Below are 135,841 nucleotides of genomic sequence, written 5' to 3' on the forward strand. Positions count from 1 at the left end.
ACTTTCACAAAAGATTAAAGACCTAGTTTTGTCTGCAGGCTTGAAATGGGAGGGGGAATAATTACACCTGGGGATAGCTAGCGCCGTAAAGTGATTCTGAGGCGCCTATTACACTCAAAGACTGATTAAGATCTTTTCGCCATGTAGATTTTATTATAATTGTATTTTTACTGTATTTTGTAATGTAATGGCTTTATACTTCAATCCTGTTTTATTGTAAGCCACCCAGAGTCCCCCTGTAGGGGAGAGATGGGCGGTGAATAAATTTATTAAATAAAAAAAAAACAAGTAATGATAGCCATTCTTATATGGGAAATCCATGATAGGAAGGATAGATCAAAAGATCTGAGTAACATGTCCCCAAAATGGGGCAGAACACAGAGGGTAATAGTTGATTAATAGTTTTTATTAATCAAAGTATTATGGCCCTCTGAAGATGAATAATTTTATTATAGGACGCATGGATAAAAAGGATTAGTGGTAGTGAACTAATTTAGAAAACAGAAGTCCTGTTTTGGAAAAGAAATCCTTAGCTGATGCTACTGTATAAAGAAAGGAAATTGTGTGAGAGGGCAGATAATTGTCTCTTTTGCTATGTCACCTGCTTCAAATGTGAGTGGGATTTAAGCTCCCAGCACTAAAGATTTCTCAAAATGTATCAATGACTAACAAGCCATTCCTAAAAAGTGAACTAGACTGACAAGAAAAGCAAGGCCAGTGTCAAGAGTGATGTGACAGCTGCTGCATTTGTATACATTGTATGACATTATGTTTTTTAAGGGGGTGAATGTAGAACACAAGCAACCAGCAGCTGTTTTAACTGGTCCCAGCATGATCGTATCTCCTTTGCATAATGCTTAGCGGAAGACAGGACTGAACTGCAAAGACAGCAACCAAGAGGAAAATGCCATTTTCAGAAGAATATTGGTTCATTATTGTGATACTTAGTTTCACACCCGCAATTTACCTCAACCGGAACAGGCGCTCCTTCTTTAATAGCATTCGATTTGCATTACAATAATGGGTCTTCCTCCTGGATTTCAAGTGCTGTGATTTTAAGGTCTTTGGCTTTAATATTTCAGGCTCTGCAATTGCCTGAAACTCAGCATTGGCTAAAGAACACCAACCCCAATTGCCCCACTCTAAATACGGCCAGAGAATTAAAGCCGCTTTCTTAAACATGCCCTCTAGGCGGGCCAACTCCCAGGATTTTGGCTAGAGATTGTAATCCCAACGCACCTGGGCAGCATCAAGCTGGGAAACCTCGTTTAAAGAATCGTAACGTTCCTCCTCCTGTTTCTGACCCCCCTCAAGCTTCTTCCTGCACAGCAGCAACCCTCCTACGCATCCCGGTTAGCATCTGTCTCCGCGCTTGCTTCCCTGGCCGCGCTTCAAGTCCCTTCCGAGCGCCAATCCTCGCAGCAGGTACCGCCAGCTTCCTCGCTCTCGCTAACCAATGCCTGCTCGGCTCAGAGCAGCCACCAGTTCGGAAACTTTGAAGGCGGAGACCAGAGAGGAAGAATAGAGAAGTAGCCTTTCTCGATTGGCTACTGGCGTGGATGAAGGGTTCAACAGGACGCTTCATCTGCGCAGGCTTTTGTAATCCTGAGGGCTCAATAAGGAGCAAAGGGAAGCGCCCGATTAGTTTGTCGCTCGGCGTTCCTTCATCCGCAAAGTTTCGAGCTTCGCGGGCGCGATCCTCGTCCGCCCAACTGTAGCCATTTGTACTTCATTCTGGACCGAGACGCTCTAGGTTCAACAAGGTGCCCGTCGGCTGTTCTTTCGAGAACCTCGCCCGCGGTCTCTTGATGCCATCTGACAAAGTTGCGTGGGCTTAGTTGAAGGAACTTCTACTTCATATCCCTTGACTTTTTTTGAAAAAGAAAAAACCCGACAACGCCTGCCATGTCCGAGGAGCGAGGGAGGATGGAAGGTTGATTTGCCCCGTCCTTACTATGCGATCCCTGAACATCACCCCGGAACAGTTCGCGCAGCTCTTGCGCGATAACAACGTAACCCGCGAGCAGTTCATCGCGCTCTATGGGCTGCAGCCGCTGGTCTACATCCCGGAGCTTCCCGAACGCACCAAGCTGGCCTTCATGCTCACCTGCGTGGCCATCTTCGGCCTGGCGCTCTTCGGGAACTGCCTGGTGCTCTACGTGGTGACCCGCTGCAAAGCTATGCGTACCGTCACCAACATCTTCATCTGCTCGCTGGCCCTCAGCGACCTGCTCATTGCTTTCTTCTGCGTCCCTTTCACTTTGCTGCAGAATATTTCCAACAACTGGTTGGGAGGTGAGGCGGAGAAGCGGCGTAGAGCCTCGTCCTAGCAGGCAGGCCGTTTGTCTCCCTGCGGTGTGCATGCTTTGCTAAGGCTCTCTGCCTGGTTCCGTCCCCCACAAGCCTTTCGGGTTCGTTAAGGCTGGATGTCCTTCTAGCATTATGCTTAGATATGCAAAGAATGGTTAGAAATGTGGGAGGTGTGTGTCAGTAGCTGGCTTTGTAATAGAGGAAAAAAGTGCTCTGACATCCTTTGGACAGGTTATCTCTTTCTCACTCCTTTCTATTGCTACTGCTGTTTGGGGTGTGCCAGTGGTAGATTTCTGGTGTTTACAAAAGTGCTAGCTTGATGGGCAAATAAATACTACTTCCCTCCCTACATCACTCTTAACAGGTGTATTTATTGGCTTTAGGGGTATCTTGAACCTAATGTTAGTCCCTGATGTTTGAGAACTCTCTAGTGGCAAAACTCAACTTGGTGCTGGATTTCAGTTCCCATAATCCCCAGGTCAACACATTTGGAGATTGGGAAAAGCTGCTTTCCATTTTACAACCATTCAGTGTGTTCTTGACACTATTAGTAGCTCATTGGTAGAAGGGATATCTTACAATATGGCATTGGTATGTATGCACTTAAACTTTCGATATGTATAGGTGCTTATAATCCCACAGATGTGACATATAAACTATAATCTTACTAGGATCTAAGTTTAATAGAATACAGTGGATGGATTATCTACATGGTCAGTTCTTGATAACTTGCTGTGATAGAATTAAAGGTCTCTTGTCATTGTTAGTACATAATTAGAAGAGGAATATTATAGCTGTATCTGTGCAATTAAACTTACAAAATGAATATATACAACTTAAGTTTCTTTAGTATTTTTAAAAGCATGTATTTGTTTTATAGGGTGTCTTCATACTGAACAGTATTTATCATTCTCAAATATCTACTGACTTTCTAAAACCTGGGAGCAGAATATGTGATACTGGAAAGGACTTCTGCCTTTGCGGACTTAGTATTCTATTGAATTAGTTGAGCAAATGGATTAGTTTCATATTCATAAACCAGTTTCATATTTGCGATAGATGAAGATCTCTTGTATGATTGCATTCTGGAACCACATTCCCATCTTCTTGCTGCTTTTGTTCCCTACCAGAACTATTTGGTAAATAACCAAGTAAAGTCATTCCATTTATTTCATTTCAGAATTAGGCTGCAGGGGAAACTTAAACTAATAAAGTTCATTTACCAAAAATTGTCCTATGGTGTTATTATAATCCACAATTAATCAAGTTTAAGATTGAGCTGCCTAGAAATTAATTAGAATATGTTTATATGGGCTCCATCAGCTATTGACCTAGATTGTGGCAGCCTGTCCTTTTAACAGGTTTTACTTGTTATCTTCTGAAGCACCAGACATTTTGCATAGTCAGAAAAAGACACTATTTGGGTTTATGTCCTATGCCAAGTTTTCCTTAATTAGGGTTTCCTGAATAAAGTACAGTAACAAAAACTCAGGCAAAACACATTTATCACTAGTGACTATATTTGTAAATCAGTAAATTCGGTCTCTTTAGATATAGTATATTATACGTATGTGTGTACGTACATATATATTATATGCCATCAAGTAGTTTTTGACTCCTAGTGACCACATAAATAGATTTTCTCCATGATGATCTATCTAACCGGTTCTTTCAAGTCCCTCAATGGTGTACTCATTGCCATTGTAACAAAGAACATCCACCTTGCTGCTGGGCGTCCTCTTCTTCTCCTCCTTTCCACCATTCCCAGCATTAGAACCTTTTCCAGAGAGCTGGGTCTGTGTGTCTGAAGTAGGATAATATAGATATACCTGGTTAGAGTGCTTGACATTAATCTGTGGGTGGATATGTCTAGTATCAAAATAGAATACTTTAAGAGAAAGGTTGTTTTCTCTCTTTATACTCCAACTTTCTCTATTGTCAAGGAAAGAGAAGCATTTGTGGATAATGCTATTTAGCATTTCTATAATTTGTTTATTTACAGGGCTTATAGGCTACTCCAGTCAGCTGATTGCATAACTCCCTAATACATAATTGAGATTGAAACTAAACAATATAAATCAAAACAGCATTATCCACTGTAATCCTATAAAACCAGGAATCATGACCAAAACAGTAAAAAACAATCTATCATGCAAAGGGATAATCATAACATTCCCTCCACCCTGATTTGAGGAAACAACCATGTTTTCTCCAGTTTTGTATAAACCAGGAAAGAAATGGCTGATCTACATTAGGGAGGATACTATTCCAGAGGAGGGTGATGGCAAATGAAATGCAGGTAGCAATCTCTGATAGAGGGGACATGTAGTGAGCTCACCCTACTGAAACTTATCAGGCAGGCTGATGTTACCAAGAGAAGATGGTCTTTAGATACCCGGGCCCTATACTATGAAGGGCTTTGAAGGTGAAAACCAATGCTATGAATTGCTTCCAGAAACCAAATGGCAATGAGGGTAGCTCTTGAAGATGAGTTTTTATGTGGGTGCCTTGAAGGGTGCCTATAACTACTTGAGCCACTGTATCCTGGACCAGCTGTAGCTTCTGAATGCTCTTTAAGTGTAGCCCCAAATAGAGTGCATTGCAGTACTCTAGTCAAGCGGTGACTAAGGCATGAGTGGCAACAATACCTCCCACTCCAGGAAAGATTGCAATTGTTCCACAAGATGGAGCTGTGCAAATGCCCTCATGGCTACAATGAGCAGGAGCTGTGAGTCCAAGAGGCTGTTCCAGTTGTGAACTAGCACTGCCGGGGAAGTACAACTGTATTCACTAGATTCTGTAGGCCTCTGAACCCAAAGCCACTGCATTGCTGAGAGACTGAGTCTCTCCATCTAGACCCAGACAGTCTCTAGACACCTGGACAGCACTTCAGCATCATTTATTTGGCCAAGAATTGAGAAATATAATTGAGATGAGATAGTATAATTGGTTATTATCAGCATACTGAGGAAACCTGTCTCTATGCCAATAGATGATCTCACCCAGCGGTTTCATGTAAACGTTGAATAGGAGCTGGATACCATGCTGATGGTATTTAAAGCCTGCTGGGAGGTGAAACAGGACCAGGAGAGTCAGTTCTAGCCTATCCCAGTCCAACCAGAGATCATCTGTAACATGATCAATGCTATCTCCATTCTGAATCTGGGCTGAAACCTGATTGAAATGGATCTAAATAGCCCATTTCCTCCAAGACCCTCTTGCAGCTGCAGCCCAACCACTTTCTTCACAGTTTCCCCCCTAAAGTGGAGGTTGGAGACAGGTAATTGTCCAGTATATCTAGGTTGGGTTTTGTCTTCTTTTGGAGGGGCATGCGATCACTTCTTTCAGAGAACAAATATTTAGAGGAAATCACATCAGCTTTTTATTTTTACAACAGCTCTGTAAATTAGGAACAGGAAAGGCTTTGGAAAAGCCATCTAAGCAGTTCATGGAAGAGATTTGTTTTAAGCTTCCTGATTATAGCTATCTTTGCTAAACTCTAGTCCTGAATGGAGACTATTAGTCTCTTTCCCCTGAAAACTTACACCTTTCCTGGGAATTTCTCTTTTATTATTGCATGATAATCAAAGTCTTATTTTTTACATTGTGCAGTTAGGGATATAATGGTTTTACATTGAATTACACTCTTATTTTGTTGCATATGTGGATATTTAGCCTACTAGTTCCACAGCTCAGAGCTATTCCATTTTATGAGTCCTTAAGGACTAGTAATAAGCTTTATGAAAATAGTGTTTATTTTGGAAATTATTGTACAAATGTTAAATGATGTCAGAATGAGTCTTTCATAAATGGAAAATGTAGGCAAATTCCATCTTTGTACTTAGAACTAATGTATTTCACCATCAGTAAGTTTTCATGTCTCTAAATAATAGTGTTATAAGAAATCCATTTTGTATTTCTATAGGAAAATCTGAGGAACTCAAAAGGGATACCTACATCCAGAGCTGTGTCTATAGGTTGATTGTTAAATGTTTAAATGTGTGTGTGTGTGTGTGTGTGTGTGTTCAAATAGGCTAAAAGCAAGAAGAAATTAATTTCAAGGAAAACTTCAAGAGCCCTGTAGCAAGTCTAAATAAAACCGCACTCATTTGTATTAACCAAAGAGAAGGCTGAAATAGTTACACAGCTAAATCACTGAATCCTACTTAATTAGATTTAGACACTAACTACCGCAATGATACATAAAATAATTTCACAAGACAGAGCTACTATATCTGAGATTAGGCAGAACTGAATGTATATTAAGCTGAGTCATTACAATACTTTCTCTTCTTCCTGCCATGCCCCACCTATTTATCTTTATATTCTTTATCCAAAAAATGTTAAGGCTTACTGTGATGGTGAAAGGTCCCCTGTGCAAGCACTGAGTCATGTCTGACCCTTTGGGGGGACGCTGCTTTCGCAACATTTTCTTGGCAGACTATAGCAGGGTGGTTTGCCATTGCCTTCCCCAGTCGTCACCTTCCCCAGCAAGCTGGGTACTCATTTACTGACCTCAGAAGGATGGAAGTTGACCTGAGCCAGCTACCTGAGAATCCAGCTTCCACTGGGATCGAACATGGGTTGTGGGGAATGTTTACTAGTTCCACATAAAAGAATAAGGTGAATATCCATTTAATAGATGGTCAAATACCAAGTCCTAAAGACTGCTTGGGTTCTCATGAAAACCCAAGATTAAGGACTACATTGTGAGGATAAGGTGGCAATAGAGGGGATCTTTACACTAGAGGTTACTAAACAAGCTTATGTGTTCCAGAAGTCCAGAAATGAACCTATAATTAATAACCAGTCAAACAATTTATTAAGTAATATTTGATACTAAAGTATAAAGGTAATCAAATAAGCAACTGACAATATATGAGGAATATAGTACAAATATCTAAAACCAACATTCAGACACTCAAATAAGCAGTAATAATTTGAGAGAGAAGCAAAGAGTTCAGAGAGTAGCATATTTATTTTAATGATAAAAAAGGAGGTTCAGGGAGTAACATATTTAATTCAGAGTTAAATAGCAACAGACTCAATTCAGTAGGAAAATGGCCTGGAGTCCAAAGAGTAGCACACTGAGTTCAAAATGAGATAAAGATAAAAGCATGAGTAAGAAAATGGCATGCGAAATGGAGGCATGGGAAATAATTGATGCATTATGTGCCATCAGCTCTTAGCAATCATATAAAGAGATTTTCTCCTGACAATCTATTCTTAACTTGGTATTTCAGGACTTCCACCACCGTAACTGAGTCCATCCACCTTACTGCTGGTTGTTTCTTTTTCTTTTCCTCCCACCTTTCCAGCACAAGTTTAATTTATTATTATTATTGTGGTTGGCCTCACAGTCAGCCGGATGTTTAGACTGGATCTGGCATTTTTATCCACCTATTGAGTCCTTCCCAAGGTCCTGGGATAGGCAGATGTTGTTGTTTGATGGTGTTAAAGGTATCATCGCAGGATGTAAGCTGTTCCAAGTAAAGCTGCCTTTTGCAATTGATTGATGGTGATTTTGTCAACGCCGGTCGTTTTCAAGTGGTGCTCCAGATGTTTTGGGATGATGATGATGATCTTATCCAGAGAGCTAAATCTTCACATAATGTGTTTGAAATAGGATAATTTAAGCCTGGTCATTTATGCCTAGAGTGGGAACCTTGGGTTAATTTGTTTGATCTGATCTACTTTTCTTTTCTTGGCTATCCATGGTGTTCTCATTAGTCTTTTCCAACATCAAATTTCAAAAGCATCAATACTCTTCCTGTCTTGCTTCTTTATAGTCCAACTTTCACTTCCTTAGAGTGCTCAGGGAATACCATTCCTTTGCAATATTCTGATCTTCGCAGGTATAGACATGACACGGCATCTGAATATCTTAACCAAGGCTTTCATAGCTGCTCTACCAAGTGCTAGTCTGTGGCATATTTCAGGACTGCTTGTTCCTTTACTGTTGATGGTTGATCCTAAAAGGCAGAAGCTCTCCGCCACTTTAATATCTTCATTGTAAATTCTAAGGCTGGTTGTTGTGCCTATTGTCATGAGTTCGGTTTTCTTTATATTTAATTTTAGTCCCAATTTTCCACTGTGCCTTTGACTTTTCTTACTAGTGCTTGCAGATCCATTGCATATTCAGCCATCAGAGCAGTATCATCAGTGTAGTGCAGATTATTATTTTTTATAGTAATTTTATTAACGATTACAATTACAGCAATAAAAATGAATACAAACTAAAAAATAAAAATAAAATGTAAAAGATGCAGAAAACAAAGAAGAAAAAATAAAAAAGATAAAGATAAATAGAAAAGAAAAAAATAATACAGTAAAGAAATATATAAAGAAGTGACTTCCCCCTTCATCACAACAAGTATAAATAATTTTAGTAACTTCTCTTAAAATACAATAAATGATCTCATCTTCCCATATCCCATCTCTTACCTATAAACAAATCCTTAAAGCCTCATCATTTCAGTCCTGATGTCAGCAAAAGTCCATTAAGGGTTACCAGAGATAACAACATATCTATTTTAACCTTGATCAAATAAACTAACTTTATATGCCTTCCTTTTACTTCTAACAATCTTGATCTTTAGTCCCTTCAAATAATGTCCTAGAATGTGATTTCTTTTCATTTTTTCTTTGTCTCTTCTCACAAAATTCTTCAAAGCTTAAACAAACCTCTTTTGTAAATCAAATGTAGTAAAATATTCAGGGTCACTCTCTTGGTTTGTTATTTGTATATGCCTTTTAATTATTTAGATACCAGCTGGTTTCTTTTGTATGTCCAGTGTAGTATTTGGTAGATAGATAAATAAATAAATGTCTAGTATAGTATCTTCTTCCATATCATTCTTGTTGCTTGTCATTTTTAAATCCACTTTCAGATCAGTCTCATTATTGTCCAGTAAAACCTGTTCCTCTTCCATAACGTCTTTGAAACACAGCTTATCTATAGAGGAAGAGGCTCTTAAAATTAACTTCTGGGTCCATTGTTCAAAAACATCCTTCAATATGTCCAGTGTTAAAATATTTCGCTTCATTCTGTGATTGTAAGTCAAGTTTGAGGGTTTTTCTTTAATTCAAATTCTTCTTTAATTGTAATCTTTAGTTCCCTCTAGTGTCCAATTTTTAGAGTCTTGCCTTACTATGTTTTTAAAAAAAAATCAAAACAAAAGCATTTTCCCATGGGAAGGATTCTTTATAATTAATTCCAAAATCTTACTCAAAATTATCTAGACCCTTAGTCCATTTGTATCTTTCTGAAATCAAAATTGTAATCACCCTTTTGCTGTTTATTCCAAAAACATTTTTTAAAGTCCTTAAACTTGTAATTAAGATTTCTTTTTCTAAGGATTGAAGGAAACTCACTTGGTGCTGCAAAATCTGTTGATCCAAAGGTTCCTAATAGCTGAAAAGCCATTAACAAGCAATTTCTGAAAGTGATTAGAAAAGGAAGTATGTGATCTTAGTGTCCTTACAAGGGCGCCAACTGTTGTTTGAGCATGATAGCTATTCCCTCATCTCCCAGAGCTCTAAACCTGCCAGAGACCACTATCTTGTGGTCTCCTTGTGAAAAGCAACTGTCTGGAGCACTTGTGGGTGATCTCAAGTCCTCTCCTTGTCTGGAGAGGAATGCTGAAGAGCCAGTCTACTTGTTGACTCTTCATTCCACCAGTCGTCAACTCCGCTTTTTGCAAAGCCATCTTCAGTCCACCATTTCTTCCCCAGAAACCCGTCAGCATAGCGCAGGTTATTGCTATTTCTTTTCCCAGTTTGAAAACCACATTCGTTTTCTTCCAGTCCAGCTTCCCTATTCGTAATATATATAGGAAATGGGGGAAGTTTAATGAAGTGATTCATTTTATACTGTCCTGTCCCAGGCCAAGAACACACAATACATGAAGAGGTAGTTGCAAACTTTCACTAGATGAATTTTAAGCAAATAGCAAGCAGCAGAGGGAAAGGTATGTGCAAACGCACACACAAGAGAAATCAAGATCCCACAGGTCTAGCAAACTTGCCTGAGATAGTCCAAAATCCAAGAAGCAGGCACAAGAGTAGTCAGGCAAAATCCAGGGTCCAAACGTCGTAGCAAGGTAATCAGCCAGTCCAGGTTCAGAGTCACGGCCTCACGGGTTCTAGTCCAAAGGCAAAATGCACAGAGTCTGGGTTTGCGAACGGTTGTCACCAATGAGGAGGCTTGAGCTCATAGCTCTTCTTAAATAAAAGCAGTCCCACTGTGGCTCATTTAGGAAGGCAAGGCTCTTCCTAGTGAGTAATCTCACAGAATACCTTTGCTCTGCTCTCTTTGCAGCCCACTGAGCTCTTGAATTGGGAGGGGCAGTAATTCTGCGCCTTCATTTTTGGAGAGTGGCGGCAGCTGTCTCTGCTGGTTGCTGGCCAGCCCTGCCTCCTCTGCCAGCTCAGATGGCAGCCCATCCAGTGACTCTGGAGCTGATAGTTCATTATCTGTGGGCACATCTGGAGCCAGCTGCTCATCGGTCTCTGCCTCTGAATCTGAACCCACCGTGACATAGACAGTGTCCAGCTACAGCAGAGGGCAGAACCAGATACACAGATACCCTTGCTGCAATGAAGAAAGCTAGAAGTTTGGGTCTTTCCTGCCACAGCAAAGAGGGAAGAGTTGAAGGGGGATGTTTGTATAATCTTAATTTAATCTTAGGTAATCTTGGATTCTTTTTGATATCATGTTTATTCTCAGTTATTAGTAGAATTGTTGTGTATCATGTATCATTAAAAGGACTATTGAAGGCATCATGTTGTTTTCAAACTGGGAATCTCTTCCCAACTAGATGTGGCTGGCAGACCATAACAAGTGCATAACAGCGTCAGTTTTACTGAAAAAGAGAAGAGGTTCCATCTCTGCAATCAGCATGTTTGACATCTTGCTTGATCATAATACTAAGTCTGTGCAAGATTTGAGCCAAATTGGGGAAACAATTTAGAGGGGGGAGAAATGAGTCACCTAACATTGTGTTATGAGTCCTTTAGATGTCAGTTATAGAGAGCGTATGACATGATGGTTATCTCCTTGTTCCTTGTTGCAATTTGAATGTAAATCTGAGACTGGAGCAAGGTTGTGTATCAACAGACGGTATTTGCTCTTGCCAGGCTTAATGTTTTATGGTCAAGGATTCTGGAAATAGAGGTACAGTAACCTTCCTTTCCAGGGCTGAGTGTTCCTTCAAGGAGGATGTTGTTAAATCAACATCATCTTTTTACCATCTATTCCCTTGGAATATATTGTTTATTTATTATTGCATTGTTTTATTGTATTTTAACTGATATTTTATTCCTGTTTTATTGTAAGCCACCCAGAGTCACACTCTGAGTGAGATAGGAGATGACTAAATTTGAAATATAAATAATAAAAATAAAATATGTTTTCCTGAACTGTCCATTGTACTATTTGTGGTGCCCTGAAGTAATATCACTCCTCATTTTAAGTTGTTCCAGTTGTTCTATGGAAGAGAGTACATTTTTGCTATTAGCTGTTAAATCCACTAATTTCTCAAAAAACCATGTTCAGTGAATATAATCATGATAAAATAAGGATCTAGATATCAGATTTCTGTACTGGAGGTGTAAAAAATGTGAAGGTTCACTGACCTATATGATATGGTCATGAGATCATTTGATATCTTTTTGGGATAGTGTAAAGTAGATTTATGGGACAATGTTAAAGATGTTAATGAGATGTTGAACTCTGTACTAAAGCTTTGGACTCTGTTTATTAGGAATTATGGTTGTATCACACATGAGGGGTGGCTAAAAGTATACTGAGAAATTGAAAATGTGATATTATTCCAGATGTTAAGGAATGGTTGTCAGAAATGTGTGATCTATTTGTTTTGGAAAAGGCAATATTTTCTGTTAATCAAAGGATGCAGCAATATGTGTTATTATGGCAGACATTTTGTGATCTTTTACAATAACATTTTGTACTGATTATATTATAGTAGTGTATTTATTAGCAAACCAGTGGCTATTGAAAAGTTAAAAAAAAGATAAATTAATGATCTCTGTATATAATTAAGTTCTCATTGATTATTGTCTTGTTAGAAGGCAGATAGCTATGCATTTATCTTTTTAATGTTTTGTTTTTATTATATATTTTGTTGTTTTATGTATTGCACAGAATTCTGGTCAAGTACCACAAATAACATTTGATTTGTTATGGAATTATTACATCCAAGCAGTTTCCTTAGAATTTGGATGCAAATCTAATTTTGCCTCACCACTGAAAACTCTGATTATTTTAAATCAGGGGGTAAAGGAAGAAATTCCTGGTTTTGGAAACAAAGAAGATTGTATAAACACGAATTATATTCTCAATGGACTTGCTATGTTTTGATTTTAGTATATATCTTAGAATAGGTTCGTATATTATACTAAACCATAAATTATGGTTTCTATCTACTGTAGATAAATTCACCTGATATGGGTTGATTCCCCTAATCCCTAAAAGTGTGAACAGATCCTACAATTCTCCAGAATGGTAATGCTGACTGGGAATCTCAAAGTTGTATTCTTGACATCTGGAGGGCACACAGTTTGGCTCTGGGAAAGGCTGCACTAAACCATAAACTTTGGATTACAAATTGCAGGGGAAGGACTGCATGTAATATTGATGAACAGATAGTTGGTCAGCAGCTCACAAGTATTGATCAGTGACTCTATTCAAATATAATTTTCTTTACATGTTAATTAGATTTAGTATATACTAATGGAAATTGTAGTTCTCATTTCATCTTTAATTCTGAAAAAAAAAGCAATCTGAATTTCGGCAGGTTCATTACAAGATGCTGGAGAGGTTACATACTGCCCACCCATGCTTTGTTGGAATATGCTCTTGTTTTCTCTAAATTTAAATATTTTGAGTCTGGTCCATTGATGGTTGATATAATGTTTTTCTCTGTAATAGCCTTTTGTTCAGTGTTAAAATACTCTATAATAGCCTTTGTTCAGTAAAATAGTCTTTTGATCAGTATTGTTCAGTAATACATTTTGAAGCATAATTTTGTGATTCCAAAATAACTGAAAGCATTATAACTGGCTAGTCTCTTGCCCTCAAATCTAATCATAAAACAGATACTGATCCCACTTACATTTAATGAGTTCTGATTGCCAATTCATTATATACAGGACCTTGTGAATGATTCTGCAGAGGCAACAGCTAGGGCTTAATGTTTTCTTAACTGGCAAAAGAGTAGTTATGCCAATGTAAGATAGCCCATCCTTCCCATTAAAACATGATTATAAATTTAATTGGGAGGGGGTTACTTATCTATATGACACTCCCAATTAAATTTATGATCATGTTTTAACGGGAAGGATGGGCTATCTTACATTGGCGTAACTCCTGAAATCTGGATTTTGTTCTGAAGACAACCATGGTCATTCACCAAAGATAGGAGAAAAGAAAGAAGTGTTTCCTTGCTTTAGATCAATTTCTCTTAAACTTCTTTTAAAATGCTACAGCTTGCAAAATTATGGCAGATACCATCAAATAGTTGCTGGCAAGATAATTTTTATGTTTTTCACTTCAGCATTTGAGAATTTAAAAGAAGTATAGATACAATTCACAATGTTACTTACTGTATTTTGAAGTTCAACTGGCATTCTTTGAACAATTTCAGATGAGGTCTTATCTCTTATTACCCTACCTTATTGAAAAAAAAATATTGGAGGTCCAGGAAAAGTCATCTCCCTGCAGGCTTAGGAAATTAGCCAAGATCAATAGGTGTGACCATCTGTAAAGTCAGAAATGAGAACAAATAAACAATATAGGTTGACCCTGCTCTGGATACACTGATGATCTGATTAATTTCTTTTCTTTATAGGTGCTTTTGCCTGCAAGATGGTGCCATTTGTGCAATCCACAGCAATAGTTACTGAGATACTTACAATGACTTGCATTGCTGTAGAAAGGCATAATGGCATTGTTCACCCTCTAAAAATGAAATGGCAGTATACCAACAGAAGAGCATATACAATGTTGGGTAAGGTCCCAGACAATTTTGTTATTTGTTGTTAACTTTTCTTTTTTTAAAAAAAGTTCAAAGTACTCATATAATACAGAAAAAAATTGAAAGCAAACTGTTAAGGTGACACAACATTGGAGCAACAATGTTCTGCAAAGCAGATAGTTGCCATTACTTTGGCTGCTCATTTTTGTGAAAACCAAAAATCTTGAGTTTCTTAACCAAAGTTCCTTTGAAAAGCTATGTATCTGCACCTTCTTTTACAAGTATTAAATCCAGAAACTAATTCTGAAAACATGCATTATTCCCTAGTGTACAATGGTGATAATACTTTGTAAAGAGGGAAAAGATGAAGAGAAAATACCTAATCATTATATTTATATATTTTGCTATAATCCAATATTTTTGGATTAGGACTTCTTGAAATAATTCTAAATCTTATTCAGACATTTTGGCTGAGTCAGAGCAATGGGGCTGTTGCCATTTTGCCCATGCTCTCATCTCTAATTTCTCAGCTTTCAAGCGACAATTAATCTTGCTTTATCAGGCTCCCATATGCAAAAAGTCTTTTCATGTTTAGGCAATTAGAAATGGAAATCCACTGTAATCAACCTGGATCAATCCTGGAATTCAGGGCTGGTTGACAAGGAGCCACTTTGCACAGGGATTTGGGATGAGGATATAATTTTCCCCACTTTTTAAAGTATTTCCTGTTTCTGCTAATGACTGGACTGGTAGTGTGCATGTGTACAGAATGACTAATGTTGACCAACAATGTACCCACAATGAAGTAGGAGGTAAGAACATTTGCCTTCAAGAGAGGTCAGACTATATGAATATTCTCCTAACTGCTAACACTGTTGAAACATTATCTTACTTAAGTAGAACTTAGCTAGAATGACTTTTATTTTTTAATGAATGTAGAATGGAGAAATAATTAGAATTTCTATCTGTACTATCTCTCTTCCCCAAATATTTATGTGTGTGTTTTTTTAAATGGACCAGAGATATAAGGTTCTCTAGTTAATTCTTCTTTAAATAAAGCTCATTGCTTTGAATTTTCTGACAGTAGATCAAAAAAGTTGTATCTCACCTCTCATTTTGACAATGTCCCATGTACTTGCTAATGTTAAAAACAAGTCCCAAATGCCTATGGCCCAAATGCTATATTATTTAATTTAATTTCCTATATTGTTTTTATTAAATCACCAACAACCCTTTACTTTTAGGTATTGTTTGGCTGTTGGCTGCTGCTGTTGGTTCACCCATGTGGCATGTGCAAAGAGTGGAGGTATGGTTGTGTTGTGCAGTTGTACTTATTCAGGCTAGTAGTTTGCATTGTTTCTGTGTATTACTGTTCAGGAGCTGAATATAATTTGCAATAAAAAAATGTAAGGGTTGCATTTCATGTCTGCAGGGTATGATAAAAAAAAGTCAATATGGTGGCCAAGACATTGTGATTGACGCTTTGCCTTTTTAAAAAATGTGTATCACGTACAGTGCACATAAAAATGGGCAGAGCTTCAGTCACACCATTGGGGCCATCATCTTGACTTTTATGACCCCACCCTGCAGACACTCCTGCTTGGTAGAACAGAATAGCCCTTTAAAATAATTATGCACTGGATTGCCACAATATCTGGGACAAACTCTTACTTCAAATATGGTTACTGTAAATTATTATTATTATTAAATGTAATCTAGACAAATTTAAATAACAGCATGTATTATCTTCTATAATTTTGGGGTGAGTATGCTGTTATTTAAATTTGTCTACATTACATTTATTTCATCATTATTTTATGGCGTTTGTTTCATCAAGTTCATCCTATAATACAGAGAACAGGTTTGGTTGCTATATTTTAAATATTGCATTGTATATTGTCACACACACTTCGGGAGTATCAGTTTCTAAAATAAATACAGTACAGATGTTATAATGTGTGCTGTACTTTGGCCCATGCGTAAATGTTTTGCCTCCCTTGAGAATAGTTGTTTCAAATCATACTTCTTTTTAAATGTTAATTTTAAAGTATAAAAATAGGGTGTTCCAAAGCTATGTGTGTGGATTCCTAAAAGTTAGTAAAATAAGGAAGTAAGTAAAAAAGCCAATGTTTTGAGCTTCTTTACAAATGCAGGCAAAAGTAAAATGGATGGTTAGTCTTAGAATTCTTTTGCAAAGACAGACAAAATGAATTAAAAGATAATTAAGTAAACCAACTCAGCTGATGGGAGTCATTCTATCACATAGATGAATTTAATTGGATCAGAATTATATACAGGTAGTCCTCGTTTAGCGACTGCCTTTAGTCACCATTCGCAGTTACGACCATGATGAAAAAGTAACTTTATGACCAATCCTTGCATTTACGATCTACACAGGTCTGTAAAGCAAAGGGAAGCTGAAGTAAGATCATAAGCACAGTTGATGTTCACTTAGCAACAGCTTTGCTTAATGACTGTGTTACCAGTCCCAATTGTGGTTGCTAAATGAGGACTCCCTGTATGTGCAGATTGTGCACAGAATGAAAAGGCCAATTTTTTTAGTCATAAAAATACTGTTTTGTACAAATAAACTTCTAGCAGCCAGGTTTGCCTGCCACTTTGCTTATTAAATACAAAGTGGATGAGTTACATGCTGGGGTATCAGCCCGTTCCCTTCTGCTTGGTCTGGATATGCATAGATAGGTAGTCCAAACTTGGATAACTTAATATGAGTTTCAATATGAGTTTGGACTTACAGTTTCCTGTAGCTGAACATTCCATCTTTGGACATTTTTTCTTATAGATAGAATATTGACAAAGGACTCTGCACTAACTTCTGCTTAATGTCTTTCAGAATAAATATGACTTTCTTTATGAAAAGGAATATGTTTGCTGCTTGGAAGAATGGCCAAGCCCTGTGCACCAAAAGATATATGCCACTTTCATTTTGGTTATTCTTTTTCTTCTCCCTCTGATGCTGATGCTGTTGCTGTATAGTAAGATTGGTTATGAGCTCTGGATTAAGAAAAGAGTTGGAGATGCTTCTGTCCTCCAGAGCATTCATGAAAATGAGATGTCTAAAATTGCTCGGTTGGTATATATAATTTATCTACATAGTCTTGCTATATTGCAAAAGTTTGTTATATTGCTTCCTATAATTTTAATATAATGTATTGCTTCCTATAAATTAATATTTTCCCGTTTCCTAGGATTCTTTAAAAACATCAGTGAGCTTATGAACACTAATTATTTGCTAGACAAGTTATCCATAAAATCTCTTTTGAATGAAGCTTTATAGAGTTTAACTTCATGTTGCTAACAAATATTTCTGGAAAGTGAAATAAAGTATTATATACTTAGATTATAAAGTATATACTCTAATAAAGTATTGAGGAATTCCTTTGTTTGCTACTTTTACAGTCTTGCTCACCTTTTCTCCGAAGAATTTTTTATATTATTATGGTCACTCCAACTTCATGGATGGATGAAGAGTGTCAAGGTCACAGAATTTTGAGAATGCTTTTCTTTAAAAAGAAGTTTCTGAACACTTTAGAACATTATGTAATAATATATATATATATATATATATATAGAGAGAGAGAGAGAGAGAATGTATTTAGGTGAAAACACAACTATTCCAGTTCAGATATCCAGAGGTAGCCTTCCAAAATGCTTTCATGGAACATGGAGCCTTATAACACATTGGTTAAATTTCCCATCACACTAAATTATAGCTTGAGTAAGTTATGATTGACTGGGCTCATGCATTGTGTGAACCCATAAACTATAATTTACAAAACACAGTGTCTGGATTCATACAATAGCCAAAACATAGCCCTTTATGCATTCTTCCTTCCTCACATTGCAGCCTGGTACAAGGGACAGGAGCAGCCCCCTCCCATACAGCAACTTGTGTCAGCACCATGGCATGGGAACCTGTTACGATGTTTTACAGGAACATTGGAACAGGGACCATGACAGCTGGACAAACTGTTTTATGGCTTAACATGTGAACCCATCTCTTCCCTACTTCTTTTACTCTTCAATTCAAAATGGCAGCTTCTTTTGTTTGTTTTTCTGTACTGAATTGCATAGAGAATGTACAGAAGAAGGATGGGATGTAATATATTTAAAAAATAAAACATTAAACATTTAGCTAGAGATATGAAAGTGGGATGTTCAGCATGGAAATTCCACATTCCATATATATGCTTCTTTCCCACTAAGAATTCTTCATTTCCTCATACAAATTCTTCGTAGTCTCTCCCTATCCAAATGCTTTTGGTCAACAGTACAAAGTATCTCTCTTTTCAGAAAGAAGAAGCGAGCAATCGTTATGATGGTGACAGTTGTGGTTTTGTTTGCTATTTGCTGGACACCTTTCCATGTAATGCACATGTTGATAGAATACAGTGAGTAGTTTGTTCTTATGAAATAGTAGCAGAGAAGAAAAAAAAAGCGAACAAACAATATGTTAACAAAAGAGAAAATGTTGATGACCGACAGGAAGCTCTGGCGTGGGCTGGTCCATGAAGTCACGAAGTGTCGGAAGCGACTAAATGAATAAACAACAACAATACACACAGAGAATGTGGAAAGCTGTCTGAGATATTTCTGCCAGACTGTAATAGTGAATGAATATGATTCATAGTGTTGCTGCTTTCAGGATGCCAAAGACTATTGAAAGAATATTGAAATATAGGGCAATAATATTTTAATACTGATTGTTTCCCTTGACTAAATGAGTATCCATTTAAACTGGCATTTAAATTCCTGTTGACAAATGCCTAAGCAATGTAAAATTTTACCAGACAATGCTTGATCTTTACTTTTATGCCTTCCTTTCTAGTGCAAGAAATTAGTCATAAATACTGGTAAATTAATAGTACAATTCTGTACATATTGTAAACAAAGTAAATAATCTAACTTTCGCTATCTTGTTGTAAAAGAGCAAGTTTGATGTAGTGGTTAAGGCATCAGGCTAGAAACAGGGAGACCGTGAGTTCTAGTCTGGCCTTAGGCACAAAGCCAGTTGGCTGACCTTGGGCCAGTCCCCCTCTCTCAGCCCTAGGAAGCAGGTGTGGGCTTGTTTGTATGTAGGGCATGAGCCAGTTTATCAGTCATCAGCTTAAGTTATTGACCATAATTTATGTGTTAGTTATGTATATAGCATATATAATTTTAATAGCATACTTCTTTCTTGAATTTCTTGAACATGTTTTATAATTAATCTGATATAAATTTCATTCTGGAATAATTGGGTTTTTATTTCTACTTAATACATAATGAAATAAATCATTGGATAAATAATGAAATAAATTATTGGATAGATAATGAAATAAATCATTGGATATATAATCCATGTATCATTGAAGAGATGCTTAATATATATTTTTCTCTCTCTAGGTAATTTTGAAAGAGAATATGATGATGTCAGTATTAAGATGATATTTGGAATAGTTCAGATAATTGGATTTGCTAATTCCATTTGCAATCCAGTTGTGTATGCCTTTATGAATGAGAACTTCAAGAAGAACTTCCTCTCTGCAATTTGCTTTTGCATTATGAAAGAAAACTTGTCTCCATTCAGGCAACACAAAAACTTGAAAATCACAATGATGCAGCATGAGGAAGGGGCCTGTAGAAGAGAGCTGGTTTCCTTGGAAGAGACTAGAAGAGAAGCATTCAGTGAAGGCAACATTGAAGTAAAATTATGTGATCAACCCTTTCCCAAAAAGACCTCCAGAAGACACCTTGCTTTGTTCACATCAGAATTCACTGGGCATGCTTCACTGGGATACTAGCAAAATGGATCTTTGTGTTCCAACATTTGACAATGGCTTTTCAAGCTTTATAGTTTAAATGTTTTGCTTAATATACATAATTCAAGATGTTTTGTGTTTGCCTCAGCTAGAGTTGTCCAGCTCAGGCTGCTAAACTGGGTTTAGATATGGTCATCACTACATTAGGCAAACAGCACACAATGGTTGCTTTTCATTGCTTAGGACTGTGTTTTCTTTCTTCATTCATTTAAAAAAAGATTCATGTGGTTTTCTCTTCTGTTTTATTGTGTGTTTCTAGTCCAAGAAAAAAACTCCTTGCTCTGCCAGATGAACTGCATTTGGACTATGCGTTGCCTTGCTGCCAGTCAGTGTATATAATAGCAACAAATCTCAAACAAACATGTGATCATGGATGCCATGCAGCTGTTTGATATCCTAACAATCACTATTTGATTATTTTTTAAACTAATGTTATTTAATTCGCTAATGTGCCATATTGAATAACAAAGGAAAAAACTAGCAACTGCATTTTCTACACAAGGAGTGCAGAGTAGGTTTTTGAGATGCATTTCTGATAGAGAAAGCAACCTTAAAAGTCATTCAGAAGTCATTGTTTGATTTCAGTGCATCTGAAAATCAGCCATTAATTAAACATAGCATAGCATACAGTAGTTGACCCAGTGAAGTCAGCATTAGCCTGACAAGAAATCTAACCTTACTGTCTATGAAGAGCATGGGCTTTCCAAGACACAGAATAACGTTGCTTAAATGCAATTTAGGATCTGGGATGCCAGATCTTCTCACCAGGTTAGATGGCACATCGTTTTTTACTCTTCTCCAAAGGAACTTGGCAGTGGTAGCACATAAATGCTAATAATACTAGCAATGTTATCAAGCCCCCTTCAGTGTTTAATTAGACTTATTGGCATAATCAACATCACATCAGATTAGAATTGTTATTCACCCGCAAATAAGTGTTGGAAGAACAGGAAGCTTTGAATTTGCTGCGGAATGAAAAGTCAGCTTGCCAACCCAGCAAGACTGCCTCTGTGGCCCATATACAAAGACTAGTGTACAAATGGCCTGCACTGAATTCTGATTCCAGCATTGCTCACAAGGACCATTTGGTGATTTGTTTCCTTATGTTAGAAAATGGTTGCAAAATAGCAGACATAATGTAAAAATGGTTCATGGTAGTCTCCCCATGTCTTCTCTGTGAAAGGGCATGTGTTATCCCTCTTGCTTATACATGCTAAACTAGAGACATGACCCACCACAGGGGCCCTTGGGCACCAAAAGCACATAATTCCTGCCTCATATAGAGTCCTCTGACTATTCAGTGGAGCTTCTGCTCTTTACCTTATGGAAGCAACATTAGTCTGTTCTAGTTTGTGGGGAAGTACTTACTAGATAACATTAGAGCTGAATAATTGCAGCCTTCCTTCTCCGTCTCTTTAGCTATTAGTGTAATCCAAGATCCACTGACATCAATCTTTGTAGACACACACACACAAACACACACACATATAGCCTTAATCTATAAACTAATTTTTCTGTCTTCTTTGTTTAACATCTGGCCTTGTTACTAATTTGGGTAAACTCAAGCTTAGTTATTTTGTAATTTTCTACTTTAAAAATGCAAAAGTAAATAGACTTTTAGCTTGATCTAGCACAGCACTTTTCTTTTTCTTAAGTATTGATAATGCTACTCTACTATTGTTGATCCACGTCTTCGCTTAATGCAGCCAAACAACAGTTTGTAATTTGTTGTCAGTAGGAAAATGGCACCTTCCTGGGTTAACTAGAAAGCCTAATGAAACATTTAATCCTATCTATTAAATTCTGAAGGTTTTTAAAGTTACAGCTTAAAGATTTGTAAGGAAATGTTATCAATATCATTGATAATTTGAAATATTACGTAAATATAATGAAATATCATTTTATCCTTAGTAGATGCATCTGCAAGATGCATTGCTTTCATGCCTTTGTAATGTAAACTCCATCCCTTTTGTATGTGTGAGGGATGTTGTGATGGTACAAAACGGGTAGAGTTTGCCTTGCATCATCACCATAAAGCTGCTTTTATCATTGCGCCCCTCCCTGTGAATGCCACTGCCGCTATATTTTAGATGTGATCAAAGTTCTAGAAATGTCTTGAGATAGTTTCAACAAAAGCTACCATTAGGATCTCAATATGTCCAGAATTTTAAACTATTTGATATAGGAAAAGGTTGCTATGGAGATAGATTGTTTTATGGAGATACTGGTTTCATTACAGAGTAAGTACTGTATATTTCCTATTTTTAAAATTCACTATAAGATGGTGATATGGAAATTTAATTTCCTTGTCATAGGTTAATGTCCCCTGAGGACACAGTGGGTGGAATACTAAATAAGGATTTTAAGACCAGTATCCAAAACTAATCCATGACATAAATGCATTTGGGTTGAGCAAACCTAGGATGCCAGTTGGGTGTGATAGGGACCACAAGCCTATAGAAAGCTATTTGATGTGCATAAAGCAACACATGCTTGGTCTGCATTCAGTGTGCTTAGTTTATTGCAGAATGCTTTGGCATTGTGGTGAACCCAGTAAACAGTATAGATAAAACAGGATGTCTCCACTGGCTGAAGGAACATCTTTTTGTTCTTCATATGCGCCGGAACTCTGGAACTTCTATAGAAGAGCTGATGGGAATATAAAAGTGAAAAATAGCTTTTCCTAGTCTCACTGAGTATTAGAGAAACTGGCTGTGGTTATGAGTACAATGGGAATCAATTCTTCACCTCAAAACTGCTTTTGGTGATATATTAAGAGTTTGAAATACATAGCTCCATTCTTGCATTTTAATTTCCAGACAGGTGAGGTAGTTACTTTCCTATTCTTTCATATAGCATTTCATACTGTATGTCTAACCAGTTCATGTAAAAGAATTTCTAGATTTCTAAAATAGGAGCATGTAAAAGTTATCATAGCTTTCATTTGTGTCACTTACAATATTTGCTCTTTACTGTGTTATCTGGGAGAAGACTTGCACACTTTCAGAGAACAACTGTTTGTATTCTTTCTTGATTTAAAATATTTGTGTCCTACTGTTAGAATGGCTTACTAAGAATAAAAGCCAGACAGTCCCTAGCTTCAAACTTACACCAAAATACACCAAAATACACCAAAATACTTTTTGTGAAGTGCTGTGCATAAGCATGCAGATCAATTAGTAAAACACTGTACAAAATGTATTGACAAAAAAGTGAATCTTTAGTGTGTGTATAAATTCTATCAATACACACAAACACCTGGGTAATATACACATGGAAAACAATGTGATGTAACTTAAAACAAGCAAGCTACATTTATGTTGTAGTCTATACAATTTTCAGAACTAGTCAAATTTTCCTATGCCACATGGATCTGTTCTCTTGATAGTAGCTTATAGGTAGTCATACACAAGAAAATCCCAAATAAAACTATTTTCAACTGAGAAAGTTAGCTAAAATGCCCACCAAGAAGAACAATTTTTATCTCCTGTTTTCACCATTTGATTCTTTTGACTTGTGGTCTCTGTGGAAGGTGGGAATGGTGGAAACTTTATATTTCACTTGTTCTGCACTTTTAAGAGAAACAACCCTCTCAGTTCATAGAATGATGATCCGCTTCCTTTGGATGCATAGAATTAGTAAGCTAGACTGGAGCCTCCTCCCCAATCACCTTATCTATCTATCTATCTATCTATCTATCTATCTATCTATCTATCTATCTATCTATCTATCTATTTTTGAATGAATGGGGAAAATTTCATCTTCTCAGCAATCCGCAGTGGCACACTGAGAAGTCCCATTTTATTGATATGCAATTTATAACTGCCATCTGTCTCTGCCTGAAAAGTTAGCTTTTTAAGTTAGTCTGAATATTGTTGGCATGATAAACACATTGACTTATATGCAACATTTGTTAGATGTTGCTTAATTTTTTAAAAAATGATTGGGTAATCCAGTTTGGGGCACTTGAAAGATGAATTTTAACTTGTCACTACTATGAGCCTAATCAGTTATTGGTCATTCTACATGATACGTGCAATAGATAGAAAGCACAGCATTGAAAAATGTCACATCCAATTTGTCCCTTCTACTGAATGGACCATCTAACATGTCTGCAGCAAATATTTTTCTTTGTTGCTCCATGATTTCCTTTAAACTGAATTCCTGCTCCCACAAATTTCTGCTCAGATGCTCCCTGCTATACTTCGCATAAGATTATTCAAGTGGAAAGAAAAGTATCTGAAGGAGAAGCTGTAAACTCTGCTAGAACTGATGCTTGGTGGCTTATCCTAGGGAGCTGTAAAGTATGTTGCTGGTAGGTGGAAATAAATCTTCACAGTTGGTCTCTGAGCATTTTAGGCATTTGAATATTATTATATAATTAAAAAAGGCTTCCACTGAGGCATTCAAACTAACTCTCAGAGCAGACTAGTAGCTTGATTGTTTTGTGTAGGACTGGGGACATCGTGTGGCAAATTGTGGAAAATCTTTTGACAAGATTCATTCTGTATCGTATTCATGGCTTCTTGATTATAGCCTTTTCATCACTGGTGATTTAAAAGCATCTTCTAGCATCATCCAACCATATAGGATGATTCCTTATGTCTCAAGTACCAACTCTCATTTTGAACTTCTTATGTTTGAAAGAGCCCTAGGTTTAGAAAGAAAAGGCATCAGTGCCACTGACTGGTAATGGTAGGGAAGAGTGGAGCTATATCCAGGGGAGGGAGCAGAAAAAGGGAATTGGGGAAAGAGCACTTTGGAATGTTGTTGGATTTCTCAGATGCAGGCATCTCGCCATGTTCTTAATTCTGGCAGTGCAACAAGTAAAAGCAGTTGTTTAAGAGATACTGCTGCATGTGCTAAAATGCGTAAAACGCCTGCTTTTCAGTTTTAATGTTGGACCAGATTTGTTGTCAGGCTTTCTTACCTGGCAATATCTTATCAGTTCTGAAATGTAAAACAAGATATTTTTATCTTAATAGTGTGAGAATCAAATCTTTTTTTCAGAACCACCCCTTCATGTACAAAACAACGAGGAAGCCGGTGTCTGAACCAAATACTGCAGATTATCCAGCTGCCTGCTGTTATCAGATCCAAGATGAAGGGGAGAAGTTGGGGCAGACACTGATTCCATTACAGATTGGCAATGCTGATGTGGTTGCATGTCTGATACGGTTGTTACCTGTATAAGAACACAGACAACATACTGGCAACTTCAGGCATATCTGTAAATTACTATTTTTAAGCACTATTTTCAGCAAAATAATAGGCTGTACATTAAATATGTCAACTAGTAGATACATCCCAGAGATTCCCTAGATGAATGCACAGACATGTGATTATATAATTGTGGTGATGATGTTGATTCCTGATTTCAGCATTTCAGGATCTGAAAAGCAGATGATGTTGATTCCTGATTTAATCACAACATATTTATTTATTCATTTATTTATTTATTTATTTATTTATTTTTCAAATATATATATAGCTACCCATCTCACAAAACAAGTGACTCTGGGCAGCATACAACAAGGATTGTACAAATAAAAATATTTTTTTCCTTTTATGTCATTATTATTCCACTTGATATGTTTCTCCAGGTGGGGACAAGTTCTAAAGGTTCTGTGTTATCCTGGTTCAGTTTTGAATACATGAAATATGTATTAAAAGTTATATTACTGTTAACATTATAACCAAAGTCTAAACCAGCGTTTCTCAACCTCAGCAACTTTAAAGACCTGTGGACTTCAACTCCCAGAAGTCCCCAGTCAGCATGGGAATCCTAGGAACTGAACTCCACACATCTTAAAGTTGCTGAGGTTGCAAAATGCTTTTCTAAGCTATAACAAAATTCATTTAGAAATTCAAAGGCATCATTAATCAATAGTAAAAAAAATCCTGCTGCAAAATGGTGACTTAATTCCTAAAGAGATCATTCTAAACTTTATATGTCACAGCAAGAAAGAGACTGTATCTCAGTGCTGCCTACCACACCTAAAAGTGATGGGGGACTAGAGTAAGGTATTCAGAGGTATGTTCAGATTCATGGATCTACAGTACACACTTCAGTTTCTTGATAGTTTATAACTTATGGACTACAATGTAAATATTTCTCTTTTTGAATTTTGCCAGTGATAATGACATTTTCTAACTATGACAAATATATATGGTATTTAACATTACCAATAAATGTATGTCAGTTGACAATACAAAGTAAATGAAAATGCAGAGAACCAGGACTACCACTAAAGTAGTAGGCATTACTACTTGCACTGTTTTATTCAACATTTTAATACTAGTTTAAGCATATGTTAATACAGGTTGGATGCATGTAAAAGTGAATTTTAATCAAGTTTTGTTAGTAATAACCATTGGCCCACATAGGTATTGAAAGTATTTTATCCATAAATATCTCAATTCAAAATTTATGACAATTTGAAAATAGTGCAGACTTGTCTATAAATACTTGCTGTAACTTAAATGTGATTCTAAATAAAAGTGTACACTGCACAGATACAAATTAACAAATTCACTTTGCTGAGGTAACAGAAATTCTGATACTTATTTTTGTGATCCACCAGAGAGCGCTAACAAACAAAATGATTACTACAGAAAAGTCATCTCAGGAACTGAAAGGGTAACACCAGGAGTTCATTCTCACACAGAGGAGGGAAACATTATAGATCAGAATATTTTCTAAACAAGGGACAGAGGGTGAAAGGGCTTCCTCCTTCCTCCCATGTAAAGTGCACAAAATAGATATAAAAGGTTTAAATCCTGAATCTGCAGATGGGGTTTGTGCTTGAAACACTAGTTGTGAATCTTTAGTTATGGCTTTATAACTTTTCTGCAGAAACTCCTTACGAGGAGTTCATGTGACCTTGCTTAATTGGTTCCAATCTGTCTGCCAGATGAAATTTGACAGATGAAATGGATTCTACAGTTTCTAAAATCTGACTTTGAGGAGGTCATTCTTAAACTAGAAAGAATCCTTACTGAGTCCAGCAGGTAACAGTTTATACTTTTATTCTTGCTACCTATATTCTGTTTTTTTTATACAAGAAACAGTATTTATCAACGGTAACCTCTTTCTTTACTGAAAATCTGAGACAGCTCCATCACCATTCATGACAAAACCTTTTCCAGGTCTAAGCTAGTTATGTAGGAACAGTTTGTTAATTCTTGGTTTAACAGGGTAGAATATGCATTTAGAACACTTAGTTTGGAATACTTTTACAAAAGTATATTTCAAAATATATATTTTATTCCAAGTTATGTAACATAAGCTTTACATAGACATATACATATACATCCAAATGTTCGTGCATACATTTACTAGAAGATTATTATAAAAATGGAATAAATTTTATTTATTTATATTTATACAAACACTTGCATACCACCTAGTTCATAGTACCCAAAGTGTTTTATCACAAAGAAAAATTCAAATACATAAAAACACACATAATCAGAATTAATCAAAATTCATTTTATGAATGAACCCAGTCAAATTAAATAATAATTTAATTTATCATAGCAAGATACGATTTATTTTAAGCATAATTTATAGAATCAGGCATAGTGATCTGGTTCACACAGTGGCTAAGCCTATAAGATATGAGTTCATATATTGCACTAAGTCAAAGCCAAACAAATGATACAATTAGTGTTATAGGTGGATTGGGGCCATAGTGTAAGCTGTGCATTAAAGAGGAATGGATTGCCTAAAGCCGGTGGGGAATCAGGAGCTTTAAAATGACCATGTGATGAAGCCTCATGTGTGGGGTGAGACTTTATCATCCTGGTCTTGCTCATCATTTTGTTGCTGTTGACCCCATGAACACCCCTGATCCCCACAATTTGCCTTGCTGAGGATTTTACCTTCTGGAGCAGTGTTTCTCAACCTTGGCAACTTTAAGATCTGTGGACTTCAGCTCCCAGAATTCCCCACCAGCAAGGCTGGCTGGGGAATTCTGGGAGTTGACGTCTATATATCTTAAAGTTGCCAAGGTTAAGAAACATTGTTCTGGAAGATCATAGTTCTGGCTTGATGAGATGAAGCAGTTGTGGAACTGTTTTGCTTCACTTTAACAAAGAGCCAGGGCAGGCTAACTCAACAGCTACTCTGGTAACAGAAGCTGCCGATACTGAAGAACATTAAGCAGCAGGGCAGGAACACTGTTCTGTTTCAAGCCTTCACTCAGATAGAGTCCTTCCGTCCTTTGTTGAAGTGAAGCACCCATATGTGAATCTACTCAGCTATACTGTCTATAACCTTATTCCTAAATTCAAACGGTAGAACAAGTTTTTAAAACATACTATCCAAGATTAAATAAACATTTTTTGCTGCTCAACAGTCAGTATCTGGTTTTCATGTTATTCCACATATGTTTGGTTTTATTTTTATTCTTGCATTTATCTCCTGCTTTTACTCTGAGAGCTGAAGAGGCAAACGTGGAGTTTTCCCTCATTTTATTCCTGCAAAAGCAGACCTGTGAGATCAGTTCAGCAAAGAGAGAAAGTGACTGGCCAAATCACTCAGTAAGGAGAACATCAATGCAGATAAGGAGGTTGAAATCTGGAAAGGAATTCCTTAAAGTAGCTTCGTTTCCAGACAACATATGCAGGGAGATGAGGAAATGGCAGTGCCTAAAAGCCCTGCATCTACCCAAATAAATCTTATTAAATGAATTGACTGTGCAGCTGGGAGGAAAAATTATGCCATGAGTCTACAAAAAAAGTATGCAGCATTGAGTAGCATTCAGTTTAAAGTGAATCTAACGACTGATTGTTACCTCTGAGTAACATGGGAAGGAAATGACCGAAAACCGCAGAAATGAACAGCTTCCCTTACCCTTTGACTAATTCCTCTTCTGAACAAACAAGCATTTGTTGTGCTGGAAGGTATGGGGGTTTCCTTATTAAAACTTAATGCTGCACTGACGCAGGCTGAGGTTGGGCTAATAATAAGAGAAATGGAAGCGGTTTTTAACAATGGGAAATATTTTCCCTAAATAAAACATTTAAATATCAAGACCAAGTGATAGAAAAAAAGCAAACTGTCTGCTTGCAAGCATGTTTAACAAGTGAGACACTTTAATTTGTCTTTAATATTAAGATTCCTTTAGAGCTGTTATCCTGGAATGTGTTCTTCTATGGTTACCAAGCTATTCAAGAGCTTAATTAATGGATAACGTGCTGTCAAGTTGGTGATGTCTCTTAGAAACCACATAGATTTTCTCCATGACAATCTGTCCCTAACTTGCTACTAAACTCTCTGAATTACTCAGTTTATACCAGATCCGAGAAAGCTATAGCTGTACTCAGCTGCAACTTCTAGCAGACCCAGCTAGAGTAGCCAGTGGTGAGGTATAGTGAGAGTTGTAGGCAAGCATTTATAGGAGGGCACAAGCTACTTAATTTTAGTCTGCAATGCCTGCCTGTGATTCTTCAGGGTGTTAGACAGGTATAGTATTCCCAACGCTACCCAGATGTCTATGAACTGAACCTGGGACACTCTATATGCAAAATCCAAGCTTTGCTACTGAGATGACTCTCTTGCCCCACAATCCCAGCCCAATGCCACTTAGGTGTTGATGTGGCTTTCCATCTAACATTTTTAGTTAATGGATGTAAGAATTCTTTGTAGCATTTAGCTTGGGCCATTAGCTTGACAACTGAGTTTATTTGCTTTTCAAGTATCTTTCAGTGCACCACTGTTGCTCTATTTATTATGCAATCTGCACTGCATCATTTGTGCTTGGGTGGGTAATTTGTGGCAAAGTATATGAATGTGAATCAGATATATTTTATAGTTGTTGGATATATTGAATTTTCATTAAGTACTATATGAAAACATATCTTACAAGTAAAACTTTATTTATTTATTTAGTAAATTTATATAGCTGCTCATCTCAAACAAGGTGACTCTGGGCGGCCTACAACCATTAAAATAAACAATAAATATATAAAAACAATTATTAAAAACAGTCATTATTAAAAATACAACCATCAAGTACAGGAAAGAGTAGATTCAACACAGTTCTAGAGCCATCTTAAAATATCCCCAGTCCCTGGGCAAGCCAGGCCTGATGACAAAGCCAGGTCTTGAGCGACTTACAGGACATTAAAAGGGATGGAGCTAACCTTGCTTTGGGGGGTGGGGAGAATGTTCTGTAAGGCGGGTCCATGTCAGAGAAGGCCCACCTCCTGGGATCTGCCAGATGTAAGTCCCTAGCAGATGGGACCCAAAGCATGCCTTCTCTGCCAGATCTAATAGGATGGACAGATGTAACTGGGGAGAGGTGGTCCCTCAGATAACCCAGTCCCATACCACGAAGGGCTTTAAAGGTTAAAACCAGCACCTTTAATTGGACCTGGAAGCAAACTGGCAACCAATGTGGCTCATGGAGCAGAAGTATGACATGTGCTTTTCTGGAAGCACACAAAACTGCCCAGACTGCTGCATTCTGCACCAGCCTAAGCTTCCAGATATTCTTCAAGGGCAGCCCCATGTAAAGTGCATTACAGTAATCCAATCTGGAGATAACTAGGGCGTGGGTTACTATGAGCAGAACCAGCTGATCTAGGAGCAGGCACAACTGGCGCGCAACATGAAGCACGAAACATTATGTGATTTTATTGAGTTTTTACAGTATCGATCTTTGGTAGTACAATAAAAGTTCTTTCTAAAGTGTGTTATCTTCATTGTAGCTACTGGAAAACACTAAAAATATGTTTTGGATCCACCATGTAGAGGAATGCACTTTCATGTGGGAGACATAAACAGTCTACATCATGACATGCATAAGTCTATATAGGACCCAATAATAAAGTCTAATCTATGAGGCGTAAGTCAGAAGTGGATTGCAGCATTGAAGCCTATGCACAGAAAGTTTTAATACACATCTCTGCATGATGGCATATAATAGGAATATATGCCAATACATGCCAATTAACAAGGTGAGGGTTTCAGATATGCTCACATACCCTCTCACAGTCTGAGGGTTCTTCACTTTGCTTTTCCCATATATTTTAGATATCCACTTCCATTAGCCTAAACCAAATGTTATAGTTTCAACATAATAAGTAAGAATGTAAGTAAGTAAGTAAGTAAATAAATAAATGAATAAGACTAAAATCTCTTTAATCAACAAGCAGCTTTTAATACTAATGGGAAGACACCTGATTGATTATATGCCATCAAGTTGGTGGTGACTTAGCAATCACAAGGGCCCAAGTGGCTCTTCATGTATCCCAATGGTGCTATAAGTGAATCCATCCACCTTGCTACTGCTCTCCTCCTTTTTTCTTGGAAAGACAGCTAGAATGTTCCTTTTCCTGTTGTAGCTGCTAACTTGAAGATCAGATATGGTTGATATATGATGACACTTAGAGATAGTGAAATCCATACTGTAAAATGGAAAATGACATATAAAGAATGTATAAGAATGAAGATCCACCTTTCAAACCTTTTAGAGACAATGGAATAATGATACATAGACTTGCTGATACTTTTAGTACTCCAAACACTTGTAAATAAGTGACTCCCATGCTGTTCAAATGTGATGAACCATTAATTTCACAAAGGTAGCAGAATTATTTCTTTTACGCCATCCCCTCCTGTTTTAACTGTGGTCCTTGTTTCCTGCCAACCATTAGCACTTAAGAGCTCTAATAATTTTATGAGGAAAGCCGAGATATCACACAAGCCTTGTTCCCATTAAAAAGGGAGCAGGTGAGATCAAGAATTACTTCATTTTTATAGCCTTCTCAAGTTAAAACACAAAGGTAGCCTAAGCATTTCTGCATGAAATATTCTTAATCAAGCAAGAATGGAAAGAGAAGCACCGGAAATGTTTTTGTCCCTGGGCTTAGTTATAGGTTATTCAGCAATTAACAATGTTATTTTGGCATTAAATTATGTTTACTGGACAAGGGATTGCTCCAGATCCTCTAGCATCAACAGAGCACACAGTGGGCTTAGGCCAGCAGAGTGATTTAGTTTTACTCATGCTATTTCATATTGGCATCACAGCTATACAGGTGAGCCCCACTTAAAATATAAAGATAAGTGAAGCTTGGAGCATACAGCAGTGGGAAAAGTCTCATGGGACCCTGTCATTTTTTTCTGGCAAGATAATATTTCCACAGTGTCTGTATTTAGGTTAACCTAATACTTGTTAGCCTAAATGTCACTTGCTGCCTTTTAAATTTTGCACTATGAATTGGACGAATTCCTGTAAATGTTGTCATTTTCTTTTGCCCCAGCAGGGGGCTTTTGTCCTCTATGAAGGAGAGGATAGTGAAGTGAGGTTATAATGCCATTCCAGCCCTTGTCTTATTTTGATTGGCGTTTAGCTGGCTAACTGGGAATAATCAGAGAAAGTGTTTTCATTGCTGGGAGGTAAAGATATTACTAGTTTAAACTGATAGTTTTTTAAACTTTCAAATTAATGGTAATATAACCTTGTCTGAGCTGACAGCTTTTAGCCATGACTCTGGCCATCTTAAATTTATATCCTTTTTCACTGTGCTATCAATCAACATGTGCATATCAGCCTTCCCCATCCTGGTTCCCTTTACAGATGGCAAATGACAATATCGGAATTCCCAGCCAACACTTCCAGGAAGTACTGCTTGGGCAGGTTGGCATAAGTAAAGTGTTATTCATGTTTAATCCATTAAAAAAAAATCCCCAAATCTTCACATTACCAAAATAAGCATTAGAAATCAAGTTGCATAAGCAATTAACAACATTACAATATTAATGCATGCAATTTTATTCATTGATTTAAAACAAGTTGACCTCATCCTATGGCTAAAAAGCGTTTCATAGTAGTTGACATAGGATCGATAACAAATAAATCAGCATAATACTATCTTTGCATCACATTCCTAGTGCACTCTTGCACGCCTGTAAACAAAAGTTATTTTCTTGAATAGTTTAGTGTACTATATGCACTAAATCATCTATATTAAAAAGCACTAAAGGATCTTATGACAACTTTTTCACAGTGATGTCTGGTATCTACGGAGTGAATTCCATGGTGACCCTAGGGAATCTTCATAAACTTTTTGTCTGGTGGAGTAATTATCAGTTCTTGAAGTTTCCTATTCTTCCATCAATTTATTCAAAAAGTTTTTTTTTACATGTTCCAAGAAAGTATGGTGAGGTTGGGGTGGGGTGGGGGTGAGTCTCCATGCATTTGAGTGAAACCTTTCTGTGTTTGATGGCAAATCTCTCAGATGGGGCCTCCAAGGTGAGAAAGCTACAGTGTTGACCCTCACATGGGCTGTAGAAATTGAGGATGGACAGGAGAAAGGCAAGAGGAACAGCAGGGCTCAACTACCCAAAGGTATCCCTTTACTACCTCAGTCACCCCAAGTGTTCTTTTCCCTCTTGAGGCAAATGTGTGCAGCACTCACACTTCCCTTGCTTCAGAAGACCCTCCCACTCAGCTGCTGAAAGTCTTTATATTTTCAGCATATCATATCTGAGCTACTGTATAAAAATCTGGGTAATGACTATATACAGTAGCAGTGAAGAAGCTGCCATCTTGTCATCAGTTAGGTTTTGCAGATATTTTATGCCTGTTCTCTTTCTCAACATTCCTTCACAACCAGGAAGGAGGAAGAAGGTGAGAAGAACAAGAACAGCAGCAATAACCAGGAAGTCATGAGACCCTCTGAGGTTGCTTTCCACTACAAACTGCTGATGAAGTGATGGATTACTTGGGAAAGGCAGCAGAGTAAGTGGTGGAAGAACAGCAGCAATGACAGATCACCCCTTCTTCCCTCCTCCTTTCTTCTGAACTGCTTCTGCTACAGCTTTTATTGGGCTCTACTTTTGGGCTACCATGTCTAGGCTGCAAAATGCTGGATAACCAAAAGACATGGAAACAAAGTGTGTCATTTTGCTGCTGTGTAGTGGTACTTTGGATTTTTGTGTCAGATATGGAGGCCAAACTCAGTATGATTATGATCATCTAGTTTGAAATGACTGCAAAAAATGCAAATGAAATTGTAATACTTTTACCAGTATGGTCCTATAAGCAGCTTTAGGCAGGCCAGGACATTATTTAGAAAGTACTAATTCATCCAATACAGTATGTGTGTGTATGTGTATGGGTTTCTATGTAAGGGTGAAGGCATGTGAAATTATTCTAGAATCTGATAAAATAACTTGCATTGATTGATTGAATTTATATTTATATTTCACAATAGTGACATACAAAGATTAAAACCCAACAATTAAAACAATAACGCACAGGGCTTTGGGTAAATAACACATTCCAGTCATAAAAAATACATCACCACAGGGCTAGCCTAAACTCCTGGACTGAATGCTTGGTAAATCAGCCAGGTCTTCAGAGCTCTATGAAAGGCCAATAAGGTCAGGGTTTTTCCAGGAATCTCTTTGCTATCTATTTATTGGAACTTATAATAGAAACACTGGAATGTTATCACTTGCCCTGAAATGAAATGGTATCTGACTGTATGTGAATTGGCATCATTTTACTAATTATACAAGGATTCCCACATGATAGTTTATCTAATCCAATCTATTCTGATTTACCTTCCTACTGATACAAACAACAAGGTTTTTATACCTTTGGAGAGTCTTCTTCACAGTTAACATTAATAGGGGCATCTGACTGTTACTAAAATTAAATATTAAATAATAAAATAATTCACTGTTACTAAAATTATGACCGATAATATTGGGGTTCTATTTTATAAAAACCCACCTTACAGAAGTCCACCATTTACTGGAGAAAAGGAGGAGGCTTTATCCCATTAACTACTGCTTTTGAAGGAAGGCCATTTGATTAAAAACAGTGTTGGTGAATTTAATTAAGGCCTTTTCTAGCTGTCCTAATATACATCAAAGCCATGGATATTATCAAGGACTTTAAAGCCATACTTCTGTAAAGCCAAAAAAGGGGGAAAAAAAGAAGATGATCTCTAGGAAGAGACTGATATCTCCAACAATGTAAAAAAATAATAATGTTACTTCCTGATTCTTGTGGCAATAAAATAATTGGTGTTTAAAAAACGCTATGTGAATGAAAGAGAGATTCAACATTTAGGGAAATTGCTAATCTTTTAAAGCAAAGCATCATGTACATTTCTTGAAATGATTAGGTGACTTACTCAATTTTACTGTAAATAGCACGTACTATGTTAAGGCTCATATTGGGGTGGACTACCATTCTTGATTAACCCATTTTCCACCGCAGAGGACATTTATCTCTCCCACGAAGGTCACTTCAGATGACGGGGGAGAAATGTTTTGTTTCTTTTCCACAATTCACTACCTTGAAGAATGTGAGGGAATCCTTTCTGTGCTCTTTCACTTTGAGTGCTTTCTATTTAAACTATGTAGGCTGTGCTTCTGTGTGATATGATTAAGCAGCTTTTTTTTCTGTGAATATTTTAGAACTGGATTTCCCTGAACATGACCTTTTGAGAGATATATGTATCTCTTCAAAGCTGTTTGACTTGTGATAAGGGCTATAGTTATCTAAGAACACAAACTCTGCATCTGGATAATGGTGAGTACTGCAACAATTCTTCTTTATTTCTTTTACTTGCTGAATAAGTAAAAAACCTTTATAATTTACTGAATTATTTTACTTATTTACCTTTACTACTTTATTGCATTATTCCTTTTAGTGAATAAGGAAAAACCTTTTATATGCATAAAAGGTTTATATGTATTAAATAAATAACACATCTTTCTTTCGAGGCAAAGGTGCCTTATTTTTAATTTTGCAATGAAATTTGCTAATAACTGAAATAATGTAGCTTCAAAAGTAGCCTCAAAAGTGCATACATTCATGAAAAAATGTATCAAACCATATTGTACCAGAGAAAACTATTTCAGCAAATGTGTATGTTAGGCAGAATTATAGACAAACATACATATGCTTACATAAATGTACACTAAAATACATATAGACTACATCATGACCTTTAAGAAAAATAATCTCAAGTCCAACAAACTGAATGTGACTTACTGGTAAACATGGCTAACTGAGGAATCCTAACTTTTAGATTTTTGCTTATCCCTTAAGCGAGTCCAAATTATAGCACTCCAACATTATGGCTGTCCAGTGTCTCCTTACGTGAATGACTATTGCAACCTTGGAGAAGATCTTTCTCTGTCTGAATGAAAAGTTGGAATACAGATGACACCAAGTACAATATAGAATAAAATGCATTTAATCTTTTAGTAACTAATCAGTTTAATTATACAGAACCTCAATTCTGTATAATTTTCTCAGATCATTTTGTTAACTCTAGAATAAGCCCCTTTGGGGAATAGCATTGCAAACTGACTCTGTATTGGATGTGTGGTATTGGATAATTTCTAACTTTAAGACACAGCATAAATCTATATCTGAAGATGTGGTCGGTGTGCTGGACTCAAAAGGAGCTTGCTTAGAGTGAGGCGGATAACCAAGACAACTGGTTTTTGTTTATAATGATCAGACTCTACTTTAAATCTTAAGTTTAAGTTAGCTCAAATCTAAACAAGATTGAACAGGTTGGCCATAATATTAGGTACTTAGGCAATAAATTTATGTGTTTTTCTATGGAGCTTGTTTGCTTTTATTATCTACTTTATACTTACAAACATATATTCAGATATACTAATATTAATATTAGAATTTTCATATAACATTATAGGCCTGGGTAGGCTAAAACTTATGAAATAGTGGATAAGGCAAAATTATAAGCAAACATCGTATGGTTATCTTAACTATTCTGCTGCACAAGCTTGTTAACATTGATTATTATAATTATATAATTCTAAATTATAATGCAGGAATGAAGACTTTAGTCACAAAATTATCTATAATGAGCATGAGGTATGGAAAGTAAATTGATAACACACATTCCCTTTTCCATTTTCAAAATGTACGTCTCTTTGCTTCTTTGACTTGGTGGTGGTTGAGAAGATAAAAATGCTACCTGATTTGCATTAACCTTCTAAGAGACTTTTCTTGATGGGATATGCACTTTTTATATACTTTGAAACATTTGTTTGATATAGGCGATAAATCTGAAGTAACACATTTGAAGAGACAGAAACCGGAGGAGCATACAAAGTTAGTTTCCTGAGATTTAAGCCCAGATACATGAAAATAGTTTAGACCAAAATATAGATCTCTAAACTAATAATTGGCTTCAGTTAATATTTTTGTCAGGGTCTCTGGCATTTAAAATCTTTTGGAAAACTAAATTATAGAAATTTAATTAAGGATAATTTACTTGAATGTAGGGTACAGTTGTGTTTTGATAAGGTCAGTCTTGCTTTATGCCACAAGTACATGATTTAGAGCTACACTAAGTAGCTTTTGTTTACTCCATTTCTTAAGGACCTAGGTCAGGTTTGTTCATGCTTGATACTGAAGTTATTCATAAAGGACCAATACTTTAGCCCTTTTCAATGTCCTCTCATCAACATGGCCCCTTCCCTTGGTGTTCAGAAAGTTTGTTAAGATTTGGCTATTCAAACAGGCCCTAGGGGAGGAAAAGATGTTTGTTCCCTGGCAGCAGAATTTGTTTTTAACTTGGGTTGGGTTGATATGTGATCTATGTGATTTTATGGATTTATTTGCATATTTTGTAAACAAATACATATTTTTGTAAAAAAACACTTCATATTTTTCATCCCAAATTACACAGGAGGAATTTTTTATTGCCCAGGTTGTGATTGGAGTGGCCTATAAGATCTGTAAAATACATATACTGGCTGGGAAATACTGTGTTGCTCCCATCTCAGGAATGAATGTATGATAATGGTAGCATGTATTTTTACTAAATTATTAAATATTATGTTTAATAGAAATATTACTTTATTAAAGGTGCTTTATTGCAAATTATAAAAAAAGGATACTTGCTGATTATGTGGCTCAGTTTATTTTTTTCAGTGAAAGATTCAGTTTGACTTTTTGGGGAGAAGAAACAAAAAATGCCCTCATACTTTTCTAAAGTTGGTGTTAACTTCCTTTCTCCTCTTTTTTCCTAGGAAGACAACTGGCAGCTTAAAACCAGTTGCGACAGCTTGCGGAAGAAATGTGTAGATTTGCATACCAGTCAGCCCTCTGATTCTGAAAGGTATTAAATGTTGTTAAATGTTGCCCATTTATCAGCTGTCTAGCTTCAATAATTGTGAATGAAATGGATGAAGTACAAATGCTGGAAAAATAAGTCATTCACACTGGTTATGTAATATGTAATGCATTCATATCCAAGCTTTCCTGGTAGTAATTCCTAATGAATTCAGTGGAGCTTACCTCTAAATCAGGTTTCAGTTAGGTCAAGGATTTTGTCTGTTGGTGCTTGAGGCAGAGTAGAAAAATACTCATTGTCTCTTGGGTCTCCTATTCTCTTTCTTTTGCTATCTCATAATATTAATCTGTCTTTAGCTAGTGTTCAAATGCAGAGGGACATATCAGAGCATGTGTTGCTGTCCAGGCCTTGTACTATCCAGGAGAAGTTTTAGTTGGAGGTCCAGCAAAATATAGAAGACGCTCTGAGTTATCAAACTATTTGGGTCTGTAATGAATCTGCTGGATCAAGAAGCACTCTAAGATGCAAACTTGTTGAAGGTTGAGTAAAACCATACAAGGGAGACTGAACACTAAGATTCAGCATCAGTTACTGATCTTCATCTGTCACCAAATGTACTCAAGAATTCAGCAGTTTCACAGTCACACTGATTTGATTCAGATAATACCAATAAATAGATGTGGATATTACTATATTTCTGTCTATATAACTTGTCTAGGAATATATCATGGTAATTGATATCAAGAGGTGTTTAGAGATTGCACTTCCTGTACAGGTAGATATTGCTTAATGACTGCCCTGTTTAGTGACTGTTCGAAGTTACAACAGCCCTGACAAACTAACTTACAACCAGTCCTCACATTTACAACCATTGCAGTGACCCCATAGTCGTGTGATCACCATTTGCACGCTTCACAACTATCTTCCAACAAGCAGAGTCAATGGAAATGCCAGTAGTAAAATTGCAAGTCGCGGTCAGGTGATGTCTTGCTTAATGACCTGTGGTGACTTGCTTACCAATGAATGGGAAGTGACATTGTATGTCTGTCATGGTCATGTGATGTTTTGCTTGGTGACCATGTTGCTTAGTGACAGACTTTCTGGTCCCAATTGTGGTCGCTAAGCGATTACTACCTGTAATTTTTCTGAAAAACTGTGAAGATTTTGAGAATCTCTAATGCAGTTTCTCCCTGTTTCTACCCCAAAAGTCAGGGTAACCAAGGTTAAAAAATGCCAAATCCCAGTGTCAGCTAACAACTCCTGAATTTCTTGTGCTGGTTGAAAAATTATGGAAATTGGAATCCTAATTGTTAGGACCCAATACATACAAACATATGGCTCCAATGGAGATGTTTGCAACCAGACAGTAGCTGTAAAATAACCATTTTTTCTTAAGATACCTAAAATAATCCTTAAAAAAAACCAAAGCAACAGTACTAAAATCACAGAAAGTAACTTATTTTGTTAAAAAAAAACCTACAGAACTGGGAATGGTTTAGGCCAAAGAGATATTTTTTTCTGAATATATCCCAGTTGTTAACAGCATTAGTCATCTCTTAAGTAGAAAAAAGATGGTGAAGCAGCAGCAGCAGTAGCTGCTACATAGTGAATTGGTGACTGAAGGAAAAGATTGTTCTTCATTATTAGTTGTCTTACATTTACAACTCATTTGAGATGATATACTTGTGCTAAAATGGCACATTAGTAGTCTTATCTTAATCAGTGAAGATTTCTGATTACTGAGTAGATTGTTCAAAGAATTTCAAGACTTTTGGAGACACCAAATGTTGCCTTGATATTAAGTTTAAGCATTTGCCCTTGTATTATAATAGAACAGACTGTAGATGCAGATTTAGTTAATCATTGGTGCATTCTCATTTTTTTCTTCAAATCCAGATGTTTCCATGCTAAGCATGACTCCCTATTTTTGTTTTTGCTTTGTTATTTCTATGGTTCCAAAAAATTAAGTAGAAGCTATTAGGAAACAAACAGTTCTGTCCACATTTAATAGCACTTAAGTTTTCCAGATGTGTCATTTCACAGCCAAACAGCTGCTAGCTATTAGCTGTTCTTTAAAACTTCATTCCTTTTTCATATGGGAAACAGAAGCGCAAGGGTGACAGGCAGATGTTTTGGTTGCGTTAGAATTGAATGAAAGTAATGTTTTTCTTTAATTTGCATGCCTATGTATAATTTTAATCTATATTTATCTACATTATGCCAAAGCACCCTTTTCTAAAGAAGAAATGATGGTTATCTTCACACCAACCTATATATGTTTTTGAATATAGCATCATAAAAAGTTTCTTCTAATTGGAGACTGTATCCATGCAGTTTTCTTAGCAGCATTATGGAAAGGGTTTGCTGTTGCTGTCTTCCAGTGCATTTTTTGTCAGCAACTTATTCTAGCTTATAGTCACAGGAATTCCCAGATAATCTCCCATTCAAGCACTAACCAGGGCTGACCCCTACCTTTTGGAATCAGCTAGGTGCTATGACTGGCTGAGGCAAACAAGAGTTTAGACAATACAAACTGTTTCCTTGCAGTGGAGTTTTCAATTTATTTTCCACATCTGCATAGCTGTTCAGATGCCTTCTGCAACCTGATGTTCTCAAGAAATGTTAAAAACATGTTAACTGGAAATTCTGGGAATTGTTGCTCAAACGTATTTGTAGATCACCACATTGGATAAGGCTGGTCTACAGCAACAGAAAGATAGTAATACTTTTTTTTTTCAAATGCCCTTTGGAAAAAAAATAAATCCAGACTCAAATTCTTTGTACGATGTTATGCAAAGAGTTCAAATGTATGTAGATGTGCCAGTTGATATATTTTATTTTGAATCCTTGATTTTTATGAACAGAAAAAAACTACAGGGAACTCTGGTGTGGGTTAAAAAGACAAGGAACATATAGTTTAAGCACGAATATTTGCTCATAATTCCACTGGATATCAGTTAAATGTCTCCTGAAGACACAGAAGTCTTATCAAACAAGTAGTTGCTAACCTTACAATAGGCATGTGCAGGGGATATTTGGGTTTCACTTCTAGACTATTCTAGATCAGAGCCGATCAAGTGGTTAGTTCGAGCGTGTTTGTTGCTGCCAGGGCTGCATGGGGTTTTACTGTTCTTTTGTATTATGGATTTTAATTTTGTAAGACACTCGGAGTCACTGTGTGTGAGTTGGGTGGCTATATAAATTCGTTTAATAAATTAATAAATAAATTTTATTTATTTATTAATTTAAATAAATTTATATAGCCACTATATTATTCTAAAATTGCCAGCTTTTTTCAACAGTGGGGAAGGAAATCTCTGCCTTTAACAGCCTTTGAAGCTCTTTTGTGGAGATAAAGAGATGTTGAGAAATTTTAAATGAAGAATTTATTCATTTCCTAAATTCTTATATAAATAAAGAATTTATTCCTAAATTCTGCATTGATGCTGAAAGGATAGAGCCCTTCCAGCATAAAAGTTGGCAATAACGTAAGATGATTTGAAAACCTGAACAGTAAGAAAATATGACAGGTAGATTCCTCCTAAATAGTCAACAATGGAAAAGCTGATTCTAACCATTTCTATTGTGCTTTATATGCTTTATTGTTTATGTTGCAACTGTACATAGAATATGTTTGAGGCTGTCACAGAGCTCTGCATACCTATCTAGTGAATTCTTGTGCAGATATGAGATTCAAAACAGAGACTCCTGATTTGTCCTAAAAAGATGTACATTTTTGCCTTATAGAAAGGTGTATTGGGCCATTTCAACTGCCTATTGAAGAATTTGTATGTGATCAGGAATCAAAAGTTGAAATAGAATACTGAGTAACCACTGAGTAAGTGGTTCATAATTGGAAAAGGTGTGTGCTAAGGTTGTATAGCGTAGCCTTATTTATTTAACTTCTATACAAAATATATAGTGAGCAATGCTACAAGAAAAAGTAATTGGAATTAGAATTGATGGGACAAATATCAACAACCTATATGCTAATGATACCATATTTTTGGCTGGAAGGTGACACATCTATTTTGTTATGTCCTGTGTCTCTTATCCCAGGTCTAGATAGTTTTTAGAACTGTTTACCTGAAACGCCCAGCCATAATAGTGAAAAGTATAGTGTTCCTTGAGTTGAGCTCATCTACTGGTGACTTCGTGGACATATCCATTCTGTTTTCCTATAATAAGGAAGTGGTTTACCATTGCCCTTTTCCTGATTATTTTTATTTTTATACTTCCCATTGTGATCTGGAATCAATTTCCTCTCAAAATAAGACATGATGATGTTGGGGTGGGACAGGTCCTTTCATTCCACTTTAAAGCTTTTGTTACAAGTAAATTTACCATGGTAGCTCATACATTTCTCCATTTGCAAGAATGATAAGGAGCAATGTCTGTTTCTTTGCAAAGAGTTATATCCACTATGTTCCAAAAATAATTCTGCATTGCTGCTGGAAGACTTAGGCCCATGCCCTCCAAGAATAACTAGACAAAGCTGAAGGTATGAGTCAACATTTATTTATTTATTTATCAAATTTTTCCACCATCCATGGCCTGAAAGAGGGACTCTGGGTGGTTTACAATAAGCTAAAAGATTTAAAACACAATAGAACCATAATAATACATAAAATATAAATACAAATATAAATGCAAAATATGAGCATAAAATAGAATCCAGATTACAATTGATTGTTATAATTCCATTCATGTATATATGAAGACCATTTAAGGTGCCAGCCGTCCCCAAGAATGACTATTCCCCTTCCTGCCCCAAGCGAGAAGGCAGAGCCAGGTCTTCAACTTTTTCTGGAAGGTCAGGACAGAGGGGGCTTGCCTTACCCCCAGGGGAAGAGTTCCAGAAAACACCTCCTTTTGAACAGGTAGTCCTCCCCATCCAGTTTAAGATGTTCATAACCTCTGCATATTTTTTTAAACTGAAAGAAAGAAACTGATGCTTTTGTAATGTAATGTCTTATGTAATGTATCTTAAGAATTAAGAAATTAAGAATGTAATGTATCCTAAGATTAGAAATTAAGGTTTGAAAATCAATGCTGAGTCTATAATTTATCAAAAATTTAAGCTCCAGTGCTGCATCACTTTGTGAATGCTCTCTAAATTAAGGTGCATTTTCACATGCACAGCAATTCATATACTGTGCATAGTTTGTAGGCCATTTCCTCAGTATATTTATTTTTATATGCTGTTTTCCCTAAGTTTGTTGCATATGTTTTTACATACTGTAGGAATTCTCTAACTAGGGATCATGAGCAAATCTGAATGGGATCACAAAATGGCAGCATTGGCTCCTGCAGGTTGCAAGGGAGAGGCATAGAATTGGCTTGAATGGTTGAGTATATGGGGAAACAGGACCCTCTTTACAGTTCCCCTGTTCTGTTGGGCTCCTTACAAGGTAGAAGAACTGTTATAAAATCCTGACCCTGCGGGGACTGGAGAGGAAGGCAGTGTTTTCATATAACAGAAGCCTTGTTTTATTGACACAGCAACCAGTTTCCAAGACTTTTTGCATCAGCTTCTCCAGTGCTCCAAATGGGCTGCTGAGACCTGGGCTTTTCCCTTCAATTTGTTATTTCCCAAATTAATTTCTCACTCCTAAATGCACACACTCTTTTCAGTTAGGTGATATGTATCTGTACTTGCTTCTTGGGAACATAATGCTTAAACTACATGCAACTCTCTGAGAACTTGGTCCTGCTTTGCCTGGGCAAACCACTGTGGAACTGAGTTCAAACAGGGGTCTAGGAACCAATTTTGCATGTTCAAAGAGAATAAACAATGTGATAAGGAACCCATTCAGTGTTAAACAGGTAACTGTCACATTTGCTATTACCAAGAAAGAGCTCTTTAATTTTATTCAGGAGGGAATTATACACATTCATTTATCATTTTGGAGCATCATGGCATAACAAAACCTTTGCTTTACTTTACAAAGTTTTAGGCATTAAAAAAAGCCTGAGTTGCATCATAAAGTGTGAAGTCTGAAACCTGAACATTAATGGTTTCTATATTAGCTCAGGAGCTACAAATTCAGTCAATTTGTACTGCAGTGCAAACCAAATGATCATTGCTTCATCTTTAGGTGCCAGGCACAGCTTAACCCCATTAGCATTTTTGTCTGCTATTAGGAAGTAATCAAAAGCAGATCCTTTGTTAGGAGTCTGCTGGACTAGATGATTTTTAATGTCCTTTCTAACTTATTCTATAAAAATTTATAAAACCAATTTAGCCCAGCTCATAATTTAGGCATTACCCAAACTGAGACTCGTCATGCTTACGCTGTCTGTCTGCCTTCTTAAGAGAAGTAGAATGATGGGGCGAAGTTGTGATTCTCAGATACATGCATGTGCCCACCCATCTACAGATATATAGTATAAATCACTAAATATCATAACATGTTTTGAAGAAGTAGCAATGTCTATTATTTTCTCATTTGTTCCCAGTTGACTAAAAATCATGCTCCTACAATGCTCAGAGGCAGTTTGAATCTGATAGTGATCTGAATGTAAAGATGCCATGCTTCATAACATTGGTTTTGATTTTGAACCATTTCATTTTGGATTAGATGTGCTTATAAATATTTAATTCTTTTGCCAATCTTTTGCCAAATAAATTGTTTCTCTAGCAATTCAAGCTGCCATTGTTCGGGAAACAGATATTTCAAACAAAGCATGAGTCATGTTCCAGATGATGCTTTTGGTGCTTTTACTGCAAAGATATTTTAACTGTTCCTGTCTCAGTGCTTGTCTGAAGCTTCCATTCAGGCTCATCTCTTAGACATACCAGCACACAGTCAAATAGAGGTTAGGTTTGTATTCAGATGCCTAGCATTTAAACTATGCACATTTATTTTTAAGAAGAGCTTGGAACTTACTGAAAAACATGCAGATGTTAGAGCTGTTAAAACAACAGAAAGCAACAGAATTGGGGACTTTGGGGGCAGGGATTGCAGGAATGTCAACATAAGTTTCTATTATAGCTAATTTTTCCAAAGAATAAAATGCAATTTAGTTTTGTCTCTCCACTGCCGCCTTGTAATCCCAATACAGCATCACTTTCTTGTGCCTGTAACAGCTATATAGCAAGAGAACAGGTGAAAACTGAACGCATCTGAAAGAAGCTACATCCCACGGAATTTTATTTGTAACAAAGTTATCAAAACAGAACAAGTCTCTTGAGGTTGGAACATACAATCGAAAAGAATAATCTTGCTCAGAGCTTTTTATGGAATTCTCTTTCAGTCATATTGAAAACCAGCCCCTGGTAAAAAATAAAAACCTGTTGTATCCTAAAGTTGGATGCATTGTTTCCTTCCCAGGCACCAAAATCACCATTCCATGCTTCTTTATTGTTTAGCCTAGTGCTAGGTCATCTATGGCTCACGGAATGTACAGCCCTCTCTGGCACTTGCTTGTCAGATGCCAGAGCAGCTTAGACTATGCTGTCTGCATTTGAGGGCAGAGACATTTTTTTTCATGGATAGTGAGATTTCCTCCCCCACCCTTTTTTTTTTGCTAAGATAAGGGGCCAAATGGGTACACTGAGACTTGGCAATACTGCATGCCACTATTTCAACTCTTAACACTCCCCCCCCCCAGCGCCCTAAAAACAAGCCAAGAATTTCACCCCATCCATGATGTGATGTCAGAAAAAGGTTATAAAAAGGAAATATAGCCCTGCTGTCCTGTGCCCAGCAGAAATCACTTACCTTTTAATTCTGCCTTATTTCTTTATCAGTTAGTAGAAATAATCAAGAAGTAAATAAGAAATGCTTGTAGCAAATGGGAAACGTACTTTTGGGTTTGTTTTGAATTTACTTTGAAATATGTTTAAGTAATAGGGTTTGGTATCTAGGAAAGCTTTGTTACTTTAATTCTGAGTGCCCTCTAGACTTTAAAATGAAGTACTGCAATACTATATTAAAGTGTAATTAAAAGTGCCGGAAGGGGAAGACACCAAGAGACTAAGACATGCTTCACACCTGATTTGCTTCTTGCACAGTTAATAGTATGAAATCTGTATGTCACTTTTCTGTGAGATAGGCAGCTATACAAATCTGATAAACAAACGAACAAATAAAATGCCAGATAGTCAGTCTCAGAGATCTAAACCTGACTTCTGAGCTGTTTCCTAGGTCAAAGTTCTTTCCCTGCAGGAAACTGACAACTTGTGAATTTGCCCTGACTGGATTGCAGCATAAAGCTATGCAACAGCTGCAGTCTCCTTAGAGAGCTTTTGCACTGACCATTGCAGAGCACATACCCTGCATAGCTATGTCAAATTCAGTCTCCAGCTTCTGTACTACAGAAAGGAGATTGCCAGGAAAAGCGCTGTTAGTTAAGGTAAGCAAAAGCTGTAGATGGCTTTTTTTCTAGATTGGTATCCATTTAGTGGTCATCTGGAGTTCTGAAGCCCAGATACAGTAGTCCTACTCTATCCAATCTAATACGACTGCTTTTATGAAATAAGCATGTAAAAGCTGATGCAACCCACATGTATAAATTGGATGACTTCACCTAATGTGCTATACTATATATCGTGGTTCCCAAAATATAATGTGCTAAACCAAAACCAAACACACTGTGTGAACTGGAGCAGTGATTCTGCCAATTCATGTGTTACTGAAAGGAATGAGCAATAAGAGAAATGGGGCAATGGGAACTGTGACAAGAACAACCTGGCAAGCAAATACACCAATAAAACAATGTGGTAAATAAAGTGATACATTTCATGGGCCTATGCAAATATCTTGTCAAGACAGAGCCTGCAACCTTTGGTCCTGTGAACTAGACCTCCTCCATTTTGCAGCTTCTCAGATGCATTGGGCTATAACTCCCAGAATTATTCCTAGTAAATATGGAAGCTAGAGAATTCCGGAAAGTCTGCTCCAGAACTTTGCTTAATATTTGTTTTATAGGATTTGCGTTATGAATGCAACATTACTAGTTGCTTGCAGAAAACAGTTTAAAATCTAGGACTACAGCAAGAATTTGGTTTAGCTTGTTGCTGACTTTTAATTTCATAGAAATGTTTTTATTAAGAACCTATCACAATAATACAGTTATTGCAATGATATAATTATACTAGTGCATGTAAATACAACAATATTGAAACAATGAAGCAGTACTGATGCTACACTGTAATAATAATAATGTAATAATAATTACAGTTGAAAATTTATAAATAAAGCTGAATTTGGCAATAAGACAATTTGAGTATTATTAATACTTCTGAGATACTAACAAACATTTTCATGTTTTATTCTTTGTAAAGGATCTGTTTTAACATCTCTTTCTTTTAGGTAGTAATGGGGAATTCCTGAAACTTAATAGCAGTATTATTTATGGATGGATGGATGATTTGAATTACACTGCATCTTTCTACTCTGGCAAGCACTTCATATAGCACTGCTCAGAATGTTCAGGAATATGTGTAACTGGGATAGTATAAATATACATGATTTACATTTATATTTGCTAAGATCTTAATCTGTTTAAAATGGAGGAGAATAATGAATATTTCCTGGTTTAGAAGGACTTACATCCTTTATAGGGTGGGATGGGGTTTTCCTGGCTTACACTTGTTCATTTAAGTAATGAGCATAAATGCCAATGAGATGTCACTTCTGTTGTATTTTGCAAGCTGGACTCCAAGAACCTTTGTTAATTTTTGTTGATTTTAATTAACCTTTCATGTAAAATGAAAATATTGATAGCTCTATTTCCTCTCTGTAGTCGCCTTCTAAACACTCACCTTCATTTGATTTATGTTAGCCTAGGCTGAACACAATTTAGTCAGACCTCATGAAGATCCTGCAATCTCTTGTTACTTTTAGAGAACATCCACATAGTTGCTAAACATGACAACCTGTTAGCTCAGGTTTGTTGGAATGATGAGAGAAACGTTCATAGATGTGTTGAAATATGCTTGAGTTTCCTTCCCCTTCCAACAGGCTGTTAGTTTCATAAGGTACATTCTCATCTCTTTCTTTCCATGGCATGAAGACACTTTACTAACACTTCCTTGTGCTATTACCTCCTTCTCATCTTCAGCCTGCTGTTTAGGCAGCCTTGACTAGTTGTCAGTCTGTAGTGGTGCTTTTCTCCTCCTTCCAGCAGAAAACTTCCCATGTACACAGCCTTGGGTGTCTCTGGAATAAGCTTGGGGATAACATGGTCAGAGACATCTTCACATCCTGTTTGCAGGAACTAATTATGTCTCCTAGTCCAGAAAGAACTGAAAGGAAAACCTTTCAGTGATTCCTCCCTCATACCTCAAAACAGAAAGCACATAGGAATGCTTGGCATACAAGGACTATTTGGTGTGAGGGAAAAACTAACTGACACATTCAAGATGTTTCAGCTGAAAATTCTGCAACTTGAAGTTCAACATATCTGGGGTGCACCACGTTGGAAAAGTGGATCATACTGGCTAATACTTTTGGAACGGAATCAGTTTGAGGAAGGCGGGTCTCTGGCATAGCCATCAATGTTTAATTTAGGTAGTGGTCTGCATCTACTCATGCCAAAAAGACAACACTTAAAATACAACTGTGCAAAAGGTATGTCCATGGCTACAAACAGTTCCTTACAGGATTAAAAACTGTAGCCAGCTGATGGAAATATACACAAGTAAAACATCTGGATGAAACAGCGTAAAAAACTGGCCCAAATAGGAAAAAAAATCTCATTAATTAAAAGACCTATAGGTGGTCCTATAATTCAGAACTTCTAATGAGTATTTCACTGTGATCAAGAGCTTTAAATTTAAAGGATTTTTTCACATGTGGCCACAAAGCACTGTTGTAACTGTACAGAAATATGAGAATCATATTTTATGTTCCAAGCTGGAGATGTTTAAGCTTATGAGATCAACAGATTTTTATTATCAGTTATACTCAGACTCAGCTTTTCTTTAAAAAATGTTTGAATAATATATGTTTTGTAAAGCTCATAAGTAATTAACAGGTTATGGGTTTTTCTTGGAACTCTAATTTGACTTGACAGAATAACTTTTGGGAAACTCTTAGAATATGTTTCAAAAATATCCTTGATGAAATAAAGAGTTGAATTCACTTATATGCATATATTTGTTGGCTTTAGAAAATAAGGTATCATTTATTTTCCTCTTCTGAAACTAGATGCGACAGTGTAGAACTTGATGAAAAAATAAGGATTCTGATCAGGAAGAATGATGCTCCTGAGTTCTGTAAGAAGCCAGAGAACATTTCATGTGTCCTAAATGTAAGTAACTTGTTTTCACTTTGTCATCCTTGACAGCTCCATAAAATTAGTCAGTTGAATTTCTTTTATGTAATTGTACACAAACTTCCTTTATTGCTTAAATAATACAAGTATCACCCTCCTCTGCAGTTGCTTCCTGATACTAGGAAGAACACTGGCATGAGATGGCATTATTTGTACAATAGAGTAACGTATGATTACATTGGTGTGGCAGTTGCTGGACATTAGATTTACAGTAAGCAGCTATGCAATACTCTGTGAACTAAGCTTGGAGCTCTGAAATCAATAAATCAATGAAATGGTTGCTCAGGTTTTTAGGAATGGGATCAATACTTCATTGTCCCATGTCCTTGACTGCTTCCTCATTTCTTTTATAGTCTTCTGTGTCAGAACCATAAAAAGGCAAGAGATGGATGTAGCAGTATGATTTTTGGAATAAAATTTATTTATAATAGTGTTCTTATCAGTTGGATGGGTGATCTTATTAGTAAAGTGAAGTGAAGAAATGTTTTATCAATATTCAGATATACAGATACTATCACATGGTAATCAGATACTAGACAGAGATTTGTCAGAGATACTTTAATCTGAATTCCATTACTGTGCAATGGGTTAGAAACGATGACCTAAATGGCAGCTTCCAGATTATGATTCTGTTCATGCTTCTTCATCTTGAAGATAGCTCAGAGCTAGCTGAAGACCCATTGTTATATGAGATAGAAGGGAAAATGCCACCTTTTCTTTTTCAACCAAACTCAAAGATGGAGTTTGTCCAGCAACAGCCACTAGATTACATTCTCTGTTTCCACACTGGAAGCTGCTGTGCTTACTTTAGAGGGCAAAAAATCCCCCACCATCTGCCTGATATGTAACTAAAATAATATAGTTTAAACTTGATTCCAAATAATACGGAACTCAATAAACTGAAATAGAACTTAAACAGAAAGCATTGTATTCTGTATTAACTAGTTTCATGTATCATATTGAGAACAAAGAGAGGCATACTGGTAGCAACTAATAATTTAAAAAATTACTATTTATTTTTCTCCTTATTTTTTTTTTACTGGATATTTTTCATTCTTCCTACTGCAATTATTTGTGTCGGTTAGGCTAATGCATGGAATGAGAAGTGGGAAGATCTTGTTTCATATTCCATTTAGACATTTTGACCAATAATGGACTTAACAATAGTGTGTTTAATTCAGCTTTCTATTTAATCTGAAGATCTCTATAAAACACCTGAGCAGGAGCCATATAGGTGCCAAAGGAAATATCTATGGTGTGTTAGAGTCCAGCATTATAAGATTGATTTTCAATTAGTTAAATTTCAGCTTGATATAATAGAATCACCAGTCTAGACCTAGGAACACTATAGCCTGGTAAGAATGTAAAATAAATCCTGCTTTTGGTGACAACTGCTCTCTATATGTAAGCCAGTTCCTTTTCATTATTAAAATGACTGTCAATTGTTTAGACATATTGGATGTCAGGGGAGTCCAGAGGACAGAAAAAATAAGTTTCTGAAGGATAGCCTTCATAATGTCCACCCTATCATGTGCAGAAAATTCCTGGGATTTTTGATGACCTCCTGACTCCTTCTATCCTTTGGCTCAGCTTTGAAATATTGGCAGAAAGCAGCCACGTATGGATGCAAAGTTGTTTATATGAATAGGAAATTAAGGTTACTGGACTGAAATAATACAAAATTCCTGAAAAGGATTCTTTAAAATGGGGATGATTAACCTGAAGTCCAAGGCCACTTTTCCATTTTCTTATAGCCCCGTCTTAGAGAGTGCAACCCAAACTGGTAACACTTAGATTAGCTCTGCCTCCCTGTATTTCTTGGCTGCCAAAAATAATTCCAAATAAATAATAAAGTGCATTTGCCATCTGTAAAATAAGACTCAGGTTCAAGTGCTCTCTTGCAGTTTACAATGCAGTGTGTGGATAAACAAGGGAAGGGAGGTCTCACAACATGAGTAACCTCGTATCCACATTACAGTTCTTTCTTCATTTCTACCTAGCCATGGCACAGATGTTCCCTGGCAATATATTTTTTCCAGCCATAACTGCACAAGTTTTCATTCATCTCATCTCCAGCCCATGTGAGTGGCAGCCTGAATTCATCCTCAGCTAGAGTGGTATTAAAGTAGTTCTGAACATGTTCTGAGCTGCACTGTTCAAAGGCAGCCCAAGTCGATAAAATTTTTATGCTTCATTATCCATTACTTGGGAGTGGAGTCAGATAAATGGCAGTGACTTGAAACAGGAGCAACAGAGACAAAATAGGGAATGGCAGAGAGAACAGTAAATGTGCCAGTGAAGTTTTCTACTGATTCATGGATGGATGGATGGATGGATGGATGGATGGATGGATGGATGGATGGATAGCACTAACTCAGGAGACAGGAAAAGGCTGGAGTAAATTTTGGGTCCAAATTTCCTTAGATACTACAAGAACTCAAGATAAGTCTTGCTGAATTTGTGTAAGATGACAAAAAGAAATAAAGCATGGCAATATATCTGTTCTTCTCTTATTTGTCCTCAAAATGTGCTATTAGAATATTGTTGATAACACCCAGTAAATGCTAATGTTGCCACTCCACGTTCAGTCCTTAATATGAAAATAGATGTAGGTGAAAAGGCATAGTTATGAAGAAAGGAGGTATTTTTAATATACTGTATGTCAGGTGTATGTCAGATCCCCCCGATCAAAGGTTTCACAGAAACCCTTGGAGCATCTCCCATGATTTCCTTCTCCCATGTTGCCAGATGGGAGGGGGTGTGAAGTTGGAGTATGAAGTGGCTTATGATGGCTATGGAGCACATCAAGGACACAAGGTTGAGATATGCCAGGAATACCATCTGGATGGGAGGGGAAGTGACATGGTTTCATGGGAAAGGGGACTAACTAAGGGAATGTAGTTTTAAGTTAGGTTTGAGTGGGAAATCTTTATTCGCAGCTTGCCTTCAGTACCCTGGAGTGTTTATGCAATATATTAGTGAGGTCCTCCATGAGCATTTGTACAAAGGGGTCCTGGTTTACTTGGATGACATTTTAATTGTCAAGGAAGTCTTGCGCAAACTGAGAGATGCTAAGCTGTATGCCAAGCTATCTAAATGCGAGTTAGTCTCAGCTGGACTATTTGGGCTATCGTATTTCTTCCAAGGGGGTCGAAATGATCCTGCCAAAGTACAAGACATCATGGGGTGGGAACCCCCTCGCACCAGGCACCAACTTCAAAGTTTTCTAGGCTTCGCGAACTTTTACTGAAATTTTATACCCCAATTTGCTCAAATTGCTTTGCATCTAACTGACTTGTTGAAAACTAGAGGGAGGGGGGAAACTCAGAAAGTTACCTCCCCAGGGGCTAGACTTGCCTGGACTTCTGAATGTCAAGCAGCTTTTGACTGTTTAAAGCTTCTTTTTACTAGGGAACCCATTCTAGCCCACCCAGACCCAACTCACCCCTTTATTGTGCAAGCAGATGCTTCTGAGTCAGCTATTAAATCTGCAGGTCATTTTGCCTTCACGAAAACTCTCCATTTGGTGAGGCGCCAATTTTGGTGGCCCTCCCTTCGTGCTGATGTACAGTCCTACGTCACATCATGCCATGTTTGTCCCAAGCGAAGAGGAAGGGGGGAAACCGCAAGGACTTTTACAACCCATAGCCTTCCCCAAGGCTGCATGGAAGGAAATCACCATGGCTTTCATTGTGGATTTACCTGAGAGTAAAAACAAGACTGTTATTTGGACTGTCGTTGATTTGTTTTCCAAGCAGGCTCATTTTATACCTTGCGCTAAAACTGCTCAGCAATTAGCCAAGCTATTTCTCATGCATATCTATAAAATTCATGGGTGTCCCACGTGTGTAATTTCTGACAGAAGCGTCCAATTTACTTCCAAATTTTGGTGCGCATTCTTGAAATTAATTGGTGTCCAGCAACCTCAACTCGTCGAGCCATCCAGAAACGGATGGAGCGACTGAACGAGCTCAGTCTACTCTACAGCAATTCTTATGCTGCTACATTAGTTTCCAACAGGACGACTGGGTGGACCTCCTGCCTTTTGCTGAGGTTGCTTATAATAATGCAGTTCACCAAAGCACTGCACTTTTCCCCTTTTCATATTGTTTATGGCTAAGACTTCATTCCGATACCTGTACTTCAATTGCAATCCTTGCCTGACTCCTCCGTGGCCGACTGGGCTGCACAGATTGCCACTAATTGGCCGGTCATCCGCCAGGCGTTAGGTCACACCCATGAAACTCAGAAAAAATTTGCTGACCACCACAGGTGTCAAGAGTGGAAATTTAAAGTGGGCAATCTTGTTTATCTCTCTACCAAATTTTTATGCTCCCAACTACCCTCAAAGAAACTTGCCCCCAAGTTTGTTGGACCTTTCCTATCACAAAAGTTATTAACCCGATGACTCTTCAATTGCAATTACCCCCCACCCTAAAAAGGCTTCACCCTGTTTTTCATTGCAGCTTGCTTAAACCTGCACCGGAACGTTCTAAGTGGCACCAGCCTGCAGCAACCCTTCCACCCATCATGGTCGATGGCCATCAGCATTTTGGAGTTAAAGACATTTTGGATTCTTGTTTTTTTTTGTTGCAAATCTTTACAGTACTTAATTCAATGGAAGCATTTTCCAGATCCTGAGTGGGTTAATGCATGTCATGTTAATGCTCCTCTTTTAACCAAAAAGTTTCATGCTAAGTATCCTTCAAAGCCTTCTCCTTCCTAGCCTCATTGCTTCATTTATTTGATATCTGATTATTTTTTTTAGTCTTTCTTGGAGGGGCGGTATGTCAGATCCCACTGATCAAAGGTTTCACAGAAACACTTACCAAAGCATCTCCCATGATTTCCTTCTCCCATGTTGCCAGATGGGAGGAGGTGTGAAGTTGGAGTGTGAAGTGGCTTATGATGGCTATGGAGCACATCAAGGACACAGGGTTGAGATATGCCAGGAATACCATCTGGATGGGAGGGGGAGTGACATGGTTTCATGGGAAAGGGGACTAACTAAGGGAATGTAGTTTTAAGTTAGGTTTGAGTGGGAAATCTTTATTCGCAGCTTGCCTTCTGTACCATTCATTACATTTCATTAAAACAGTTAAAGGAATCCCAGCCTCCTGACTGTGATTGTGTGAATGCTCGAGTGATCAGGTGCTGACAGTGTACAATAAAGAGGGAAAGAAACTGTTTTAGTGAAAAGAAAAATAATCTATAGATTTTTTCACCAGCCCTTCTAAGATTTCAGATTGTGCTATATCACTTACCTACTTTTCAGGAAATGGACCTTCCTGACTATACTGTATTTTTCAGCCTGCTATTTGCTTTGGATGAAAGAGTAGGAGCTGTTGAGAAGTAAAAGAATGTTAGAAGTAGAGGAAAACAACCTGAGGTTTGGGTGGCATAGTTTTTTATGGTACAGTAAAGCTAATGTTAATGTAGATTTTCAAAACCACTATGTTAAAAGTGTCATTTTAAGAATATGGAACAGATATAAATTCAGGTGTGCCCTTTTTGGTTTCAACACAAGAAGCATTTTATAGAAAAGAAACAGCAGGCATAGAGAAATGGTTAACATATCAAGATTTTTTAGTACAGGAACATGGAGAATGTAAAATGAAATCAAGACCAAAATTGACTGAGGGATCTAGTTTTCAATGGTTTTCGTATGCACAATTAAGAGAAAGATCTAACATAAATAGAAAGAATTGAACAACATAAGATGGAAATCGAAATTGAACTGTGTACAGATGATGAACATGTAATTGCTAAAATGCATGAACTTTTGTTGAGGTTTGAAACGGAAGAACAAATTAAAGAGTGCATGATAAAATGGGCTGAGTATTTTGGTTATAGTATACAGATGGATCAATGGGAAAGAATGTGATTAAAAGAACTGAAATTCACATGTGTTATAATTTAATAGAGAACTTTTATAAAATGATGTACCGTTAGTATATGACACTATAAAATTTATCCAAGATATATGAAGGTACTTCTGATTAATTTTGGAAGTGTGAGAAAATGAAAGGACATTTTACCATGCATGGTGGTCTCATGAAAAAGCCAAAATAATAATAATAATAATAATAATAATAATAATAGAGATAAATACACATGATGATACAAAGAATTTTAAAGGATAATATTCAGATGAAACTAGAACTTATTTTATTGGGACTTATGGATAACCAATTAGAAAGAGTTGAAGATTGGTTTTGTATATGGTAACTGCAGCAAGACTTTGCTTGTTGGAGAGATACTGAAATACCCACAACAGAGGAGTGGATTGTGAAGATGGCAGACTTTGCAAAAATGGCAAAATTGACCTGTTTGATCAGGGATAAAACAAAAAAATACTTTTATAAATGACTGGAAGCTTTTTATTGACTTTTTCTGAAAATAGAAAAAAAATGAAATGGTGATTTCTTTATTTCCTGATAAAAAGGCTGAATATGGGATAGAGGGGAACTAGGTGATATAATCTTAGACAGGGAGGAGGGATAATAAAGTGGGAGAAGGAAATGATGGGAGATCATTGGTCTGTAACTGATGTAAAGAAAATTGGAAGTCACTTCTTTAATTATCTTTTTTCTTTATCTGTATTGTTTTTCACTTTTTCTTTTTTCTTTTTAACTCTCCTTTATATATGTTCTTATGTCTTATTCATGTAAAAATCTTCAATAAAAATTGACTTTTCCAGCCCAAAATTGGTAGTTTTGGCAGAGAGAGAGAGAGAATATGACTAGTAAGGACAAAGGTAATTCACAGAAATATCTAATTAACTTCAGTTCCTTTAAGAAGACAAACGAATGCTATTTGCTGTGTTTTATTTTGAAAATAAGATGTGGCATATTTCTTTTAGCTTTCTTGTGTTTCTTTTGAAGCCTTATACTCAATCCTGTTTGGCAGCATAAGATGTCTACATACCTTTTGCTAGTGTTTACAATTCCTACAGTAAAGAATTCAAATGACATCCCATAAATGACATCCTGCAACCCAAAGGCTTTTGCAAGGCTGTTTTCAACACTTAAGTGTAAACAAATTCCCTCCACTTCCTTCCCTTTTTTATACAAAACAGGAAATCTTTGTAGAGAAAATAAAACTGAGCTTAAAAAATACCACATGATTGATAGGATTGTGAACATCTGCTTCATGCATCAGTAATCACATCTGTAATAATTTTTCATTGCCTTATATTGCAATATCGTGGGCCTTTCCTAAGACACAGTAACCCTAATTATTCTTACTTAATTTCAAGGAAAGAGTCAGCTCATTACTGTATTTACTTCCTAGGAAGGCACAGTTTTTCTCCCAGAGAATTCAGTTTGTTTTATATTCACTGGTAATAAAAGAAGGTTTTGAAAACAAAGGAATAAGAAGAAGCTACAAATGCCCACAGATCCTGCATCTGGAAAGTGTAGATGCCCTTAAGAATTAGTCAGAAGAGTAGCTGTTATGGAAGCTGCTGCTTTCTAGTGAATTTATTCCTTTTTGTAATGCCTAACCAGGGCTTTAATTTGATTTCCATCCAGTTTTGTTTCCCATTTCTCTTTCCTTCCTCTTCCTGTTTCCTTCTTTTTTGTCTTTTCCTTTAGAAGGAAGAAAGCTAGTATGTCTATCATGTGTTTCTTTGTTTAACAATAGTTTGAGTGTATGAGACATAATGGGTTGGTATAAATAAGTGAAGGTCTATTACTTTTATAAATGAGGTATCTTATTTTATAGGTAATCATCCACAATTTATTCATTTGTTTGTACAGGCGCTCTCTTCTGAGTGAGACTTCTGATGTACATACTAACAAGTGTGACATAGGCACCTATTTATTAGGTTTGATTCCTGAGACATCATTTAAGGATTATTTCCCCAACTTGTCTTGGCTGGTTATGGGAGCTATAGCCCAACAAATTGATTAAGGCTTCTTGTAGTTCTGCTCAAAAAGACCTGCAGAAACAATAAATGAAGCTTGAAATACTTAAACATCCATAAATATAGTGAGTAACTTCTCACTTTCTAAACACACATGTGTGCCCAAATTATTTGAGGGACCCTGCTCACAATAATGCTAGGTTTGCAATAATATCCCAATGGACAAATTTGGTGAAATGATTTCCCTAATTTCTATGCTACACATAGTGTGAAGAATTTGTAATTTGTAATTTGCAAGGTAGACATGGCAGTAAATTTAGCAGCTTTCTTTACATCAAATGTTCAGCATATTTTCAGTTCAGGATACATGCTAGAAGCAAATGTAAAGATGCAGTTTCTACTTAAGGATGGGATACAGTTTATTGAGGACAGACAGAGAAATACACTTAGTATTCCTGGAGAAGGGAGGAAGAGATGCAGTGAAAAAATTATTAAAGGCAAAGCTTAATTTTCAAAGATGAAAGAAGGAAAAATTGGTCTCTCTGCCCCCAAACCAGAGAGGATCATTGTTTCTGTCTTGGAATAAAGTGTCTTTATTTTACAAATAAATCTTGAAAGGGAACTTACATTATATCATGAATTCCTTGAACTTTTCAACATGGCTGTTTGTATTTCATGTACAAGTGATATTTGAACACTTTCATCTATCCTGCTTTGTACTTTACAGGGATTTTCCCCAACTATATTAAACTGTGGTAGAGATTCTTGTTTCCAAAGAATCTTCCAAATATTGTTTCCAAAGAACCAAAAATTACAATAATACAAAAAGGTTTCATGGACAAGGATGAAATTATTGCTTACATTTTTGAGCAGCATGAAAATTGTTTGAGATCAACCTAAAATTTCTTCAGTGAATTAAAAAATATATCAAAAAAAGAATACTGTAGACTGGTTGAAATCTGTCAAATTGCCTTAGGGACTATTCTCATAATTAAATATTTTCTCATTCTGTGACCAAAAATTCCATAATTTTCAAGAATCATGTTATTAAATACATAGATTCACTAAAATCTGGAAGAAGGCAACTTTTTTTTTTAGTCTAAAATGGATATGATTGATTGCATTCTAGTGTTTTTATTGTCATTTAGTCATATTTTATTCAAATATGGTAGTTTTGTGATATAAAAAGTAATTGGAACATGTATGATGTACTAGGTAGATTGTGTTTACCTAGTTTTAAGCAGATAAGTTGTTTCTTTGTTGCTCATTGTTCCTTTAATCTGACTGTGCCATTCCTATAATTTATATTTCACCAAAGGAGAACTGTATTAAGAATATATTGTATATTCCTTTTAATTTTTAGGTTGAGTGTTTTCAAAGTCTTTAAGTATCTGGGTCTGAGAAAGATGTATGTAATATAACTGACATTTTTAAATTGACATAATAGACCAAAATGGTGATTTACTTAATGTAAAGGGTTCTCACTGGTATCTAAGACTCTAAGAAATGTGCCTATACTTGTCATAAATCCCTCTTTATGTTTACATAGTAATCTGAAGTTTATATGCTGGTCTGTGACTGAAATAAAAATTGATTGCTTGGTAATCTGAAGTCAAACATCTTCCATTATTTGATTATGGGCTATGCTAAGGAATGATAAATATTTGAGAACCTTTACCAAATTAAAACATTCTTGGCTAATATTAAGGAGCAGTATAGCCTAATTAAAATGAAAAAAAAAACACCTTTACTTGAACCTAAGCAAGGAAAATGCACATATTATGTCTTCAGGAGATGTATATTAAAACAATAATGAAAAATATTGGAATGCAAATATCTTGGTAAAAAAATTGTGGGAAAAAATAGAGTAGCTGTACGTGTGGAAAATGTACTGTGTAATCCAGAAAAACAAGATGGAGAAGGGAGATTTATAATACTACATTTTCAGACTGAATTTGGGGAAATAATGATTGCTTTAATTTATCTTCCAGGTGACAACAAAATAGCTTAATGAAAGATCTTTTCAAATTCTTTTTGAAATGCAGAGGGAAATACTCTAATTTTTGGAGACAAAAATCTGTTTTATATAAAAGGAACTCTGATAAATTCTCTGAAAACGTTTTAGACTACACGTGACTACTACCTTTTTGATGTGTGGAGATACAAACACCCTGCAGAGAAAAATATACTTAATACTCTTCAGCTCTTAATACTTATTTGAGAACAAATAAGTGTTGGATTTCTAACACATTGCTTACTAATCTCATAGATGTAGAAGTTGCAGCTCCTATGTATAGTATAACCCAATAATTATGTTTTTTCTGATATATGTTGTTTTTAACCTTTTAATTGTAAGCTGTACAATCATTAACTTCAGCAAAGGATCGTTACCTTGTTGTGGTGATGGAGCTTGAGCACCTCAGTGATGCCATGAGCTAAACCATGAAGGGCCACCCAAGACGGGAAGGTCATGACAGAGAGGTCAGACTAAATGCAATCCCTGGGGAAGGTAATGGCAATGCACCCCAGTATTCTTGCCGTGAAAACTAAATGGATCAGTACAACCAGAGATATGTCAGTGTACCATCGGAAGATGAGACCCCAAGGTCGGAGGATGGTCAAAATGCTACTGGGGAGGAACAGAGGATGAGTTCAACTAGCCCCAGACATGATGACGCAGCTAGCTCAAAGCCAAAAGGACAGCTAGCAGCCAGTGGTGCTGGTGAACAGCGAATCTGATGTTCTAAGGATCAACACACCATTGGAACCTAGAATGTAAGATCTATGAGCCAGGGCAAATTGGATGTGGTTATTGGTGAGATACAAAGATTAAAGATAGACATTTTGGGCATCAGTGAACTGAAATGGACTGGAATGGGCCACTTCACATCAGATGACCACCAGATCTACTACTGTGGACAAGAGGACCACAGAAGAAATAGAGTAGCCTTCATAATTAATAGTAAAGTGGCTAAAGCAGTGCTTGGATACAATCCAAAAAACGATAGAATGATCTCAATTTGAATTCAGGGCAAGCCATCTAACATCACAGCGATCCAAATATACGCCCCAACCACAGATGCTGAAGAAGCTGAAGTAGAGCAGTTCTATGAGGATCTGCAGTACCTACTGGACAATACACCTAAAAGAGACATTGTTCTCATCACAGGAGACTGGAATGGTAAGGTGGGCAGTCAGATGACATCTGGAATTACAAGTAAGCCAGGCCTGGGAGAACAAAATGAAGCAGGACATAGGCTGATAGAATTTTGCCAAGACAACTCACTCTGCATAACAAACACCCCCTTCCAGCAATGTAAGAGACGGTTTTATACATGGACTTCCCCAGATGGACAACACCAAAATCAGATTGACTACATCCTTTGCAGCCAAAGGTGGCAGACATCTATACAGTCAGAAAAAACAAGACCTGGAGCTGACTGTAGTTCCAATCACGAACTTCTTTTTGCCCAAATTAGGATCAGACTAAAGAGATTAGGGAAGACCCACAGATCAGCTAGATATGAGCTCACTAATATTCCTAAGGAATATGCAGTGGAGGTGAAGAATCGATTTAAGGGACTGGACTTAGTAGATAGGGTCCCGGAAGAACTATGGACAGAAATTCGCAACATTGTTCAGGAGGCGGCAACAAAATACATCCCAAAGAAAGAGAAAACCAAGAAGGCAAAATGGCTGTCTGCTGAGACACTAGAAGTAGCCCAAGAAAGAAGGAAAGCAAAAGGCAACAGTGATAGGGGGAGATATGTCCAATTAAATGCAAACTTCCAGAGGTTAGCCAGAAGAGATAAGGAATTATTTTTAAACAAGCAGTGCATGGAAGTGGAAGAAGACAATAGAATAGGAAGGACAAGAGACCTCTTCCAGAAAATTAGAAACATCAGAGGTAAATTCCAGGCAAAAATGGGTATGATCAAAAACAAAGATGGCAAGAACCTAACAGAAGAAGAAGAGATCAAGAAAAGATGGCAAGAATATATGGAAGACCTGTATAGGAAGGGTAACAATATCGGGGATAGCTTTGACGGTGTGGTCAGTGAGCTAGAGCCAGACATCCTGAAGAGTGAGGTTGAATGGGCCTTAAGAAGCATTGCTAAAAACAAGGCAGCAGGAGACAACGGTATCCCAGGTGAATTGTTCAAAATCTTGCGAGCTGATGCTGTCAAGGTAATGCATGCTATATGCCAGCAAACACAAGAATGGCCATCAGATTGGAAAAAATCAATTTATATCCCCATACCAAAAAAGGGAAACACTAAAGAATGTTCAAACTATCGAACAGTGGCACTTATTTCACATGCCAGTAAGGTAATGCTCAAGATCCTGCAAGGTAGACTTCAGCCATTCAGGGAGCGAGAATTGCCAGATGTACAAGCTGGGTTTCGAAAAGACAGAGGAACTAGGGACCAATTGCCAATATCCGCTGGATAATGGAAAAAGCCAGGGAGTTTCAGAAAAACATCTATTTCTCTTTTATTGACTATTCTAAAGCCTTTGACTGTGTGGACCATAACAAATTGTGGCAAGTTCTTAGTGGTATGGGGATACCAACTTATCTTGTCTGCCTCCTGAGGAATCTGTATAACGACCAAGCAGCAACAGTAAGAACAGATCACAGAACAACACACTGGTTTAAAGAACAGACCCTAAAGGAAAGGAGTATGGCAGGGTTGTATACTCTCACCCTACCTATTCAACTTGTACACAGAACATATCATGCAATGTGCTGGGCTTGAGGAATTCAAGGCTGGAGTTAAAATCGCTGGAAGAAACATTAACAATCTCAGATATGCAGATGATACCACTTTGATGGCTGCAAGTGAAGAGGAACTGAGGAGCCTTATGATGAAGGTGCAAGAAGAAAGTGCAAAAGCTGGCTTGCAGCTAAACCTCAAAAAACCAAGATTGTGGCAACCAGCTTGATTGATAACTGGCAAATAGAGGGAGAAAATGTAGAAGCAGGGAAAGACTTTGGATTCCTAGGTGCAAAGATTATTGACTGCAGTCAGGAAATCAGAAGATATTTAATCCTTGGGAGAAGAGCAATGACAAATCTCGTTACAATTGTTAAGAGCAGAGACATCACACTGACAACAAAGGTCCGCATAGTTGAAGCAATGGTATTCCCAGTAGTAACATATGGCTGTGAGAGCTGGACCATAAGGAAGGCTGAGAGAAAGAAGATCGATGCTTTTGAACTGTGGTGTTGGAGGAAAATTCTGAGAGTGCCTTGGACTGCAAGAAGATCAAACTCGTCCATACTCCAGGAAATAAAGCCAGATTGCTCACTTGAGGGAATGATATTAAAGGCAAAACTGAAATGCTTTGGCCACATAATGAGAAGACAGGACACCCTGGAGAAGAAGATGATGCTAGGGAGAGTGGAAAGCAAAAGGAAGAGGGGCCGACCAAGGGCAAGATGGACAGATGATATTCTAGAGGTGATGGACTCGTCCCTGGGGGAGCTGGAGGTGTTGACGACCGACAGGAAGCTCTGGCGTGGGCTGATCCTTGAAGTCACGAAGAGTCGGAAGCTACTGAACGAATAAACAACAACAAAACCAATCATTGGTAGCTTGAAAAGAAATAAGGAAGGAAGGAAGGAAGGAAGGAAGGAAGGAAGGAAGGAAGGAAGGAAGGAAGGAAGGAAGGAAGGAAGGAAGGAAGGAAAGGTGGAAACTTAACACTTACTTTCTTTTTTCTCTTTTTTCTTTTTTTCAAATGTTCCTTTCCCTGGTATTGTTGTAGAGGTGTACAGAGATAAATTTGATGAAGGAATGCAAGAACTGTTAAGAGAAAGCAAACAGTAACTCAGAAACTCCTGGGAAAGGAGAAGGCATGAGAAAGAAACTCAAGATAATCCTGGCTTGAGTCTGTTTGGTATCAGAGGGTATGAAGGAAAATTCTGGCATGATTTCAAGATTCTTTCAAGATTCTGTTAATGTACCCTATAGCAATAAAGTAACATTCCTATAATCTTTGCACTTTTTCCTGATTTGGTCTACCTCAAATGGCTCACAATGGTATATGTTGCAGGCACTGACATCCTTTTTTAACATACGTGACAGGTTTTGCAGTGAAATTTGATAAATTGGGTTTTTCTACCAGGATGATGTTTGGGTGGTAAAAGGATGCTTTTTTGGTATTATTTCTTTCAACATGTAACCCTGGCATATTTCTTATAATTTCTTTAGCATCTTAGAAATCTTCTGATTATGCAACACATAAGATAATGTGCTATTGAACATCATTGTTTCATTATTTTCACTTTTTAAAAAAAGAATATATTGAGATTTCATGGGGACTTCTCAAATAAAATATATAGCTGTGAGATTGCTATAGAAGTTATAATCAGGGCACATTTCCCCTGTAAACTAAAAGACTGAATTGTGGTTTCTTTAAATCCGCCTACCTTCACAAATGTGTAAGATTTTAAATGAGAATAGCTATATATAATTAACAATATACTACACCTACAGAAAGTGATATATTCCATTCTTATTCTTACACAGAAGTCAAGTATCGTACATTTTTCTTCACTTATATTTTCTATTTTTAGTTACCTGTCCAATACACCTACTTGGTTATTAATAGAAATGCTGATACAGAACACATTGTAAGAAAGTTACCAAGGGAAAGGGAAAAGGCAGAATTTTCTAATTTGTTACTTATAAATTCAAAAGTTAAAGTAAATCTCTAGAAAAAAATCCTTATTGGAAACAGTAGACAACATAATAGTGTGTGCGTATATGAATATAAATATTGTCTTTTTTTAAAATTAAGAATTTTATGAATGAGTAGCAGCCAAAGCCTTAAACTACACTGAAACTGGTTCAGAAAAACTGGAGATATTTTCCAGAAAATTTAGAATTTTATCCAAATCAGATTTAAGCTGCAATTGCTATTTGTGGGAAGTTAGTATTGCCATGTTAAATTTGGGTTTCTATGAAAAAGCATTATTATTGACATTAACATTATTTTTTATTAGAACTTTATTAATTTTTCAAAATATAATTAAAATACAAAATATAGAATACAGAAAAGATAGAGTACATAACTAAAGAAAAAGAAAAATTATAAAAGTGTAGAGGTATAAAGAAAACATAGAAAAAGGTGATTTATGACCTTCTCCAACACAGATATAAATTCATATTATACAAAATTAATCTCTTACCATTAATTAAATTTTGGTAACATTATTTCTATAAAATCAAACCATTTAATCATCCGACATTAACATTATCAAGCAAATATCTGGAATTCATATTTAGAAAAGTCTGTTGTTATATCAGCACAGTAATCAAAAGAAAATTTATTTGATACATAAACCTACAATAGTTCACAAAACATGGTTTAACTTTGCATGACAATCAATAAAATGAATTGAGATTATCTGTAAAAATATTTCAAACAAAAACAAATGACACAATATAAGATGCACAATACTTCTCTCCTTCTATGACTGAGCAAATGGTGAACCAATCTAGATCCATATCACCACGGGATATAACCTTCCATCCCACACCAGCCCTTAGTTTAGAAAATGTTCTTTCCGCACAGGGAAAAGCTCAGAACAGCTATATAGGATTGGCAGTTATTGTAAATTTATTGCTTTTATTAGAAATAGTATCAAAATTCCATTCTATTAAAATAAAAAGATGAGTTCCTGTCAGAATTCTTTTCCTTGTGAACCCACCAATTATTACAGTAGGGAAAATTAGTTTACTTGGAAGAATTAGTTAGACTTCTCTGGGACAAAAATATTCATGCCCGGGTTATAAAGGACATGTTTTGTGGTACATAAAGTTCCTCATGCTAGACATTTCCTTTTCTCTTATTTTACAGTCATTCTCCTGCTTTATAAAGTATGATTCACTCATTTCCTTGTCATGGGTAAATATCCAATATGTGTTAACAGTAATCAGAAAAGTTCCCTGTTCATGTAGGAAGATAGCATAGAAAAAAAATCTGATAATGGATGATGGTTAGGAGGTAATAAGTTCATTCTATTTTTTTTCTTGCCTGTGCAACTCCACCCCACCCAAAGACAAACGGGAAGAGAATAGGGAAATGGCAGGTTACACACCACTTTGAACAGTTACCTTTTTACATTAATCATGGGCTATATGCTTGAGATATTCTGGGAAGCCCCTTTTATGAAAGATTCAAATACAAGTTCCATTGCTTTCAGCATTTGACATGCAGAAAATTTGGAAACCCTTGTGTGAAGTTCCTGATACCATAGTTTTAGTGTTCTTCTTTGGATTAATTCTATCTTATAGTATACATGACTTCTTTATATTGTCTGATTTAAAGGCCTTTGAAAAAAGCAAGAGCCAAAATCGTTCAGGGAAGGTACCAGCTGTTATGGAATCCAGGAAAACTTCAGAAATCATTTCAGAAGTAAGTATGCTCCCAGTCTAAAGGTGTGTGTCTATGGCAATTCAATCATTTTATGTTATTTTATAAATATATATGAATATATGAATGCTTATTACATTATTGTTGTTACTATTATTACAGTATTATTATTATTACTATTATTATTAGTATTGATTTATAATTCTGCTGTTCTAGATAGACAGTACTCAAGGCAGATTGATTTAAACCTTGGTTTTCTATTCAGGCAGCAACTCTATTAGTTTCAAATGTTTTATTGTCTTCTAAAATACAAATATTGTGTATTTGGGTGAGAAAAATTTCCAAAGCCTATTTTCATTATTTAAATGGAGGAAATTGTGCCTTCAAAATGTCATTAATTGTTACAACAATTAATAGTATACTCATACTATTCTGGTGTAGTATGAATATGATCTTATAAAACAAAAAACAACACCTTAATGTACTGTATTTCACAAGTAATTACAATTGTGGCTCCAGTTCCTCATTCATTGTGTTCAGATTGGCTCTAATCTAATCTAATCTAATCTGTGCTTTGTGGATTCATAGCATTTTATCTTAAATAACAAGAAGAGGAAGATCAATAACAGCAACAATACATTTGCCTAAAAGCAAATAAAATATTGACTGAATTCATGAAGTTATTATTTCAGGCTGGATATTAAATATACTGCTGTTGCTTTTTGAAAATTTCAGATGGATCAGCATTTCTATTTTAATATGTATTTCATAGAAGAATTTTTAAATCTCCTACTGAAAGTGTTAATTTTGTAACTGAATGTGTCTATTGTGCAGATTCTTCCAGACTATGAAGAATAGTCTCTTCCAGACTATTCAAGCCCAAATTGTTCCAAAAAAAAAAAAAAAATTGCCTAGGTGAGACGGATATGCAGCATCTGCACCCTGCCAATCTTGTCCTGACCCTCAGGTTTTCTCATAAACATATTCCTTTTTAAAAAATATTTTTTCTGGGGATGTCCATCTATGCTTGCTGCAGTTGTGTCTCTCATTCCATATATAACTTCTGATGCTGGCATTATAAAAAAACTTGCATTTAGCTACCCTGAAATCTAATACCCAATGAGATATGGGAAGGAAGCAGTCCAGAATTTGTATTAATGAGAACCTAGATTGCCCATTCTAATACAGCAAATGTGACCAAGACATTCAGAGAAGGTCATTGTTACTACGATTCCCACATGATAAAGATATCTGCAGTATGCTTCAAACATCAACTCAGTGAAATGGAATGGAGCAAAGTTCCCAGTATCTGAGAATCTGCAGTGTGATTCCTTGTCAGATTGATCCCCATGGTGGGAAGTGCTCTATAACCATCCTATGGCTGGGATATGATATGGAACAAGTGAAATATTTAAATGACTCTTATACATTCCAAACACCATGATACTTTAGTGAAAATAAACAGAAATACACGATTCTCTTCCTGGTCTATCACAGTAGTGAAGAAGAGTTTGGAAGCTTGTATTATGTTTATCCAGAAAAATAGTATTTAATAATTTTTAAACTAGTTTATGAATCTAATTTGCTTCAATAATCTTAGTTAGGGTTCAGACAACTTTCAAAGCGGTAGTTAATTTAAAACAGAAATAGAACTTTTGATATTTGAACAAAGGAGAAGTATAGGATTTGTAGAGTTCATCACAGATCATTCTTGTAAAACTAAACAGAAATATATTCAAATGTGCCCAAGGGAACATTTGTGTGTGAAATAATCCTTCACTGGAGGGAAGTAACAATGAAAAAGTATTATGTAACACTGCATGTGAGAGAAGTTGTCCACTTAATGCCATGCTTGAGAGTTGGAGTTTTCAGATGACTCATATTAAGTAGTAATACTTTGGCTGAACCCTTTTTAATCCTCTTAATTTCCTCTAGCTAAAATTTAAGATGGGTAATTAAACAGCCTCTGGTTGCAGCATTAATAAAATGAGAACGTTGCCTATTTAAGTGATACTAAAGTGAAGTAAAGCTTTAATAAGCATACAGTATGTTAGCTATGATTAATTTAATTATTGGAAAGTAAGAATATCTAAAACAAAACATGGCAAGTCACAAATAAACCATTACTTGGTGGGCCAAAAATGCCTTTTAGTAAGTGATTAAAATTATGTTTCTGGAGGAACAGGCACACATAAATGGAACTTACGAAGCAGGTAAATAAATATCATGTGAATAGATTTGAACAATGCTGAAAAATATTATTCTGATAAATTGTAAAAATTGCCTTAGAATTTTTAAAAATTATATTGGATACTTTGTAAACTGCCCAGAGTCCCTCTTTTCAGCAAAAATTTGAAAAAATAAATTAAAATAAATAAATACATACTTTTATCATAGAAAATGTATATTTTGTTTAATTCCTTGTAATATTGTAAGTGCTTCAACATAATTTTAAATATTACAATACTGTAAGTATTATAGAAATATTGTAAATATTTTGGATAACTAAGGTTTTTAATTGGTAACTGAGAAATGTGATTTTATACAGTATATATGTAATGCTTTAAAGCAAAGTATGTTGCTGGCTGAAAGTAAATCAGATTCAACAGTTAAATTTCCAAGCACCCAATCAGATTAATATTCAACATAATAGCTTAATAATAGCTTCCAACATTCCAAGGGGGTGGAAAAAATAAGAATAAAATATTCTAAAGTAGAAGATAACATAACAAAGTTCAATTATTAAACACTTTCAGGGGGAAGGGAAGAAACATGGTGGGGGGAAACTAATTTACATTGGAACAATATCTAATACTCAGACTGATACATTATTTTTACGTTATTTAGCTGCAAAACTAGACTGGTATCTATTCAATTTTTTTATTAGATCAATGTAATGGGATTTATCTTCAACTGAATTATTTTGTTTTTGTTTTTGTAGGGTATATTTACAAAGAAGCTAACAGATATATCATTGGAACAAAAAATTATATCATTAGAAAGGCAGAAACAGGAGGTAAGTTGAAGTATTTTTTGTTGGACTTTGAACCTAAATCATTAAGATTCTCCAAAACACATTTCCTACAATATTTCATGGGTTTGCCTGCGTGGAAGGAGAACTGCACATGGGGAACAAAAGCACATGGCAGTTTTTTCTATGACTCATTCCAACCCCACAAGCAAGCCAGGCAGGTCACTGACTCAGCAGTGCATTTCTAGATGCCAAGGAAGGCAATGTGCAGTCCAACAGTTACCCCTGAGAATCACTTTCATAATCACCAAGTTATTTATAAATGAGTTGCCAGATCTCACAAGACTGCAGGTTAGATTTTTCTACAAATGAGATACTGAAGGGGCAATCACAAATAATTCCTACGAGAAGAACAGAAGAAATCTAAAGAGTCCAGTGTAGATATACACACATTTCCTTAAAATCCTGATGAGAAAAAAGGAACATGTATTAGGCAGGCTAAAGCTCAGAATAAGTGGGATAACAAAAACAGAAAAAAATTATTTGGTTATATTAAAGGGAAAAACAAAACCCCATGCCAGTGTTGGGCCATTGCAAGGGTAGAGTGGTGAATTGATAATGGATGATGGTGAGATAGCAGAACTTCTTAACATCTACTGTATTTTATATCAGTCTTTTAGGGGACTGCTCAGCCAAGCTTTCCCCACATTGTTGCATTCCTGATGTTTTGAACTGTAACTTCCAGAATTCTAGCTGGGAATCCTGAAGGTTGTAGAACAACATATCTGCAAAGTGTCAGATTAGGAAGGATGGTCTAAGTAACTCTAAACTTATATATAATATTCTTCTCATTTTCCATGTGTTATTCGCAGCATTTTGTTTTATGATCTGAAAAACTCACAGTTATGTGAGTTATTTTCTTCCCATATAATTTTAGGGGCACATACTTTTACATTTTTTGCTTGCAGGTTATGCTTGACTCGGTCCTATATATGGACTATATCAAGCATATGGCTAAAAATTAGTTGTGAGCATAATAATACCACATTGTAAACATAACGCATTAGATATCCACAACATACACATAATATTTGAAGCCACTTGTTTGAAACTTCTGCTGAACATTTCTCTATCTGAGGTATAATGAGCAATCAGATAGATTTTTGTAATATTCCATTTTTTTCAAACACAAGTTTATTTTATTAATTTTCACATCAGATTAATTTTTGAAAAAGTCATTATTAATAGAGACATTTTTGCAAGCATTTTTTCGAATATGTTTTATTTGCATACATTGATAGAAATAGAAAAATAAAGTGTGTACATTATTCAGGAACTATGAATTACTGTAGGTTGATTTGTATTAAATATGCAACCAAATCTTTTGCCTGTGAGACTAGCTCTGCATCTTGAAATACACGGAGTAATTCTAACATGACACCAAGAAACTGGAGAGAAGTACACATTTAATGCTATACTGTGAAATAAAGAACTGTCAGAGATGCAAGGGAATCTGCACATCTTAGAAATTCCACAGGCAGTTTGAGTTGCTACAGTATAATATTGACTCACTTGCTACTCCAGATCTATTTACTTGCTTTGCACTTATATTCATTCTTTGGTTTTATCTTCTGTATTACAGAATAGATTAAATATTCTGAAGCCATCTAGACAATAACATAAAACAGCCATGAATTATATAATGGAAAGGTTGGAAGAAGATAGAATCCATAAAGCTTCTAATGGTCTGAGATTTCCACAGTTTAACAGCTATATGTTTTCCCTATCTCCTCTAAATCTCAGCTGGTGAGGCTTATAGCCAAAGCTTAGACTAGCTGCAAAATCTCATTCTTGCATACGTGTAACCCAAAATATTTTTTTTAGACAAGAGATTTATGCCCATAATGTTTGAAAAGCTGCTTTGCATTTAATATTATAATGTAGAGGGATGTAAAACCCATAATAACATGGCAGTTTAAAGTTTATATGGTAAAAACAGCGTAACATTTTAAAAATAATGTGAAAATATTGTACTAAGATTATCGCTTAATCATTTCAGCTTTTGTCAGTGAACAATCAATGGGATCAACATTTCAGGCAGATGAAGCAGCATTATGAAAAAAAGGTAAAACAAATACCAATGATGCACTGCTGTTTCCAAGCATGATTTATTTTCTACTATGTATAGTTGTTTTTCTTTATCTTAAGTGAAGTAAACCATCATTAACACCAAGGAAAAAAAGCAGAAAAGAGAAAACAGGATTGTAAAACACATAAGGGCATAAGGCCAAATGAGAACCACCAGCTACTATTTTGGTATAAAATTGGCAGAAAATCAATGATTGGAAATATTCGTAATTAATAGTGGCAATAGGTAAGTAAAACTCTTGGACTGGGATCACAGAGACTCAGGTTCAAGCCCCCATTTGACCATGGAGATCACAGAGTGACTTTAGGCCAGTCATAACCTCTTAGGGCACTTGACTTTACGCAGTGTTTTCAGGAGAAACCTGACATTTCTGCCACCTTCAACACCTACAGAAAACGGGGATATACATATAATAACAGTAACAAGAATAATAATGTCATTTAAATTTGCTTTGTTAGTGGAAGAAAAAGTGTACTTTTATTTCATCAGCCCTGTTGTCATTTCCTGCATTACTGTCATTCATTTCCTGTTATTTGAGTGCTTACTTTCTTTGAAAGACCAAGGACTGGGAAATAATGAGAAAACATGGCAGCAACCAGGGCATTTTGTGCTACTTCTGTGGCAGCCATCAGTTTTCTCCTCACAGTGTCCCAGATAATATACTTTCAGGCACCTTGGAAGAAAGAAAATGGCATCTCTGCCACTGGCAAGACAATAGCAAAGGGAAAAAAGAAGGAGCTGATACTGTAGCAACTGGTGCATATCCTTTAAATGCTCCTTTGACAGTGCTCAAAAGACCCCATCATGAAAAGAGACTCACAAAGCTGATGTGTTTTCATTTCGAATCCTACATTAAAGGATTTGAGTAAAGGGTCAAAAAATGGAAAATGACTGTTCTAGTAATTGAAATGATAAAAAGCCAAGCAAGTTTTCATTGTAATTTGCATACAACATCTTAATAATCTTCATAGGAGACATTTAAGATTAGGGTATAATTTATACTGTAAACATTCATGTGGCTCAGGGGAGAAGTAGCCTTGGGATGTTTTGTGACCTGAAACAGATTTTTCCTTGCACAACATAGTCATTCTGTCAGCTGTGCTTAAGCTTGTCTCCAATATTGGTTGATTATTAAATCGTGATCTGGCATCCTAGCTCTGGACTAAAATACATTTCACTGCCAGTGGTTTCTGTTACATTCTAGAGTAGACTGTTGTGTTTTCCAATCGCTGCTTCTGGATGGAGCGTCTTAGAATAAAATGATATATATCTTACAACTTAATATTGTGTCATGTTGCAGGTCACAGAAATGAAAGCAAAACTGGAAACAGTACAGAAGATTGTTAGGGATCTTGAACGAGAAAGGTATCAAACGCAAGAAGAGTGCCAAAGACTGGAAGACTTGATGAGAAACCAATTAGCACAGGAAATGGTAGGAGAACTGGGTGTGTGCAAATGTTTTTATTAGGCCTGGTTTCTACTATTCATTTTTCTAGTGTTTTCATTTAAACGTGATATTTCAGCATCTTGTTCAGTTGAAAAGTGACTTAAATAGCAAGGAGTTACCTTTCCTTGGTAGCCATTGACAAAGAAAAACAAGCGTATTTACATTTGTTGAGCTACTGTATCATTCAGAAATACTTTCATGATCATTCACTACTTTCTTTAATTGAAGAAACTCGGATTTCTCTACTTTCTTCCTCATAAAATAGTTTTCAAGTAGTGTAGGACCAACCAGGTAGATTGAAGTTTTTATAGGACTAGGACTAACACAAAAAATATGTTAGAAACACCGCTTAGGAAAATTCCTTCCAATGAAACAATCCAGTGGACGAAGCATACCCAGTGGACCTAGAAGGGTGACTGGTTACTAAACAGAAAATGGTGGGTGGGTGGGAGGTAAAGACATTGTTATTTTGAACATGCTCCACACATAACATTTACTTGTAGATCCCAGCTGTTTTTGTTTCTTCACTTTTTAATCTTCCCTGCTTTGAGATTGAAGAATGATACAAGTTATATAAAAAACAATAGCAAGATTGATTTCCTACAAGATGTCTTAGCTTTGCCTGGGATTTGGAATGACTGTGTAATGATTGCCTATTCTGACATACTCAGTCTCACAAGGGGATTCTTTATGAAAACTGATTTATTGAAAGAATAGTATGCAAATACGAAGAAAGCTGATAATGAGCAAAAGCACGCCAAATACAAACTAAAAACCCTCGCTTCAAAACCAACCCCGCCCCCTCCCTCCTAGCAACCACCCCCTCCCAGGTGTTAGCAACCATTACCCACATCGGCCTGAGAAAGTTACCTTGAACAGAGTCACTAACCCAAACATACATTCCACAGTTGCAGTAAGAAGATTACAGCCTGGCATGGCTGGAAATTTCCACCCCACAAACACGGGGTAGAAAAGTGACATGCGAAACGTTACGATGTATACAGAACATTGAAACGATGAACATGACATATTGCCCCCGCTAAAAATGCAAAATTAAGGAGCAGGCTTATCAGGATAGGCAGTATGAAAACGGGTAACTAAAACAGGTGAGCGAACATGGTGGGCAGCAACCCACTCAGGATGCGGGAAATGCTTCCACCGAACCAGGTATTGTAAGGTAGAACGAAGGCGTCGAGAATCTAAAATTTCTTGCACTTCGAAATGCTGCTGTCCATCAATCATGATAGGAGCAGGTGGGGAGGGGTGTGGATGCCAGCGGTCCGACTGGTGGCAGGGTTTGAGCAAGCTGCAGTGAAAAACAGGGTGCAAACGTTTCAGATTGTGAGGCAAATCCAACTTAAAAGTAACAGGATTGATTTGGGCAACAATAGGAAAAGGGCCCATGAACTTTGGTGCGAGTTTCTTAGACGGTTGGGGTGACTTAATAATTTTTGTGGAGAGATAGACTTTATCTCCAAGTTGGAAAGGTGGTTGAGGTGCCCGTTTGGTGTCAGCATAGCGTTTATAAGTGGCTTGGGCATCAGCAAGAGCTTGCTTTATTTTTGGCCAGGAGTCTCCCAGATGTGCTGCCCAGTCTGCAGGGGACGAAGGAGGAGAAGTTGGTTGAGGCAGCTCAGGAATGGGTACAAAGTCACGGCCAAAGACAGTGCGAAATGGCACCTGACCAGTACTCTGATGCACTGCATTGTTATAAGCGACTTCAGCAAAGGGGAGAAGATCGACCCAATTATCCTGCTGATAATTAATAAAAGCACGTAAATATTGCTCCAATGTAGAATTAAGAGCCTCCGTGGCTCCATCAGTCTCAGGATGCGACGCAGTGGATAGGGCTTGTTTAGTGCCCACCAATTTCATAAAAGCCCGCCAAAAATGTGAAGTAAATTGTGTGCCTCTGTCGGTCACTAAACGGGATGGGCATCCGTGGAGCCTGTACACGTGTACAAAGAAAAGCTGGGCAAGCTGCTGTGCTGAGGGAATGGAAGCACATGGAATGAAATGAGCTTGCTTTGAGAAAAAGTCTTTGACAACCCAAATCACAGTTTTCCTCTGACTTGGAGGCAGATCTACGATAAAATCCATAGAGATGTCCTCCCAGGGTTGAGAGGGACTGGCCACTGGTTGGAGCAAACCTTGAGGCTTACCCACCTTCCGTTTGGAAGCAGCGCAAACAGGGCAGGAGGCAACATAGTCCTTAACATCCCACCTTATTGTGGGCCACCAAAATTGGCGTCTAACCAAATGAAGTGTTTTAACAAACCCAAAATGCCCCGCTAGTTTGTCATCATGGCAACGGAGCAAAATGTCTTTGCGCAAAATTTCAGGCACATAGAGGCGATCATTCTTCCAAGCAAAATCCTTGTCAAAAGTAACCAAGTGTCAGATTTCAGCTGGGAAAGAAACTGTTGTTGCAAATCTGAGGGAACTGGCAACCGTCCCAGACGGGGTGCACCTGAAGCGTCTGGGCGCTGTGCATGAGTCTGGCTGCGAGTGACCACTGCCAGACTCAATTGTGGTTCTGTCCAGAGAGTTCCTATTACATCCGGCACAGTGCTGGAGTCCTGGGGTCTGCGGGACAGCGCATCAGCCAGAAAGTTTTTCTTCCCTGGAATAAATTTCAACTTGAAATTAAAACGGCTGAAGAATTGTGCCCATCTGATTTGCTTTGGGCTGAGCTTGCGAGGAGCACTGAGTGCTTCGAGGTTTTTGTGATCAGTCCAAACCTCGAACGGATGGGTAGCTCCCTCCAACAGATGGCGCCAAGTGTCTAAAGCAGCCTTAACAGCAAAAGCTTCTTTTTCCCAAACGTGCCAGCGCCTTTCAGTCTCAGTTAATTTACGAGAGAGATAAGCACAAGGCTTCAGGCAGCCGGATTCAACTGCTTGCAGCAGGAGAGCTCCAATGGAAAAATCAGAGGCATCCACTTGCACCACAAATGGTTTGTTTGGATCTGGATGCTGCAAAATGGGTTCTGCTGTGAACAGTTTTTTTAGCTTGTCAAAAGCCAGCTGGCATGCAGGCGTCCATTTCAATAACGCCCCCGGATTCTTTGATCTCCGGGTGTCCCCCTGCCCCTTAGTTTTAAGCAACTCAGTGAGGGGGAGGGCGGTGTCCGCGAACCCCTCGATGAAGGACCTATAGAAATTCGCGAAACCCAGAAAACTTTGGAGTTGTCTCCGTGTACGTGGTGCCTCCCATGCCAAAATGGCCTCAATCTTAGTTGGATCCATTTCAATACCTTTGTCTGAAATTCTATACCCCAAATAGTCAATTTGAGATTTATGAAAAGCACATTTAGGCAATTTCGCGTATAATTCAGCTTTTCTCAGTTTGCTGAGCACCTGTCTGACCAGCTTTACATGCTCTTCCATTGTTTCAGTATAGATTAATACATCATCCAAATATACTAATACACCTTTGAACAAATGGTCATGCAAGACCTCATTAATCAATTGCATAGGAAACCCCTGGCGCTCCCGCCAACCCAAAAGGTAACACCTTATATTGAAAAGAGCCTAGGGGGCAATTGAAAGCAGTTTTCCATTCATCCCCCTCCCTAATGCGAATGCGGAAATATGCCTCCCTCAGATCCAACTTAGAGAATATTTTCCCCTTTGACAGGTGTGATAACATATCTTTGATTAATGGGACTGGATATTTATTTAATATTGATACTGCATTCAGCCAACGGAAATCCGTACATAGTCTCAAAGTTCCATCCTTCTTTGGTCTGAATAGGACAGGCACTGGGGAATTTGCTGGTTCTATAAAACCTCTAGCCAGATTTTTATCCACAAACTCCCTTAGCATTTCCAGCTCTTTCTGGGTCATAGCATACATTTTTGGCTTAGGCAACTTTGCATTAGGGAGAAAGTCTATGGCACAGTCAGTCTTTCGGTGTGGTGGTAGCTGATCCGCTTCCTTTTCACCAAATACATCCGCAAAGTCCTGATATTGCTCCGGCAACCCTTCTAACAGAGCGGTAGGGTGGTGCGGAGCGGCCGCTGCCGCCCTCCCCACATCCCCGCTGTCCAATTCATCCCCCTCCGGGGCTTTATAAAATCCATCTGCAAAAGTCACAGTCCTGTGCACCCAGTTTATATGCGGGTTCTGTTGCACAAACCAAGGCATCCCCAAAATAACAAACGGACCCCCCACAGGTGCCACCACAAAAGGCAGCTTTTCCCAGTGACTTCCCATTTGCAATGCCACCATCCCTGTGGAGTGAGTTGCCGGTTCTCCCCCCGCCGTAGACCCATCCAATTGGGTAAAGATCATGGGGCGTTTCAACGGAAATGTGGGAAGCTCTAAGGCAGCCACCACGTCAGGGTACATTAAACACCGCGAACACCCTGAATCCATCATTGCCCACAGTTCAACAGTTCGTGTGCGGGACCCCAATTTCACCTTCACTGTCAGCGTAGGGAAATTTCCACTCACCGAAGCGTGATCGCGCCCCTCCTCTACCACCTGCCCAGTGGCGCCTCTTAGGGCAGGTGGCTGGCGTTTCCCGCCGGCTGAGACGGCTCGAGGTCCCCTTCATCCTCATAGAAAGGAATGCTCTCCGGCTCCGTTTCAGCCATCACTGCCTTCATCTTCCTGTGCACAGAGGGGGATTTTCCCGACGGCTTTGCCGGGTGCTCTTCAGTCTTCTTCTGCAGGCACGTCGCTGCTCGGTGTCCCTCTTTCCCACATCGCAGGCATTGCCCTTTTGCAAACCGGCTCTCTTTTTCCTCCTGCCAGGTCATCCTTCCTGCTCTGCCAGTGGTCCCGGGTGCCTTGCCCATCCTTGTCATGGCCATCTGCTTAGGGCCCCTCCTGGTTTGCGCGAACTTAGCCTGGGCTTGCTCGAGATTTGCCGCCAGTTGTATCCAGTCGTATAGCGTGCCCGGGTCCGCCCTTCCTAACGCCCATCTCAGTAACTCCGGTCTCAGTCCATCTTTGAACATCTCTATTAGCATAGTTGGCGACCAATCGTCCACTTTCGCCGCTAGGGCTTGGAATTCGAGGGCATAATCAGCCACGGACTTCGACCCCTGGCCCTGCAGGGCCACCTTTGCTTTCTCCTTTGCTAACGGATCAGCAAAGTGCATTTTTAGCGCCCATAAAAAGTCTCTGAAATCATCCAACTCCAGGGCATCCATCTCGGCTAATTGGACAAACCAATCAGCTGCCCTCCCCTCCAGTTGGGTAGGTACAGCGTTTATCTTCGCCCTCTCCGAAGGGAACAGCCTCCCAAATTCCTCCATATAGCTTTTTGCATTAGTCAGGAAGAAGGACAGTTTTGTGGGATCCCATCAAACTTAATCTTGAAATCCCTATACCTGGCTCTTCGTGGGCTGCTCTTCCTCTCTTTCCGCCCAGCTCTCCTCCTGGGCTCTGGAGACCTCTTCTCTCGAGGGGGAGGGGGACTCGCAACTCCAACCTTAGGACTTTTCTTCCGATCCCTGCTTCGTCCCCTCCCTGCATTTTCCACCCGCCGCGGGGGCGATGGGGACGCCCGCCTGGGACTGCGCGGCGGCAATCCCCCCCAGTACCTCCTCCGGTCTTTCCTCCTCATGCTCGGGGAGGAGGAGGGAGAGACAGATGGGGACAACCGTCTGTAGCGATGTTCCCTTCTTCCTCTGTCCTGACTGCCCCTCGCAAATGACATTCTTTCCATCATCTCTTCCAATGACTTTACTCTGGCTTCTAGCCTCTGGGATTTCCCACTGGCCTCGGAGCCATCCGAATCACTCCTCCCCCTTATGGCCATGTCTGGGGACAGCAGATACTTTGCCTTCACAGGTGCCTGGGGCACTCCGGACAGGGTTCCCTCATCCTTTCTGACCACCTTGGACTTTACCGCTTTCGCCGTGGCTGAGCTGGCGTCCGAGGCTTCCGACAGTTCCTCCGATTCAGGGGTGAGGGTCCTTTCCCTTCTTTGCCTCAGGGAATCCGTCTCCTCCACGCTGGAATCCTCACTCTCTCCCGAGCGGGAAGTAGGTTCAGTCATCACTAACTTTATTTCCTCACAGTAGCACTGGAAGGAGGTTAGTGGTAAGGGTTTTATGATTCTCAGCTTTATGTAATGATTGCCTATTCTGACATACTCAGTCTCACAAGGGGATTCTTTATGAAAACTGATTTATTGAAAGAATAGTATGCAAATACGAAGAAAGCTGAGAATGAGCAAAAGCGCGCCAAATACAAACTAAAAACCCTCGCTTCAAAACCAACCCCGCCCCCTCCCTCCTAGCAACCACCCCCTCCCAGGTGTTAGCAACCGTTACCCACATCGGCCTGAGAAAGTAACCTTGCAGAGTCACTAACCCAAACATACATTCCACAGTTGCAGTAAGAAGATTACAGCCTGGCACGGCTGGAAATTTCCACCCCGCAAACACGGGGTAGAAAAGTGACATGCGAAACGTTACGATGTATACAGAACATTGAAACGATGAACATGACACTGTAGCATTTTGCAGTGAACTTCACTGCCTTTTGATGGTCACTTGTTCCAACAACAAGAACAGACAGCATTTTGAGATGTGAGGGGATAACCTCTATATTTCTTCAGCTATATTGCACACTTTATGGTATGTATGGGCCACAGATAGCCCAAGAAGAAATCAGTAGAATCAGTTCTGAGGTTGTTTTGTTTTTGAAATGTTTGGCATAAAACCCTTAAAAAATCTGTTAGGCAAAGGGGACAAATTCAACCATCTGTACTTTATCAATGTACTTATATGTATTTTTTCTTTTCAGAAAGATCAGTACACACTGAGGAAAGAGAACAGGTTTTTGAAACAGGAAACTGCCCTCACAAACACAAAGAAGATGCATTATGAATGTGAAATAAAGCGACTCAACAAGGTAGCGATCACTCTTGTTTTAGTATTCATACATCTATGCTTAAAAATCTTATTCATTCATCATTTTTATCCAGTTGGCAATATCTCATTGTAGAGTACATGAATTACCTGCCTACACACAGACTCATCATGATATTCTCATTCATGGTAAAAAAAAGTATAAAAAGTAAAGGAATGAGAAAAAGACAAGGAAATATAATTAAAACTAGTGGAGCTGACACATGCTGGACTGGGAGTCTTTCAAACAGCTACTCATGCATTAGTCACCTTGCATATAGACTATTGCAATGTGCACTATATGAGGCTCCTTTTGCAAATCACTTGGAGGCTGAACTGGTATCAGACCCACTTGGTAGACCAGACCAGGAAACCAGCTCCACAGGAAGACTAGAACTACTTTTATCAAGATTGGCTATAATAACAGAATCTTGCAAGTCTGATTGTGCTGTACTCTTTCCCTCCTTATACTCCAGTGAACCATGGAGGCGTCTCTCGGATTTGCTTCTGAATCTTATTTCATTTCTCCAGGACTTAAAAAATGTTTAATCCCCTTTGCATAGGTAATTTTTCTTGCACATTTCCATCAAGGTCACCTTCCTTACTCTCTATATCTGGTGTAGAATGTCGTGGCATGGGCAACTGGGGGCATGCCATGTGTCAGCCCTTCAAGATAGGCCAGGTCAGGAAACTAACTCCCCAAGAAGTACTGGAACTCTACTTTATTGTTACAAGATATATTAATAGAATCCTGGAAGCCTGACAGAACTTCTTTCTTCTTTCCCCTTGAACCAGAGAGACTCAAAGTAGGGTAGTCTTGAGTTTCTTCCTCTTCTGTCTTTCTGGGCTAAGCTGATTTTTTCATAATGGTTGTTCCATACCTTCTTCAAGGCTGTCTCTGAAGTCTTCTGCACCATATCATGCCCATGTAACATCTTTGCTTCATGAGTTGCATTGGTTATCAGTAGGCTTCTGGATGAGAATCAAGATGCTGCTTATTACCTATAAAGCCCTTAATGGCATAGGCTTGATTATCTAAAGACTGTTTCCCATGGTTTCTGCCTGACCTGTATTAACATAAAGTCCAGTAGAAAGGCTTTTTAAAAAAAATGTGGATCACCCCAGTGCTGCTTTTTGTCACATTAATTGGCCTTGTTTAGGCTTTTTAAAACCTAGATTTTCATGTGGACTTTTGAATAAACTCGTATATTCTGTTCATTGCTGCTTGGCCATTTTTCATAAATTTCATAAATCTACCAGATATTTTCTTTCCTAATTAATACTGGGAATATACAATAGGGATTGTAAACATTCCAGTTTGTTTTTAAATAGCAGTAGCTATTTCAATATGTGAATCTTTTGATATGAACAGCTAGAAGCCAATAGCTACCTGGATACTACAGATACAGTATGTAGTATTGCCAGAAAATAAACATATTTCCATCAGGAAGGACAGCATAAAACAATGAATGTATTTTTTTAAAAAATGTATGTTTCCTGCTTAACCTCACACATACTTCCTGTGGAAACATATTTGTATTAGCTTAAAGCTAAGAAACAAGGGGAAGAAAATTACCAAGAAATAAAGCTGTTAGCTCTGGTTTACTGGAAACTTGTAATGAAGTGCAGATGGGGAAACAAAATGAGTTTTCAAAAAGTATAAGGCAAATAGAATACAGTAAAAAAGTGTAATAAAAATTATTATTTATAATCTCAGGATCTTTGAGATATGGTTTATAGAACAACAAAATTGCCACAATAATTTCAGTATACCACCCTGAAAAGGCTGTATAAAACAAACACCACCAATTTGCTTAGCGATTCTGTATTCGTGAGAACATTGTCTTTACCTTTTTCATATTCAAATTTATTTTCTGGATGTTGCCCATGGCTATGAGCCCTCAAATCTTTTTTATTTAAATGCTGAGATTTGATTATAATAAACAGTGTGTTATAAAGTACCATCTAAAAACTGAAAAAATATCTTATGTTATAATATAGTACAAGAACTAGGCAATCTGCAACACTTTGATTGGGTTTGCATATTGGTCTGAGATATAAACCTTGGTTGCTTGGTATGCATATCATATTAAACCAAAATCAAACAAATCCCATTATAATTTAACATTGGTGAATCCAGGCAGTTACTAAATTTTCTTACCCAGATAGTCTATATCCACTTGGGTTCTCTGTTAAGCTGAAATCCACACAGCTGAAAGTGATAAAACAATGCTTCTCCCCTAACCCCAACCTCCCCTGCCCATGCATTAGCACAGGGTTATTCACAGCACTCAAATATATTATTGGAAGATTATTATGGGTAATTTCCAGTTTAGTTTTCATCCAGCACACTCTATATACATCCGTATATATTTGTTCAGCCAAAGTGGTCCCAGAAGTGGTAGGAATATTCAGGGCAATGACTCCCAAGCTGGGAGAATGGCTCCAACAGATCCCAGGAACAACATCAGAGCTCTCTATCCAGAAGAGTACAGTGCTAGGGACAGCTAAGATACTGTGTAGAACCCTCAAGTTCCCAGGCCTTTGGTAGAGGACCCAAAATTGAGGAAGACGCATACCACCCATATGGGTGAGAAGGGAATTTTTAAAATATAATCTGCATGGACGAAAGAATGGTATTTAGTTACTCCTTTAAACTTATTGTGAATAGAATAGAAATGGAAATTGGTACACCAGATGATCCATCCTCTTTTCTGCATCATGTAGGAAACAATTTAGTGGATGGGGTGATGTCTCCAACATGTACTTGTTGGAAAAGTGGGAAAATAAATGAATTCTAACTCTTTTGACTAGATAAATGTTTATATATAAGCAGTGGAAATCTGTGTAATAATGGTTCTGCAAGAATCTGAAATTGGTAAAGTAAATAAGGTAACTGGTGTAGTAACAGTACAATGCCATTCAGAAATATATCCTAGAGAAGCCCATCTCACTACATATGTACAGGATAAAGACTTAAGACTGTCTTTTATACTCTTAGGCAATAGCTTCCACTGAATATAATTCTACTTCCAAGAAAATATATAGCTGAACTGTAAAGTTGAAGCAGGACATATATACCTATTTAAAATGGGAAGAGGAAAAAACAGAGTTGCAGAAATCAAACCAACACTATTCTTATTCTGAAAAAATGACAGTAGATAATATTTGGATAAAATACCCTCGCATAAAGAATGCAAATGCATTGTCATTACTGCAGGTAATTCTGGCAGGTGTAGAGGAAAAGCTAAACCTGATCTTGTACACCTAAAAGAAAATTTAAATTGAGTTATGATTTGGAATTAATTAGGGGAGATTTTAAAAATATATAGAATTTGGTTTTGTTACAATATATTTCTTTGAGTTTTACTCTTTTTAACATTTTGGATTAATACAACAACAATAATAACATCAATGCATGTATACTTACAGCTAGGAGCATGCATGGGTTCTCTCATGAGCAAATATGATCAGTTTCTTATTTGCCTTTACGGCGATTTTATATATATATTAATTAGTTCAAAATACTGTTTTAAATGGAATTATTTGAATGTTGTTAATTCCAAGCACATCTCTTTTTCTTCTTTGTTTGCCTTTTGCTTTTGCTTTTTTGGGGGTTAAGTCCCTTTTGGATGCCTTGAAACACCAAAGCACATCCTCCCAGAGCTCTCACGTGGAGGCATTGGATGGGAATTGCAACCAAGAGGAGATGAGAATGCATATTGAACTTCTCCAGGAACAGGTATGAGTGGACAGAACATAAATCTTTGCAGCATTCATTTAATTCTGAAAAAGTGAGTGTGGAAGCAGCAGCATCTGTGGGGGCTCAGAAGTTGAGATGGTCGCCATGACTGCACAGTTGAAGCCTGAACACACATTAAAAAGGGGCAGGGCTCTGACTGTGTGACCATCCTTGATTTTTTTTGGCGTACTACTGCAAACGCTCCTATTGGAGGTGGCTTGGACAGAATGAAAGAAAATGGGTTATGTCACTCTTGAAACACGAAAACGTTTTCTCGGTGGAATGATAGACTAAACAAACTAAAGATGAGAAAGATGCGTATTAAAGAATGAATACTGCATAATAGGAAAAAGATATTGTTTAATGTGTATGTACAGAAAAAGATAAAAAGAATGTAATCAAAGAGAGCATGGGATGTGAAGATTAAAAGAAGCGGAGATTGATTTTGATGGAAATTAAAAAAAAAACTGTTTTGAGAGTGGGTGAAAAGGACCAAACGCTAAGCCTTTCCAAATAAAAGTAATGAAATTATTTGGGATGAAACTGGTTTGAGGGACTGCTGCAGGCAGTAGTTCAGAGATTAGTATGGGAATGAGGATGCAATTGGAACAAATGCTATAAAGTTAATGTCTGAGTAAAATTCATGAAAAGGAAGTCATAAATGGTATGCGAATGTTGAAAAATAGCAAAGCTGAGGATGTAAATGCTACAACTGAAGGAATATTAAAATGTGAAGATGGAACATGTGTGAAGATGTGTGTGTCTCATGGGCCTATTATTGTTCCTTTATACAGAGAGAAAGGTAACAAGAATACATGCAAAAATTATAAAGAAATTATTTTGTTAAACGTACTTGAAAAGGTATTTGGTGGAATTCTGGTAGAAAGCATATGAGAACTGATAATAAGTGTGCATTGGGAAATACAATATGGCTTTATGCCAGGCAGCGGATATGCAGACCAGATATTTGTCCTTCAGGAGATCATTGAGAATTATATGGATATAGAAATTTTACTACATGAATGAGTAGGCTTGAATTTTGAAACATTTTGTTCAAATATGGACTGGAAGTTTGGTTACTGACTGCAGAAAGAATGGTGCATTTTGGAGGCAAAGCATGCATTAAAATGTAATGCTTAGTGAAGAGTTTAACACCTGGGTATGACTACAACACTGTTGTCCCTTGGCTGTTAATTGTACTTATGGATAAATTTATAAGGCAAGAAATTTCAAATTTTGCAGTTCCATGTTCCTGAAATGATAAAATGATATGTGTGATCCTTGCCCCAAAATAAATGAGTGAATTCATTGGGATTAGTGTTGGGCAAGAAATAAGTATATGATTTCCTTTTAATAATTATATCTTAATCCATAAATAAAACAATAGGATGTTTAAAGTTTATAAAATAAAATGATTTCTTTGAAAATAAGCAACCCCCCACCCCACCCCAAAACCAATACAAACGTATTTTTAATGGGAAGGATGATCTTAAGTTCATCCTTGCTTAATTCCTGATATCTGAGTTTCATTTTGAAGGCAGCCACTCTCATTCACCAAAGTCATTGAAAAAAAAAAGTTTTCTTGCCTTGAGTCAGCTTCTATTCAATGTGTCTTAAAATGCTGTACTTTGCAAAACAGTGGCAGGTTATTAGCTGCTTTTGGGGATCTTTCTCCTAAAAGTACATAAAGAATCTCCCATCTGCCTCAAACAAACTCCAAAAAGAGATTAATTTGTGTTGCAGTTCTGAAGGTCAGGAAGATACATACTTTCTTCATTGGTTTTCATTTTCTATAGGAACCCAAGCATTTAAAATAACCTTACTTTCCAGAACCTTGAATTTAAACTCTGTCATTATGGTTTATTAAGAATCAGTTGTTGAAAACTGAATGTATATGTTAGAAAATGTATGCACTAAAATACTTTTTTCTGTCGTGATTGAAGAGTGAGCCAGATTGTATTCTGATTGACTTGAGTTCTGGATTGACTTGAGTCAATCAAAATGATTGACTTCAGTCCTGGATTTAATATTTCTTGGTACTCTTGAATACAAATTCAATGGCAAATCACCCCACTATAGTCTACCAAGAAAATGTCATGAAAGCGGTGTCCCCCCAAAGGGTCAGACATGACTCAGGGGACCTTTCACTTTCACCTTTTTTCACCTGAATACACCTGCAAGTAATGTCTGGAAATATAGAAGGTAGCTACATGATTTTTGTGACAATAACAATTGAGTGGCTATAGACTTAATAATTTAAGTTAATATTTATTTGTTTCTTTAGAACATTTATATGGGTGCCCAACTCAAGCAACATGACTCAGGGCAACATACAAAATAATTAAACACAAATACCAACACAACACCCCCCAAACCATTAAAACAAGCTAAATGGTGATCAGGACTAAAATCTACTATATCCTACCGAGTGGGAACACTACTCATCCTGACCCAAGCATCTGGGGACAGAGCCAGATTTTAATTGCTTTTCTAGAGGCCTGAAGGATTGGGGCCAACTGCATATCAGGAAATCATTCCAAAGGGCAGGGACTGTCACTGAGAAGTCTCAAGGTGACATTGTTTCAGCAAAGGTGCCTTGAGTGTGTTCTCCCTGTTGGGTAGATAGTATTTCTCATACAGATTTTTCATATTTTGACTACTTATCTGCTACTCAGTAGCCATACTCAGCCATGCCATACAAATATGCCTTCATGTTCCCCTTCCCCTATAATCTTTCCAAGTGCAAAATGATGCTCCCCCTTATAGTTCCAAGGGAAATGTTTGATAGGAGAAAAAAGCAGGGGAAAAATTGGTCCTAGAAGATGTACTCAACCCTAGTGACTACATCTTCTAGGACCAATTTTTCCCCTGCTTTAGATCTTAATCTGAAAGATCAAGCAGTCATTTAGATGGTTGATTCACATTTGCACAAACAGCTATTAATAATGCATGAAGCACTATAAAGAAAAGCTGGCTATAGTTGGCTATACAGTTGGGTATGCAGATGTTTGCAGTTTGGTCTGTCCCTGGAAGCATACCATTATGACAGCTGATGGCTAGGACCATCATACGGAGACCAGAGCAAACTCCTTTATCCTAACAGGCATTACCATTATTATAGTGCAAAGAGATCAAAAGAGGGGTCTTCCTGGATTGGCTGTTATCCTTGTTAGCCAAACATTTTTTTTTTAATCGTATGGCATAGCAGTTTGGTGTTCATGCTGCTTTTTTTTTTCTTGCTGGGAAATCCTTGTGAGGTCCAGCAGCCAGATGTGTAGACTATTTAGCCGTGACAAGTCATGTTGCCCAGGGTGCACCACGAGGAGGCTAGTCTACATTGCACTGAGTTGGGCTGAGAGAAAGTGACTGGCCCAAGGTCACCCAGCTGGCTTTCATGCCTAAGGCAGGACTAGAACTCACAGACTCCTAGTTTCTAGCCCAGTACCTTAACCACTAGACCAAACTGGCTCTCACAAAACAAATAATCTGGGAAGATAATTTACTTTTTATGATTCAACAATTTCTTCATTGAAAAGAAAACATGATTTGGAGTGGAAGGAGAATAGTCCTTTTCTCATGTGTACTAGTATCCACCTGCACTGTTGTGGGACAGGATGCTTGGTAATGAAGGAAAATACCTTGAATCGGAAGGGCAATAAATTATCTCAGTTATCTCAGAAAAAGTAACGGGAGAAACTGGAGTACTCAGTCACCTTTTTGGCTATTTGTTTGTTTTATAGTATTTGTACACTGCCCCAATGAAAAAGGACAGTGCTGTGAGGTCCAACCCAAGAACGACAGAGAATCACACCAACCAAACTTCAGTTCTTTATTTGCTCACACTGTATAGACAGAATCTTGCCAAACTAAAGCCACTCTACCTAACCTAAAAGGAAATAACCTGGGAAGGCTCTATGGCAGGGCTACTCTGAACCTCAGTCTTTCCATGTTCCATCTCTGGACTGTGTTTTATCTTGCTTCCCCTTCTTGGAATATGCTCCCTTTTTCCTGAGAACCAGCAGTGTTACTGAAGCCCATCACTAGTGCACAACAAGGGAAAAAATATAATAACCACAATAAAACATAATAGAATAATAGAATCAACTATTTTATGCTATATGTAGATGGCCCAATCGCCTTATGAATGGAAGGCTCATTGAAATAAAATGGTTTTCAGGGTCTTCTGGTATGCAAGGAGGGTTGGAACCAAATATTCCATGATGCGGTGGCTACTACTCAGTTGGCCTGCCTCCTGATCCACACCCCAATCATCCCTCTCTTAACATACAAACTGGATGGACAGGTTTGCTAAGGTGGTTCCAGATATACTGTGGTGTCCCATAGTATATGATAGCCAGCATTTTGCAGTAGCCCAGGGGTTGGGACTAGGGGTCATTGTTTTCCTGTGGTTTTCCTCTTTCCTCCGTGGCCAGGTCCAATCAGTGTTGGTCATGGTAGGATAGAATGTTCCACCCCTAGGCCTCTTTTACATGGGGTGCCTTAGGGCCCTGCTGTCTCCTCAGGTCAGATAGGGTGGGCGTGCTCCAGGTCCATCCCTTAAATGTTGCCTTCTGATGAGACCTTGGAGACACACCTTCCCTGCAGCTGTCCTGGCCCTTTGGAATTGCCTCCCTCCTTTGGTTCAGAGGGTCCCCAACCTATTAGCCTTCCAAAGGGTTGCTTTTTTGCCCAGGCATTGAGCTAGGATAGAAGTGAACAAGTATAAATTAGGAGTTGGTGGGATTATGTGCTTCAGCAAATGATCGTTACCTTGTCGTGGTGCTGGAGCTTGAGCAGCTCAATGATGCCATGAGCTAAACCGTGAAGGGCCACTCAAGACGGGAAGGTCATGACAGAGAGGTCAGACTAAATGTGATCCCTGGGGAAGATAATGGCAATCCACCCCAGTATTCTTGCCGTGAAAACTAAATGGATCAGTACAACCAGAGATATGTCAGTATACCATCGGAAGATGAGACCCCCAGGTGGGAAGATGGTCAAAATGCTACTGGGGAGGAACAGAGGATGAGTTCAACTAGCCCCAGACGTTATGATGCAGCTAGCTCAAAGCCGAAAGGACAGCTAGCGGCCGATGGTGCTGGTGGTGAACGGCGAATCCGATGTTCTAAGGATCAACACACCATTGGAACTTGGAATGTAAAATCTATGAGCCAGGGCAAATTGGATGTGGTTATTGGTGAGATGTCAAGATTAAAGATAGACATTCTGGGCGTCAGTGAACTGAAATGGACTGGAATGGGCCACTTCACATCAAATGACCACCAGATCTACTACTGTGGACAAGAGGACCACAGAAGAAATGGAGTAGCCTTCATAATTAATTGTAAAGTGGCTAAAGCAGTGCTTGGATACAATCCAAAAAACGATAGAATGATCTCAATTTGAATTCAGGGCAAGCCATCTAACATCACAGTGATCCAAATATACGCCCCAACCACAGATGCTGAAGAAGCTGAAGTAGAGCAGTTCTATGAGGATCTGCAGCCCCTACTGGACAACACACCTAAAAGAGATGTTATTTTCATCACGGGAGACTGGAATGCTAAGGTGGGCAGTCAAATGACACCTGGAATTACAGGTAAGCATGGCCTCGGTGAACAAAATAAAGCAGGACATAGGCTGATAGAATTTTGCCAAGACAACTCACTCTGCATAACAAACACTCTCTTCCAGCAACGTAAGAGACGGCTTTATACATGGACTTCCCCAGATGGACAACACCGAAACCAGATTGACTACATCCTTTGCAGCCAAAGGTGGCGGACATCTGTACAGTCGGTAAAAACAAGACCTGGAGCTGACTGTAGTTCAGATCACGAACTTCTTCTTGCACAATTTAGGATCAGACTCAAGAGATTAGGGAAGACCCCCAGATCAGCTAGATATGAACTCACTAATATTCCTAAGGAATATGCAGTGGAGGTGAAGAACAGATTTAAGGGACTGGACTTAGTAGATAGGGTCCCAGAAGAACTATGGACAGAAGTCCGCAACATTGTTCAAGAGGCGGCAACAAAATACATCCCAAAGAAAGAGAAAACCAAGAAGGCAAAATGGCTGTCTGCTGAGACACTAGAAGTAGCCCAAGAAAGAAGGAAACCAAAAGGCAACAGTGATAGGGGGAGATATGTCCAATTAAATGCAAACTTCCAGAGGTTAGCCAGAAGAGATAAGGAATTATTTTTAAACAAGCAATGCGTGAAAGTGGAAGAAGACAATAGAATAGGAAGGACAAGAGACCTCTTCCAGAAAATTAGAAAGGTCGGAGGTAAATTCCAGGCAAAAATGGGTATGATCAAAAACAAAGATGGCAAGGACCTAACAGAAGAAGAAGAGATCAAGAAAAGGTGGCAGGAATATATGGAAGACCTGTATAGGAAGGATAACAATATCGGGGATAGCTTTCATGGCGTGGTCAGTGAGCTAGAGCCAGACATCCTGAAGAGTGAGGTTGAATGGGCCTTAAGAAGCATTGCTAATAACAAGGCAGCAGGAGACGATGGCATCCCAGCTGAACTGTTCAAAATCTTGCAAGATGATACTGTCAAGGTAATGCATGCTATATGCCAGCAAATTTGGAAAACACAAGAATGGCCATCAGATTGGAAAAAATCAACTTATATCCCCATACCAAAAGAGGGAAACACTAAAGAATGTTCAAACTATCGAACAGTGGCACTCATTTCACATGCCAGTAAGGTAATGCTCAAGATCCTGCAAGGTAGACTTCAGCAATTCAGGGAGCGAGAATTGCCAGATGTACAAGCTGGGTTTAGAAAAGGCAGAGGAACTAGGGACCAAATTGCCAATATCCGCTGGATAATGGAAAAAGCCAGGGAGTTTCAGAAAAACATCTATTTCTGTTTTATTGACTATTCTAAAGCCTTTGACTGTGTGGACCATAACAAATTGTGGCAAGTTCTTAGTGGTATGGGGATACCAAGTCATCTTGTCTGCCTCCTGAAGAATCTGTATAACGACCAAGTAGCAACAATAAGAACAGACCACGGAACAACGGACTGGTTTAAGATTGGGAAAAGAGTACGGCAGGGCTGTATACTCTCACCCTAGCTATTCAACTTGTATGCAGAACACATCATGCAACATGCTGGGCTTGAGGAATCCAAAGCTGGAGTTAAAATTGCTGGAAGAAACATTAACAATCTCAGATATGCAGATGATACCACTTTGATGGCTGAAAGTGAAGAGGAACTGAGGAGCCTTATGATGAAAGTGAATGAAGAAAGTGCAAAAGCTGGCTTGCAGCTAAACCTCAAAAAAACCAAGATTATGGCAACCAGCTTGATTGATAACTGGCAAATAGAGGGAGAAAATGTAGAAGCAGTGAAAGACTTTGTATTTCTAGGTGCGAAGATTACTGCAGATGCTGACTGCAGTCAGGAAATCAGAAGACGCTTAATCCTTGGGAGAAGAGCAATGACAAATCTCAATAAAATAGTTAAGAGCAGAGACATCACACTGACAACAAAGGTCCACATAGTTAAAGCAATGGTGTTCCCCGTAGTAACATATGGCTGCGAGAGCTGGACCATAAGGAAGGCTGAGAGAAGGAAGATAGATGCTTTGGAACTGTGGTGTTGGAGGAAAATTCTGAGAGTGCCTTGGACTGCAAGAAGATCAAACCAGTCCATCCTCCAGGAAATAAAGCCAAACTGCTCACTTGAGGGAACGATATTAAAGGCAAAACTGAAATACTTTGGCCACATAATGAGAAGACAGGACACCCTGGGGAAGATGCTGATGCTAGGGAGAGTGGAGGGCAAAAGGAAGAGGGGCCGACCAAGGGCAAGGTGGATGGATGATATTCTAGAGGTGACGGATTCATCCCTGGGGGAGCTGGGGGTGTTGACGACTGACAGGAAGCTCTGGCGTGGGCTGGTCCATGAAGTCACAAAGAGTTGGAAGCGACTAAGTGAATAAACAACAAACGGGATGATGTGGCACTTTGATGGGATATATAATGTTGTTGTAGGGATTGTGGGTTGTATTTATTTTGATTTTATGGATTCAGTGTGAGTTGCCTAGGATTATCATGCATAAGTTATATGACCATATAGGTTTTATAAATAAATAAATAAATTCAGCACCAGCTGCAGTCTCCAAGCTATCTTCAAAGGCAGCTTCATGTCCTAACACATTGTCAAGGCTTCCTGGTTGAGGTATAACTGAAGGCTCCCTAGCCACACTTTCATCTCTTATTCTATTTTTTTTTATATATAATTTTAATACATTTTTTAAAAATGAAGATAAAGACTAATACAAATTAACATAAAGTAAGAAAAGGGAGAGGGGAAAAAGAAATAAAAGAGAAAGCTAAAAGTGCAAGAAAGGAAAAAAAGGAAAAGAGAAAGAAAGAAGAGAAAAAAGATACAAAGAAGTATCTTTTTTACAGCAGTTATAAGTACAGTTATAAATTTACTTCTTTCTCTATGGTTACAACATAACTCTCTTCTTTCTATAATCTATCCTGTCTAATCAAACCCATAAATCATTAGTTCATTTTTTTCTGTTTTACAACTTTCACCTCTGTTCTAGAAGGAAGCAAGAGTCCAGGAGGCCTTCCAGTCATAGACCAGCTCCTTCAAGAGTTGCATGACTCTGCTGAGAGCAACCAGCAGGTCCAATGCTATTGTTTAGCTCTTTCTTTCATAGGGTGAAAAGGAGACCAAAGCAGTATAGTACTGTAGTAAGGATATTGAAAGTCACAATCTACTGTTTTAATTATAATTGGTTTAATTGTTTTATGGTGTTTTTGTTGTAAGCCGCCCAGAGTCACTTGCTGAGATGAGAGGCTATAGAAATAAAAAAAATAAATACATACATATATACATACATACATACCTGGATCAGTGATCAAGAATTGTAATATGTGGCAATAGTCAACTTCATACTACAATTTTGCCAATATTTGCCAAAATTGCACATTGTTTTTTTTTAAAAAAGCAATGCCATTGTGTTTTTATAGATGTGTCTTTGTGTGCATGCATTATCTGTGTAGAGAAAGAGAAAAGGCAGAGGCTGTGTATGAATATTTCACGCCTGGTCTATCAGTAGCCCGAGTGAGGCAGATGTCTCAGGTGAGGGAAGGTGGGGAGCAGCAGAAGGAAGGTGAAGAACAGAAAGAAATTAAAGATATGAAACAATATATTTAGCATTTCCTAAGCTACTTAGAATCCTCAAATGCAGTGTCCAATTAGCAGTGTCACTGTGTTACTCATTTTGCCCTTTGCCTCTGGTCCACCCCTGTATTTGTTCAGAAAGATGAGCTATATAGTTATTTAAAAATGTGTTATTTTAAATCCAAAGTCTTGCTGACTCTTGACACATGAAACAGTGGGTGTAGCCTCAGAAGACACACATTAAAGAAAGAATTGTTGTCAATTTAAATGGGAACTAAATTGTTCCAGATGGGATGAACAGTACATTTTTTTAAAATTTTACACTAATTGCTTATCAAAGGGTTATATAGTTTTGAATTGGTGACCATTTTATAATAATCTGTTCAGATGTACCAAACTCTTTGCTTTTGAACATAAAGCATTTCTCCCTGAATAGCTGAGACCTTTTTATCTTCCCATTTTGTTAGATAAATATAATTATCCAATGCAAATATTTGTCTAGTCTCAACTCATTTTAAGGTCCCCTTTCTCTTTTAGCAGCATGCTAAAAATGCCGTGGTGTGGTGGTTCTTGTCCTTCTACCATCTTACCTGCTATTAAGCTTCACAGTTAGACTTTTGAGCAAATATGCATAACACTGCACTAATAAATGCTTATATATATGTGTGTGTGTGTGATTTTACATGACTATTTTAATAAGACAATAGCATTAAGAGCCCAGAAACCTTTGAAATGTTCTGTAATTATTATTTATGATATCTCTAAGTGATGGAAAAGATTTCATCATATGAAATCCTTGCACTTAGAATATTTTTAAAAATACAGTTTTTGGAAATTGCACTATGTTACACCAAAGCATAAAAGGCTGAGATCAAGTAACTGTGAAAAAAATTACATATATTTTGCATCTTGTAATTAGAATTATTTTCATGTTTTATATGAAAGGTATTTTTCATGTAAACATTTTGTTGCAATGACATTTATGCCCTATACACAGAAATAAACAAATTTGCATTTTCTGTGCATTTTTAAAATTAATACTTAATGTGCCTGTAGAAATGTTATACTAAATAATGCCAATTGTAGGTTCAGATCTATGAAGAAGACTTCAAAAAGGAAAGATCTGATAGAGAGAGACTCAGTGAAGAGAAAGAAGTTCTGCAAAAATTTAATGAGCAATCACAGTTCCAGTTGAACAAATTAAAATCTCAGGTATGGATCAAAACAAAAATATCATTGCCAAAACACATATATTTTATTCTTAGTTTCTCACTTTCAGTATAACCCAAGAAGTTATATCTACCAATAATTGACATATTTTACATGATGAGGTCCTCATCTTGGATGAAATCATTCCAGACACAACTGCAGGGAGACCAAATAACAAAAATGGCATTGCACCAATATGATGCAAGCTCTGTGCCTCTTTTACATGCACTATGACATTGCATGCATTTGCGAAAGGGTGGAGCTTGTGCTGTGATGGCACAACACTGCTTTTGTCACTTTGACAAAAAATGATGGATCCTGCGGGTGCCTAGGAATAATTCTGAAGTTGTGGTATTGGTAGAATGAGAAATAACTACTTTTTCAAATGAAGTTAGTGGGATCGTTTATGGCTAATACACTATCTCCTTAAACATTCTGTGAATGACATAAAATGCTCTGTTTGTCTACCTCTTCTTTTTGGATTCCAGAATATTAAAAAAAAAAAAAGCAAAATAAAGTCATAATGGCTCTGAGTAATCACGCCTATAAGACTGCATTGCTTGTTGGGTAGATTTACACTTCAAGACTTTGCTGAAATCTCTTGAACTTAATGCAGCACACTTAAAAATAATTGTGCATAGGATCTCAGCCAAAAGAAACTTGGTGAAAAAAAATCTGCGTTTGGAGCCTAAATTTAAATTTGAGATCAGTTGTGATCTTCTCAGTAGAATTGTAACTCTTTTATTAAATCTTTAGGACAGCATTCCCCAACTTTATGCCTTCCAGATCTGTTGGATTCTCCCAGGGCCATCATTATAATAGTTCTGGGTGGGGATTTTTCTGGGAGAGGAAGTTCAACTCCAAAGGAAGTTCAGTGTCTGGAGCTGGAGACGTCTGCCAAATCATTGTAGAAAAGTAGCATTGTGCCAACAAAAAGTTATTATGTAGGTATCTCTAAGTTCTTGGAATGCTAGCTCCCATCTAGGTCAGGATCTGTCACTTCTGATCAGTCACTTTGCAATTCTTCTAAGGAAGAGAAGTCTGCACTGCTCTATTCCTTTCGGTTATTTCCTTTAGAACTTGTTTCCACTCTGGCAGTTTAACAGAAGGAAAAAAAATGGGAATGCGTCATACACTGTACCCATCAAACAGTTCATAAATCCAAATGATTTATGAGCTCTATATTGGGTAAGAGAAGTAAGTCTAATCAGTGAGTAGCACAGGGTAATCTGTACCTAAGACATCCTTGACAGGAATTTGTGCAATACTTTCTTGAAAATCATTGATAAATGGAGGTTCCATGGTCTTTTTGAGCAGTACATGCTATCATATAGCATTTATAGATTTTCACCTTGTATTCAGCCTGAACCAGCCTGTTTAGTTTATTTTCAAAATGACTATCCATGACTGAGGGCTTTATTCATAAGAAGCAAAATATGTTTTATTAACATTACACAAACAATTTTATTAATCAATGTCATGTTTTATTTTGGAGTATAAATAATCACCTTAGAGTTGTTAAATGACACAGTGAAAGGACCACTAGAGGGCACAAGATGTCCTGTTTTCAGCAATTCTGAAATTCATTGCTTTTAAATAACTTCCTGATCTTAGCAGATACACCTTTTCACGGAGGCTTGTTATTACACAACTAATACTTTCTGCCTTGCTGGATGCAGGCCCATGTTACTCTGAAATGCATCAGGGTACTGACAAATGCGTATTTAGACAAGGTTGTGAGGCTTCTTTTTCATCTTTTTAATATGCATAAAAGTTAATTAAGTGCCATCAGTGTGGAAACTTCAGCGTGTGATGCAATAGTGAATATTTTTTCATATCGGAATAACGTGTTTCTTTATAGCTGCATATACTGTGCATATAACTGTGCATGTAACACAGTATACGTATATTTTTGCTTCATGGGCTGAATTTCTCCTCTTCCACAGATTAAACACTACCAGGCTGAAAACCAACTTCTTCAGAAGCGAGTAAAACAACAGGTTTGTGTTTTTTGACTTTGATTTATTTAGTGACTCCTTGAGTTGCTAGGAGTCAGGAAGAATAGAAATTTAATATATGATGATAATGCCAAAACTGACTAAGATTCAACTCTATAGATACCGCAACCTGATAAACTTCCCTTTTTTGTAATTCATTATCATTAATTTATATAATTCAATATTTCTATGCTGCACTATAATAAAAATATTTGGGTGGCATACATGCATATCTTTTTTTTTTAAAGTATGGAAACAAAAATACAACCCCAATGAAATATGCATAATTATATTACAATAAATTTAGTAAATTAAACTCATAACAAAATTTAAGCTTTTAAAGTTAAATCAGCACTTGGAATTGGGTCCAGAAATCCTGGGAAGTACTTTACAACCTTTTTTTAGGCTAAGAAAATTTTGCAGAGTATTTACAAAAGCAACACCGATTATCACAGTATAGATACCTATACTTTTATAATATATTATGTATATGCTGATAATTGGTGTTGGGGAAGACTAATGTCAGCTATAAGCAAGTTAAGGGACTCCCCCCCCCAAAAAATTAGGACAGAGTGCATGTAAAATATCTTACTTTTTTAATGTGTATTTTAAAGTGTTTTTTTAAAGATGGTTTGTACTGAACCAAAAGTAACAAGCTGGAAACACAGGAAATGCAGAGGTGTCACTTTTTTCTTGGAAACGAGTTGTTTATATCAATTTTGTTTTTATGTCACTTTTTGTATAGGCCGAAGATTTCCAAGCACTTGAAGAAAAACATTTCTGCCTGCAGCAGTTGTTTGTTCCTCCTTCCCTTAGTTGTGGGAATTGCGGCATACTTCAGCCATGCTCTGAACCTCAAATAACGCTGGGCTCATGTGGTGCTAACAGAAAACAACAGCAGCCCCCAGTAAGTTGAGACTCCTGTCAGCATTCACTGAGAAAGCAGAAATACTCAGAGATCAACATTTTACAACCAGATTCTGCAAGTGTATCATGAGAAAGAATGAAGTAATGTAAAAAATATGCAATCATACCAGCAGTTTAATTTTATTTTCAAATGCCACATTTCTTTTTAGCTATCATTTCATTATAACCTCTTCCTTCACCTACCTCATCACTTCTGCTTTCTCCTGAAAATTTAATAAGTTTATTATTTTGTATCAAATAATGGACTCATTTCTATCATTTGCATTTCCACACATCAATTTAAACACCTTCCAGTAGGACAAAGAAAAAAACATCTTGTTCTTATTTTTTCTCATCTACAGTTGTACTTCTGTATGATTATCATTTAAAAAAGTAAATTCAGATTATTAAAAAGATGCATGTTTATTTTTCTTTATCTACAGGTATGTGTTATCTCCCCTTTCAGTTAGAAATACATAATTTCCACTTCGATGGAAATTGTTTTACCTATATTTTTAATTATATAAACGATTGTACATTTATATACAGTAGTATAAATAAATTGTACATATAAATAAAAAATATTTTCAATTTGAAGTTATAAGTGGAATTTGATTTATTTTAGTACAATTGAGTTAATTTTATAAAAGCCTTTATAAAACAGATTCTCAGGGTGTGAACATGCAAAACATTTTTTTATTCAGTCTCAGCATTAAAAATACAATGACCAGGACAATAGCAAATATATACATCACAGTAGCTAAAACTTCAAAAGTAAATATGAAAATCTAGAGTCATTATCAAGTTTAAGAGTACTTGGGGTAAAATATAGTCAGGTAGCAAGAGCTGGGTAAACTTCTATCTATATTTAACCTGTCATTTTCAGGGAAAAATTATCCCTGTAAAAATATCCCTCAAGGCAGCATGAAATGTTCTAATCTATTTCTGATCTCTATCTTGTCTCTATCACTTCTTTCTAAAGTCAGTGCAATCACCTGACTTCCCTCCCAGGAATGAGTGACAAAGCCTAACAGATTGTATACATCTTGACTCTACCCTTGGATACTATCAGAATAAAGGGGGAAATACTAATTTAACATCAGTGCAGCAAAGGATAACGTAAGTCTGTGTTGTTCATGAGGATCACACAAAGGGCACACTATTGGGACATTATGTAAAAATGCATTGCTAGGACATATATATGCCACGATTAAGAGTAAGCAGAAAAGATTCATTTCTTTACACTTCAATGTACATGGTGCTAGAATAGATACTGACATAAAGATTAACTGAATTGGTATAGCATTCTGTAAATAAACCAAACCAAACAAAACTTTATCAGTTTTTTTAAAAAACCCTTGATTTTCCAAGTCAGAGTAACATACTGTGCAAACTATAGCTATAGTGCTAAAGCTGATTCCCTTTCCAAAGCCATCGTAATACTACATCAATGGCATGATTTCATCACATTTCGAGTTTTCTGCTCCATGTAATGTATTGTCATTAATGGAGGTAGAAAAATGCAGTGTGATGACATCATATCAAAAGGTAAATAATCTAAGACATTTATTGAGAAGTCAATATGGGGCGCCATTTTTACTTTTCACTAGGGCAGTTTTCTTGAGCCTGTTACTCTCTGAATGCCAGGAGATACGACTACTATAATTCCCATGCTTTCCTATAGTGGCTGGAAAATTTTATTTATTTATTCATTTTATTTTCTATCCCGCCTTTATTATTTTTATAAATAACTCAAAGTGGCGAACATACCTAATACTCCTTCCTCCTCCTATTTTCCTCACAACAACAACCCTGGAGGTGAACTGGGCTGAGAGAAAGTGACTGGCCCAAAATCACCCAGTCGACTTTCATGCCTAAGGCAGGACTAGAACTCTCAGTATCCTGGTTTCTAGCCCATTGCCTTAACCACTAATGATTGAAGTTGTAGTTAAATGCATCTGGAAGGTGCTGAATTAGAGAACATTGCATCTGAAAGGTCCTTTGCACAAATTCTCTATGGGAATAGAATTTCCCCAAAGGTCATGTATTTATGAGAAAATAATAAAGCATTTATATAATAAAGTGTTTCTCAACCTCAGCAACTTTAAGATATGTGGACTTCAACTCCCATGCTGGCTGGGGAATTCTGGAAATCCACATTTCTTGAAATTGCTGAGGTTGAGAAACATTGATTTAATACAAAGCACACTTGAATACTTTTGTTACTATTTTTCTTATATGAATTTGGGAGAAAATGGTTTTCACTAATGTTTTTAAAACTGAGGCTAATTAATTTTGGCCTTTATCGTACAGCTTTCACCATCTGGCTTTTGAGCTGTGCAATACATCCTAAACAATTTTTGTCTTTCTTTAGAAGAGTGCTTCAAGGGTGGAATTCTTTGCTGATTGGCTGTTTTGAATTTGTTTCTGGAGTTCTTTATGATCATTTTCTTATATAATCAAAGCAGCTCCAACATGTACACTATTTCTTTACAATTTCCCAAGCAATTTGTCATCAGACATAAAATGTGTTGGAACGGAGTCAGTATATAGGCTTAGCGTATGGAATACAGTATAGTTACTTCATTATATTTTGACTTTCTGTATGCCTCTTTGTATCTCACATACTATTTACTTTTTAGTTATCCAAGAAAACTTTTGTCTAGTCTGAATGCAAGTCCTGACTCTTTATTCTCTGGAATAGATTCAAGACTATAATTGTGAAAATGATGTTACTTGATGTAATACAGTGTTTGCACATTAGTGTTTGGTTTCTTTGAATATTTAGTATTTTGACATAGCATTTCATTAGAAACCATTTATACCTTTAATTGCATATTTATTCCTCCATATCCTCATTTTTGGGATAGAAACCTATTTATTTATTTACTTATTTATGCATGCATGCATGCATGCTTTTTTATCTTTCTCCTCTGCTAAAATCGGCACTCAAGGCAATTTACCCTACTGCTTGCCCATAGCCTTACAGTCTAAAGTACATGACAAAGGGTGGGAATAATGGGAAGAAAAGGAAAGGGTGGGAATAATGGGAAGAAAAGAGGAAGAAAGTGAATGGCATTGTCACTGACAATTCCATTATCACTGACAATGAACGATCAAGAAATCGTTCATTTCAACTGAGCTGTTATTGCCCCAGAGCTGATGGAATGGGCTTGCTTCCTATTTCCTTCTTTTGGAATGTAAGAGAGAAGGGCCTTCAGTTATTTACCTCTAAAGGAAATCAGGGCATATATTTTTATCATCTAGTACTGTCTAGATTAGTGTTTCTCAACCTTAGCAACTCTAAGATGTGTGGACTTCAACTCCCAGAATTCCCAGCATAGAATTGCCAAGGTTGAGAAACACTGGTCTAGATGGCTATTAAACCCTAGGAAGTCTCTTCTATTTCAGCAGGAAAGCATTGAGATAAATGGATATTGGTTAAAGTACTTACATAAGGTGCTTAGCTGAGGGTACACTACCATAATTCTACTCAGTACAGTAATTTGTCCATTTAGGCACAAATGTCTAAAAAAACAAGCTGGATTTGAGCCCCAAACCCTATTTTTGCTCATGAAAACACATCCATAAACACAATATCCATATTGTAATCTTTATTACTCCAGTTTGTCCGCCTGAAAAGCAGCAGATATGGAATAAAAAACTGGAGTGCACAAGTTTCTCCATGATAATGGTTTGGCCCTAGGTGGGAGGGGAAATACATGCCTTCCTTGCTGAAGGTCCTTGGTTGTGACTCTTGCATTTCTAGCTGGGACTAAAAAAGCCATATGTCTGACCTTGAGAGTCACAGCAGGTCATACATGGTGTACTAAAAATCAGGCCCCACAGGCCAATCCCAATAGGTTTTATTAGTTCATTTTTTTCCCCAGAAAAAAACATTACTGTAATTGGGAATATTCAAAGGCCATGTGAATATTCAAGTGTTTAGAAGAAAATGGCAAACAATTCAAACATTTAATTTACAGTAATGTATATAATAAATTGGCTATGGGGCCTGACTTTGAGTACACCCTGTAAATACAACACTGACTTAAATGGATCTTCCTAGATCGAGCATACAAAAGCTGATATAAGGATTTCTCAAGGAAGCAGTTACCAGAAAATCTGCAGCTGGACAACTGGCTAATCAGGTGTTTAGGTTACTTTTTCTGTTATAGTGCAGGTGCCTGATCTGGACTTAATGGCATGGTGGGTCATGCCATCTAAACAAGCATCATGAAACAGTTTTGAGTGGCCTTCATGCTGTCATAGTTATAATTTGTGGACTGGCCTTAAAGGAAATTTGCTATTGTACTGGTAGTTGCTTGAATAATGTGAGTCAGCCACAGTTTTTCTCAAAGAAAAATATATATAATGGGAGGAACTGTTCTGGGAAAACAAATGTATTTCATTTTTAAGTGTAAAACACCTAAAATGTATTTGTTTGTAGGTGAAGATTACTTGGTAATTTGGTTAACCATTTGTTTGTTTGTCTATAGCCTTTGTTAAAAAAATAGGAGTAACATTCTGTACCTATTCAGAAAATGAATTGAGCTCCTCAGTCTTTGAAGACAGCATAAACATAGGTCCTCCCAGGTCTCCAAAGTGGTACCTGTGAGCAGCACTGTGCTCACTAACAAATTCCTTAGTGCTTGTCAGTTTCTATTTCCAATGTAATGTTAAGAATTTTAAGTGATAAATTGGCATAATATAAAGTAAATTAATGGCCGCTATATCAGCCTTATTTTCAAGAACGTCTTTGCGTCTCATATAGGTGCTATATAGATACTTAAAACAAAAAAGCGGGTGGTTGCAGCCTAACACTTTGTTATGAGTGTTGATAAGCAAGGATGATAGGGGATACTCTAAAAGGGTAGTGTTACTTCTGATGTATGTACTGTAGTTATGGAAGGTGTGACTGATCATACCTTCCATAACTGCTATTTTGTGACAGCACCAATAAATGATTCTGAAAATTCAAACTATGCCTATGCCCCCCCCATTGCCTTTCTACATTTTATTTCAGTGTTTCAATTAAGACCTGAAATGAATAGTTTTACTGAAACACTGCATGATTTCGCAAAACCATTATGTCTTATTTATCTTTTTTTTGAAAAAAATTATGCTCAAATGCTAGCTTATTGCTATCAGACTTGGAGATTAGAATTTCATCTTGTAGGTAACTGAGTTTTAAAAGAATTCTAACAAACTGCAAACAAGTTCCCTTTGGAACACCTTCACCTGTCAAATTGATGCACACCAGGTTTCTTTTAGCCTCTTAACAGCTGACATTGACTGTAGTTAGAAACCTAACTGTTTATGATAGCATCAGGTGCATTCCATTTTGCCTTGTCTTCTTCTGTTCCTTTTCAAGGTTCATAAAGCTCTCAGAAATCTGATTTGCTAACATTAATAAAGTTTGTTTTGATTTGTGGGATCTAGGAGGTTTCACATAACATTTATACAAGGTCTGTCATCCAAAAGGCATCGCAATAAAAAGAAAACCAGCTGAAGAAGTTAATGAGAAGAATTATTTAATCAAAATAAAAAGGAGGAATTTACGGGTAAATTACTTTGATATGACTAATGAAAAGTCTCACAACATACTTATATTTACCATGCTGCTAGTCTTTTGTTTGAAGTGTCTATGAAGTCCACATTGCTGTAATAATGTTTTATTGTTTTGCTCAGCCAGACTATCAATGGTATGTTCCTGACTGGTTTCCGCCAGATGTGCAGCACAAGTCAAATTGTAATGCAACAGCAAACACATATTTTAAGTATTTTCTTTTAATGGGTCTTTTTGGGGGTGGGTGGGGGGATGATAGCTAATAAATTTTCATAAGCACCGAGTGATTTGTATACAGCTCTATTTTGTAAAACTACAATGCATACATGTGGCTAAGGCATATATATTCTAAATATGATACAGCTGTCAGGGTTCTAACTTACTTCAAAGTATGTAATATACATAGAGAATTGTATAAATAATGATCCCCATGGAGAAGAAATGATCATGTAATTGTATTAGTCTGTACATGAAGTTTGCTCTGAGTACATCTTGACCGACCATAAGGTAGATGGTGCATCTTTGATTTGTAAGGGAAATAGCCAACTTGTTTTTGTGTACTAGAGGAAGATTTACTGCAGCTAGCCAAAGGAAATGTGGTCAGACACTTTCTAAGGCTGCAGGATTGATTGAAGTGATATCACCCATCACTGCCAGAAGTTACTTTTTTAGTTTTAAACCAAAAAAAGGTGAAAGGCGATATGTTATAGTTATCCAACAGGATGACAATTCTCCCCGCCCCCATCAAATTAATGACCTTTCGATTTGGAGGTTGTCTTACATTCATCAGTAAGAGTAAGCTGCCAAAACATAGGAATGGGTGAGAGGCACAAATGGCTGCTGCAAAATATGGATGCCTTTGAAATTAGCCTGAGAATTAGCGGTTGCTTGGATAGGTGGTTTGCCTAGTTACCCTTTTGGTAACACCCAGAGTTTCTCCCTCTTTCTTTCCCTGTCTTGTTGCTACTTCCCCTCATCTTACTTCCCCTAGTCTTCCTTCCTTTGTTTTTATTTTTCTTCCACTGCAGGCATCTTTTAACTTACTCTCCACCTGTCATTTCCTCCCTGATTTTTTTTGTTGTTGTTTCTGAGAGAAGGAAGACTGTGTGTGTATGTATGCACATGAATGCATATTTTCATTTTAAAGTGATTTCTCTGTATGAGACAGTGGAGATACATATAGATATAGATCAATTAATTTTGTAAAACAAGGTACCTTATTTTACAAGAAATGAATTTTAATTCACATTTTAAAATTCAATTAATATATTGTTTTGTCCTTTTCTATTGTGGATGTTTAGGTTCTAAGAGTATATAGTAAGTATACACACACACTCACGTACATGCATACACACGTGAATTTAATACTTACTTGGGTATAAGTGTGTGAAAGGCACACATTTACGGTGGATAAGAATCTATGGGATTTGTTTTAGCAGCTGTTAGCAAACCTAGGTTGATACAATGGTAGCCTTTGCAAAAGATTTTCATCAAGTTTTTCTTATGGAGGTGGACAACTTTATTTAAGGTAAACACAGTAAGATTATTATTTGATCCCATGCTTTGCCTTTTCATCTTTATGTGTTATCTAAAGATGCCTTGTCTGAAGGCCACCCAACTTCTGGAGTCAAACAGGACTTCTTTCTCTAATTTCCTCAGATTCCTAACATTGTTTCCAGTTCCTAAGCTAGTACTACTATTGGCAGGCGTTATGTCTTTTTCCCCTTTTCCCCTACTTAATGGATTTCTGTGGAAAGATAGAAGAGATGGTAAATTACAAGTAGAATCCAGCAACATCTGGCCCCTGTAACTTTCTTTGAATCACGCAGATTATATGCTAAAGCTTTATTTAGGAACGTAACCTCAGCATATTATGTTCAATAGTTCCTAACAAATTGTTGCACGAATTGAGCTGCATATAATTCACTTTGCTGTTCATAAAATTACAGCCAATGAATTGTTTAGTCATAAGATCGCCTGTTGAGCTCTTTGTATGAAAGCTCTGTGTCTCTTTATAAGTACTTAATAACTTGAATGTGTATGCCTTTAGTCTTGCTGAACCACCTAACATAAGAGACCAAGCTGGCTGGCCGCACATACATGGAATCCCTGAAGTGCTTAAAAGCTTTAGTTTATAAAGCTGAAGCTTCATAAAGTTGTGAGCTAACTGTCCTCAAAGAACAAAAAATTTGCAGAGAAAGTCAGTCTAGCTCCAAAGCCTTGGAAAGAGTTGCTGGAGAGTGCACAAATTTTTGTTTTTTACCTATTTAGTGGGCAAGAGAGGAACATAAATTCTGAAATAAGTGCCTGAAATAATAAGTAGAATTATTATTTCATATATACAGAAATAGACTCTAAGGTAACATAGAGGTATGCTAGAGTTTTTGATCTGGGAAAAAACATCAAGATTCAACTAGCTTTAAGGAACCAACATATGGTCCTAACAGCTTTCCCCACCGTGGTGCTTTTCAGACATGTTTAGATTGTAGCTCCTAGAATAGCTAGCCAGGATGATTGAACTTTTAGAATTTTGGAAAATGCAGCTTCCAGTATATTTCTAGACTGGAAAAATATGTGGCCACACATGACTGAAAGAATCACAAATGTATTAAAATTAGAACTAGCAAATGCTGGGTGAAAAAAGTCAAGATTCAAAAAGTACATGTGTAGTAAGGAAGATTGTATTCACCTTTTCTATGATGCTGCAGTGTCCCACCTCAAAAGCTACTATTATCTTTAGGAAGAAAGTTTCAATTAGTGCCCAGGTTTAGATTATATCATGATTATATTATATCATGATACTATCATGAGGTATTATCATGAGAAAGGAAAGTGTTAATCTGCACGCCCTTGTATTGGTTGCCTATTCTAAAATAAATATCTGATTTATTAAAGAATAGTATGCAGGATCACAGAGAAAGCTGAGAATGATGAAAGTGCACCAAATTCAAACTAAAAACTCTCAGTGCAAATGAACCCCCCCCCCCGTAGAATCTTCTCAAGTTCACAATCCCAGGTGTTCCTAATGGTTTCTGATGGTCTGTGGGAAAAGTCCTTGAACAGAGAACATAACCCAAACACATTCCATTGAAATGAAGATAGATACAGAGCTTGGTGCAAGGTCTCACAGCAGCTTCTCCCAAACAGAAACGTGCATCAGCGCCATGGCATGTGAAACGTTACGATGTATAAACTACATTGAAACAGTGAACATGACAGCCCTCTGCATTATGGTTTTTCTCCGGTTGCCTTTACTCTCACCTGCCATTTCTCATTAAAACATTTCTATATTACTTAAAATATTTTGTGTTTTTTGGTTGGTTTTGTTTTGCTTTTTGGTACCTTCAAGTCTGTCTTTACTCCTGGCAATCACGTGGAGAAGTCCCTGAAGTTTTCTTGGTAAAATTTTTGTAAGTGATTTGCCATTGCCTTCTTGCTATGGCTGAGAAAAAGTGACTGGCTCCAGGTCACCCAGCTGGCTTTATACCTAAGGCAAGATTAAAACACATGGAGTCCCAGTTTCTAACAGGGCAGTTAACAACTGCACCAAACTGGCTGTCTTTTGTGGTTCAGTCTTAAATATTTTTCTGTGCAGCTTAAACGTTTGCAGTTGAGTTTTGTTCATGCAACCACCATGCCTCATTCACATAATATTCAGTGGATCAAAATGGCATGTTTGTCATGTAAACCTCCTGCATTTTTGTCCTTTTCCTATTTTCCTTCTTTCCACCCAGCAAATAAATAAATAAATAATCCACACAGGAGATAAAAATGCAATAGCTGCCCAAAAGTTTTTTTGTTTTTTAATCTGCTAGAAGCCTTCCATTTGGAAGCACCTTCTGAGTCATTCTGACTCATTTTGGCCACAGAAAGTCTGTTACTGTTTCGAACATTGAATTCCATTCATTTTTTAAAATCTCCTGGCAGAGATGGACAGCAAAGCTCCTACATGATAGTTCTAGGGAAGTAGGAGAAGTCCAAGAGGAGACTTTGTTTAGATGTTATTAATGCACGTATATCAACTTTGGCCCACTCCAGACATGTGCTTTAATAAGATCCAGAAATTAAACACATCTACTCCCAGCAGAAACTGTAGGAGTGGGAGACAGCATAGGCTGTCTCCAGCTTTAGCCTATGGAGACTATTTAACAACCACTTAAAAGTTTATTTAAAAAAATATGATTCCCCCCTCCTTTAATGATGCATTTAATGCACTCGCTATCCTTCACATATGCAGGATATTAACTTAAAGGAGTTTCCATGAGATTCGGAAGTATAGAAATAAATGCCAGTCTGTCCTGTTACTGCAAAGAGGCTCTTAAAAATGCATTTTGTGTGTAGATGAGCATAATCTCTTCCCTCTGCTCATTCACTTTATCTTTCCCTTTCTTACTTACTTTATGTTGCTCTGTCATAAAGAGAAGTTCAGCTTTAACCTAACGGCTGATGTAGGAACAGGGTGTCCATGTGAATCCCCAGGAATCCCCCTGATCCCTGCACCCAGATAGTCTTTCCTGATGGTTGCTAGGGCCTGGGTGTCTTCCCTGGCAATGGTGAATTTATCCCAAAGGAAACTGAACCTTTCTTTTGCTGTGTCATCCCCTGCCTCCTGAACCCTGCTCTGAAATGCCTGGAAGACAAATTCAAGGTCTTGCTTCCTAAATATACTGTTTATATCCAACTCTTTTGGGATTCAGACCCAATTCAGAAATTATTTTTTAGCCTAAGGTCTGCATACTGCTGTAAGGGAAATTTGTCAGGAGTTGGGACATGGATAAGTCTAGACAAAAGTATATGGGAGCATAGCTAGCAGTGATCATGGCTTTCTCTTGTCCCCTTGTATCCTTTTGTGGAGCCCTCTTCAGTTCACCATACCTCCCCCAGAAGTCAAAATGAAAAGCTGCCTCTTGAAGAACTACTGTCTCAGTTATCTGTTTATTTGTTTTTAGTTACATTTGTGTAACAACTGTAAGTGTCTCCCTAGGTCACTTAGAATGAAAATGTTTATAATTGCTAGGCAGACAAATTGGCTTACAAAGGTGTATGAACTGAAAAAAAATAACGAGGACATAGGCTTCAGAAACCTACAAATGGATAAGAGGTGGGTAGAAACAAAGAGATATCACAAGAGTAACTAATTGTTATCTTTCCTTATACCAACTACTGTTTTCTTAGCATTTATTCTCTTTTCTTTAGTTAGGTAACAGATCTAAAAGATCTGACTTCTCATTGTGGTCAGTTATTGATTGCTTTATAATCTGTTGTTACTAAGGGAGGCAATTGAAGATGCTAGAACAGATGAAATTAATTCCACAAAATAGAATGAATATCACCTTATCTGGGAGTAGATCAATTTGATTTCTTTTTCCAACAGTGGAAAACTGAAAAGAGAGCAAAATACTAGTTTTTCTTGAACTACCACCTCATCATCATTATCATCACCATTATCATCATCATCATCTCTAAGAATGATTCTTTACTGCTCAGAACGTTCCTTCTTCTGATTTTCTTCCAAAACAATTTTATGAAGACATATATATTAGTAATTAGTTTCTGCAATTTTTAATTAGGAACAACAATTAGGTAATAGGACTTCCTTCCCTCTTAATGTCTGGCGGTTTGGTGGTCATGATTTGACTATGTGTCCTATTGTATTTAAGGGTAACATATAGCTCATTTGGTGCACTAGTAATCTGTCCCTTTACCTAATTTTTTAAAAAGCAAATGTAACTTCATTTGTCTTTACCAGCTTTGTATGTTGAGGAGCAGATAGAGGGAATCCTACATTACAGGGAAAGTATAGAAGAGCAAAAGGAAAGTTAGAATGTATAATTCACACATGGGCCACATATATATTCTATAATGACTTCTTATTGAAAAGGAGGTCCAGAATGTAGATTTACCTTTTATCAAGTCTAGGTAAAGACTGAAAAAGAAGCTTAGGCAAAGGAATCATCCCTCAGACTAAAAATAATCTGCTACATTAATGGACTATGCTACCATTAGATAGATACAAAGCTGGCTAAACAGTTGTATTCAACAAGAATATGTCATTTGCTTAGAGGGAAGTGTGCAGTGACAATCTGCAGGGTTCTGTTATAGCCCCTGAGCTGTTGAACACATGTGTTAGGATTAGGGTTAGACGTTACTATGATCCATACAAAATCCTTCACCTGAGTTGAAAAAAATTAAACCATATGGGGGAAACCATATCGGGCAGCAACACATGCAAAAAGAATATGGGTATCAGGGTGGATACAAGCAGAAAATGAACCAACAGTGTGATGTAGTTCCAAAGAAGCAAATGCAACAAAAAAGGAAATGCAATCCTAGGATGCATCAACAGAAATATAGTGTCAAGCTCAAAAGAAATCATTGTTGCTGTCTGTTGTTCATTGTTTAGACCACATCTAGAATATTGTGTCTAGTTCTGGGCATGGCATTTTATAAAAAATATTGACAAACTGGATTGTGTCCAGAGGAGAGCAACTAAGATAATAAATGGGGGGAAAGAATCATGTGAGAAATGGTTGTTCACAGTGGTTTAGAAATGCCTCTTTCAGGCTAGAAACTGGGGGCCTATGAGTTCTATTCCTGCCTTAGGCATGAAAGCCGGCCAGGTGAGCTTGGGCCAGTCACTTTCTCTCAGCCCAACTCACCCCACAGGATTGTTGTGGGGAAAATAGGAGGAGGAAGGAGTGTTAGGTATGTCCACCACCTTGAGTTATTTATAAAAATAATAAAGGTGGGATTTTAAAAAATCTAATAAACAAACAAACAAACAAATAAATTCTTACTTAGCCTGGGACTGTGCTTGAAAAAGACCAGGAGTTGGCCTAATTATTGCAAATGTCCTTACAAATGTCAATCTTCTCATGATGCTGGGAGAGTTAGAGTACCTGCCTAGTTCCAGTATGGCTGGAAAACCCATAATGCAGCTATCATCTTGAAGCTAAACAGGTTTTGCTCTGGTCAGTGCCTAGATGGGAGGTTATCTGGATGCCATGGAAGTGTTCTCATCATCAATTACATCAAAAGAAAAAGTGGACTTTGAACAAGTAAAAACCAAAAGGAACTATTTCAGTGGGCAAGGAAGATTTTCGAATAAATATCTTGCCCAATTCTAGCATTACATTTTTTGGCAAATTGATCTCACTATAGATGCAAGTACCAGAGCCACAAAACAAATGAATCAAAATAATGCAAAACCAGCTTTCATTGAGAGATAAATAATAAAAACCAGGACTATTTTTATACTTAATTGGTGTTACCTTTTCAATACTATGAAGTTAACATCTGTATATATATTTGACATTTTACTTCCTTACATATTGTACAGTATATTAAAATACAGTAATGTGTTATTTCTGTCCTTAAGTTTAAATTAAGCAATAGCTTCCTTGACATTAAAAATATATATGGTTCTAAGAAGAATTTCTAAGGGTACAGCATGCTTAATTTGAACAGTAGCATGATCTCAGATGTATTCATTTCCTGGTTTATAATATATGGTCAAGGTGATCATAAAGAGATCTAAGCAGAGTGATTATCTGATATGAGAGACAGGATGCATTGGGAATATAACTAAGCATTTTATAGTAACTTGTCTATCTCTTTTTGCACTGTAAGTGCATATGGCATTAGTAATACTAGCATTCTAGTAATATACTTTTAATTCCCAGATGTTAACAGGCTGTATTTTCCCCTCTCCATTGTTTCATGAGGCATTCATTTAACATATGGAAAATCTTGGCCTTCTCATTCATTATCTGGAGGAGGGACATGAAATTAGTTCCATGCGATTTGTTTACTAATATAGATGCCACAGTCTTGAAAGAGATGAAGTTGTAGATATGATTCTTTTCACCCTTTTGATGAAATAGTTGCAAATTGTTCCTTAAGTGAAATATTTTGTTTTTCTTCTTGGTTCTCTCATCTATTTTGCACTTTGCTAGTCATACATGCTACTCAAACAGGTGCTGAGAAATGGAGATAATAATTAATTTTGAGTTCCAATGAATTCAGTGAGACTAGTTTCCTAAAACATTTAGGATAAGTGTTTTGCTGTAGCCTAATACCAGCTCTCTTCATTACCACAAGTAATGTTTTTTGTTGTTGTTGTTGCTTTCCTTCTTTGAAGTGAAGGGTAAGTCACAAAGGGAAATAATAAGCAAATAAATGAAATCAGACATTTTGAAGTCAAGGGGAAAATGTATACAGTGCCTTAATCTTCCTTTAATTATCTGAGCTTGCATTGCTGAACCTTTAGTCCAACTTTAGCAACATTTTTGTTAACTAGGATTTAGTTTTGGCATGGGATGTACAGTCATAAAAATAAGAGGATATCTGAGTATTTATCTAATCTATTTTATTGCCAGTAAAGAATGCTCCAATATATAAGTTATATTTCTTGTATATTTGTATTAACTAAGGAGGTTGCACCACTGCTTCAGCTGAAAAGCTTTTGTGCTATTCATTTTTTTCCTTTCATGTATTTCATTAACTTGTTTCATTCTTTGCTCCCTATGACATCAAGTATTTATTTTAAGTTCTTTTCTTTGTACTAATTTTCTTTCTACATTTACCCACATCCGCTTGATCTTTCTTTCCCCTCTGTGTACTCCACAGAGTAATTCTACAGGGCAGTACACCTCTTTCTACCTTAACTATGTAACCCATCTTCAGATTAGTCTTGCTTAATTTCCTCCTGCTACACTATGCATAAAAATAAATAAGTTTTATACTTCAGGAATACTTTAGGGAACATTTGAAACAGAAATGATATGGAACTGTAAATGTATCATCTTTATTATATTTCTTCATTTATTTATAGATAACTTGTAGCAAAAGAATGTCCACACTTGTAACAAACAGAAGAATCTTACATATAACTTTAGTTTTGTTTTCTTCTCCTTTTGTAATAGATTTAAATTATTTATCAATCATGTAGGCTTCTTGGCCTTTAGCTAACATCAAGATTAGTCTGTTAATACAAAAAAGAAGCATATTTTCTCCAAATTCAGATCTGTGGTCTATGTGGAAAGACCTTTATTTTGAAATAGATTATACATATTCAATTGTTTACATAAACTTATTCAACTGTTTATTATAAAAACATCTGCAAGGTTTCATAGAATGCCCAGAAGTGATAAAACTAGGAAGATAATACACACTCTTCATTTTGAAGTTCAAAGGCAATGGAAAAGGTGGAGGACTATTGCTTGCATTTTGTGACTGTACACTTGCTAACAATAATGATTATTCTAACAGAGCAGCCTATATCTACAGAGGTGGGGTGGGGTGGAGGACTATCAGGACTTTGCAGATCTGGCTGAAACTTCTCCTGGCCATTTAACTGCCACCTAGTGCCAAAACTGCTGAAGTTCATTGGTGCATTTAGGAAGGATGTAGACAAAAATTACAACTTCATTCAGGATAATTAGTAAGAAGCATAAATAAAGTAAATAGCATCCTATTTTGAAATCAGAGGAAAAAATGCACATTATAATTAAAAACATCATTTTTCCAGTGAGATAATTAAGATAAAACTTTAAAACAATTTCACTGATCTATTTCTAAATCATACATAGAAACCATCAGATATTTTTGTAAGCAAATCTTCTTGGTGGTTGATGTAAATATCTGTATTGTAAGTAAGTTCCAAATATATTGGAAATAAGCCTTCTAGTACACTGTGAGAAGTAATTTCATTCTGAGTTATTTAAAATGGTTTCTACATTCTGTTAAATTATAAATTATACTGAATTATAGTATATAATTTTTGTATATGGATTGTGATAATGTCTAGATCTGTGCTTTCTTATTAGGACAAAATGAAGAAGTTGAGTGATAGTATTTAGAGATTGCAAACCCATTAATCAAAATAATCCCACATATTTATTTAATATGCGAATTTATATGGCTACCCCTCTTAATCAAATAACTCATATTGTATCAGTAAAGCTACTCACAAAGTTACTTAAGACTGCAAGCTAGATTTTCAGCAATAGGTTGGTGTGACCTTGTTTGCCCAAACTATAGTTTTTGTATTCTTTCCTTAATTATGCTCTTATTTATATACATGTCAATTTTCAGTTTCTGTAGAAATAAACTTGGAAATATGTCATGGGTAATTTTGATTCTTTATCAGTGGTATGGTATAATGTAAGTATGTGTGTGAGTGTGTAATATGTTAATAAACATTGCTAAAGTTATAATGTTTTACCCTAAAATTGAAGCACAGCTCAGAACATGTTTAAACCTTCTTGTCTCAGCAGGCAACAACATCTGGCTAACCTTATCTGGCTAGAAGCTAAGCAGGCTCAGGTTTCATTACTAAACAAACTCCCTGGGATTCAGGATAGGTTGAAACTATCATATGTGTTCTTCTGTATTCCCAGTTTTATACAGAACCTTGAAATGCTCTAATTACTCCACTCCTGACCACAAAAGAGAATTCACCAATCAAGAATACAAGCAATTTCTACTTTCTGACATCAACCCTGAAATAACACACAAGGTAGCCAGGTTTTGCATGGCGGTATGCAAAATCAGGCACAGAATAATTAAGAGCCACTGAACCTGCCTGAGTGTGGACAGTCAAAAACGGCTCAGGCTGAGCATTAACCATTGGTTACTTTTTAACTTCTTGAGGGTATTTATTCATTGGTGTGTACCTGCCATACCAGCTATTATACTACCTATATTCTTCTCAGGTTTGACAGGGGTCTGTAAGAGACATTTAGAATCTTCAAATCCTTTATCAGATAATTTTATTGCTTTATCAACATTTTTTCTCTTTTCTATTACTGTTTTAAAGTTTATACTACTGGATTGCTAATTTTAATCCCTTTTGTCACACAGCTATAGCCTGAACAAGCATCTTAGCATTCTCTGTTCTTAATATCGTTATTAGCCAAAATTCTACATATGTATTTCTCCTTTCTACCCTGATATTGTTAATTCTCTTTTGGATATATGCATACTGATTTTCTTGTGCTGATTAAAGACTGCAGTAAAGTTTTTCATTGCTAAATGGATATAGGCCAGTAAAAAATTCCAGGGCTGAAGGCTAGACTAAATTAAATTTATCCTAGAAGAAGGCACTGGCAAAGCACTTCTGCACCATTGCTAAGAAAACTGCATGGTTATCTCTATCTATCATCTCTATCTATCTATCATTTATCTTGCCAGGAGTCAAGACTGACTTGAAGGTGAACAGACACACACACAGAGAAAACAAACAAACAAACAAACAAACACATTCACACTCACAGAGTTTTTTTTTTTTTAGTGAAGTTTAGTAAGTAATTTTGGAAAGCACAGACTCATCTGCATAATCACAGACACCCTAATTATTGCATTCATAAAAATTTATTTAGATTCCAGTTAATCCACAGATATGGTAGAACTAAGGATTTGAACTACAATAGAAGAGACTGGGAATTTGTTGCAATTAAATGAATTTCATTTTACACTTACTTATCAGGAAAATATATTGCCCTGACTACGTTAAAAAAAAGTTTTAAAAATAAAGTTCAGCAAGCTAAATTTGTGCCTAATTTTAGCCCTCAAGAATAATGTGAGTGCCCTTTGATGGAAAATGGGAATGATAGTCTCTTTGTGGGTAAAACATTGGCTTGAAGATCTATATAGCAGCAGATAATTTAGCTAGCAGGCAGCATAACCATGCTATTCCTGATTAGTGATTTGGCTAATAAAGTGAGATCATGGAAAATGCTAATACAGTGCCTTAGGAAAATCCAATTATAATGTAACTTAACTCAATTCAAACACTCAGCAGGTGACCAGTATTTGTGAAACAGTACCTCAGACTTTGGATTGTAGTGAACACTGCAAATAGACAGGCTTTTGTGTAGCCGGTATTACAGCCAACAAGCCTCATTTTGTTCACTTCAACCTTTCTGCTCAACTAACTATGAAGGTTGCATCTTCCATTTCTTAAGTTTAGGCCATTAACATGAGAATTCACGAAAACTGAGGTGGAATATATGATGGCTCCTTGAAATAAAGTGATCCAGGGAGAGGGAGGAATTCAGATATTTTGAATGTTAAGATAATTTTTATCTTAATGTCAACCCCTGTTTTGTCCTGTATTGCTGCCTAATCAAGCAAATCTTATCTGCCTAAATTCCAGTGAAACAACTATGAGATATTGACACTTTCTCACAGTTCATTTCATTGCAATTTAGGTAGATAGTATTTGTTTTATAGACAACAATATAGGCTAAGACAGGAGCTAATGCTAAGAAAAAGAGTGGTTTTTCCCCCCACTTATTTTATTATGAAATGGTTTGCTATAGTACATCTTCAGGCAAAATAATAAACTCAAATCAGGAATTAAAATTCTCTATCTACCTAACTACCTATGTATTATCTATCATCTATCTATCTATCTATCTATCTATCTATCTATCTATCTATCTATCTATCTAATCAGCTTAAACATTCTATACAGTCAGAACAAGCGTCCATTTATTCCCATCCATGTAATAACAGTCTTAACAGATAAGAAACCATTTAAATCTTAATTCTGTGTTTAGTTAAACTTACAGACATCCAATCTTCAAAGTATCTGTTAGTCTTTAAGACGTTTTTGGGCACTTTGTTATTTTTGATGCAGCATTTGTATATATATGCTCATCTGGAAAGCATAATTTGAAAGCCACATTCTGTTATACCCTTTACTCTAACTTACCCATATTTACACACAGCCCCCTTCCACATGGTTGGTGGCTTCTCCACTTGGAATCATAAATAACATTTTTGTGCCACATGGTGCTTAGCAAGTATCTTCATCTTCCCTCCTTGAAGCTCCCAGCGTTTCCACCAGCTGGCCAACTGGGGAGTGGTAAGCAACCCCTCCCCCCAACAAGCCAGCTATCTGCTGCCCTCCTTATTCTTGTTTCAGTGAGGTTCCTTTTGACCATGAGGAGAAAAGTATCCCCCAATGTGCCACTGAACAGAGTAGCAGCAAAGCTGCGAAAAGCAGGAGCAGACAATTAATTTGTGGGACCTGAGAAGCAGCACAAGATTTGTACTGCTTTATACTGTTAATTCTAGCTGTCTACAGTCTCCTAGGGGTCAGGGGGTAGATCAGTCAGATAGACAGATAGATGATAGATAGATAGATGCCAAAGTTCCCTGTCAAATATTACAGTTAAATTGTACTTTAATGTAACTCTGTTATATTCTGAGCTCACTTTGATATGCATGTTTGTTTGCATTTGATGAGCTTTAGTTAAATGTGTGGACTGTATTTTTCCTGTCTGTCTATCTGTGTAGGAAAAGTTCCCCTTTGAATTGACCTCAGGTTTCCCCACAGCTCCACAACTGGTTATCTAAAGGAAGAAGGGTTTTTTTACATACTTAAACTTCTGCCCTAACTTCCCTTTGAAGAGTATAAGTCAATGGACTTGTGTGTATTCTTCTACTCTAATAACAATCATATGGGATAAATTAAACTTAGAGATTGTGACTTGGTCAGAACTATTACATGAGTTTTATTTATTTATTGGCATATTGCTGCATTGCAAACTACTGCTGGTGGTTATCAATTTATAGCTACTTAGAGGTCTGAACCTGACATTTTCAGTCCTAGACTAATGCTGTAGTGCTGATTCCTATATACCATTATTTCCTCCTACCATTGTAGAGCCAAATAGATGAGGCATATTTCACAAAAGTAGCAATTTAACAAATTGGGTGGAGGGGGGCATAGCATGTGGACTCAGTACCTGAGCATTTTCACCATTGGAGGGCTATTGTGTTTAGACCCAGAGAAATCTACTTACCTTCCTTTCTTCAAGCAGATTTTGTGTGTGATATAATAGAGGGATGGTGGTGAAGTGAGGAAAGACACCAACAGCATCTGGTTCTGCTAACATCATCAGGAAAGGAGTACTGAACTTCATTTATTTAATGCAACATTTCTACCCATTTGCCAGATAATGTGTTTATTCTTAGTATGTGAAGCAAAACAAGCTTAGATGCATCAAAAGTTAGGCAGTACACTGCAAGGCATAAGGACGGAATTATTGCACTGGATTTAAAACTATATAGTTACATGTTGCAAATCTCAACATTCTTTCATTTTCAGTTTTCTAGATTTATTTTGTTTTATATCCCACTTATCAAGCTCACAAGATAGATTTAAAAAACACAATATAAAGAAATACAAATACCTTATTATGAAACAAAATGCTAACAGATTTATTGCAAGTGAGTATTGAAAGGTCTGAAGGACAAGATGTCAAAGGAATGTGTTTTCTTAATTAAATAAAACCTTTTCTCAGCATGAATTGATGGCATGTTGTTTGGCTCTGTTGTTCCCATTTATACTGCCTATGGCCCCTGGGTTATATAATTTAAATAGATAACTTTTCAAGCCTATTTTTCAAAGCATTTGGCATTAAAATATATTGTTTCTCTCTATATTACAACCATAAACTTAAAAATAAAATAAAATGCATCTACATTACAGATACATAAGCTAGAAAAATACATAAACACAATACTTTCCTGAATATTTTTTTTTCTTCAAATGCCATTTATAGACCAAAGGGAAGAAACTGGTTCATGTGTACACTGTGCTTCTCTGCCTTGGATTGTTGTTGGTGGCTGTAATCTAGTGCCAATCTTTCAGTTGAAATAACATTTAAGGCTGGGAAATTAAAACAAAAACACTATAAAGATTCTGGTGTGAGAGAGGGAGGAAGGCTCAATATCACTGAAATCAGAGAATAATGATTCTATCTGGTTGTTAGGATAATGTTATCTAATTTATTTGACTTCTATACTGTTTTTGTATACTATGTGTCTGAACATGAGCAATAGTAAGATTGCAATAAAACTGAATTGAACTGAAAAACACTATAAGGGAAAATGCCATTGTTGATAGGAAAGTAACTGTTTTTTGATGAAATGTTGTATTTCAATTTAATCTCATGTGTTCTGCAATTTTCTTTTATTGCTCATTCTATCAAAACTGCAGCCATAGTTACACTTCATTAGTATTACAACATTTGGCATCATAAACTTTCCTGACAGGAAAGAGGAGAGAGGCACAAAGCCTATTGGGAGGGCATTGGAGGGAAAACTCTCAATTGACAGAATTAAGGGGAGTAAGGACAAGCATTGGAAAGAAAAAGAACTTAGGGAGAGCTTAAACCATTTTCTCACTCCAGATGTTATCCTCAATTCTGCATTTTCTCATACATACCTCAAAGTTCTCTCCCTCAGTCAAAATGTTTCATGATGTCCTAATGCAGTGGTAGGCAATCCTTTTGCCAGGACACATTTAAAATTCTCAAAGCAATGGGAGGGGGTTGGAGAGAGCATTCATAAAATGGTTACTAGCAGAGACATGGTCTATTTACAGAATGGTTGCCAGGATGGCCATGGCTAGGCACAAAACAAATACGTATTAAAAGACAAACTAGTCCTGTAGGATGCTCTGTACCACCATAGGCAGACCTTGGTGAAATCCAAAGTCTTAAACACTATGACGAGGCTGATGCTTTCATTTGCAGCATGCCAGCTTATTTAATTTTGGTACTTTAAAGTACCTTTTAAAAAAGTTGGGTAGGGCAGGAAAGCCAGATGGGTCCACCTTGGTAGTGTTCTGGAGGGCCTTGAAGACCAGGCTTTTGTCCCAGGCCTTGGGCTAAGGTGGCTGGAGCCCCTTGTGAGTTCTGTTGGCTGGATTTGCCACCTTGTTTTTTATCTGCTTTTCCTTATCTGTTTTTTTTTTTGCTTGCTATGGTTTTGAATTGTGTTGCATTTCATTTTCTTTGTTATATTATGGGCCACCCGGAGTCATTTGTTTTTTGAAGTGTTTCTTGGATCTTGACGGTTAAAGTAGGTCTTGCATCAATTAAGTTTCCAGTATGAATGTAAACTTAAATGAGCTAGAATGCTCATTTGCATTACAAATGCCTCCTTTCTCCTTTTTAATTTTTTTTTATGGATAATGTATTTGATTATTACCATGTTAAGGAGTCTTGTTTGTAAAATGAAAACAATCAGTGAAGGCCATATACAACGTTTTTTTAAAAAAGTATTCTGCTAGATGGAGGTCTTGTTTTAAATGATGATGTGTTCAAAATCAACTACTGAAACAAATTGGTTGTCATATATTCCTCCCACTTAATCCAGTCCTACCTCATATTATACAGGTAAATGTTTGATGGCTTGATTCTAATGATAATGTTCTATAGTCAGCACTGCTTACTTGAAAGTTTGCAACCCAAAAATTACCTTGTCAGTTTCCTTTACACTTTTTTTGATACTTTATTGTCTATTTTGTAAATGTTCCAAAGGTTATCATCAATGAATATTTTCCAGCACTACCACCACCTCTTTTTATGCATCACAGATGTGACAAGTTAAGCACAACTCAATTATGAAAGCTGCAGAAGTCAGAGCATTGCTTCTTGGTGACAGAGGGAAATGTATAGTTTTCAGAGACAGCCAAAAACTTTCAACTGCAACATCTGACAAAATACTAATAAAACCTTCAAATGTGGCAAAGAAAACATGGTTTAGAGCTGAATGAGTTTCGGCCTCCCTGCCAGCTTGTTGTTTTTTCCAGCAGAAGCTAAGCCAGCACAGCAGCCATATATCTTTTTTTTCTGACAGTATATAACTTTGCTTTACAATAGTGTTCCTTTTCCTCTGAAACATATTTAAAGGTATGTTTATAGTCTATACAATTTTACAAAAATGTTAATATATAGCCACCTAATCCAAACAGTTCTTCAGCAAAGGATCGTTACCTTGTCGTGGTGCTGGAGCTTGAGCACCTCAATGATGCCATGAGCTAAACCGTGAAGGGCCACCCAAGACGGGAAGGTCATGACAGAGAGGTCAGACTAAATGCGATCCCTGGGGAAGGTAATGGCAACCCACCCCAGTATTCTTGCCGTGAAAACTAAATGGATCAGTACAACCAGAGATATGTCGGTATACCATCGGAAGATGAGACCCCCAGGTGGGAAGATGGTCAAAATGCTACTGGGGAGGAACAGAGGATGAGTTCAACTAGCCCCAGACGTGATGACGCAGCTAGCTAAAAGCCGAAAGGACGGCTAGTGGCCGACGGTGCTGGTGGTGAACGGCGAATCCGATGTTCTAAGATGAACACACCATTGGAACCTGGAATGTAAGATCTATGAGCCAGAGCAAACTGGATGTGGTTATTGGTGAGATGTCAAGATTAAAGATAGACATTTTGGGCGTCAGTGAAATGAAATGGACTGGAATGGGCCACTTCACATCAAATGACCACCAGATCTACTACTGTGGACAAGAGGAACACAGAAGAAATGGAGTTGCCTTCATAATTAATAGTCAAGTGGCTAAAGCAGTGCTTGGATACAATCCAAAAAACGACAGAATGATCTCAATTCGAATTCAGGGCAAGCCATCTAACATCACAGTGATCCAAATATATGCCCCAACCACAGATGCTGAAGAAACTGAAGTAGAGCAGTTCTATGAGGATCTGCAGCACCTACTGGACAACACACCTAAAAGAGATGTTATTTTCATCACAGGAGACTGGAATGCTAAGGTGGGCAGTCAAACAACATCTGGAATTACAGGTAAGCATGGCCTGGGAGAACAAAACGAAGCAGGACATAGGCTGATAGAATTTTGCCAAGACAACTCACTCTGCATAACAAACACTCCCTTCCAACAAACTAAGAGACGGCTTTATACATGGACATCACCAGATGGACAACACCAAAATCAGATTGACTACATCCTTTGCAGCCAAAGGTGGCGGACATCTATACAGTCGGTAAAAACAAGACCTGGAGCTGACTGTAGTTCCGATCACGAACTTCTTATTGCACAATTTAGGATCAGACTCAAGAGATTAGGGAAGACCCACATATCAGCTAGATATGAGCTCACTAATATTCCTAGGAATATGCAGTGGAGGTGAAGAATAGATTTAAGGGACTGGACTTAGTAGATAGGGTCCCAGAAGAACTATGGATAGAAGTTCGCAACATTGTTCAGGAGGCAGCAACAAAATACATCCCAAAGAAAGAGAAAACCAAGAAGGCAAAATGGCTGTCTGCTGAGACACTAGAAGTAGCCCAAGAAAGACGGAAAGCAAAAGGCAGCAGTGATAGGGGGAGATATGCCCAATTAACTGCAAAATTCCAGAGGTTATCCAGAAGAGATAAGGAATTATTTTTAAACAAGCAATGCATGGAAGTGGAAGAAGACAATAGAATAGGAAGGACAAGAGACCTCTTCCAGAAAATTAGAAACATCAGAGGTAAATTCCAGGCAAAAATGGATATGATCAAAAACAAAGATGGCAAGGACCTAACAGAAGAAGAAGAGATCAAGAAAAGGTGGCAAGAATATACAGAAGACCTGTATAGGAAGGATAACAATATCGGAGATAGCTTTGACAGTGTGGTCAGTGAGCTAGAGCCAGACATCCTGAAGAGTGAGGTTGAATGAGCCTTAAGAAGCATTGCTAATAACAAGGCAGCAGGAGACGACGGCATCCCAGCTGAACTGTTCAAAATCTTGCAAGATGATGCTGTCAAGGTAATGCATGCTATATGCCAGCAAATTTGGAAAACACAAGAATGGCCATCAGATTGGAAAAAATCAACTTATATCCCCATACCAAAAAAGGGAAACACTAAAGAATGTTCAAACTATTTGAACAGTGGCCCTCATTTCACATGCCAGTAAGGTAATGCTCAAGATCCTGCAAGGTAGACTTCAGCAACTCATGGAGCGAGAATTGCCAGATGTACAAGTTGGGTTTAGAAAAGGCAGAGGAACTAGGGACCAAATTGCTAATATCCGCTGGATAATGGAAAAAGCCAGGGAGTTTCAGAAAAACATCTCTTTCTGTTTTATTGACTATTCTAAAGCCTTTGACTGTGTGGACCATAACAAATTGTGGCAAGTTCTTAGTGGTATGCGGATACCAAGTCATCTTGTATGCCTCCTGAAGAATCTGTAGAACGACCAAGTAGCAACAGTAAGAACAGACCATGGAACAACAGACTGGTTTAAGATTGGGAAAGGAGTACGGCAGGGCTGTATACTCTCACCCTACCTATTCAACTTGTATGCAGAACACATCATGCGACATGCTGGGCTTGAGGAATCTAAGGCTGGAGTTAAAATCGCTGGAAGAAACATTAACAATCTCAGATATGCAGATGATACCACTTTGATGGCTGAAAGCGAAGAGGAACTGAGGAGCCTTATGATGAAGGTGAACGAAGAAAGTGCAAAAGCTGGCTTGCAGCTAAACCTCAAAAAAACCAAGATTATGGCAACCAGCTTGATTGATAACTGGCAGATTGAGGGAGAAAATGTAGAAGCAGTGAAAGACTTTATATTTCTAGGTGTGAAGATTACTGCAGATGCTGACTGCAGTCAGGAAATCAGAAGACGCTTAATCCTTGGGAGAAGAGCAATGACAAATCTCGATAAAATAGTTAAGAGCAGAGACATCATACTGACAACAAAGGTCCGCATTGTTAAAGCAATGGTGTTCCCTGTAGTAACATATGGCTGTGAGAGCTGGACCATAAGGAAGGCTGAGAGAAGGAAGATTGATGCTTTTGAACTGTGGTGTTGGAGGAAAATTCTGAGAGTGCCTTGGACTGCAAGAAGATCAAACCAGTCCATCCTCCAGGAAATAAAGCCAGACTGCCCACATGAGGGAATGATATTAAAGGCAAAACTGAAATACTTTGGCTGCATAATGAGAAGACAGGACACCCTGGAGAAGATGCTGATGCTAGAGAGAGTGGAGGGCAAAAGGAAGAGGGGCCAACCGAGGGCAAGGTGGATAGATGATATTCTAGAGGTGACGGACTCGTCCCTGGGGGAGCTGGGGGTGTTGACAACCGACAGGAAGCTCTGGCGTGGGCTGGTCCATGAAGTCACAAGGAGTCGGAAGCGACTAAACGAATAAACAACAACAATCTAAACAGTTTACTAGGAAGTCATTACACAGTATTTATCAACATGGGTGGCTTTTGTAATGGAGAGATGGCCTCTTACACTGAGCCTTGGTCTCACTCGAACTGGAATGTGCTTAAAAACATAAACAGTTATTTACAATGTTAAACACAGAACTAAAAACTACACAGAAAAATAATACACTAAAAGTCTTCTTTCTAATGGAGATTATTCTCAAGCTGTAAAAGCTTCTCTTTGTAATTATTGTTCTCTCTTTCCTTAATGTAGTATCAAAATGTATGAATGTACATTCCATTTTATGTTCCAGCACTAATCTTAGGGTTACTTGTATTCTGACACTTAACAAAATGAAATTATCATGGGAAAATTCACCCCAAAAGAAATAAAAATACCACTCACTTTGGTTTCCTGATAGAATGAGACAATGCAAGTCAGCACCTCTGAGATATATTAAAGGGTGCAGCCATCTGTTAAACTCAGTAACAAACCAAAGGCTTCAAAGGCATTAGCTGGTCACCCATTGTGCTTGTGATGCTCTGTTTTTCATTTGTATATTTCTTGCTAATTTTAGCATATCAAGAAGTTCATATCACATGTTATTCATAACTAAGGCTATATTTTATTCTCCAAATATATGTCTGTGTGTGTCAGTGACAATTTACTCAAGACGTAATATATTATGTTTCCTTAAAACACTTTGAGTTTGAAAATACTTTTATAGAGAAATATGACTGTAATCATATACAATTTTGCTCACATGTATTGTGGCCTTCCTGCAAACTGGTGAACATGTGTAGCTTAATGTGCCTAGTATCCAAATATCTGTCAAAGTATTCATTTTAAAAATGCAAATTCCTTCTTTGTAATAGTAATAATCTGACAGGGCCAACCTTGTATGAGACAATGCCAGATCCTTCTATCAGGCTGTGAACGGTGATACACGAAGAATGCCATCTTTACCCACCACTAGTTGGAAAGACATGGCAACTGACTTTGGGGCTGATTCCAGCCCTCTGTTTACTGACCACAAAATTCCCCTTGCTAGTTGATCCATTGGATGGCTGTTCTGGAGTACCCCTAAGCCCCTTTCCAGGTCCAGCAAATGCCAATATGTAAAACAGCCAGGACATCTTTCTGGGGGACCAAGGAATATGGGCCAAACCAAAGGCAATACTAACTGGGCTGTAGACTCATACAGTAGCAAACACAGAGTCTGAAACTATAAATCACACACTCCATGAGATGCATAATGCCTCAGTCCATTTGCTACATGTATAAAAGGAAAACCCGAAAAAAACAGGAGAAGCCCTGTGTTGAGCACACATTGAGCCTGGAGAAATTCCCATGCTCAAGTGAAAAGGTTTCAGCTGGCATGGAAAAGATGATTTTCTAAGAATTGGATGATTAGAGTTGTTCTCCTTCCTTTGCCTTATATGCCTGTTCTGTTTCCCAAGAAAAGGATGCTCAGAGATCATGCCTTTCCTGAGTTTTGGGGATCTCAACACTAGGCATGGTTCTCTTTCTTGCCCATGAATTTCCATCTATTACTCATCTAAGTGAACCAATCAGCGTGTTTAAATAATATTTCATCTTTTAACACACTTCAGCACCTTTCACTTTCTACTTCAGTTTTTGATTTCTCAGTTGCTGAGGGCATCAATATAAGTTTAGAAGACATACAGTCAGGAAACTACATAAGGACATGAGGTCTTTTCATTACTTCAGATTCAGACCAGAACTGTTTTCCTTGCGATGATGAAAATCTGTTAAGATTCTAGGTTAATCTGTTTTCTATTGATAATAATTCTTGTATCTTCCCAAGGCTTTAGCTGACATTGTATTATGTTCTCAAGTCCAGACATTCAGATTATTTTTATACAGCCTGACAAATTCACCACCCTGCAGTTTCTCCTTAAAAACACAACCAGGACTGATCTGAATTGTTTTGACACCTTGCAGATCTTTCCAACTGTTCTGTGGGCAAAGTATCACAGGCAAAGGGAATGGGATTGATATTGACAAGGATTCTATTTCTCCCCTTTTTTTAGTAGCACATTAATTGATAGGCAGAGCATCAGTTTGATTTTCCCCCACCCAAGCCCTGTGACTGCCTGGTGGAGGTAGGGGGCAAGGAAAGTATTTTCCCATTGTGTGGAGGGGGGGGAGGGGAGGGGATTTGGCTTGCTCCAGAATTTTTCAGTTTCCTCCTTCCACAGGCAACTTTCAGGATTCTCTGTCTTGTTTAGATTTTCCTAACATGGACTAATGCATGTCTGGTCAACCATAAGGGAAACTTACACCATTTGCACTCTAGCTGTCTCTTGGCCTCTTTCATCAACTGTTTCTGTTTTATATTTACCTGCTGTCATTTATTTTAATCATTTTAGTTTTATCCTTAGGCCTATTGTTGAATTAAACTTTTTATTTATTTTATTTGTTAAAACTACTATTTTACATTTTGTAACTTATTTAAAGATAGTCTCATCTTTAGATGTTCTGTTATATTTGCTTTGTGCTGGCTAATGACCACAGTAAAAATGGATTTGATTTGTTAATCCAATGCCAAGTAAATGCTCTTGTAGTTTGTGCCAGTTTCAAGACATTTCCTAATACACAGTCTTTCTGTGGCCTACGTTAACCTCATTACAATTTATCCCGACTTGAGTCAGTGGTTCACTGAGAAACCAAGTGGACAGGGCTAAATCAAATCCATACTGCCCAATTCATTCACCGGGTCCCAAGTAATTCTAAGTTGGCTCCTTCATACAGAATCAAGTCATGGATGAGTTGCTATAAACCAATCTGGCCTTTAGCAGTAACATCACAGGGCTATCGTTTTGGAAGATGACTTGCTGTACAAATTCACTGATGTTGTGGATTGCTTTATTAGATTTTGTAAAATTATTTCCAGAATAGATTTTGAACAGACATGGCATATGGATATGCTAGAAGTTTTATTCTCCCTATGCTTGTATCTTTGAGATACAGCTGTGCTTATAACTCAGAGGCATGTAGTGAATAGCAGAACTGTGGAGAACTTGGAAGGGTTGCTTCATTTTGAAAACGTTTTGGTCGAAACACACTTTTGAAGTGCTTTGAAACGTCCTCCCATCAACACTTCTAAGCAAGGTGACTTGTTGAGACAGACCAATCACCTCTCCACTGTGAAGCCCTGTATAAGATGGACCTCACCTGCTTATCGCCCCTGGCAAGTTGTTTTGGTAAGTTGACCCATCTATAAATAATTACAGGTCTACAACCAAAGGCCTTTCAGAAATAAGTATTATTACCCAGGATATTCTATAAATCTCCTTTGATACCTTTGAGTAGTTAGTTGGGATCTGTTGGTGACAATAGTGTTGTTCTAATCATCAACCTCAAATGCCATATTTATTTTTAAGAATTTTTTGAGGGGAGGGGGTCCCATAAACATTTACTGGGATAGCAGAAAGCATTTTGGAGAGTAGGTTAACTTCTGGTTACCCTTTTGTGACTGACCATGGTACTCTGGGAATAGGCAAGTTTTCCATAGCATTCATCTTGTAGGTTCACTCACCCTTTCAAAATTCTAGATGTGCTCCTGATCCAACAAAGTTGTATATATCTTATTTAGTATTATGTATTGCTTAACAAGTTTGTAACTGTTAATGTATGATAATCTAATATCAACCTTATGTCTATATCTAGATATTAGGCCTGTGCAGTGCTTCAGCTTATTTTTTTAAAAAGGAGCTTTAGAATGCACGAGAACATGAATGTAGCTCCTGCCTTCAAGTCTTTAAAGCAAACACGTCTTTTACCAGGATCACACTGCAGCTGTAGGAGTCCCCAAAAAAGATGCTTCTTCTTTAAATAGTTGCAGACAAAACTGCAGGCTCTGAAGTATCTTTTCTGAATTATTTCCAAAGAGCTGTACAGTTCTAATAAATACAAAATCCATTAGAATACAACTTGTATTCTTGTATTTTTCTTTGGCTTTCAAATTTACTAGTTTGATTCTTAAATTGTCATCCCAGAAAAACTTTGTTTTTATAACTATAATCTGTTCAGCTAAGGAGCTGGCATCTATATATTTCTATTAACCATCTATCAATAATCATATATAGGTTTATCTGGGAGCATACTCAAAATGATTAACTTCTGAGCAAAAATAAATAGGATTTTCCCCTGGCTTTCTCCTCTCCCCCAAATCAGTCTTAGTTTATATTATTCTGCTTCTAAATATTAATGTATTTCTATGCTATATTTGTCCAGGTCACAAATATCGTACCTTTGTTCATATTATTTTAACAAGCAGTGCATTTATTACAACAATGACAGTGTGAAATAGGTAATCAAAACACACAGATGAATCCATTTTCACAACCTGCCAAATACTTTTCCAATGAGCAACTGGTGTATTCTTTACCAGAATGCCTAATTTAATACTTGGAATTTTATCCTTGACTATCATAGTAAATTTCATCATGGGAAGAAATAAGCATAGCACAAAACTTGTGACTCAACTAGGTGTGCCAGGATGGAAGTGTTGGGGAAAGAGATTGTATGCCAAAATATAAGCAGGTATCTTGTATGTAGGGCAAGGAGATTGAACCAAAGGAATATTTTTCATGAAGGCAATCCAGAACTTTAAGGATTTGGAGGCATTGTCACAGTGTTCCAAGAAGAAATCAAACGACTGAGCAGCTGCATCACCACAGTCAAAGCAAACTGTGTGCCAATCCATCCTCACTGCTTTTTCCCTCTGAGCGTTGTGTCTTAGCTTCTCTCCTTAGTCATCCTGCCAATTTAAAGAAATGTGGCAGGAAAGCCAAGAAGGAACTGCTGATCGTTTATTCTTTTTCACTCTGATCACAGGCTGTGTATTTTGAAGTCATTATGTACTTGGTTTCCAGACAGATAGCTCTGTTAGCCTTTTACAGCAAACTTACAAAGAGTCCTCTGGAATCTTAAACCCCAACTATTTGTTTTTGTAAGCTCTTTTGTGAATCTTTGGAAGCTATAACACTCTTTATTAAGATGTCACAAGTTTCTTTATTATTTTCCCATTCATCTGTAAGAAGCAACACTCTGCTTTTGGTAATGCAATTTCTCAGACCTTGTGGTACGTACAGAACAATTTCCAGTTGGTTTTGCATATAACTTAAGAAAAAAAATGCATGCATCTTATTTATATATTTTAATAAAATATACCCCAACTTTCTACTTTAGTAAGACTTCAAATAACTGTCATGTAGGATTGATGTTTCTATTGAGGACTGTGTGTGTTGAACACAAATGTTTGCATACCTTGCTGTTCCATGACAGTTCATCCTTTAAAATGGGACTTATGCACAAATACATGTGCATTTATCAATGTATATGTAAACGTTAGTCTAACACAACTGTTACACAGAGACTTCTGCCTCACACGCTGATTTGAATTGAAAATGCAGCCTTCTGCTCAAATAAAATACGTTGCATTTGTTGGAGCTTAAAGTGTTGAGTGTGTGCATGTGAGTATTGCTGAGAATACTCAGCAATCTGACCTGGGAATGATTAATGAAGGAAAAGTCTGTGTGAATTCATAAGCACTTACCTTGAAGAAGACTTTTATGGAAAAATGATTCCATTTAAAGAAGCATTCTTTAATTCTGTACACATTCAGTGATACATATTTTATTTTTGTAAGATCACTTGATAAACATACATGCCATATTAGACCAGTGAAACATATGTACTGTTTTCAACCACATGCTGCCATTCTTGTTGTATAGTTCTAATAGCAGTATGCAAATGAAACTGCTTAACTGAAGAATTCTTAAATCTATAGCTCCCAGAGTGAATATGGATTTCAAAAATGGTAGCCACACACACCTCAGAGAAAGAGTTTGATTTTTATTGAGGCACAATACAATGAAACCATGCTAGTTAATGTTATAGGATGTGTGTGTGTGTGTGTGTGTATGATTTTTATTGAAGCTTTTAAAAGAAGATAAAAACTAATATAAAGTAAGGAAGAAAAAAGAAAAAGAAAGCAAGCAAAGAGAAAGCAAAGAGTGCAAGAAAAGAAAAATAGAAAAATAGAAAAGAAAGAAAAAAGATACAAAGAAGTGGCTTCCAATATTCTTCACAGCAGTTATACGTACAATTATATTTTAACATCTCTCTAAAGTTACATCATAATACTCTTCTTTCTATAATCTATCCTGTCTAATCTTCAAAGCCATAAATCACAAGTTCATTTTTTTTTCATTTTTATGCAAAAAGTTCATAATAGGTTTCCAGTCACCAATAAATATAATATAGTGTATTTTCTCTAATCAAAGAAGTTAGTTTATCCATCTCAGCAAGAAATGTTATTGGTGAAATAGTAATGAAGGACAAAGGAGCAATAATTGGAAATTAGCATTCATTGTGGAAATGGCATTTAAAAGAATAAACAGGACATAGGAAACAGCTCTGAGAAGATGAAAAAAAATCTCAAAGCACTCAGTGGTGTAGATAAGTCAACGGGAAATGGCAATGGAGGGGAAAGTAAAAATTATTGGGGAAACAGCTTTTAAGCAGTATTTAGGGCATAGAAGCGAATGGCTTCCTTAGGGGCTAGTGATAGCACAGAATGCACTGTGTGGAAGAGAGAAAGTTTAAATATATGTACTGTTGAAGCTCTTTTCATCGATTTACGGGGGGAGGGGATTTTGAATCAGTGGAGTAAGGAGGCCTTTTAACATCTCTCAAATTACTTCCTGTTTTTCTAATTTCTCATTATATTTCTTTTTTTTTACAGTAATTTTAAGCATTACAATTGAAAAGATAAGAATACAAACTAAAAAAAATTAAAGAATCGAAAGAAAAAACAGAAAGTGCAAAAAAGAAGGAAAAATATAGAAAAAGTAAGAAAAAAAAAATATAGTAAAGGAAAAAAAAGAAAAATATATAAGGAAATGATTTACCCTTTCATAACAAGAAGTATAAACAATTATAGTAACTTATCACCTTCTCTTAAAATACAACAAATCATCTCTCTTTCCCATATCTCATCTCTTATCGATAAACAAATCTTTAAAGCCTTGTTCTTCAGTCCTGATGTCAGCAAAAGTCCCTTAAGGGTTACCAGAGATAAGAATATGTCTTTTTTAACCTTGATCAAATAAACCAACTTTATATTCCTTCCTTTTACTTTTAGCAATCTTGATATTTTTATATTCATTTCCTTACTTTTAACAATCTTGAACCTTATTTCCCTCAAATCATGCCCTAGAACTTGATTTCTTTTCATTCTTTCTTTGTCCCTTCTCACAAAATTCTTCAAAACTTTAACAAGTCTTATTTGTAAATCCAATATAAGAAAGTTATCTGGGTCACTCTTTTGGTTGTTAAGACATTAGCTGGTTTCATTTGTATATCCAGTGTAGAATCTCCTTTTAAATCATTCTCATAGCCCATCATTTTTAAATGCACTTTCAAATCAGTCTCAGTCCTATCCTGTAAAACATGCTCCTCTTCCATATCATCCTCCAAACACAATCTATCTATAATGGCAGACACTCCTAAAATTAACTTCTGGATATCTTGTTCACAAATATCCTTTAAAAAATCCAACGTTAAAGCATTTTGTTTATATTTCAAATTTAAGTGTTATTCTCCTTTAATTGTAATCTTTAGTTCCTTCTCGTATCCAACCTTCAAAGTCCCATCTTATCATATATTGTTTAAGTATTCAAAACAACAGCATTTTCCCATGGGAAGGATTCTTATAATTAGTTTCAAAATCTTATTTCAAATCCATCTGGACCTTAGTCTGTTGGTAACTTTCCAGAATCAACATTCTAATCATTGCTGTTCATTCCCCAAAAAGAATTTTTTTAAATCCTTAAATTCGTATTTAAAACTTCTTTTGCTAAGGATTGAAGAAAACTCACCCAATATAGTAAAACTTTCTAATTCAGTTTCTAGTATCTGAAAAGCAGTTAACAAGCAATTTCCAAAAGTGATTAAGAAAGGAAATATGCAAACTCTGTCCATAAAGGCTCTGACCACAGTTTGGGCAAATATGGTGTTCCTTCATCTCCCAGAGCTCTAAACCCATTGGAGACCACTGACTTGTAGTCTCCTCATGAGGAGTAAATGTCAGAAGCACTAGTGGGTGATCCCAAGTCCTCTCCTTGTCTGAAGATGAATCCTGAAGAGCCAGTCCATTCTGTGGCTCTTCATTCTGCCTCAGCCATTGGCTCTGCTCTTAGCAGAGCTGTCTTCAGTTCAACATTTATCCCCGAAAGTCCATAATTTCTCATTATATTTCTGACCATATTTTCATAATTTTTTCTTGGAAATTAACATATATTTCAGTCAGTTAAGTTCTATTATTTGGCATAGCACAACCATTCTTATACAAAGTTCTAAAATACCCTTTCCAACACTGCCCACTTCAGTTTAATCCAAAATCATTCCTCACTTGCATTTTTAATTCCATTCACTCAGCTGGAGTCTTCTTGTTTCACCCTCTTTACCAACTTCCAAAATGACATTCCTTGTAACTATATTTTTTCTTTTTAAACCCATTATATAGTATATTTTTGTCATCCTCATTTTTTACAGCATCATTCTCTTATATACATTTTTTCTCATGACATAATTATGGAAAATTATATGATCTTTATTATTTTTGTAATGACATTATTATGGACTTCTATTGAATATCTATGCCCATACTAATAACCATTTGTTTCTTTTCTTAACAATAGAACAAATTACATTCCCACTATTAGCCTCACTTTAAAACTATTTCTTTTGGATGAATGGTTTACATTAATGTAGATACAGTACTTACTTAGCAATAAGCACCATTATATTTAGTGACAGTTCTGAATAAGCAGACAGAGCTTTATGCTGTAAGTTTTAGCTGAATTTACTTCTGAGTAACTATGTATAACATCTGGCTGCAAAAGTAGTTTCAAGCCATTTTTAAATAAAATAAATTGATTATATGTTTAAATAATGCTTTTCCTCCTCTTTTCTTCTTGCTTCAGAGTATGATTAAACTTTGAAAAACTATGTTTGGAGTAGAAATCCTGTTTTTCATTATTTTGCACAGTTTTGCATTTTTACAATAGAGTTTGTCATCCTTATCTTTCATATAATTTTATAACTTCATAATCAGATCTGGCATATGAAACAAATGCTGGTATATTTCTTTGTGACACTTTTCACCAGAGATTAGAGCTTTTTCCTATTTATGAATCAAAAATAGAAAAAAGAAAAGAAAAGAAATGGAAGGAAGGAAGGAAGGAAGATATATCAAGAATACTAGAATATGATTTTACTATAGCAGCAAGAAATAGTTCTATTCTGCTGTAGCAGCAGGAGATCATTCCATGCACATATAAGAAGCAACAGGAACTTATGCTACATTCATTACTAGTACTGGATAATGCAAATAGACTTCAGATAAACACATCCTTAATATTACTGAAAGCTGCTAATTATATTTCAAATTAGAAAAAAAACAAGTGACTAGATGCAATAAAGTAACTGATGTTCAGGGTTAGGGTTTACATAAGCAAAACCCTGCTAAAATTCAGGTCTTAGCCCATTTGTCTTACTTCTCAATTTAACACCCGCAAGTTTAGTAAAAGAACTAAATAGAACATCATATTTTAGGGAATGAGTAGCCCATTCTCAATCTTGAAGAGCTCTAATGTAGACAATCAGTATGGTTGATTTGTTTTTCTGTTTGTATTACACAGCATTTGACAGGAAGTTTGGGCCAGAGTACAGTCTGAATTTTGAAAAAAATGATTTCACTGCTTCCTACAAATACACACGTACAGACACATGTACACACACATACTGTACATGTACACATCCATGCATACATATACAGGAAATGTTTGTAGAATATGAATATTCATGCTACCTCACTGCCAAACAAATATGATGTTAGGCTCAAACAACTGCATGTGTGTTTCCTTTTTCATAAGAAAGGAAGGAAAAATATTGTATGACTATAATCTATCAGACTTCAGCAAAGGATCGTTACCTTGTCGTGGTGCTGGAGCTTGAGCACCTCAGTGATGCCATGAGCTAAACAGTGTAGGGCCACCCAAGACGGGAAGGTCATGACAGAGAGGTCAGACTAAATGCGATCCCTGGGGGAGGTAATGGCAACCCACCCCAGTATTCTTGCCATGAAAACTAAATGGATCAGTATAACCAGAGATATGTCGGTATACCATCGGAATATGAGACCCCCAGGTTGGAAGATGGTCAAAATGCTACTGGGGAGGAACAGAGGATGAGTTCAACTAGCCCCAGACGTGATGATGCAGCTAGCTCAAAGCCGAAAGGACGGCTAGCGGCCGACGGTGCTGGTGGTGAATGGTGAATCCGATGTTCTAAGGATCAACACATCATTGGAACCTGGAATGTAAGATCTATGAGCCAGGGCAAATTGGATGTGGTTATTGGTGAGATGTCAAGATTAAAGATAGACATTTTGGGTATCAGTGAACTGAAATGGACTGGAATGGGCCACTTCACATCAGATGACCACCAGATCTACTACTGTGGACAAGAGGACCACAGAGGAAATGGAGTAGCCTTCATAATTAATAGTAAAGTGGCTAAAGCAGTGCTTGGATACAATCCAAAAAACGATAGAATGATCTCAATTCGAATTCAGGGCAAGCCATCTAACATCACAGTGATCCAAATATATGCCCCAACCACAAATGCTGAAGAAGCTGAAGTAGAGCAGTTCTATGAGGATCTGCAGCACCTACTGGACAACACGCCTAAAAGAGATGTTATTTTCATCACAGGAGACTGGAATGCTAAGGTGGGCAGTCAAATGACACCTGGAATTACAGGTAAGCATGGCCTGGGAGAACAAAACGAAGCAGGACATAGGCTGATAGAATTTTGCCAAGACAACTCACTCTGCATCACAAACACTCTCTTCCAACAACCTAAGAGACGGCTTTATAGATGGACTGCCCCAGATGGACAACACCGAAATCAGATTGACTACATCCTTTGCAGCCAAAGGTGGCGGACATCTATACAGTTGGTAAAAACAAGACCTGGAGCTGACTGTGGTTCAGATCACGAACTTCTTATTGCACAATTTAGGATCAGACTCAAGAGATTAGGGAAGACGCACAGATCAGCTAGATATGAGCTCACTAATATTCCTAGGAATATGCAGTGGAGGTGAAGAATCGATTTAAGGGACTGGACTTAGTAGATAGGGTCCCGGAAGAACTATGGACAGAAGTTCGCAACATTGTTCAGGAGACAGCAACAAAATACATCCCAAAGAAAGAGAAAACCAAGAAGGCAAAATGGCTGTCTGCTAAGACACTGGAAGTAGCCCAAGAAAGATGGAAAGCAAAAGGCAACAGTGATAGGGGGAGATATGCCCAATTAACTGCAAAATTCCAGAGGTTATCCAGAAGAGATAAGGAATTATTTTTAAACAAGCAATGCGCGGAAGTGGAAGAAGACAATAGAATAGGAAGGACAAGAGACCTCTTCCAGAAAATTAGAAACATCGGAGGTAAATTCCAGGCAAAAATGGGTATGATCAAAAACAAAGATGGCAAGGACCTATCAGAAGAAGAAGAGATCAAGAAAAGGTGTCAAGAATATACAGAAGACCTGTATAGGAAGGATAATGATATCTGGGATAGCTTTGACAGTGTGGTCAATGAGCTAGAGCCAGACATCCTGAAGAGTGAGGTTGAATGGGCCTTAAGAAGCATTGCTAATAACAAGGCAGCAGGAGATGACGGCATCCCAGCTGAACTGTTCAAAATCTTGCAAGATGATGCTGTCAGGGTAATGCATGCTATATTCCAGCAAATTTGGAAAACACAAGAATGGCCATCAGACTGGAAAAAATCAACTTATATCCCCATACCAAAAAAGGGAAACACTAAAGAATGTTCAAACGATCGAACAGTGGCACTCATTTCACATGCCAGTAAGGTAATGCTCAAGATCCTGCAAGGTAGACTTCAGCAATTCATGCAGCAAGAATTGCCAGATATACAAGCTGGGTTTAGAAAAGGCAGAGGAACTAGGGACCAAATTGCCAATATCTGATCTGACCTATTCAACTTGTACGCAGACCACATCATGCAACATGCTGGGCTTGAGGAATCCAAGGCTGGAGTTAAAATCGCTGGAAGGAACATTAACAATCTCAGATATGCAGATGATACCACTTTGATGGTTGAAAGCGAAGAGGAACTGAGGAGCCTTATGATGAAGGTGAAAGAAGAAAGTGCAAAGCTGACTTGCAGCTAAACCTCAAAAAAACCAAGATTATGGCAACCACCTTGATTGATAACTGGCAAATAGAGGGAGAAAATGTAGAAGCAGTGAAAGACTTTGTATTTCTAGGTGTGAAGATTACTGCAGATGCTGACTGCAGTCAGGAAATCAGAAGATGCTTAATCCTTGGGAGAAGAGCAATGACAAATCTCGATAAAATAGTTAAGAGCAGAGACATCACACTGACAACAAAGGTCCGCATAGTTAAAGCAATGGTGTTCCCCATAGTAACATATGGCTGCGAGAGCTGGACCATAAGGAAGGCTGAGAGAAGGAAGATCGATGCTTTTGAACTGTGGTGTTGGAGGAAAATTCTGAGAGTGCCTTGGACTGCAAGAAGATCAAACCAGTCCATCCTCCAGGAAATTAAGCCAGACTGCTCACTTGAGGGAATGACATTAAAGGCAAAACTGAAATACTTTGGCCACATAATGACAAGACAGGACACCCTGGAGAAGATGCTGATGCTAGGGAGAGTGGAGGGCAAAAGGAAGAGGGGCCGACCAAGGGCAAGGTGGATGGATGATATTCTAGAGGTGACGGACTCGTCCCTGGGGGAGCTGGGGGTGTTGACGACCGACAGGAAGCTCTGGTGTGGGCTGGTCCATGAAGTCACGAAGAGTCGGAAGCGACTAAATGAATAAACAACAAAAATAATCTATCAGAAGCTACAGTATGCATGAAATTAGAACACATCTAGCTCCATAGCACTCAGGCAAATGGAGAGTTCCCACAGCAACCTAATGTTTTGATATTTGGGACAAATTCAAAGTATTTTTAACATTAGATGTCCTGCCACAGCTAAGCAAAGTTTTACTTTAGGATTAAACCAGGTGCTAAGAGAGTAAAGTAGAATAGATAATCTATTGCTTCCCTCATAACTTTAATTCAGGGCTTGGGAAGAGATAAGTTTTAGGAAGGGATTGCTAGGTGTGGAAGCTAAAGCTAAACCCTTTCCTTGCTAGCCACTTTCACCTGCAAATGGCTACTACAAATGTATTCAAACTGTTTGCTTGCCTAGTTCTAAAGTCAGATGAGCTGAATGAATCTTAATGGAGATTTAAGAACTCTCCTTATTATAAGAGAGAAGAGGTTGGAAATAACATATCCTATACACTAACTAGTATCTCCAGATATGTTTGTCTGCGAAGAGTGGCAATTGCTTTGCAACACAGCTAAAGAATGTCAGGTTATGGGAAATTATGCTTAACTGTATCATGATAGTTGGCATTTATTAGAATCAGAAAACATGAATAATGAATATGCTTGCAGTTTTCCATATAGATGAGTATGTGAAAAAGAGATATAGATAAATGGGTTAGTAATGTTCATCCTAGATGTGTGAAAGGGCTCTGGGTATGTGGACTGGGGGAAGAGGGGGCAATTATGAAAATGCTGTAGAGGTATAAAACAAGTAATGAAATGAAATTGAATCACTAACTATAGAAAGGGTTAATTCATATGTTAATATCAGGTCAAATGAATAAATAGTCTATCAGGCAAGCTTACCAAAAACCTACTGTAGCAAAAATAAATTCTAAGGGTGGATTTTATGCATGAAGTTTTTGATAGTGTTAATATTATGAATATTCTCAATTAGCACTGTTTTACAAAGAAGGTTTTCCAGGATTATATTCTTCTAATTAACCAGTGTTGTTGAATTATTTCAGGCTGCACTGACTTTGGTAGCTTATTTTATTTCTTTTCATAGAAGCCATATGGAACAAAGTTGGTTTGCTTTGATTAAAGACCTGTTTAAAA

The 135,841-nt window shown here is 37.2% G+C and overlaps 2 protein-coding genes across 2 annotated transcripts; both read left to right on the forward strand.

Moving 5' to 3' along the window:
• The first annotated feature begins 1,820 nt into the window (after positions 1–1,820).
• On the forward strand, positions 1,821–21,278 carry QRFPR (pyroglutamylated RFamide peptide receptor). The gene is made up of 6 exons (XM_063309950.1): positions 1,821–2,295; positions 14,181–14,339; positions 15,551–15,612; positions 17,161–17,396; positions 18,621–18,718; positions 19,713–21,278. The coding sequence occupies exons 1-6, from the start codon at positions 1,956–1,958 to the stop codon at positions 20,108–20,110; spliced, it is 1,293 nt and encodes a 430-aa protein (XP_063166020.1). The 5' UTR covers positions 1,821–1,955; the 3' UTR covers positions 20,111–21,278.
• A 14,296-nt stretch (positions 21,279–35,574) lies between these two features.
• Positions 35,575–96,729, forward strand: TNIP3 (TNFAIP3 interacting protein 3). The gene is made up of 12 exons (XM_063310417.1): positions 35,575–35,688; positions 38,172–38,260; positions 49,372–49,474; positions 65,703–65,789; positions 68,689–68,763; positions 70,778–70,843; positions 72,168–72,299; positions 79,080–79,187; positions 82,806–82,925; positions 93,173–93,298; positions 95,242–95,295; positions 96,038–96,729. The coding sequence occupies exons 1-12, from the start codon at positions 35,686–35,688 to the stop codon at positions 96,206–96,208; spliced, it is 1,134 nt and encodes a 377-aa protein (XP_063166487.1). The 5' UTR covers positions 35,575–35,685; the 3' UTR covers positions 96,209–96,729.
• The last annotated feature ends 39,112 nt before the right edge of the window (positions 96,730–135,841 follow it).

This window comes from Candoia aspera, chromosome 8, assembly GCF_035149785.1.
Source record: "Candoia aspera isolate rCanAsp1 chromosome 8, rCanAsp1.hap2, whole genome shotgun sequence".
Classification (NCBI taxonomy): domain Eukaryota; kingdom Metazoa; phylum Chordata; class Lepidosauria; order Squamata; family Boidae; genus Candoia; species Candoia aspera.

Bases quoted from the DNA above. Each gene is read 5' to 3' on its own strand.
- QRFPR (XM_063309950.1), top strand. From the start codon at position 1,956: ATGCGATCCCTGAACATCACCCCGGAACAGTTCGCGCAGCTCTTGCGC. The intron at 15,613-17,160 runs GTATGGTTGTGT...AATGTCTTTCAG, and splicing joins GGCATGTGCAAAGAGTGGAG to AATAAATATGACTTTCTTTA. The intron at 18,719-19,712 runs GTGAGTAGTTTG...TTCTCTCTCTAG, and splicing joins GCACATGTTGATAGAATACA to GTAATTTTGAAAGAGAATAT.
- TNIP3 (XM_063310417.1), top strand. The intron at 68,764-70,777 runs GTAAGTTGAAGT...TAATCATTTCAG, and splicing joins TAGAAAGGCAGAAACAGGAG to CTTTTGTCAGTGAACAATCA. The intron at 82,926-93,172 runs GTATGAGTGGAC...TGCCAATTGTAG, and splicing joins TTGAACTTCTCCAGGAACAG to GTTCAGATCTATGAAGAAGA.